This window comes from Dendrobates tinctorius, unplaced genomic scaffold (assembly GCF_039654945.1).
Source record: "Dendrobates tinctorius isolate UK_male_01 unplaced genomic scaffold, ASM3965494v1 ptg000028l, whole genome shotgun sequence".
NCBI lineage: Eukaryota > Metazoa > Chordata > Amphibia > Anura > Dendrobatidae > Dendrobates > Dendrobates tinctorius.
Window position 1 is genome coordinate 50,880,126 of NW_027361696.1, and position 115,623 is coordinate 50,995,748.

General features: G+C 45.3%; 1 protein-coding gene across 3 annotated transcripts; it reads left to right on the plus strand.

Moving 5' to 3' along the window:
* The first annotated feature begins 17,747 nt into the window (after positions 1-17,747).
* LOC141085375 (guanylate-binding protein 2-like) lies at positions 17,748-78,030 on the plus strand. 3 transcript variants are annotated; one of them, XM_073570674.1, is made up of 11 exons: positions 17,748-17,840; positions 48,481-48,701; positions 65,465-65,592; positions 65,704-65,813; positions 66,586-66,773; positions 68,320-68,562; positions 70,874-71,157; positions 72,657-72,869; positions 74,707-74,809; positions 75,601-75,794; positions 76,807-78,030. In XM_073570674.1, the coding sequence occupies exons 2-11, from the start codon at positions 48,509-48,511 to the stop codon at positions 76,924-76,926; spliced, it is 1,776 nt and encodes a 591-aa protein (XP_073426775.1). In that variant the 5' UTR covers positions 17,748-17,840; positions 48,481-48,508; the 3' UTR covers positions 76,927-78,030. The 3 variants fall into 3 exon arrangements, with proteins under 3 accessions (XP_073426775.1, XP_073426774.1, XP_073426776.1); XM_073570673.1 differs by lacking the exon at positions 17,748-17,840 and adding an exon at positions 41,370-41,494; XM_073570675.1 differs by lacking the exon at positions 17,748-17,840 and adding an exon at positions 41,373-41,494 and having other exon boundaries at positions 48,484-48,701.
* The last annotated feature ends 37,593 nt before the right edge of the window (positions 78,031-115,623 follow it).

A 115,623-nucleotide genomic window follows, 5' to 3' on the forward strand; every position in this document is an offset into this window, starting at 1 on the left:
CAAAGTGCGCATCCTCCAGATTGACTCCTGCTCCACAGTCCATAAGCACCGGTATACCCTCAGTTACCCCAACAATCACCACTTCTGCTGACAAGGCACACTGAGGGGAAAAAATGGAGGAAATATACACTCCCTGGTCGCCTCCCTCCACACAACCAGGGTGACGTGGCTTCTTAGGTGGTACAGATGTTTTGGCGCGAGCTGGGCAGACCCCGATAAAATGACTAGTCTGCCCACAGTAAAAACATGCCCCCACACCACGACGACCTGCAGACGACACCGTTTGGGAACTAGCTCCTCCCACCTGCATGGGTTCGTCCGTCAGCACTGGTGTGTCCTCCACCCTAGCAAGGACTACAGGGGGCACATTTGGTGTATGCCTCTCCCTGAGGCGGCTATCCACCCGGATGGTAAGGGACATGGCGGCATCCAACGGCCTGGGGGTGACGTACTGCACCAGAGTATCCTGCAACTTTTGGGACAGATCCTGCACAAAATGACTCCTAATGGCAGGGTCATTCCACTGTGTGTCAGTGGCCCACCTCTAAACTCTGAGCAGTACTCCTCAGTAGGCCGGTCCCACTGCTTGATCTTACGGAGTCGGGTTTCCACCAGGGAGACGCCATCAGGATCTCTATACATTAGTGCCAATACTGTAAAAAACTCGTCCACTTATTGTAGAGATGGTGAATCGGTCGGCAGAGAGAAGGCCCAGGATTGAAGATCACCCTTAAGAAGGGACATAATGATTCCCACCCGTTGTTCCTCACTCCCTGATGAACGAGGACGGAGCATGAAGTATAACTTGCAGGCTTCCTGAAAAACCAAAAATGTATCTCTCCCTCCAGAAAACCTGTCAGGGAGAGATATCTTGGGTTCTGGTTGAGCCTGCACCTGAACCAAGGCCCCAAACCCCACCAACTGCTGCAGCTGCAGCACCACCTCACCACGCAGCACCCTAAGCTCATCAGTAAGAGTCTGAAGCAGTTGGGCAAAGGCCTGCGTTTGGGCCATGGCTCACCAGACAAAATGGGACGGTTGGTGATAATGTCTCGATATGTGACTGGCCCTGCATGACGCAACCCGACGATCGGTCGGTCGGTCACCAAAACAACAAGACAAACAAGGGGACACAATTACAACGGTGGGCCCTGCTATAGGGAATGGGGAAAGGGACACCTCCTGCACTCTCCTACGGATGTGCCCTGATCTCCCTGACGTCCCTATACAGGTTCTTTCAACCTGTCGCCGAGCAGGATACCTTAGCCCTCACTTGCCCTGCACCTAACCCTCAATAGGGAATTGGTAAGTGCAGACACTGGTCCCACCGCTGCACTAATATAACATATAACACCAAAGAAAGATAACAGACAAGGTAAGACAAACAACACTTAGCTTTCTCTGCTGCCAATGCTCCTAGCAGCAGAGTAAGGCACCAGATCAGCATTCAGCCGAAACACCACTGAACTCAGCCAGTTCCTGTCTTGACACGGTTGGTATCCAAAAGGAAGCGTATCACCAACACCAGCTGATGCCTCAGGTGACCTTATATAGAAAGGTGGGAGTGGTCACCACCAGCAGACTAAACATGTAGTAACACCAGCGGCCACCGGGGGAAAAACTGACATTAACCCCCGATGGCCAGAAAGGAAATAAAGTTTAAATGTAAGCAGTCCAAGCTGACACAGATCCAAAAATGGATCGTGACACAATGTTTCTGTTTGTTTTCACTCTGACCCCTTTAATCCTTCACTTTCTGCTAACCCCCCTAATCCCTACATCAAGCAAGGAACTATTCATCTCTTCTTCAATCCTTCCCATCCATCTCACCTCTTTTTCAGATCAGTTTCTCAACATACAATCCTCTGTCTCCAAACAGAGACAGCCCCCTCATGCCCTCTCCTGCTCCCACCTGCTAACACTTTCTCTGCTCCTCCTCACTGCCGGTGATATTTCTCCAAACCCTTGTCCTCCTCACCACATTCCCACAGTTATTTCTACCTCCCATCCACGCTCTATCACAACTTTCCGTAACCTCTCCAACCTTATACCCATTCGCCCGGCCCCAGCTTTCGCAGTCTCACTAACAGGAGCTATGTGGAACGCTGGCTCTGTCTGCAAGAAATTTCCTACATCCATGATCTTTTTATTACTAACAAACTTCCCTTTCTCACCATCACCGAAACCTGTCTCACCCCCCTGACACAGCCTCTCCTGCTGCACTCTTGTATGGTGGATTCCACCTTTCTCACCCCCCCCCGCCCCAGCAGAAAGCAAGCTCCTTCAACCAAATCCCACTGCCACCCTCTCTTCCTTTCAGGTGCACTCTGTGCGCATCTACTCCCCCTCCAACCTCCAACTAGCTGTCATTTACCGCCCCCCGTGGCCAGCCACCACCTTCTTTGACCACTTCACCACCTGGCTACTTCATTTCCTTTCCAATGACATCCCCACTATCATCTTGGGTGACTTCATTATCCCCATTGACACTTCCCTCTCAGCTGCCACTAAGCTTCTATCCCTCATTTCCTCCTACGGCCTCACTCAATGGCAGGGGTGGGATTCAAATTTTTAACAACAGGTTCTGTGTTTATGTGTAGGAAAACCACACCCATTTTTAAGCCACACCCATTTTAAGCCACACGCATTTACATGCACCTTTTCCTCAAACATATACAAGTAGGGGCGCAGTCAAACAGTTGAAAAAAAAATAAATTGGAATAAGATCAGAACAGTGCACATTCTGGCCAGCGGCTCTCCTGACCCGAGTGTGACAGCTGCATATATTTCTATGCAGCTGTCTCACTTGACTGACCGGCTGGCCAGGCTGTGCACTACATTCTGATATTAACAGTTCCCATCAAACACCAGATCACACATATAACCAGCAGCTTTTGTTCTGGCCAAAATAATTTTTAAGCTGATACCACGACACGGGAGACTCTTTCGGCCAGGCCCTACTCTACTCTAAACTATTAAAAATAAAAATATATATATGTATTTTTCTTTAAGGGAATGAGTCACATACATTTACATTTTTTTTTTAAACAACCATTAATACCACATAGAAGGGACAAATATCGTCACACCATGACCAGACCACATATTAACACCACATAGTCACCGAATAATACCACATACAAGGAACAAATACCGCCACACCATGGCCAGACCAAATATTACCACCACATAGTCACCGAATAATACCACATACAAGGAACAAATAGCGCCGTACCATGGCCAGACCACATATTATCACCACATAGTCACCGATTAATACCACATACAAGGAACAAATAGTGCCACACCATGATCAGACCACATATTACCACCAGATAGTGACTGAATACTACAATACTGATCATTAATTAAAAACACAATACTAAGTGCAATTGTATACAGGAACTCTATATTTACTGTCAGTGTACAGGTAACACACTGACTCACCAGTGATGTCTCTAGCTGAAGTCCTACATCTTTGCTTTTCTTTTTCATCCAGCACAGACCGCCATCACTTCTTCAGCCAAGACTCGTCTCTGCATGAAATAACACAGTTACCTAGAGCACGGCTTCCAGAGCACATTCCCCACTATTTCCCTTTCTTCTACACTACACATCTGAATACAGACGTGCACCCACCATTAATACATATTTGGTTATTATGCAACCCACCATTCCAAATATAAATTATAATCCACCACTGTGCACCCACTAACTATAAATGTCACTTTCCCCATTTAATATATAAATTAGCACCTGTACTCTTTCCCCCAATTCATTACCAGGCACTTCAACCTCAACGCCCCCCACTATGTACCTCCCGCTCTAACCCTAACCCCGATTCATTATATTTACATGCCCCTCCCGCCTCAATTCATTGTCATGTCTTTCTCTCCCACCCTCTATTCATTATCAACTGCTCTACCCCACGTTCAATACATCACTTACTCCCCCACACTCAAAAATCTTTATTTGGTCTCCTCACCCCCCACCTTTAATTCATCATTCGCTCTCCTCATCCCCCACCTTCAATTAAATTGCTGTGCTCCGTCACTCACACTGAATTCATCATTTGCAGTCCCTCGTCCTCTCCTCCACATCATCATTTGCAGTCCCCCCTGTTGTGAGTTCATTCTCTGGTCCACCAGTAGTGAGTTCGCCTTCCAGACTCCCTCTGGTGGTAACAGGAGGTGGTGAGGCTGACTTGGTCAGTGGAGATCTACCACCTGATGGTGATGATGATGATTGGACCTCAGGGATCTTAGATTGGATTTAAGACTGCCGACGCCCTAAGTCAGTGCTGGTGATTGCTTCAGGCCGCTCTGGTCTTTGTTTTCAGCTCTGTTCCAGCCTTCTCAAAGCTAAGTGTTTTTGCTAATGTTCACACTTGATTTTGTTGGTCTATTCAGTTTTTTGTGTGTTCAGCCAGCCCCGGCTGGGCTGTGCTGAATTGCCTCTCTTATTTATCTGTATTTGCCAATTTGCTTTTTAGTCCCTTATTAGATTGGCCTCTTTTTGCTCTATCTCAGTATATTTCAGAGTGCTGATATAGTGGGAGAAGTCTAGTGACTTCAGGGTTAATTTTGTTATCAGACGTGTTGGACATTATTTTGTAGGGCTTTTTTGGCAGATTGCAGACAGTGTCTTTCTTTTCCTGTTCTTTATAGTTAGTTGGGCCCCATCGTTTGCTCAGCCTATTTTCCTGCCTGTGTTTGTGTTTTCATCTTGCTTCACCATCAATACATGTGTGGGGGCTGTGTTATGAATGAGTTACCGAAGGAGGAAAAAACAAAAATACAAGCTAAGTTCAGAAAACCGGAGAGGTTGGTAGCTATCGGATTGCAGACCCCTGATCCTATTCACCACAACTAACAGTAGCCGTGGGGGTTTCCTACGGTGCCCTAGACCCCTCGTTCACAGCCGGAGAACTAAATAAGTCTAAAGAAAGAAAGGGGAAATCTAAACTGCCCCAGAGCAGACCCCAAAGCGATAGGCAGCCCCTAACATGTATTGTCGGTGAAAAGCAGATGGAAACACAAACACAGACAGAAAGACAGGTTGAGCAAACGATGGGGCCCAACTAAATAAATAGAAAAGGACAGAAAAGATGCTGGCTGCAATCCGCAAAAAACCCTACCAAAAATGTCCCAACCGACTGATAGGGAAAAAGGCCCTGAAGTCGCTAGACTTCAAAATCACTATATCAGCACTCAGGTACAGTGCCTACAAGTAGTATTCAACCCCCTGCAGGTTTACACATTCGGAATTAACTTGGCATTGTGACATTTGGACTGTAGATCAGCCTGGAAGTGTGAAATGCACTGCAGCAAAAAAGAATGTTATTTCTTTGTTTAATTTTTTTTTAAATTGTGAAAAGTTTATTCAGAGGGTCATTTATTATTATTCAACCCCTCAAACCACCAGAATTCTGTTTGGTTCCCCTAAAGTATTAAGAAGTATTTCAGGCGCAAAGAACAATGAGCTTCACATGTTTGGATTAATTATCTCTTTTTCCAGCCTTTTCTGACTATTTAAGACCCTCCCCAAACTTGTGAACAGCACTCATACATGGTCAACATGGGAAAGACAAAGGAGCATTCCAAGGCCATCAGAGACAAGATCGTGGAGGGTCACAAGCCTGGCAAGGGGTACAAAACCCTTTCCAAGGAGTTGGGCCTACCTGTCTCCACTGTTGGGAGCATCATCCGGAAGTGGAAGGCTTATGGAACTACTGTTAGCCTTCCACGGCCTGGACAGCCTTTGAAAGTTTCCTCCCGTGCCGAGGTCAGGCTTGTCCGAAGAGTCAAGGCTAACCCAAGGACAACAAGGAAGGAGCTCCGGGAAGATCTCATGGCAGTGGGGACATTGGTTTCAGTCAATACCATAAGTAACGTACTCCACCGCAATGGTCTCCGTTCCAGACGAGCCCGTAAGGTACCTTTACTTTCAAAGCGTCATGTCAAGGCTCGTCGACAGTTTGCTCATGATCACTTGGAGGACTCTGAGACAGACAGGTTCAAGGTTCTCTGGTCTGATGAGACCAAGATCGAGATCTTTGGTGCCAACCACACACGTGACGTTTGGAGACTGGATGGCACTGCATACGACCCCAAGAATACCATCCCTACAGTCAAGCATGGTGGTGGCAGCATCATGCTGTGGGGCTGTTTCTCAGCCAAGGGGCCTGGCCACCTGGTCCGCATCCATGGGAAGATGGATAGCACGGCCTACCTGGAGATTTTGGCCAAGAACCTCCGCTCCTCCATCAAGGATCTTAAGATGGGTCGTCATTTCATCTTCCAACAAGACAACGACCCAAAGCACACAGCCAAGAAAACCAAGGCCTGGTTCAAGAGGGAAAAAATCAAGGTGTTGGAGTGGCCTAGTCAGTCTCCTGACCTTAACCCAATTGAAAACTTGTGGAAGGAGCTCAAGATTAAAGTCCACATGAGACACCCAAAGAACCTAGATAACTTGGAGAAGATCTGCATGGAGGAGTGGGCCAAGATAACTCCAGAGACCTGTGCCGGCCTGATCAGGTCTTATAAAAGACGATTATTAGCTGTAATTGCAAACTAGGGTTATTCCACAAAATATTAAACCTAGGGGTTGAATAATAATTGACCCACACTTTTATGTTTAAAATTTATTAAAATTTAACTGAGCAACATAACTTTTTGGTTTGTAAGATTTATGCATCTGTTAATAAATCCTGCTCTTGTGTGAAGTTTGAAGGCTCTAACATATTTGCATCTTATCAAACCTGCTAAATCTGCAGGGGGTTGAATACTACTTGTAGGCACTGTATATTCTGAAAACAGAGCAAAGAGATAAACTGATCAGAGACAAAAATGGAGCTCAGCCCGTCCCAACAAAGGCAGGCTGAACACAAAACACGAAGCAAACAGACAAAATCTTATGGAAAAATAAGAGAGCAAAAACTTAGCTTTCAGTAGACAGGAATAACTGGTTGCAAGAGCTCAGAGCAGAAAGGATCACCAGCACCCCTGTAGGGCGTTGGCTGCCTTATATCCACTCAGTGATTCCGGGTGTCCAATCAGGCTCCACCTGTTCATATGACAGGTTCTTGTCAACCCAATCAATTTCACTACCTCTCTTCACCAGCAGAGGGAGTTCATCAGACATCAACTGTGAAGGGGAAAATGAACTTACAAAAGGGCTGTCTATTCCTTTGGGGTCTGCTCTGGGGCAGTTAGTTTTCCCTTTTCTTGCTTTAGGTTTATGTAGTCCTCCGGCGGTGACGAGGCGTCTAGGAACATCATAGGAACTCTCCACTGCTACTGTTAGTTGTGTGGTTAAGATCAGGTATCTGCAATCTGCATAGTTACCAACCTCTCTGGTTTTCTGGGACTTAGCTTTTTGTTGTTCCTCCTCGGTGACCCATTCATAACAGAATCACCAGCCATACCGCAGATTCTAGGGTACTCAAAAGCAGGGAAAGATTGTTTAAAGGAAAAAGAAAGAAAAAAAAAGTGTCAGAATTTTTTTTTATATATATATTTTTTCCTCTTTTTTTTTTCTGGGGCCATATGAGGATTTTTTTTTTCCTAATGTAGATTAAGCAATTGTCTGATCATGTGGAGCAACTTGTTGCTGAAGTGCAGGGAATTTCCACCTACCTCATTCAGTCACATGCTGCTGAACCTAAGATTCCTACTCCTGATGTGTTTTCTGGGGATCGGTCTAAATTTCTGAATTTTAAGAATAATTGTATGTTATTTCTTGCCTTGAAGCCTAATTCATCAGGGAGCTTTGTGCAGCAGGTTAAAATTGTCATCTCCTTGCTGCACGGCGATCCCCAGGATTGGGCTTTTTCTCTCACACCTGAAAATCCTATTTTGACTAATGTGGATGCATTTTTTCAAGCCATTGTTGTACGATGAACCTAATGCTGTTGATCAAGCTGAAAGAACCCTGTTGGCATTAAGCCAGGGTCAGGATTCTGCAGAGTTATACTGTCAAAAATTCCAAAAGTGGGCGGTCCTTACTACATGGAATGATAGTGCATTGGCAGCTCTCTTTCGGAAGGGTTTGTCAGAAACCGTAAAAGATGTTATGGTGGGATTTCCTGTTCCCTCTGGTCTGGATAATTCTATGTCATTAGTCATTCAAGTTGATCGGTGTTTACGTGAACGTAAAACTACACGGGAGGCGCTGCCACCTTTTGAACAAATGTCTGAACCTATGCAATGTGATGGGGTTTTGTCTAGAGCGCAACGTCAGGAGTTTAGAAGGCGTAATAAGCTGTGTTTTTTCTGTAGAGACGCCTCTCATACTATTTCTGTCTGCCCTAAACGAGAGAAACGTTTTGCACACACATTTGCTATAAGTGGTGTACAATCTAAGTTTCTTTTGGCAATTACTCTGATCTGCTCCTTATCCACTTTTTCCACTAAAGCTTTTGTGGATTCTGGAGCAATGTTGAATCTGATGGATTTGGAATTTGCTAAACGTTGTGATTTGTCCATGACGCCTCTGCGGACGCCTATTCCTTTGAGGGGTATTGATGCTACTCCTTTGGCAGAGAATAAACCTCAGTTTTTGACCCAGGTAATAATGCGAGTAGACCCAGACCACCAAGAAAATTGTAAATTTCTGGTGCTGCATAATTTTCATGATACTATTGTTCTGGGTTTTCCCTGGTTGCAGGCTCATAATCCAGTTTTGGATTGGAAATCTAGGTCTGTGGTGAGTTGTGGCTGTCAGTGTGTTCTTAGAGACGCTCCTGTTTTCTCCACCTCTCCTCAGTCTCATGATATTCCTGATTATCTGGCCGATTTTTCTGATGTATTTAGTGAGAGTAAGTCTGCGTCTTTGCCCCCTCATAGGAGTTATGACTGTGCAATTGAGTTGATGCCTGGGTGTAAATTTCCCAAGGGTCGGCTTTTCAACTTATCAGTACCTGAACATGATGCTATGCGATCCTATATTAAGGAGTCGTTGGAGAAGGACATGTCCGGACTGTGTTCCGGATTTTCCGGGACTTTGTGGATAAGTTTTTGATCATCTATTTGGATGATATTCTGATATTTTCCAGTGATTGGGATTCTCATGTGGAACATGTTCGGACTGTGTTCCAGATTTTGAGGGAGAATTCCCTGTTTGTTAAGGGATCGAAATGCCTCTTTGGTGTACAGAGGACTTCATTTTTGGGATTTATCTTGTCTCCGTCGACTATTGAAATGGACCCGGCCAAGGCACAGGCCATTTATGATTGGGTTCAGCCAACTTCTTTGAAGGCTCTCCAGAAGTTTTTGGGTTTTGCTAATTTCTATCGTAAATTTATAGGTAATTTTTCTGGTATTGTCAAACCACTGACTGATCTGACCAAGAAGGGCGCCAATGTGCTGAATTGGTCTCCTGAGGCTGTCTCAGCATTTCAGGAGCTTAAGCGGAGATTTACTTCAGCTCCAGTTTTACGGCAACCTGAAGTCTCACTTCCATTTCAGGTGGAGGTAGATGCTTCTGAGATTGGTGCAGGAGCTGTTTTGTCCCAAAAAGACCCTGTGACTTCTAAGATGAATCCTTGTGCCTTCTGTTCTCGTAAGTTCTCCCCATCTGAACGCAATTATGATGTGGGGAATCGGGAATTGTTGGCCATGAAGTGGGCATTTGAGGAGTGGAGACATTGGTTGGAGGGAGCTAGACATCAAGTTGTGGTCCTCACCGATCACAAGAATTTGATTTATCTGGAGTCGGAGAAAACGCTTGAATCCTAGACAGGCTAGATGGGCCTTGTTTTTCACGCGTTTTAATTTTGTGGTCTCTTTTCTTCCGGGCACTAAGAATGTTAAGGCAGACACTCTTTCTAGGAGTTTCTTTGCTGATTCTCTTAATGTGACCGAGCCTACTACCATCCTAGGTGAGGGGGTAGTTCTTTCTGCCATTTTGCCCGATTTGAGACGCACCCTGGAGGAATTTCAGGAGAATAAACCTGAGCGTTGTCCTATGGGAAAATTGTATGTTCCTGACCAGTGGAGGAAGAGAGTGATGTATGAAGTTCATTGCTCCGTATTGGCTGGTCATCCAGGTATTTTTGGTACCAGAGATTTGGTGAGTCGGTCTTTTTGGTGGCCCGCCTTATCTCGTGATGTCAGGAATTTTGTGCAGTCCTGTGGGACTTGTTCTCGGTCTAAATCCTGTTCTCGTTCTAGTGGGTTGCTAATGCCTCTGCCGTTGCCCAAGAGACCATGGACCCATATCTCAATGGATTTTATTTCTGATCTTCCTGTCTCTCAGAGAATGACTGTGATCTAGGTGATTTGTGATAGATTTTCGAAGATGGTCCATCTTGTACCACTCCCAAAGTTGCCTTCTTCCGCTGAGTTGGTGCCCTTGTTTTTACAACAGGTGGTTCGGTTGCATGGGATTCCTGAGAACATTGTGTCGGATAGAGGAGTCCAGTTTGTTTACAGATTTTGGAAAGCCTTTTGTTCCAAACTGGGAATTCAGTTATCCTTCTCCTCCGCGTTTTATCCCCAGACTAATGGGCAGACTGAGAGAACAAACCAGACCTTGGAGTCTTATTTAAGATGTTTTATATCTGCTGATCAGGATGATTGGGTTTCATTTTTGCCCTTGGCCGAATTCGTGCTGAACAATAGAGCTAGTTCTGCCACTTTGATGTCACCCTTTTTCTGTAACTTTGGGTTTCATCCTCGATTCTCTTCAGGGCAAGTGGAATCTTTGTCCTGCCCAAGTGTGGATACTGTGGTTGAGAGAATGCAGCAGATATGGGACCAAGTATTGGATAAGTTGTCACTCTCTCAGGAAAAGGCCCAGCGATTTTCCAACCGACGTAGGACCATTGGTCCCCGGTTTAATGTGGGTGATATGGTCTGGTTGTCGTCTAAGAATATTCCTATGAATGTTGCATCTCCAAAATTAAAGCAAGATTTATTGGACCTTATAAAATTTTGGAGATTATTAATCCTGTTTCTTTTCGATTGGCTCTTCCAGTTACGTTCAAGATTCATAACGTATTTCATAAATCACTGTTGAAGAGGTTTGTTGAGCCAGTGGTTCCTATGGCAGCACCTCCTGACCCTGTATTGGTTAAAGGCAATATAGAATATGAGGTAGAGAAAATATTGGATTCTCGTTTGGTTAGATGGAGAGTCCAGTATTTGGTCAAATGGAAGGGTTATGGCCAGGAGGATAATTCTTGGGTCTCTGCCTCTGATATTCATGCCAATAGATTGGTTCGTGCTTTTCACCGGGCCCATCCTGATCGGCCTGGTGGCGTGGATCAGGGTTCGGTGACCCCTCCTCAAGGGGGGGGCACTGTTATGAGTTCATTCTCTGGTCCACCAGTGGTGAGTTCCCCTTCCAGACTCCCTCTGGTGGTGACAGGAGGTGGTGAGGCTGACTTGGTCAGTGGAGATCTACCACCTGATGGTGATGATGACGATTGGACCTCAGGGATCTTAGATTGGATTTAAGACTGCCGACGCCCTAAGTCAGTGCTGGTGATTGCTTCAGGCCGCTCTGGTCTTTGTTTTCAGCTCTGTTCCAGCCTTCTCAAAGCTAAGTGTTTTTGCTAATGTTCACACTTGATTTTGTTGGTCTATTCAGTTTTTTGTGTGTTCAGCCAGCCCCGGCTGTGCTGTGCTGAATTTCCTCTCTTATTTATCTGTATTTGCCAATTTGCTTTTTAGTCCCTTATTAGATTGGTCTCTTTTTGCTCTATCTCAGAATATTTCAGAGTGCTGATATAGTGGGAGAAGTCTAGTGACTTCAGGGTTAATTTTGTTATCAGACGTGTTGGACATTATTTTGTAGGGTTTTTTTGGCAGATTGCAGACAGTGTCTTTCCTTTCCTGTTCTTTATAGTTAGTTGGACCCCATCGTTTGCTCAGCCTATTTTCCTGCCTGTGTTTGTATTTTCATCTTGCTTCACCGTCAATACATGTGTGGGGGCTGTCTATTCCTTTGGGGTCTGCTCTGGGGCAGTTAGTTTTCCCTTTTCTTGCTTTAGGTTTATGTAGTCCTCCGGCGGTGACGAGGCGTCTAGGAACATCGTAGGAACGCACCACTGCTACTGTTAGTTGTGTGGTTAAGATAAGGGATCTGCAATCTGCATATTTACCAACCTCTCTGGTTTTCTGGGACTTAGCTTTTTGTTGTTCCTCCTCGGTGACCCATTCATAACACCCCCCATTTTAATTTGAAATCCCCTTACTTCATCCGTTACAGTCCCCTATCACCCCTCACTTCATTTGCAATGCCCTGTCATCATTTGCAGCTTCCTATCCCCCTTCCATTTCATCATGTGCAGTCTCCCTTACCCCCCACTTCATCATGTGCAGCCCCACTCCCCCATCATCATGTGCAGTCACTCTTACCCCCACATCATGTGCAGTCCCCTTTACCCAATTCATGTGCAGTCCCCCTTACCCCTCAATTCATCCTGTGCAGTCCCCCTTACCCCCACTTCATCATGTGCAGTCCTCCTTCATCATGTGCAATCCCCCTTACCCCCCATCATCAAATTCAGCCGCACTCCATCATGTACAGCCCCATTCACCCCCCTTCATCATGCACAGCCCCATTCACCCCCCACCATCATGTACAGGCTCAGCCCCCGCACCCCCCTCCATCATATGCAGCCCCATTCACCTCCCTCCATCATGTGCAGCCATATTCACCCCCCTCCATCATGGACAGGTTCAGCCCCCGTACCCCTCTCCATCATATGCAGCCATATTCACCCCCCTCCATCATGTACAGGCTCACCCCTGTACCCCTCTCCATCATATGCAGCCATATTCACCCCCTCCATCATGTACATGCTCAGCCCCATTCACCCCCCTCCATCATGTGCAGCCATATCCACCCCCCTCACCCCCCTCCATCATATGCAGCTCCATTCACCCCCTCCATCATGTACAGCCCCCGCACCCCCCCTCCATCATATGCAGCCATATTCAAACCCCTCCATCATGTACAGGCTCAGCCGCCGCACCCCCCTCCATCATATACAGCCCCATTCACCACCCTCCATCATGTGCAGCCATATTCACCCCCCTCCATCATGTACAGGCTCAGCCCCCCGTACCCCTCTGCATCATATGCAGCCATATTCACCCCCCCTCCATCATATACAGGCTCAGCCCCCGTACCCCTCTCCATCATATGCAGCCATATTCACCCTCCTCTATCATGTACAGGCTCAGCCCCAATCACCCCCCCTCCATCATATGCAGCCATATTCACCCCCCTCCATCATGTGCAGCTGCTCCATTCACCCCCCTCCATGTACAGCCCCCTCACCCACTGAATTCATTTAAAAAAAAAAGGTTTCCTATATTTACCTCACAGCCACTCCCCAGCAGCGCCTCTCTGCAGCCAGCATCCGGGTACATGTCGGCGTCTGCGTGATGATGTCATCGCGCAGCCCGACACCTGACCCGGAAGTAGAGAGGGAGCTGTGCAGCTGTCAAGGTGACGGCCGTGCACAGCTCCCTGCACGATACACTGTGACGCGGGCGGCTGTATCTGCTGCTGGCCGCGTCACAGAACAGAGCGCACGGCCGCACAGTACCGGATCGCGGCTCTGAATCTCCCCGGTTCGGGGAACCGGCTGCATTTTTAACAACCGGTTCCACTGAACCGGGGAGAACCGGCTGAATCCCACCCCTGCTCAATGGTCTTCTGCAGCCACTCACAAAGATGTCCACACACTGGACCTCATCTTCACCCGCCTCTGCTCCCTATCTAGCCTCTCTAACTCACCTCTTCCTCTTTCTGTCCACAACCTACTTACATTCTCTTCAATCTCCTCTCCAGGTCCACAATCTCCACCCCACAAACTTGCACACCCTCGCAGAAATCTTAAACACCTCGATCTACACTCACTGTCTGAATCCCTCCTCCCTCTTACAGACATAAGTTCCCACACAATGTGGATACTGCTGCTGCTCTATATAATACCACAATAGCGGTAGCTTTGGAATCAGTTATCCCGCTCACACATATCAAAGCTCGCAAAATCAACAGACAGCCCTGGCACTCCAGTCTGACCAAAGAACTGAGGCAGGCTTCCAGGGATGCTGAGAGGAGATGGGAAAGATCCCACTCCAATGAGGACTTCATCGCTTTCAAACAGTCCATCACTACTTTCAAGGCCACACTCGCTGCAGCAAAACAAACCTACTTCTCATCTCTTATATTCTCCCTGTCTCACAACCCTGAACAGTTATTCAACACCTTCAATTCTCTCCACCGTCCCCCAGCACATCCTTCCTCCAGATTCATCTCAGCTGAAGACTTTGCTTCATTTTTCAAGCAGAAGATTTATAACATCAGAGACAGTTTTGGTGACAACCCCCAGAGCCCTTCCTCCTAACTGCCCAGCTCTCCTCCTCCAAAACCAACTTCTCCACCATTACAGAAGATCAACTCTCCACTTTACTCTCAAGATCACATCTCACCACCTGTGCACTTGCCCCGATCCCATACCACTTCATCCCAAACCTCACCACAGTCTTCATCCCAATCCTAACCCATCTCTTCAACCTATCACTAACAACTGGTGTTTTCCCCTCAAGCTTTAAACATGCTTCAATCACACCTATCCTTAAAAAGCCCTCTCTTGACCCATCCCCTGTATCTAGCTATCGCCCTATATCACTTCTCCCCTATGCCTCAAAACTACTGGAACAACACGTCCATCTTAAACTGTCCTCCCACCTCTCTTCTTGCTCCCTCTTTGACCACTTACAAACTGGCTTCAGGCCACACCACTCCTCTGAAACTGCCCTAAGGTCACCAATGACCTCTTAACCGCCAAGGCCAAGCGACACTACTCTGTCCTCCTCCTCCTGGACCTGTCCTCTGCCTTTGGCACAGTAGACCATTCCCTATTACTACAGACCCTCTCATCTCTTGGTATCACAGACTTGGCCCTATCTTGGATCGCATCATACCTAACAGACCGGACATTCAGCGTCTCCCACTCGCACACCACCTCCTCACAGTGCCACCTATCTGTCGGATTCCCACAAGGTTCAAGGTCCTAGTGCCCCTGCTCTTCTCCATTTACACCTTCAGCCTCGGACAGCTCATAGAATCTCACGGCTTTCAGTATCACCTCTATGCTGATGACATACAGATCTACATCTTGGGACCAGATATCATCTCCCTAGTAACCAGAATCCCTCAATGTCTGTCCGCTATTTCATCCTTCTCTTCCGCTAGATTTCTAAAACTTAATATGGACAAAACAGAATTCATCATCTTTCCATCTCACGTGACCCCCCCAACGGACCTATCCATTAAAGTAAACGGCTGCCCACTATCCCCAGTCCCACAAGCTCGCTGCCTTGGGTTATCCTTGACACTGATCTCTCTTTCAAACCACATATCCAAGCCCTTTCCACTTCCTGCCGACTTCAACTCAAAAATATTTCACAGATCCGTACATTCCTCAACCAAGAATCTGCAAAAACCCTAGTCCATGCCCTCATCATCTCCCGCCTGGACTCCTGCAACCTCCTGCTCTATGGCCTTCCCTCTAACACTTTTACACCCCTCCAATCTATTCTAAACTCTGCTGCCCGACTAATCCACCTGTCCCCCCACTATTCCCCGGCCTCTCCCCTCTGTCAATCCCTGAACTGGCTCCCTATTACCCAAAGACTCCAGTTCAAAACCCTAACCATGACACACAAAGCCATCCACAACCTGAGTCCTCCATACATCTGTGACCTCGTCTCCGGGTACTTACATGCTCACAACCTCCGATCCACAGAAGATCTCCTTCTCTACTCCCCTCTTATCTCCTCTTCCCACAATCGCATACAAGATTTCTCCCGCTCATCACTCCTACTCCAGAACTCTCTATCACAATATATCAGACTCTCGCCTTACCATGGAAACATTCAAAAAGAACCTGAAGACCTAGCTCTTCCAACAAGCCTACGACCTGCAGTAACCACCGATCCACCAATCCGCTGCACGACCAGCTCTACCCTCACCTACTGTATCCTCACCCATTCCTTGTAGATTGTGAACCCTCGTGGGCAGGGTCTTCTCTAATCCTGTACCAGTCGTGACTTGTATTGTTTAAGATTACTGTACTTGCTTTTATTATGTATACCCCTTCTCACATGTAAAGCGCCATGGAATTAATGGCGCTATAAAAATAAATAACAATAATAATAAGCATGGGTGTACCCAGGATCAAAACTAGAGGGGAGGGCAATCCATGGACATTCAGGTTGTAAAATTTTAGAACGAAAAAGGTGAATGAAATGAAAATTTTAAGAAAATATGTAATTATAGCAGTGCTTTATTAGTTATTACAATTATTTGCTTGAAAAAAATTTAGATTTTTATTCTAATTACATGTCTTATACTAATATCATTAACCCAGTCAGTCTGTCCTCTCCCATTGTACTTCTGAGCCAGGTCTTTGCCCTTCGAAGGATACTGAAAGATCGTTCATCAGTAGCTGTGGTGGACGGGAAAGCATTTAAAATGAAGAGTGTGTGCCTTGTTGCAGGGAAAAAAATAATAGCCTCCTCCAAAAGTGCAGCCACTTCAATGTACTTTAAGGGGAGGAAGGTAGAAAGAGAGAAGGAAAGACAGAAAAAAAGAAGATAAGAAGAAGAGAAGGAAAGCGAGAATATAAGAAAGAGAAGGAAAGAAATGAAGAGAGATGAAAGAGAGATAGAAAGAAAGAGTAAGAAAGAAAGAAAAGAAAGGTGAAAAGGAAAGAAAGTGAAAAGAAAACAAAGAATGGAAGAAATAAAAAATATTTGCTCTGTGTTTCATTTTGGTAGTATTGTCGGATACAGAAACAAATAATAAAATAAAGGCCACTTCCAGCAGTAGTATTCATTAAATCCTGATTTACACCCCGCATTGCTTGTGCATGAGTCATCCGTACAGCCGCAGCCTCCCATAGGGCTCCCATATACAGCCCCCCATAGGTCTCCCAGTCCCCATCATATACAACAGCTCCCCACATTATCTCCCATCAGGTCACTGTCTGATTGAACAAGTATTTACATTTTTTTTTTTACTTCGTCTTCTCTCCTCCTAGCAGCTCAAGCAGTCTTCCCATCCGGCGGCCGGCGCCGCACTGCGGGACTTGGGGCACTTAGTGATGATGTCATCACTGACTCCAGTCCCCGCCGTGATGATCTGCAGTGCAGAGCAGCCGGCAGACACTGAAGCCGGGAGTAAAGCTCCTACTAGTGGCTGCGGGTGCCCTCCGCTATGCTGATGCATCATGCCGCCCTGCCCTCTGCCCTCGGCAACCGTTACCTACTCAGACAGGTGGTGGTCGGTGGCCTCATCATGATAGGTGTGCGCCCCTGCTTCTAGGGGGAGTAGCTGCCCCCCCTTGACCCTCGGTGGGTAAGCCTATGATAATAAGTATGCAAATTGTGGGCTGGTGGTCTTGAGACCTCCCGCTTCCTGTGCTGGAAAATCCTGACAGCGTGCACTGTGCTTGAACCCCAAGCCTGGACAACCCCTGTAATAGGAGCCTAGAACCCGCCTGAACAGGCTCGGTCTGGCCTGGCGGGGTACCGGGTAAATGCCCGGTGGGCCCCGAGGGTCGCTGAGGCCCTTTAAAAATGCTGCCCCTTTAAATGCATGGGCCCTTTAAAAGCGCGTCCCATGATTTGCAGGGACGCGCGTGCACATGCACGGAGCCATCGCACCGCGAGGCTTTGTTCTTCTCTTCTGGCACAGGACCTGCGATGAGGTCACCGGAGGGGAGGAGTCAGTGGGCACATGATCAGAAGCCGGTCTGCAGATCTCTGCTGTGCAGGTTGTCATGGTGCTGGATGAGGATCCGGGAAGTTTATGTGAGTGTGGGGTCAGGGGAGGGGGGGGGGGAATGTAGCAGATCTGTGTGTATGGAACAGAGCTGTGTGTGTACGGAGCAAAGCTGTGTGTGTACGAGGTGTAGGGTGTGGAGCCGCATGTGTATGAAGTGTACGGAGCGGAGCCGTGTGTGTACGAGGTGTATGGAGTGGAGCCGCATGTGTTCGAGGTGGACAGAGAGGAGCTGCGTGTGTACGGAGCGAAGACGCGTGTGTAAGAGGTGTATGGAGCGGAGCTGCATATGTACGAGGTGTACGGAGCGGAGCCGCGTGTGTACGAGGTGTACGGAGTGGAGCCGCGTGTGTACGAAGTGGAGCCGCGTGTGTACAAGGTGTACGGAAAGAAGCCGCGTGTGCACGAGGTGAACGGAGCGGAGCCGCGTGTGTATGAAGTGGAGCCGCGTGTGTGCAAGGTGTATGGAAAGAAGCCGTGTGTGTACGAGGTGTACGGAGCGCAGCCACGTGTGTATGAAGTGGAGCCGCGTGTGTGCAAGGTGTATGGAAAGAAGCCGTGTGTGTACGAGTTGTACTGAGCGGAGCCGCGTGTGTACGAAGTGGAGCCGCGTCTGTACAAGGTGTACGGAAAGAAGCCGTCTGTGTACGAGGTGTACGGAGAGGAGCCGCCTGTGTATGAAATATACGGAACGGAGCCGCGTGTGTACGAGGTGTACGAAGCGGAGCCGTGTGTGTACGAGGTGTACGGAGAGGAGCCGCATGTGTATGAGGTGTACGGAGCGGAGCCGCAGGTGTATGAGGTGTACGGAGCGGAGCCGCAGGTGTATGAGGTGTACGGAGCGGAGCCACATGTGTATGAGGTGTGCAGAGCTGCATCTGTATGAGCCGCGTGTGTATGAAGTGGAGCCGCGTCTGTACAAGGTGTACGGAAAGAAGCCGTCTGTGTACGAGGTGTACGGAGAGGAGCCGCCTGTGTATGAAATATACGGAACAGAGCCGCGTGTGTACGAGGTGTACGGAGCGGAGCCGCGTGTGTACGAGGTGTACGAAGCAGAGCCGTGTGTGTACGAGGTGTACGGAGAGGAGCCGCATGTGTATGAGGTGTACAGAGCGGAGCTGCATGTGTATGAGGTGTACGGAGCGGAGCCGCATGTGTATGAGGTGTACGGAGCGGAGCCACATGTGTATGAGGTGTGCAGAGCTGCATCTGTATGAGGTGGACAGAGAGGAGCCACATGTGTATGGAGCGGAGCCGCGTGTGTACGAGGTGTATGTAGCGGAGCTGCGCGTGTACGGCGTGAAGTTGCTCGTGTACGAGGTGTATGGAGCGGAACTGCACGTGTACAAGGTGTACAGAGCGGAGATGTGCGTGTATTTTGGCATGGAGGGGCCCCATTTGAAAGTTTGCACCGGGGCCCATAACTTTGTAGTTACACTACTGCATGTGTGGCGGTGCTGTATACCATGTGGGGCTGTGCTGTAAACCATGGGCCTGTGCTGTATACTCTGTGGTGCTGTGCTGTATACCATTTGTGGCTGCGCTATATACCATGGTGCTATGCTATATACCATGTGGGGCTGTGCTGTATACCATGGGCCTGTGCTGTATATCATGTGGGGCTGTGCTGTATACCATGGTGCTGTATACCATGTGGGGCTGTGCTATATACCTTGGTTCTGTGCTATATACCATGTGGGGCTGTGCTGTATACCATGGGCCTGTGCTGTATACAATGTGAGGCTGTGCTTTATACCTTGGTGCTATGCTGTATACTATGTGGTGCTGTGCTATATACCATGTGGGGCTGTGTTACATACTATGTGGGCTGTGTTATATACTTTGGGGCTGTGCTATATACTAAGTGGCTGTGCTATATACCATGGGGGGTACACTATACATTATTACATTATATTCTACAGTCTGTATGTCTTATAGGGAGCCTAATAAGAGGCCGACAGTCTGTATGTCTTATAGGGGGCCTAATAGTAGGCCGACAGTCTGTATGGCTCATAGGAGACTTAATAGGAGGCCGACAGTCTGTATGTCTTATAGGGGGCCTAATAGGAGGCCGACAGTCTGTATGTCTTATAGGAGGCCTAATAGGAGAACGACAGTCTGTATCTCTCATAGGAGACTTAATAGGAGGCCGACAGTCTGTATGTCTTATAGGAGGCCGAAAGCCTGTATGTCATATACGAGGCCAATATGCCGTACATACCGCAATATCGGCATCCTATATACTGTACATACCACACTCTCAACCTCTTATAGAAAGTATCTGTTATAGGAGGCTGAGAGTGCGGTCCGTAACAATATATAGGACGCTGAGAGTGCGGTCTGTACGATATATAGGAGGCTGAGAGTGCGGTCTGTATAATATATAGGAGGCTGAGAGTGCGGTCTGTAAGATATATAGGAGGCTGAGAGCGCGGTCTGAACGATACATAGGAGGCTGAGAGTGCTGTCTGTACGATATAAAGGAGGCTGAGAGTGCGGTCTGTACGATATATAGGAGGCTGAGAGTGCGGTCTGTACGATATATAGGAGGCTGAGAGAGCGGTCTGTACGATATATAGGAGGCTGAGAGTGTGGTCTGTACGATATATAGGAGGCTGAGAGCGGTCTGTACGATATATAGGAGGCTGAGAGTGTGGTCTGTACGATATATAGGAGGCTGAGAGCGGTCTGTACGATATATAGGAGGCTGAGAGTGCGGTCTGTACGATATATAGGAGGCTGAGAGTGCGGTCTGTACGATATATAGGAGGCTGAGAGTGCGTTCTGTATGATATATAAAAGGCTGAGAGTGCGATCTGTACGAAATATAGGAGGCTGAGAGTGCGGTCTGTACAATATATAGGAGGATGAGAGTGCGGTCTGTATGATATATAGGAGGCTGAGAGTGTGGTCTGTACAATATATAGGTGGCTGAGAGTGCGGTCTGTACGATATATAGGAGGCTGAGAGTGCGGTCTGTATGATATATAGGAGGCTGAGAGTGCTGTCTGTACGATATATAGGAGGCTGAGAGTACTGTCTGTACGATATATAGGAGGCTGAGAGTGTGGTCTGTACGATATATAGGAGGCTGAGAGCGGTCTGTACGATATATAGGAGGCTGAGAGTGAGGTCTGTAGGATATATAGAAGGCTGAGAGTGCGGTCTGTATGATATATAGGAGGCTGAGAGTGCTGTCTGTACGATATATAGGAGGCTGAGAGTACTGTCTGTACGATATATAGGAGGCTGAGAGTGTGGTCTGTACGATATATAGGAGGCTGAGAGCGGTCTGTACGATATATAGGAGGCTGAGAGTGAGGTCTGTAGGATATATAGGAGGCTGAGAGTGCGGTCTGTATGATACATAGGAGGCTGAGAGTGCGGTCTGTACGATATATAGGAGGCTGAGAGTGCGGTCTGAGCGATATATAGGAGGCTGAGAGAGCGGTCTGTACGATATATAGGAGGCTGAGAGTGTGGTCTGTACGATATATAGGAGGCTGAGAGTGCGGTCTGTATGATATATAGGAGGCTGAGAGTGCTGTCTGTACGATATATAGGAGGCTGAGAGTACTGTCTGTACGATATATAGGAGGCTGAGAGTGTGGTCTGTACGATATATAGGAGGCTGAGAGCGGTCTGTACGATATATAGGAGGCTGAGAGTGAGGTCTGTAGGATATATAGGAGGCTGAGAGTGCGGTCTGTATGATATATAGGAGGCTGAGAGTGCTGTCTGTACGATATATAGGAGGCTGAGAGTACTGTCTGTACGATATATAGGAGGCTGAGAGTGTGGTCTGTACGATATATAGGAGGCTGAGAGCGGTCTGTACGATATATAGGAGGCTGAGAGTGAGGTCTGTAGGATATATAGGAGGCTGAGAGTGCGGTCTGTATGATATATAGGAGGCTGAGAGTGCGGTCTGTACGATATATAGGAGGCTGAGAGTGCGGTCTGAACGATATATAGGAGGCTGAGAGAGCGGTCTGTACGATATATAGGAGGCTGAGAGTGCGGTCTGTACGATATATAGGAGGCTGAGAGTGTGGTCTGTACGATATATAGGAGGCTGAGAGGGCGGTCTGTATGATATATAGGAGGCTGAGAGTTCGGTCTGTACGATATATAGGAGGCTGAGAGTGCGGTCTGTACGATATATAGGAGGCTGAGAGTGCGGTCTGTATGATATATAGGAGGCTGAGAGTGCGGTCTGTACGATATATAGGAGGCTGAGAGTGCGGTCAGTACAATATATAGGAGGCTGAGAGTGCGGTCTGTACGATATATAGGAGGCTGAGAGTGCGGTCTGTACAATATATAGGAGGCTGAGAGTGCGGTCTGTACGATATATAGGAGGCTGAGAGTGCGGTCTGTACGATATATAGGAGGCTGAGAGTGCGGTCTGAACGATATATAGGAGGCTGAGAGAGCGGTCTGTACGATATATAGGAGGCTGAGAGTGCGGTCTGTATGATATATAGGAGGCTGAGAGTGCGGTCTGTATGATATATAGGAGGCTGAGAGTGCTGTCTGTACGATATATAGGAGGCTGAGAGTACTGTCTGTACGATATATAGGAGGCTGAGAGTGTGGTCTGTACGATATATAGGAGGCTGAGAGCGGTCTGTACGATATATAGGAGGCTGAGAGTGAGGTCTGTAGGATATATAGGAGGCTGAGAGTGCGGTCTGTATGATATATAGGAGGCTGAGAGTGCTGTCTGTACGATATATAGGAGGCTGAGAGTACTGTCTGTACGATATATAGGAGGCTGAGAGTGTGGTCTGTACGATATATAGGAGGCTGAGAGCGGTCTGTACGATATATAGGAGGCTGAGAGTGAGGTCTGTAGGATATATAGGAGGCTGAGAGTGCGGTCTGTATGATATATAGGAGGCTGAGAGTGCGGTCTGTACGATATATAGGAGGCTGAGAGTGCGGTCTGAACGATATATAGGAGGCTGAGAGTGCGGTCTGTACGATATATAGGAGGCTGAGAGTGCGGTCTGTACGATATATAGGAGGCTGAGAGTGTGGTCTGTACGATATATAGGAGGCTGAGAGGGCGGTCTGTATGATATATAGGAGGCTGAGAGTTCGGTCTGTACGATATATAGGAGGCTGAGAGTGCGGTCTGTACGATATATAGGAGGCTGAGAGTGCGGTCTGTACGATATATAGGAGGCTGAGAGTGCGGTCTGTACGATATATAGGAGGCTGAGAGTGCGGTCAGTACAATATATAGGAGGCTGAGAGTGCGGTCTGTAGGATATATAGGAGGCTGAGAGTGCGGTCTGTACGATATATAGCAGGCTGAGAGTGCGGTCTGTACGATATATAGGAGGCTGAGAGTGCGGTCTGTACGATATATAGGAGGCTGAGAGTGCGGTCTGTACGATATATAGGAGGCTGAGAGTGCGGTCTGTAGGATATATAGGAGGCTGAGAGTGAGGTCTGTATGATATATAGGAGGCTGAGTGCGGTCTGTATGATATATAGGAGGCTGAGAGTGCGGTCTGTACGATATATAGGAGGCTGAGAGTGCAGTCTGTACGATATATAGGAGGCTGAGAGTGCAGTCTGTATGATATATAGGAGGCTGAGAGTCCGGTCTGTACGATATATAGGAGGCTGAGAGAGAATGGTCTGTATGATATATAGGAGGCTGAGAGTTCGGTCTGTATGATATATAGGAGGCTGAGTGCGGTCTGTACGATATATAGGAGGCTGAGAGTTCGGTCTGTACGATATATAGGTGGCTGAGTGGGGTCTGTACGATATATAGGAGGCTGAGTGCGGTCTGTACGATATATAGGAGGCTGAGTGCGGTCTGTATGATATATAGGAGGCTGAGAGTGCGGTCTGTATGATATATAGGAGGCAGAGTGCGGTCTGTACGATAAATTGGAGGCTGAGTGCGGTCTGTATGATATATAGGAGGCTGAGAGTTCGGTCTGTACGATATGTAGGAGGCCGAGAGTGCGGTCTGTACGATATATAGGAGGCTGAGAGTGCGGTCTGTATGATATATGAGGCTGAGAGTGCGGTCTGTACGATATATATGAGGCTGAGAGTGCGGTCTGTACGATATATAGGAGGCTGAGAGTGCGGTCTGTATGATATATAGGAGGCTGAGAGTGCGGTCTGTACGATATATAGGAGGCTGAGAGTGTGGTCTATACGATATATAGGAGGCTGAGAGTGCGGTCTGTACGATATATTGGAGGCTGAGAGTGCGGTCTGTATGATATATAGGAGGCTGAGAGTGCTGTCTGTACGATATAAAGGAGGCTGAGAGTGCGGTCTGTACGATATATATGAGGCTGAGAGTGCGGTCTGTACAATATATAGGAGGCTGAGAGTGCGGTCTGTATGATATATAGGAGGCTGAGAGTGCGGTCTGGACGATATATAGGAGGCTGAGAGTGCGGTCTGTATGATATATGAGGCTGAGAGTGCGGTCTGTATGATATATGAGGCTGAGAGTGCGGTCTGTACGATATATAGGAGGCTGAGAGTACGGTCTATACGATATATAGGAGGCTGAGAGTGCGGTCTGTACGATATATAGGAGGCTGAGAGTGCGGTCTGTACGATATATAGGAGGCTGAGAGTGCGGTCTGTACGATATATAGGAGGCTGAGAGTGCGGTCTGTACGATATATAGGAGGCTGAGAGTGCGGTCTGTAGGATATATAGGAGGCTGAGAGTGCGGTCTGTAGGATATATAGGAGGCTGAGAGTGCGGTCTGTAGGATATATAGGAGGCTGAGAGTGAAGTCTGTATGATATATAGGAGGCCGAGAGTTCGGTCTGTACGATATATAGGAGGCCGAGAGTGCGGTCTGTACGATATATAGGAGGCTGAGAGTGCGGTCTGTACGATATATAGGAGGCTGAGAGTGCGGTCTGTACGATATATAGGAGGCTGAGAGTGTGGTCTGTACGATATATAGGAGGCTGAGAGAGTGGTCTGTACGATATATAGGAGGCTGAGAGTGCGGTCTGTACGATATATAGGAGGCTGAGAGTGCGGTCTGTACGATATATAGGAGGCTGAGAGTGCGGTCTGTACGATATATAGGAGGCTGAGAGTGCGGTCTGTACGATATATAGGAGGCTGAGAGTGCGGTCTGTACGATATATAGGAGGCTGAGAGTGCGGTCTGTACGATATATAGGAGGCTGAGAGTGCGGTCTGTACGATATATAGGAGGCTGAGAGTGCGGTCTGTATGATATATAGGAGGCTGAGAGTGCGGTCTGTACGATATATAGGAGGCTGAGAGAGAGTGGTCTGTACGATATATAGGAGGCTGAGAGTGCGGCCTGTATGATATATAGGAGACTGAGAGTGTGATCTGTACGATATATAGGAGGCTGAGAGAGAGTGGTCTGTACGATATATGAGGCTGAGAGTGCTGTCTGTACGATATATAGGAGGCTGAGAGTTCGGTCTGTACGATATATAGGAGGCTGAGTGCGGTCTGTACGATATATAGGAGGCTGAGAGTTCGGTCTGTACGATATATAGGAGGCTGAGTGCGGTCTGTACGATATATAGGAGGCTGAGTGCGGTCTGTACGATATATAGGAGGCTGATTGCGGTCTGTATGATATATAGGAGGCTGAGAGTTCGGTCTGTACGATATATAGGAGGCTGAGTGCGGTCTGTATGATATATAGGAGGCAGAGTGCGGTCTGTACAATATATAGGAGGCTGAGTGCGGTCTGTACGATATATAGGAGGCTGAGTGCGATCTGTATGATATATAGGAGGCCGAGAGTTCGGTCTGTACGATATATAGGAGGCCGAGAGTGTGGTCTGTACGATATATAGGAGGCTGAGAGTGCGGTCTGTACGATATATAGGAGGCTGAGAGTGCGGTCTGTACGATATATAGGAGGCTGAGAGTGCGGTCTGTATGATATATAGGAGGCTGAGAGTGCGGCCTGTATGATATATAGGAGACTGAGAGTGTGATCTGTACGATATATAGGAGGCTGAGAGAGAGTGGTCTGTACGATATATGAGGCTGAGAGTGCTGTCTGTACGATATATAGGAGGCTGAGAGTGCTGTCTGTACGATATATGAGGCTGAGAGTGCGGTCTGTATGATATATAGGAGGCTGAGAGTGCGGTCTGTATGATATATAGGAGGCTGAGAGTGCGGTCTGTATGATATATGAGGCTGAGAGTGCGGTCTATACGATATATAGGAGGCTGAGAGTGCGGTCTGTATGATATATGAGGCTGAGAGTGCGGTTTGTACGATATATAGGAGGCTGAGTGCGGTCTGTATGATATATAGGAGGCTGAGAGTGCGGTCTGTACGATATATAGGAGGCTGAGAGTGCGGTCTGTACGATATATAGGAGGCTGAGAGTGCGGTCTGTACGATATATAGGAGGCTGAGAGTGCGGTCTGTACGATATATAGGAGGCTGAGAGTGCGGTCTGTACGATATATAGGAGGCTGAGAGAGAGTCGTCTGTACGATATATAGGAGGCTGAGAGTGCGGTCTGTACGATATTTATGAGGCTGAGAGTGCGGTCCGTATGATATATAGGAGGCTGAGAGTGCGGTCAGTATGATATATGATGCTGAGAGTGCGGTCTGTATGATATATGAGGCTGAGAGTGCGGTCTATATGATATATGAGGCTGAGAGTGCGGTCTGTATGATATATAGGAGGCTGAGAGTGCGGTCTGTACAATATATAGGAGGCTGAGAGTGCGGTCTGTATGATATATGAGGCTGAGAGTGCGGTCTGTATGATATATAGGAGGCTGAGAGTGCGGTCTGTACGATATATAGGAGGCTGAGAGTGCGGTCTGTACGATATATATGAGGCTGAGAGTGCGGTCCTTATGATATATAGGAGGCTGAGAGTGCAGTCTGTATGATATATGAGGCTGATAGGGCGGTCTGTATGATATATGAGGCTGAGAGTGCGGTCTGTACGATATATAGGAGGCTGAGAGTGCGGTCTGTACAATATATAGGAATCTGAGAGTGCGGTCTGTATGATATATGAGGCTGAGAGTGCGGTCTGTATGATATATAGGAGGCTAAGTGTGCGGTCTGTACGATATATAGGAGGCTGAGAGTGGGGTCTGTACGATATATAGGAGGCTGAGAGAGGTCTGTACGATATATAGGAGGTTGAGAGTGCGGTCTGTACAATATATAGGAGGCTGAGAGTGGGGTCTGTATGATATATAGGAGGCTGAGAGTGCGGTCTGTACGATATATATGAGGCTGAGAGTGCGGTCTGTACGATATATGAGGCTGAGAGTGCGGTCTGTAGGATATATAGGAGGCTGAGAGTGCGGTCTGTATGATATATAGGAGGCTGAGAGTGCGGTCTGTATGATATATAGGAGGCTGAGAGTGTGATCTGTACGATATAAAGGAGGCTGAGAGAGAGTGGTCTGTATGATATATAGGAGGCTGAGAGTGCGGTCTGTACGATATATAGGAGGCTGAGAGAGCGGTCTGTACGATATATAGGAGGCTGAGAGTGCAGTCTGTACGATATATAGGAGGCTGAGAGTGCGGTCTGTACGATATATAGGAGGCTGAGAGTGCGGTCTGTTTGATATATAGGAGGCTGAGAGTGCGGTCTGTAAGATATATAGGAGGCTGAGAGAGAGTGGTCTGTACGATATATAGGAGGCTGAGAGTGCGGCCTGTATGATATATAGGAGACTGAGAGTGTGATCTATACGATATATAGGAGGCTGAGAGAGAGTGGTCTGTACGCTATATGAGGCTGAGAGTGCTGTCTGTACGATATATAGGAGGCTGAGAGTGCTGTCTGTACGATATATGAGGCTGAGAGTGCGGTCTGTACGATATATGAGGCTGAGAGTGCGGTCTGTACGACATATAGGAGGCTGAGAGTATGGTCTGTACGATATATAGGAGGCTGAGAGTGCGGTCTGTACGATATATTGGAGGCTGAGAGTGCGGTCTGTATGATATATAGGAGGCTGAGAGTGCTGTCTGTACGATATAAAGGAGGCTGAGAGTGCGGTCTGTACGATATATATGAGGCTGAGAGTGCGGTCTGTACGATATATATGAGGCTGAGAGTGCGGTCTGTACGATATATAGGAGACTAAGAGTGCGGTCTGTACGATATATAGGAGGCTGAGAGTGCGGTTTGTACGATATGTAGGAGGCTGAGAGTGCGGTCTGTATGATATATGAGGCTGAGAGTGCGGTCTGTATGATATATGAGGCTGAGAGTGCGGTCTGTACGATATATAGGAGGCTGAGAGTGCGGTCTATACGATATATAGGAGGCTGAGAGTGCGGTCTGTACGATATATAGGAGGCTGAGAGTGCGGTCTGTACGATATATAGGAGGCTGAGAGTGCGGTCTGTAGGATATATAGGAGGCTGAGAGTGCGGACTGTAGGATATATAGGAGGCTGAGAGTGCGGTCTGTACGATATATAGGAGGCTGAGAGTGCGGTCTGTAGGATATAAAGGAGGCTGAGAGTGAGGTCTGTTTGATATATAGGAGGCTGAGTGCGGTCTGTACGATATATAGGAGGCTGAGAGTGCGGTCTGTACAATATATAGGAGGCTGAGAGTGCGGTCTGTACGATATATAGGAGGCTGAGAGTGCGGTCTGTACTATATATAGGAGGCTGAGAGTGCGGTCTGTAGGATATATAGGAGGCTGAGAGTGCGGTCTGTACGATATATAGGAGGCTGAGAGTGCGGTCTGTACTATATATAGGAGGCTGAGAGTGCGGTCTGTAGGATATATAGGAGGCTGAGAGTGAGGTCTGTACGATATATAGGAGGCTGAGTGCGGTCTGTACGATATATAGGAGGCTGAGAGTGCGGTCTGTACAATATATAGGAGGCTGAGAGTGCGGTCTGTACGATATATAGGAGGCTGAGAGTTCGGTCTGTACGATATATAGGAGGCTGAGTGCGGTCTGTACGATATATAGGAGGCTGAGAGTTCGGTCTGTACGATATATAGGAGGCTGAGTGGGGTCTGTACGATATATAGGAGGCTGAGTGGGGTCTGTACGATATATAGGAGGCTGAGTGCGGTCTGTACGATATATAGGAGGCTGAGTGTGGTCTGTATGATATATAGGAGGCTGAGAGTTCGGTCTGTACGATATATAGGAGGCTGAGTGCGGTCTGTATGATATATAGGAGGCTGAGAGTGCGGTCTGTATGATATATAGGAGGCAGAGTGCGGTCTGTACGATATATTGGAGACTGAGTGCGGTCTGTACGATATATAGGAGGCTGAGTGCGGTCTGTATGATATAGAGGAGGCTGAGAGTTCGGTCTGTACGATATGTAGGATGCCGAGAGTGCGGTCTGTACAATATATAGGAGGCTGAGAGTGCGGTCTGTACGATATATAGGAGGCTGAGAGTGCGATCTGTACGATATATAGGAGGCTGAGAGTGCGGTCTGTATGATATATAGGAGGCTGTGAGTGCGGTCTGTACGACATATAGGAGGCTGAGAGTGCGGTCTGTACGATATATAGGAGGCTGAGAGTGCGGTCTGTACGATATATTGGAGGCTGAGAGAGCGGTCTGTACGATATATAGGAGGCTGAGAGAGAGTCGTCTGTACGATATATAGGAGGCTGAGAGTGCGGTCTGTACGATATATAGGAGGCTGAGAGTGCGGTCTGTATGATATATAGGAGGCTGACAGTGCGGTCTGTATGATATATATGAGGCTGAGAGTGCGGTCAGTATGATATATAGGAGGCTGAGAGTGCGGTCTGTATGATATATGAGGCTGAGAGTGCGGTCTGTATGATATATGAGGCTGAGAGTGCGGTCTGTATGATATATGAGGCTGAGAGTGCGGTCTGTACGATATATATGAGGCTGAGAGTGCGGTCTGTACGATATATAGGAGGCTGAGAGTGCGGTCTGTATGATATATAGGAGGCTGAGAGTGCGGTCTGTACGATATATAGGAGGCTGAGAGTGTGGTCTATACGATATATAGGAGGCTGAGAGTGCGGTCTGTACGATATTTTGGAGGCTGAGAGTGCGGTCTGTATGATATATAGTAGGCTGAGAGTGCTGTCTGTACGATATAAAGGAGGCTGAGAGTGCGGTCTGTACGATATATTGGAGGCTGAGAGTGCGGTCTCTATGATATATAGGAGGCTGAGAGTGCGGTCTGGACGATATATAGGAGGCTGAGAGTGCGGTCTGTATGATATATGAGGCTGAGAGTGCGGTCTGTATGATATATGAGGCTGAGAGTGCGGTCTGTACGATAGATAGGAGGCTGAGAGTGCGGTCTATACGATATATAGGAGGCTGAGAGTGCGGTCTGTACGATATATAGGAGGCTGAGAGTGCGGTCTGTACGATATATAGGAGGCTGAGAGTGCGGTCTGTAAGATATATAGGAGGCTGAGAGTGCGGTCTGTACGATATATAGGAGGCTAAGAGTGCGGTCTGTATGATATATAGGAGGCTGAGAGTGCGGTCTGTAGGATATATAGGAGGCTGAGAGTGAGGTCTGTATGATATATAGGAGGCTGAGTGCGGTCTGTACGATATATAGGAGGCTGAGAGTGCGGTCTGTATGATATATAGGAGGCTGAGAGTGCGGTCTGTACGATATATAGGAGGCTGAGAGAGAGTGGTCTGTACGATATATAGGAGGCTGAGAGTGCAGTCTGTATGATATATAGGAGGCTGAGAGTTCGGTCTGTACGATATATAGGAGGCTGAGTGCGGTCTGCACGATATATAGGAGGCTGAGAGTTCGGTCTGTACGTTATATAGGAGGCTGAGTGCGGTCTGTACGATATATAGGAGGCTGAGTGCGGTCTGTACGATATATAGGAGGCTGAGTGCGGTCTGTATGATATATAGGAGGCTGAGAGTTCGGTCTGTACGACATATAGGAGGCTGAGTGCGGTCTGTATGATATATAGGAGGCTGAGAGTGCGGTCTGTATGATATATAGGAGGCATAGTGCGGTCTGTACAATATATAGGAGGCTGAGTGCGGTCTGTACGATATATAGGAGGCTGAGTGCGATCTGTATGATATATAGGAGGCCGAGAGTTCGGTCTGTACGATATATAGGAGGCCGAGAGTGCGGTCTGTACGATATATAGGAGGCTGAGAGTGCGGTCTGTACGATATATAGGAGGCTGAGTGCGGTCTGTACGATATATAGGAGGCTGAGTGCGGTCTGTATGATATATAGGAGGCTGAGAGTGCCGTCTGTATGATATATAGGAGGCAGAGTGCGGTCTGTACAATATATAGGAGTCCGAGTGCGGTCTGTACGATATATAGGAGGCTGAGTGCGATCTGTATGATATATAGGAGGCCGAGAGTTCGGTCTGTACGATATATAGGAGGCCGAGAGTGCGGTCTGTACGATATATAGGAGGCTGAGAGTGCGGTCTGTACGATATATAGGAGGCTGAGAGTGCGGTCTGTACGATATATAGGAGGCTGAGAGTGCGGTCTGTATGATATATAGGAGGCTGAGTGTGCGGTCTGTACGATATATAGGAGGCTGAGAGAGAGTGGTCTGTACGATATATAGGAGGCTTAGAGTGCGGCCTGTATGATATATAGGAGACTGAGAGTGTGATCTGTACGATATATATGAGGCTGAGAGAGAGTGGTCTGTACGATATATGAGGCTGAGAGTGCTGTCTGTACGATATATAGGAGGCTGAGAGTGCTGTCTGTACGATATATGAGGCTGATAGTGCGGTCTGTATGATATATAGGAGGCTGAGAGTGCGGTCTGTATGATATATAGGAGGCTGAGAATGCGGTCTGTATGAAATATGAGGCTGAGAGTGCGGTCTGTACGATATATAGGAGGCTGAGAGTGCGGTCTGTAGGATATATAGGAGGCTGAGAGTGCGATCTGTATGATATATAGGAGGCTGAGAGTGCGGTCTGTATGATATATAGGTGGCTGAGAGTGTGATCTGTACGATATATAGGAGGCTGAGAGAGAGTGGTCTGTATGATATATAGGAGGCTGAGAGTGCGGTCTGTACGATATATAGGAGGCTGAGAGTGCGGTCTGTATGTTATATAGGAGGCTGAGAGTGCGGTCTGTACGATATATATGAGGCTGAGAGTGCGGTCCATATGATATATAGGAGGCTGAGAGTGCTGTCTGTATGATATATGAGGCTGAGAGTGCGGTCTGTATGATATATGAGGCTGAGAGTGCGGTCTGTATGATATATGAGGCTGAGAGTGCGGTCTGTACGATATATAGGAGGCTGAGAGAGAGTGGTCTGTACGATATATAGGAGGCTGAGAGTGCGGCCTGTATGATATATAGGAGACTGAGAGTGTGATCTGTACGATATATAGGAGGCTGAGAGAGAGTGGTCTGTACGATATATGAGGCTGAGAGTGCTGTCTGTACGATATATAGGAGGCTGAGAGTGCTGTCTGTACGATATATGAGGCTTAGAGTGCGGTCTGTATGATATATAGGAGGCTGAGAGTGCGGTCTGTATGATATATGAGGCTGAGAGTGCGGTTTGTACGATATATAGGAGGCTGAGTGTGGTCTGTATGATATATAGGAGGCTGAGAGTGCGGTCTGTACGATATATAGGAGGCTGAGAGTGCGGTCTGTACGATATATAGGAGGCTGAGAGTGTGGTCTGTACGATATATAGGAGGCTGAGAGTGCGGTCTGTACGATATATAGGAGGCTGAGAGTGCGGTCTGTACGATATATTGGAGGGTGAGAGTGCGGTCTGTACGATATATAGGAGGCTGAGAGAGAGTCGTCTGTACGATATATAGGAGGCTGAGAGTGAGGTCTGTACGATATATAGGAGGCTGAGAGTGCGGTCTGTATGTTATATAGGAGGCTGAGAGTGCGGTCTGTACGATATATATGAGGCTGAGAGTGCGGTCCGTATGATATATAGGAGGCTGAGAGTGCGGTCTGTATGATATATGAGGCTGAGAGTGCGGTCTGTATGATATATGAGGCTGAGAGTGCGGTCTGTATGATATATGAGGCTGAGAGTGCGGTCTGTACGATATATAGGAGGCTGAGAGTGCGGTCTGTACAATATGTAGGAGGCTGAGAGTGCGGTCTGTATGATATATGAGGCTGAGAGTGCGGTCTGTATGATATATAGGAGGCTGAGAGTGCGGTCTGTACGATATATAGGAGGCTGAGAGTGCGGTCTGTACGATATATATGAGGCTGAGAGTGCGGTCCGTATGATATATAGGAGGCTGAGAGTGCAGTCTGTATGATATATGAGGCTGAGAGTGCGGTCTGTATGATATATGAGGCTGAGAGTGCGGTCTGTACGATATATAGGAGGCTGAGAGTGCGGTCTGTACGATATATAGGAAGCTGAGAGTGCGGTCTGTATGATATATGAGGCTGAGAGTGCGGTCTGTATGATATATAGGAGGCTGAGAGTGCGGTCTGTACGATATATAGGAGGCTGAGAGTGCGGTCTGTACGATATATAGGAGGCTGAGAGAGAGTGGTCTGTACGATATATAGGAGGCTGAGAGTGCGGTCTGTACAATATATAGGAGGCTGAGAGTGGGGTCTGTATGATATATAGGAGGCTGAGAGTGCGGTCTGTACGATATATATGAGGCTGAGAGTGCGGTCTGTACGATATATGAGGCTGAGAGTGCGGTCTGTAGGATATATAGGAGGCTGAGAGTGCGATCTGTATGATATATAGGAGGCTGAGAGTGCGGTCTGTATGATATATAGGTGGCTGAGAGTGTGATCTGTACGATATATAGGAGGCTGAGAGAGAGTGGTCTGTATGATATATAGGAGGCTGAGAGTGCGGTCTGTACGATATATAGGAGGCTGAGAGTGCGGTCTGTACGATATATAGGAGGCTGAGAGTGCGGTCTGTACGATAAATAGGAGGCTGAGAGTGCGGTCTGTACGATATATAGGAGGCTGAGAGTCCGGTCTGTATGATATATAGGAGGCTGAGAGTGCGGTCTGTACGATATATAGGAGGCTGAGAGAGTGCGGTCTGTACGATATATGAGACTGAGAGTGCCGTCTGTACGATATATAGGAGGCTGAGAGTGCGGTCTGTACGATATATAGGAGGCTGAGAGTGCGGTCTGTATGATATATAGGAGGCTGAGAGTGCGGTCTGTACGATATATGGGAGGCTGAGAGTGCGGTCTGTACGATATATAGGAGGCTGAGAGAGAGTGGTCTGTACGATATATAGGAGGCTGAGAGTGCGGTCTGTACGATATATAGGAGGCTGAGAGTGCGGTCTGTACGATATATAGGAGGCTGAGAGTGCGGTCTGTACGATATATAGGAGGCTGAGAGTGCGGTCTGTACGATATATTGGAGGCTGAGAGTGCGGTCTCTATGATATATAGGAGGCTGAGAGTGCGGTCTGGACGATATATAGGAGGCTGAGAGTGCGGTCTGTATGATATATGAGGCTGAGAGTGCGGTCTGTATGATATATGAGGCTGAGAGTGCGGTCTGTACGATAGATAGGAGGCTGAGAGTGCGGTCTATACGATATATAGGAGGCTGAGAGTGCGGTCTGTACGATATATAGGAGGCTGAGAGTGCGGTCTGTACGATATATAGGAGGCTGAGAGTGCGGTCTGTAAGATATATAGGAGGCTGAGAGTGCGGTCTGTACGATATATAGGAGGCTAAGAGTGCGGTCTGTATGATATATAGGAGGCTGAGAGTGCGGTCTGTAGGATATATAGGAGGCTGAGAGTGAGGTCTGTATGATATATAGGAGGCTGAGTGCGGTCTGTACGATATATAGGAGGCTGAGAGTGCGGTCTGTATGATATATAGGAGGCTGAGAGTGCGGTCTGTACGATATATAGGAGGCTGAGAGAGAGTGGTCTGTACGATATATAGGAGGCTGAGAGTGCAGTCTGTATGATATATAGGAGGCTGAGAGTTCGGTCTGTACGATATATAGGAGGCTGAGTGCGGTCTGCACGATATATAGGAGGCTGAGAGTTCGGTCTGTACGTTATATAGGAGGCTGAGTGCGGTCTGTACGATATATAGGAGGCTGAGTGCGGTCTGTACGATATATAGGAGGCTGAGTGCGGTCTGTATGATATATAGGAGGCTGAGAGTTCGGTCTGTACGACATATAGGAGGCTGAGTGCGGTCTGTATGATATATAGGAGGCTGAGAGTGCGGTCTGTATGATATATAGGAGGCATAGTGCGGTCTGTACAATATATAGGAGGCTGAGTGCGGTCTGTACGATATATAGGAGGCTGAGTGCGATCTGTATGATATATAGGAGGCCGAGAGTTCGGTCTGTACGATATATAGGAGGCCGAGAGTGCGGTCTGTACGATATATAGGAGGCTGAGAGTGCGGTCTGTACGATATATAGGAGGCTGAGTGCGGTCTGTACGATATATAGGAGGCTGAGTGCGGTCTGTATGATATATAGGAGGCTGAGAGTGCCGTCTGTATGATATATAGGAGGCAGAGTGCGGTCTGTACAATATATAGGAGTCCGAGTGCGGTCTGTACGATATATAGGAGGCTGAGTGCGATCTGTATGATATATAGGAGGCCGAGAGTTCGGTCTGTACGATATATAGGAGGCCGAGAGTGCGGTCTGTACGATATATAGGAGGCTGAGAGTGCGGTCTGTACGATATATAGGAGGCTGAGAGTGCGGTCTGTACGATATATAGGAGGCTGAGAGTGCGGTCTGTATGATATATAGGAGGCTGAGTGTGCGGTCTGTACGATATATAGGAGGCTGAGAGAGAGTGGTCTGTACGATATATAGGAGGCTTAGAGTGCGGCCTGTATGATATATAGGAGACTGAGAGTGTGATCTGTACGATATATATGAGGCTGAGAGAGAGTGGTCTGTACGATATATGAGGCTGAGAGTGCTGTCTGTACGATATATAGGAGGCTGAGAGTGCTGTCTGTACGATATATGAGGCTGATAGTGCGGTCTGTATGATATATAGGAGGCTGAGAGTGCGGTCTGTATGATATATAGGAGGCTGAGAATGCGGTCTGTATGAAATATGAGGCTGAGAGTGCGGTCTGTACGATATATAGGAGGCTGAGAGTGCGGTCTGTAGGATATATAGGAGGCTGAGAGTGCGATCTGTATGATATATAGGAGGCTGAGAGTGCGGTCTGTATGATATATAGGTGGCTGAGAGTGTGATCTGTACGATATATAGGAGGCTGAGAGAGAGTGGTCTGTATGATATATAGGAGGCTGAGAGTGCGGTCTGTACGATATATAGGAGGCTGAGAGTGCGGTCTGTATGTTATATAGGAGGCTGAGAGTGCGGTCTGTACGATATATATGAGGCTGAGAGTGCGGTCCATATGATATATAGGAGGCTGAGAGTGCTGTCTGTATGATATATGAGGCTGAGAGTGCGGTCTGTATGATATATGAGGCTGAGAGTGCGGTCTGTATGATATATGAGGCTGAGAGTGCGGTCTGTACGATATATAGGAGGCTGAGAGAGAGTGGTCTGTACGATATATAGGAGGCTGAGAGTGCGGCCTGTATGATATATAGGAGACTGAGAGTGTGATCTGTACGATATATAGGAGGCTGAGAGAGAGTGGTCTGTACGATATATGAGGCTGAGAGTGCTGTCTGTACGATATATAGGAGGCTGAGAGTGCTGTCTGTACGATATATGAGGCTTAGAGTGCGGTCTGTATGATATATAGGAGGCTGAGAGTGCGGTCTGTATGATATATGAGGCTGAGAGTGCGGTTTGTACGATATATAGGAGGCTGAGTGTGGTCTGTATGATATATAGGAGGCTGAGAGTGCGGTCTGTACGATATATAGGAGGCTGAGAGTGCGGTCTGTACGATATATAGGAGGCTGAGAGTGTGGTCTGTACGATATATAGGAGGCTGAGAGTGCGGTCTGTACGATATATAGGAGGCTGAGAGTGCGGTCTGTACGATATATTGGAGGGTGAGAGTGCGGTCTGTACGATATATAGGAGGCTGAGAGAGAGTCGTCTGTACGATATATAGGAGGCTGAGAGTGAGGTCTGTACGATATATAGGAGGCTGAGAGTGCGGTCTGTATGTTATATAGGAGGCTGAGAGTGCGGTCTGTACGATATATATGAGGCTGAGAGTGCGGTCCGTATGATATATAGGAGGCTGAGAGTGCGGTCTGTATGATATATGAGGCTGAGAGTGCGGTCTGTATGATATATGAGGCTGAGAGTGCGGTCTGTATGATATATGAGGCTGAGAGTGCGGTCTGTACGATATATAGGAGGCTGAGAGTGCGGTCTGTACAATATGTAGGAGGCTGAGAGTGCGGTCTGTATGATATATGAGGCTGAGAGTGCGGTCTGTATGATATATAGGAGGCTGAGAGTGCGGTCTGTACGATATATAGGAGGCTGAGAGTGCGGTCTGTACGATATATATGAGGCTGAGAGTGCGGTCCGTATGATATATAGGAGGCTGAGAGTGCAGTCTGTATGATATATGAGGCTGAGAGTGCGGTCTGTATGATATATGAGGCTGAGAGTGCGGTCTGTACGATATATAGGAGGCTGAGAGTGCGGTCTGTACGATATATAGGAAGCTGAGAGTGCGGTCTGTATGATATATGAGGCTGAGAGTGCGGTCTGTATGATATATAGGAGGCTGAGAGTGCGGTCTGTACGATATATAGGAGGCTGAGAGTGCGGTCTGTACGATATATAGGAGGCTGAGAGAGAGTGGTCTGTACGATATATAGGAGGCTGAGAGTGCGGTCTGTACAATATATAGGAGGCTGAGAGTGGGGTCTGTATGATATATAGGAGGCTGAGAGTGCGGTCTGTACGATATATATGAGGCTGAGAGTGCGGTCTGTACGATATATGAGGCTGAGAGTGCGGTCTGTAGGATATATAGGAGGCTGAGAGTGCGATCTGTATGATATATAGGAGGCTGAGAGTGCGGTCTGTATGATATATAGGTGGCTGAGAGTGTGATCTGTACGATATATAGGAGGCTGAGAGAGAGTGGTCTGTATGATATATAGGAGGCTGAGAGTGCGGTCTGTACGATATATAGGAGGCTGAGAGTGCGGTCTGTACGATATATAGGAGGCTGAGAGTGCGGTCTGTACGATAAATAGGAGGCTGAGAGTGCGGTCTGTACGATATATAGGAGGCTGAGAGTCCGGTCTGTATGATATATAGGAGGCTGAGAGTGCGGTCTGTACGATATATAGGAGGCTGAGAGAGTGCGGTCTGTACGATATATGAGACTGAGAGTGCCGTCTGTACGATATATAGGAGGCTGAGAGTGCGGTCTGTACGATATATAGGAGGCTGAGAGTGCGGTCTGTATGATATATAGGAGGCTGAGAGTGCGGTCTGTACGATATATGGGAGGCTGAGAGTGCGGTCTGTACGATATATAGGAGGCTGAGAGAGAGTGGTCTGTACGATATATAGGAGGCTGAGAGTGCGGTCTGTACGATATATAGGAGGCTGAGAGTGCGGTCTGTACGATATATAGGAGGCTGAGAGTGCGGTCTGTACGATATATAGGAGGCTGAGAGTGCGGTCTGTACGATATATAGGAGGCTGAGAGTCCGGTCTGTATGATATATAGGAGGCTGAGAGTGCGGTCTGTACGATATATAGGAGGCTGAGAGAGAGTGGTCTGTACGATATATAGGAGGCTGAGAGTGCGGCCTGTATGATATATAGGAAACTGAGAGTGTGATCTGTACGATATATAGGAGGCTGAGAGAGAGTGGTCTGTACGATATATGAGGCTGAGAGTGCTGTTTGTACGATATATAGGAGGCTGAGAGTGCTGTCTGTACGATATATGAGGCTGAGAGTGCGGTCTGTTAGAGTGCGGTCTGTATGATATATATGAGGCTGAGAGTGCGGTCTGTATGATATATAGGAGGCTAAGAGTGCGGTCTGTACGATATATAGGAGGCTGAGAGTGCGGTCTGTACGATATATAGGAGGCTGAGAGTGCGGTCTGTATGATATATGAGGCTGAGAGTGCGGTCTGTATGATATATAAGGCTGAGAGTGCGGTCTGTACGATATATAGGAGGCTGAGAGTGCGGTCTATACGATATATAGGAGGCTGAGAGTTCGGTCTGTACGATATATAGGAGGCTGAAAGTGCGGTCTGTACGATATATAGGAGGCTGAGAGTGCGGTCTGTACGATATATAGGAGGCTGAGAGTGCGGTCTGTACGATATATAGGAGGTTGAGAGTGCGGTCTGTACGATATATAGGAGGCTGAGAGTGCGGTCTGTATGATATATAGGAGGCTGAGAGTGCGGTCTGTACGATATATGAGACTGAGAGTGCCGTCTGTACGATATATAGGAGGCTGAGAGTGCGGTCTGTGCGATATATGAGACTGAGAGTGCCGTCTGTACGATATATAGGAGGCTCAGAGTGCGATCTGTACGATATATAGGAGGCTGAGAGTGCGGTCTGTACGATATATAGGAGGCTGAGAGTGCGGTCTGTACGATATATAGGAGGCTGAGAGTGCGGTCTGTACGATATATAGGAGGCTGAGAGTGCGGTCTGTACGATATATAGGAGGCTGAGAGTGCGGTCTGTACGATATATGGGAGGCTGAGAGTGCGGTCTGTACGATATATAGGAGGCTGAGAGTGCGGTCTGTACGATATATAGGAGGCTGAGAGTGGTCTGTACGATATATAGGAGGCTGAGAGTGCGGTCTGTACGATATATAGGAGGCTGAGAGTGAGGTCTGTACGATATATAGGAGGCTGAGAGTGCGGTCGGTACGATATATAGGAGGCTGAGAGTGCGGTCTGTACGATATATAGGAGGCTGAGAGTGCGGTCTGTACGATATATAGGAGGCTGAGAGTGCGGTCTGTACGATATATAGGAGGCTGAGAGTGAGGTCTGTACGATATATAGGAGGCTGAGAGTGCGGTCTGTACGATATATAGGAGGCTGAGAGTGCGGTCTGTACGATATATAGGAGGCTGAGAGTGCGGTCTGTACGATATATAGGAGGCTGAGAGTGCGGTCTGTACGATATATAGGAGGCTGAGAGTGCGGTCTGTACGATATATAGGAGGCTGAGAGTGCGGTCTGTACGATATATAGGAGGCTGAGAGTGCGGTCTGTACGATATATAGGAGGCTGAGAGTGCGATCTGTACGATATATAGGAGGCTGAGAGTGCGGTCTGTACGATATATAGGAGGCTGAGAGTGCGGTCTGTACGATATATAGGAGGCTGAGAGTGCGGTCTGTACGATATATAGGAGGCTGAGAGTGCGGTCTGTACGATATATAGGAGGCTGAGAGTGCGGTCTGTACGATATATAGGAGGCTGAGAGTGCGGTCTGTACGATATATAGGAGGCTGAGAGTGCGATCTGTACGATATATAGGAGGCTGAGAGTGCGGTCTGTACGATATATAGGAGGCTGAGAGTGCGGTCTGTACGATATATAGGAGGCTGAGAGTGCGGTCTGTACGATATATAGGAGGCTGAGAGTGCGGTCTGTACGATATATAGGAGGCTGAGAGCGGTCTGTACGATATATAGGAGGCTGAGAGTGCGGTCTGTACGATATATAGGAGGCTGAGAGTGCGGTCTGTACGATATATAGGAGGCTGAGAGTGAGGTCTGTACGATATATAGGAGGCTGAGAGTGCGGTCTGTACGATATATAGGAGGCTGAGAGTGCGGTCTGTACGATATATAGGAGGCTGAGAGTGCGGTCTGTACGATATATAGGAGGCTGAGAGTGCGATCTGTACGATATATAGGAGGCTGAGAGTGCGGTCTGTACGATATATAGGAGGCTGTGAGTGCGGTCTGTACGACATATAGGAGGCTGAGAGTGCGGTCTGTACGATATATAGGAGGCTGAGAGTGCGGTCTGTACGATATATAGGAGGCTGAGAGTGCGGTCTGTACGATATATAGGAGGCTGAGTGCGGTCTGTACGATATATAGGAGGCTGAGAGTGCGGTCTGTACGATATATAGGAGGCTGAGAGTGCGGTCTGTACGATATATAGGAGGCTGAGAGCGTTCTCTTTTGCACACTGTAGTTTGCTAAAAGTCACACGTTTTAGTGGGAGAGGCCGAAAAATGAACACGTAATAGGGTGGGCCCCTAGAGTCAGTTTCCCTGGTGGGCCCCTAGAGTCAGTTTCCCTGGTGGGCCCCTAGAGTCAGTTTCCCTGGTGGGCCCCTAGAGTCAGTTTCCCTGGTGGGCCCCTAGAGTAAGTTTCCCTGGTGGGCCCTAGGGATCCCAGTCCCACCCTGCGCCTGAAAAAGCGCTGCAAAAAATAACTACAATGCCCAACAATGTACAAACAACATTGTGCCCATATCCAAACTTTCATTTCTTCTTTTTATGGCTTCAAGATTCACAAACCGTAAAATGGAGAAGAGTAAAAGGCGCGGTGAGTGCCCAGCATTACAGAGTCTAGCTCTAAACTCTGGAATTTTCCACTGTGAGGAAACCTGTGATTAGCGTTATCGCCTGTTTCACTTTCATTGTGAGGCGCAATTTACTTTCAGTTTTGAGTCGTTGCTATAAAAGGGAAAAAAGAAACAACGGAAGAGACAGACGACCGGAGGCCGGAGAGGGAGCAGTGCTGTACGGACCCGGTAATCCGCCATCCTGTTCTGTGTCATGTGCTGTGTGGGCAGGAGATGATCACACCCATCGTCCTCACACTCACCCCAGTGATGATGAATCTTATATAGAAACTGAGCAAGATTACGGCAAAATAATCTTGTACTTTTTATGTGGGCACTGTTATATGGGTGCTATATGGCACTGTTATTATGTGGGCACTGTTATATGGGTGCTATATGGCACTGTTATTATGTGGGCACTGTTATATGGGTGCTATATGGCACTGTTATTATGTGGGCACTGTTATATGGGTGCTATATGGCACTGTTAATATGTGGACACTGTTATATGGGTGCTATATGGCACTGTTATTATGTGGGCACTGTTATATGGGTGCTATATGGCACTGTTATTATGTGGGCACTGTTATATGGGTGCTATATGGCACTGTTATTATGTGGGCACTGTTATATGGGTGCTATATGGCACTGTTAATATGTGGACACTGTTATATGGGTGCTATATGGCACTGTTATTATGTGGGCACTGTTATATGGGTGCTATATGGCACTGTTAATATGTGGACACTGTTATATGGGTGCTATATGGCACTGTTATTATGTGGGCACTGTTATATGGGTGCTATATGGCACTGTTATTATGTGGGCACTGTTATATGGGTGCTATATGGCACTGTTAATATGTGGACACTGTTATATGGGTGCTATATGGCACTGTTATTATGTGGGCACTGTTATATGGGTGCTATATGGCACTGTTATTATGTGGGCACTGTTATATGGGTGCTATATGGCACTGTTATTATGTGGGCACTGTTATATGGGTGCTATATGGCACTGTTATTATGTGGACACTGTTATATGGATGCTATATGGCACTGTTATTATGTGGGCACTGTTATATGGGTGCTATATGGCACTGTTATTATGTGGGCACTGTTATATGGGTGCTATATGGCACTGTTATTATGTGGGCACTGTTATATGGATGCTATATGGCACTGTTAATATGTGGACACTGTTATATGGGTGCTATATGGCACTGTTATTATGTGGGCACTGTTATATGGGTGCTATATGGCACTGTTATTATGTGGGCACTGTTATATGGATGCTATATGGCACTGTTATTATGTGGGCACTGTTATATGGGTGCTATATGGCACTGTTATTATGTGGACACTCTTATATGGGTGCTATATGGCACTGTTATTATGTGGGCACTGTTATATGGATGCTATATGGCACTGTTAATATGTGGACACTGTTATATGGGTGCTATATGGCACTGTTATTATGTGGGCACTGTTATATGGGTGCTATATGACACTGTTATTATGTGGGCACTGTTATATGGATGCTATATGGCACTGTTATTATGTGGGCACTGTTATATGGGTGCTATATGGCACTGTTATTATGTGGACACTCTTATATGGGTGCTATATGGCACTGTTATTATGTGGGCACTGTTATATGGATGCTATATGGCACTGTTAATATGTGGACACTGTTATATGGGTGCTATATGGCACTGTTATTATGTGGGCACTGTTATATGGGTGCTATATGACACTGTTATTATGTGGGCACTGTTATATGGATGCTATATGGCACTGTTATTATGTGGGCACTGTTATATGGGTGCTATATGGCACTGTTATTATGTGGACACTCTTATATGGGTGCTATATGGCACTGTTATTATGTGGGCACTGTTATATGGGTGCTATATGGCACTGTTATTATGTGGGCACTGTTATATGGATGCTATATGGCACTGTTATTATGTGGGCACTGTTATATGGGTGCTATATGGCACTGTTATTATGTGGCCACTGTTATATGGGTGCTATATGCCACTGTTATTATGTGGACACTGTTATATGGGTGCTATATGCCACTGTTATTATGTGGGCACTGTTATATGGGTTCTATATGGCACTGTTATTATGTGGACACTGTTATATGGGTGCTATATGGCACTGTTATTATGTGGACACTGTTATATGGATGCTATATGGCACTGTTATTATGTGGGCACTGTTATATGGGTGCTATATGGCACTGTTATTATGTGGACACTGTTATATGGATGCTATATGGCACTGTTATTATGTGGGCACTGTTATATGGATGCTATATGGCACTGTTATTATGTGGCCACTGTTATATGGGTACTACATGGCACTGTTATTATGTGGGCACTGTTATATGGGTGCTATATGGCACTGTTATTATGTGGACACTGTTATATGGATGCTATATGGCACTGTTATTATGTGGGCACTGTTATATGGATGCTATATGGCACTGTTATTATGTGGCCACTGTTATATGGGTACTACATGGCACTGTTATTATGTGGGCACTGTTATATGGGTGCTATATAACACTGTTATTATGTGGACACTCTTATATGGGTGCTATATGGCACTGTTATTATGTGGGCACTGTTATATGGGTGCTATATGGCACTGTTATTATGTTGGCACTGTTATATGGATGCTATATGGCACTGTTATTATGTGGGCACTGTTATATGGGTGCTATATGGCACTGGTTTTATGTGGACACTCTTATATGGGTGCTATATGGCATTGTTATTATGTGTGCACTGTTATATGGGTGCTATATGGCACTGTTATTATGTGGGCACTGTTATATGGGTGCTATATGGCACTGTTATTATGTGGGCACTGTTATATGGGTGCTATATGGCACTGTTATTATGTGGCCACTGTTATATGGGTACTACATGGCACTGTTATTATGTGGGCACTGTTATATGGGTGCTATATGGCACTGTTATTATGTGGACACTGTTATATGGATGCTATATGGCACTGTTATTATGTGGGCACTGTTATATGGATGCTATATGGCACTGTTATTATGTGGCCACTGTTATATGGGTACTACATGGCACTGTTATTATGTGGGCACTGTTATATGGGTGCTGTATAACACTGTTATTATGTGGACACTCTTATATGGGTGCTATATGGCACTGTTATTATGTGTGCACTGTTATATGGGTGCTATATGGCACTGTTATTATGTAGGCACTGTTATATGGGTGCTATATGGCACTGTTATTATGTGTGCACTGTTATATGGGTGCTATATGGCATTGTTATTATGTGTGCACTGTTATATGGGTGCTATATGGCACTGTTATTATGTGGACACTGTTATATGGGTTCTATATGCCACTGTTATTATGTGGACACTGTTATATGGATGCTATATGGCACTGTTATTATGTGGACACTGTTATATGGGAGCTATATGGCACTGTTATTATGTGGGCACTGTTATATGGGTGCTATATGGCACTGTTATTATGTGGGCACTGTTATATGGGTGCTATATGGCACTGTAATTATATGGGCACTGATATGGATGCTATACGGCACTGTTATGTGGGCACTGTTATATGGGTGCTATATGGTACTGTTATTATGTGGGCACTGATATGGATGCTATACGGCACTGTTATGTGGGCACTGTTATATGGGTGCTATATACCACTGTTATTATGTGGGGACTGTTATACGGGTACTACATGGCACTGTTATTATGTGGTCACTGTTATATGGGTGCTATATGCCACTGTTATTATGTGGGCACTGTTATATGGGTGCTATATGCCACTGTTATTATGTGTGCACTGTTATATGGGTGCTTTATGACACTTATTATGTGGGGACAGTTATACGGGTACTACATGGCACTGTTATTATGTGGGCACTGTTATATGGGTTCTATATGGCACTGTTATTATGTGTGCACTGTTATATGGGTGCTTTATGACACTGTTATTATGTGGGGACTGTTATACGGGTACTACATGGCACTGTTATTATGTGGGCACTGTTATATGGATGCTATATGGCACTCTTATTATGTGGGCACTGTTATATGGGTTCTATATGGCACTGTTATTATGTGGGCACTGTTATATGGGTGCTATATGCCACTGTTATTATGTGGACACTGTTATATGGGTTCTATATGGCACTGTTATTATGTGGGCACTGTTATATGGGTGCTATATGCCACTGTTATTATGTGGACACTGTTATATGGGTGCTATATGCCACTGTTATTATGTGGACACTGTTATATGGGTTCTATATGGCACTCTTATTATGTGGGCACTGTTATATGGGTTCTATATGGCACTGTTATTATGTGGGCACTGTTATATGGGTGCTATATGCCACTGTTATTATGTGGACACTGTTATATGGGTTCTATATGCCACTGTTATTATGTGGACACTGTTATATGGATGCTATATGGCACTGTTATTATGTGGACACTGTTATATGGGTGCTATATGGCACTGTTATTATGTGGGCACTGTTATATGGGTGCTATATGGCACTGTAATTATATGGGCACTGTTATATGGGTGCTATGGGCCACTGTTATTATGTGGGCACTGTTATATGAATGCTATATGGTACTGTTATTATGTGGGCACTGATATGGATGCTATACGGCACTGTTATGTGGGCACTGTTATATGGGTGCTATATACCACTGTTATTATGTGGGGACTGTTATACGGGTACTACATGGCACTGTTATTATGTGGTCACTGTTATATGGGTGCTATATGCCACTGTTATTATGTGTGCACTGTTATATGGGTGCTTTATGACACTTGTTATTATGTGGGGACTGTTATACGGGTACTACATGGCACTGTTATTATGTTGGCACTGTTATATGGGTTCTATATGGCACTGTTATTATGTGTGCACTGTTATATGGGTGCTTTATGACACTGTTATTATGTGGGGACTGTTATACGGGTACTACATGGCACTGTTATTATGTGGGCACTGTTATATGGATGCTATATGGCACTGTTATTATGTGGGCACTGTTATATGGGTTCTATATGGCACTGTTATTATGTGGGCACTGTTATATGGGTGCTTTATGACACTGTTATTATGTGGGGACTGTTATACGGGTACTACATGGCACTGTTATTATGTGGGCACTGTTATATGGATGCTATATGGCACTCTTATTATGTGGGCACTGTTATATGGGTTCTATATGGCACTGTTATTATGTGGGCACTGTTATATGGGTGCTATATGCCACTGTTATTATGTGGACACTGTTATATGGGTTCTATATGGCACTGTTATTATGTGGGCACTGTTATATGGGTGCTATATGCCACTGTTATTATGTGGACACTGTTATATGGGTGCTATATGCCAATGTTATTATGTGGGCACTGTTATATGGGTGCTATATGGCACTGTTATTATGTGGGCACTGTTATATGGGTTCTATATGGCACTCTTATTATGTGGGCACTGTTATATGGGTTCTATATGGCACTGTTATTATGTGGGCACTGTTATATGGGTTCTATATGGCACTCTTATTATGTGGGCACTGTTATATGGGTTCTATATGGCACTCTTATTATGTGGGCACTGTTATATGGGTTCTATATGGCACTGTTATTATGTGGACACTGTTATATGGGTGCTATATGCCACTGTTATTATGTGGACACTGTTATATGGGTTCTATATGCCACTGTTATTATGTGGACACTGTTATATGGATGCTATATGGCACTGTTATTATGTGGACACTGTTATATGGGAGCTATATGGCACTGTTATTATGTGGGCACTGTTATATGGGTGCTATATGGCACTGTTATTATGTGGGCACTGTTATATGGGTGCTATATGGCACTGTAATTATATGGGCACTGTTATATGGGTGCTATATGCCACTGTTATTATGTGGACACTGTTATATGGATGCTATATGGCATTGTTATTATGTGGACACTGTTATATGGGTTCTATATGGCACTCTTATTATGTGGGCACTGTTATATGGGTTCTATATGGCACTGTTATTATGTGGGCACTGTTATATGGGTTCTATATGGCACTGTTATTATGTGGACACTGTTATATGGGTGCTATATGCCACTGTTATTATGTGGACACTGTTATATGGGTTCTATATGCCACTGTTATTATGTGGACACTGTTATATGGATGCTATATGGCACTGTTATTATGTGGACACTGTTATATGGGAGCTATATGGCACTGTTATTATGTGGGCACTGTTATATGGGTGCTATATGGCACTGTTATTATGTGGGCACTGTTATATGGGTGCTATATGACACTGTAATTATATGGGCACTGTTATATGGGTGCTATGTGCCACTGTTATTATGTGGGCACTGTTATATGAATGTTATATGGTACTGTTATTATGTGGGCACTGATATGGATGCTATACGGCACTGTTATGTGGGCACTGTTATATGGGTGCTATATACCACTGTTATTATGTGGGGACTGTTATACGGGTACTACATGGCACTGTTATTATGTGGTCACTGTTATATGGGTGCTATATGCCACTGTTATTATGTGTGCACTGTTATATGGGTGCTTTATGACACTGTTATTATGTGGGGACTGTTATACGGGTACTACATGGCACTGTTATTATGTGGGCACTGTTATATGGATGCTATATGGCACTGTTATTATGTGGGCACTGTTATATGGGTTCTATATGGCACTGTTATTATGTGGGCACTGTTATATGGGTGCTTTATGACACTGTTATTATGTGGGGACTGTTATACGGGTACTACATAGCACTGTTATTATGTGGGCACTGTTATATGGGTGCTTTATGGCAATTTTATTATCTGACCATTGTTGGTGGTATTTGACCCCTTCCTACCCTGTGATGGGAATGCCCTTGACAAGTTTTTCAGTCTCTATGACGGGAGGCAGATGCACTTGAAAATGTAGATTTTTTTTTATTTATCCTCCAAAAGCATGTGGATAAATAGTACAGAATCCTGAGCCTGAGGGATTTCATACCACCGCAGACCCCCTATAGACAGTGCAGCTGAGCTGGAGACTCTGAGCATCGTGATGTCCTATAATCACTATGTTCCTGTCTTACAGAAGTAGAAGAAGTAGAACACCAGTGACGATGGCTCCGCTCCTTCCTATGCCGCGGCCAATCTGCCTGATAGAGAATGTTGATGGGAATACGCTGGTTCTCAATAAAGAAGCCGAGAAAATCCTTCTGGAGATCTCACAGCCGGTGGTGGTGATTGCAATCGTAGGAAAATACCGGACAGGAAAATCTTATCTGATGAACAAACTGGCTGGGAGCAGAACGGGTGAGTGATAAAGGCTAGCGCCAAACATGTCCTATGTATGAATAATGTATGATCCGGGGGTTACGGTCACTGATCAGGAGGGAGCGCCGCTCATCTACAGAGGTCACATGTGCGAGACTGACCACTGCTCCACTCATTGTCTATGGGAGACTCGGACATACATGGACATTACTGTTCCACTGGTACAAAGATATACAGGGTGGGCCATTTCTATGGATACACCTAAATAAAATGGGAATGGTTGGTGATATCAACTTCCTGTTTGTGGCACATTAGCCCCTTAATGTCCATGGACGTGCACAGTCCGTCATGGGCGGTTGTAAGTTACCGCACACCTATCTGGCATCAGTCGAACATCACTTCGGCGGATATTAGCTACTCACAAATAGCACCCTTGCAAAATCCAGCTGCTGCAGCATCTCAACGAGGATGACCCAGATCGGCTCGCTGAATTTGCAGAATGGGCAAAACTAAAATTGGAACAGGACCCTCAGTTTGCACAGAACATTATGTTTAGTGAAGAGGCAGACTTTTTGGGGTGGGCCATTTATATGGATACACCTAAATAAAATGGGAAAGGTGACAGTTTTCTTGCGTAGGGTGTCTTGCATTGAAATCTGCTGCAATGACCCGGGTACTGCGTTCACCAGACATCAACACAATTTCTATCCGCTCCTCACGTGTTAAGGCTAGTTTCACACTTGCGGTTTTTTGCGCTGCTTTTTAGCGCAAAAAAACGCATGCGTTTTTTTCCCTATATTTTACATGGGGTGCGCTTATGTGCGCATACACATGCGTTTGTACGCGACGCGTTTGTATGCGCATGGGTTTTTTTGTAGTGTGCGCTCGGGCGCACAAAATGCATCCTGTTGCATTTTTTGTGCGTCCGACTTGCCCCCAAAAAACGCTTGCGCACGCAATGCGTTTTTTTACAGCAAAACCCCCATTGTACTCTATGGGTGCGCATACGTGCGCATTGTAATGCGCACGTATGCGCAAAAAAGCATGCATTTTTTTTAAAAAAGAAGCACCAAAACCCACAAAAAAACGCACACAAGCACATGATGCGTTTTTTCATGCGTTTGTGTGCGCAAAAAACGCGCAACAAAAAAGCGCAAGTGTGAAAGTAGCCTAACCTCTGCGATATGTCAATGGCTGTAAACAAATAGAAACTTGTGAATAACTCATGAAAGAATAAAGTTATGTTAAATCCAAGCACTCCATTGTTTTTCTTGTGAAATTCTTAATAAGTCTGATGTGTCACATGGCCCTCTTCCCATTGAAAAAAATAAAGTTGGATCCAAAATGGCCACCATGGTCACCACCCATCTTGAAAAATTTTCCCCCTCCCATATACTAATGTGCCACAAACAGGAAATTGTTATCTTCAACCATTCCCATTTTATTTAGGTGTATCCATATAGATGGCCCACCCTGTATATATTTTCTGTATCAAAATGGAGGATACTAGAATATACCGCATCTTTATGGAAATAAAGCCACTTCTGAAGAAATGTGCACAAATTGACAGCAACATTTTTTTCTTATATAAATGCAAAAAGGAGAATCTAATTCCCAAAGGACTCTGGATTACAAACCCAATTCTTCATACCTGCAATACCCATTATGCACAAAACCTTTGTCACAGGACTTCTGAGCGACTAAGAAACCATCTTTTATATGTCTCCTACAGCATAAGGAGTAAAGTCCAAGGGCAATTTGAAACTCTGAGGAAAATACAGAAAACACAGATCAAAAATTACAACAATACTACAGCAAACTACTGTCAGGAGGACCGCCAGGCGAGCACTCACCAGCCACTGGAGCAGTCCTAGCAGTGGCGGACAGGAGGCTCTTGAGACCGTGGACTGCAACTCCACTCTGTCCAGTAGCTGAATGAGCCGAGAGCGGTACAGAAGGGCTGGGGGAAACAGTGCTATGGGTAGAGAGAGCGCTGACAGGACCTGCAACACGTGACCGCGGGTCAGAGGGGAAGGAGGTGGAGTGTAGCGTGGGACTGCCAGAGATGACGGCAGAACGCAACAGAGACCCCTGGGCAGAAGAGGGGGAAAGGGTACCACCGGACACCAGGAAATGATGGAGCACGACAGATAAAGATAAATCCACAACAAGTTAAGGTCAGTAAACCGGGTCAGGCGAACGCAGTACAATGGGAGCAGACCAACAGGGATAGTCAGGGACAGCGCCAAAGTAAAAAAAAAACGGGCTAGCAGACAAACAGTACCGAATCAGAAGGCAAACTCAAAACAGGACAAATCGGGTCAGAACAATACAAGCAAACTAGAACGCAGGCACAAGGCACAGGCACACTGGGGTCGACACACTCAGCCCTCAGCCGAGGGCAAAAGTATAACCGACAAAGCATGAACCCACAAAGAGGCTATAAAAAGCCTCAGAGAAGCCAAAGGGAGGCTACCTGGATTAACCCCAGACACTCCAAACAGAGCATAGCCAACAAACCATGACAGTACCCTCCTCTTAATGGAAAGCCCGAACCAAACTGTCAGCATGCACCGTTCGGGCAGGCACCCAAGTCCGATCTTCAGGCCCGTATCCCCTCCAATGCACAAGGTGCTGCAATGACGAGAATCCACAATGTGTTCCACCTCAAACTCCATGTGTCAATCCACCAACACCGGGGAAGGAACCGAACCAGGATCTTCCACTACCGACCCCAGGGGTTTTAACAGAGACCTATGGAACACATCATGAAGTTTCAATGAGGGCGAAAGTCATAACCGATAAGCCACTGGATTAGTTATTTCAATAACCTCATAAGGACCAATAAATTTAGGAGACAGCTTAGTCGAAGGTGCCTTAAGACTGATGTTACGAGTGGAAAGCCATACCTTATCCCCGAGCTGTAAGACCTGGTCCGAGTTTCTTTTCCTATCAGCAAAATATTTATACTGACCCTGAGCTTTGGAGAAATTTTGACGGACCTCTGACGACAGATTACTGAGCTGTTTGACACATCCCTCAGCCCCAGGACATCCCGAGTCCAACCGTGAGAATTCCCCAAAGTGTGGGTTATAAACCCGTAGTTAATTTAAAATGGAGACCTACCAGTAGATTGATTCACCCGATTGTTGAAAGCGAACTCCGCTAGCGGCAGGGCATCACACCAGTCATCCTGCAAAACAGAGGTCAATCCCCAAAGGATCTGTTCGAGGGATTGATTGGTGTGCTCAGTTTGACCGTTACTTTCAGGATGATACGCCAAAGAGAAAGACAAGGAGATCCCCAGCTTTTTACAGAAGGCCTGCCAAAACTTAGCCTCAAACTGTACCTCCCTGTTGGACACCACATTCAGCAGCACACCATGCAAACGCACCACATGTAGAAGAAAATATCTGGACAATGTTTCCGCTGAAGGCAATGCTGCCATAGGTATAAAATGGGCCTGTTTGGAAAACATGTCCACAACAACCCATACCACCGTATTACCCCGGGAAGGAGGGAGATTAGTAATGAAGTCCATGGACAGATGTGTCCATGGCCTTTCCAGGACTGGCAAAGGCACCAATCCCCCAGCCGGCAATGAGGGCTCTTTGAACGTGTTTTTTAATATCAGAATCCATTAAAGGCCACCAAAAAACCCTTGCCATTGCTTCATGCGTAGCTAAAATGCCTGGATGAGCACTTAGCTTAGACTCATGAAATTCCCGCAGGAGCTTGGACCGCAACTGTTCGGGAACAAATAGTTTACCTTCAGGTTTAGACATCGGAGCTAAAGACTGGGCCTACACAATTTCCTGCTCCAGCTCCGATGGAATCTCTGCCACCACCACCCCAGGTTGAAGAATGGAGGATGGCGGCTCAGGGGTGGACAGTGGCTCAAAACTACGTGACAAGGCATCTGCTTTAACATTTTTCGACGAAGGACGAAAGGTGATAGAAAATTGAAAGTGTGAAAAAAAGCGACCAATGAGCTTGCCTGGGAGTTAACCTTCTTGCGGACTCAATATATGCCAATTTCTTATGGTCCGTGATCACAACTTAACAGCCAGGAGTTCCCTATTGCCGACATCATAGTTTCTCTCGGCCAATAAGAAATTCCTGGAAAAGAAGGCACATGGCATAAGATTAGTTAAGGTAGCGGGTCCCTGGGACAATACTGCTTCCACCCCCACCTCAGAAGCATCTACTTCGACAACAAACAGCTTGGATGGGTCTGGTTGTACCAAAATTGGGGCAGACATGAAACACTTCTTAAAAGTTAGAAAAGACTGTTTAGGCAAAGGGGACCAATTCTTGACATCCGCCCCCTTCTACTGTATGTGAGGTCTGTGAGAGGTTTAACTATCTGTGAAAACCCTTAGATGAATTTAGGGTAATAGTTAGTGAATCCCAAGAAGCGCTGGAGTCCCCTAAGCTCTTGGTGTTGAACCCACTCAACTATAGCTTGCACCTTCTTGGGATCCATGCGAAACCCCTCAGATGGCACAATAAACCCAATAAAAGATAGTTCCTGTACAAAGAATGAACATTTTTCAAGTTTGACAAACAATTGGTTCTCTCTGAGTCTCTAGTGCACTGTTTTTAAATTAAGTAAATGAGCATGACTGTCAGGAGAATATATCAAAATATGATCTAAATAAATTACCACAAAATGCCCTATGAGGTCCGCAAAAACCACATTAATACAATTTTGGAAAACAGCTGGGGCATTAGTTAGACCAAATGACATCACCAAATTCTCAAAAAGCCACTCGGACTTGAGGAAGGCCGTTTTCCATTCATCCCGTATCAGAATGTATACCCCCCTAAGGTCAAGTTTGGAGAACCATTTAGCTCCAGAGAGTTGACTACACAAATCCGGAAGTAGAGGAATGGGATAAGTATTTCTCACAGTGATCTTGTTAAGTTCCCGAAAGTTGAGGCAGGGGCGTAAACCGCCATCATTTTTCTTAACAAAAAAGAATCCGGCAGCCACAGGAGAAACAAAAGGCCGTATATGGCCCTTGTGAAGGCTCTCAGCAATATACTCCTTCATGGCCAATCGTTCCGGACCTGACAAATTAAACAACCGGGCTTTAGGCAGTTTAGCCCTGGGAATTAAATCGATGGCGCAGTCATAGGGTCTATTTGGTGGTAAAGCCTCGCCCTCTCATTCGGAAAATATGTCCTCGAAGTCCTTTAGGTAGTCCAGAATAACATCCAGACTGACAGACGACTCAGAAACAGATTTTGCAGGTTCAACACTCAAAGTAAATTTATGACAGGAATTGACAAAGTTAGATCCTGTCACGATCAGGGGTTTATATGACCTTTGGCCGCATATGGCTATCACATGTGCAGGGGGGCTTATCTTAGTTAACCCACCACTGCCACAATGTGATGAAAAACAGCAAGCTAGTTTTGACCTAACAATTTACCCCAGGGGCTTATTTTAGTTATCCCACTGCTAAGTAGAATAGTTTGGAGGGCACCGCCAATGATATCTGCTTATAAGTTATTTAGCAAGAGAGCTCACCATGGGTGTGTAATAAATTGCCAAGACAAGAGAAAAAAGATCAAACCCATACAAAAGGAGCACCTCAATTGCAAAACAACAATATAAGTGAAGTCAATTTAATTTTATTTACAAATATTAGACACAATGTGTAACAAGACTCTAGAGATAATTATGCCAAAAAATAGCTAAACTGTTCAAAGGTGCAAAGAGAGCATAAAGTGCAGGAATATAAAGTAACTGAGGCAGAGAAAGTGTGACTGCTGAGCCCCAGAAGCATGTGGAGCACATGAACAGATATAGTCACCCAGACAATAGTGTGCTCCAGGTTAAATAATGGAGCCAGTGGTGCCAAAAGACATGAGGGGAACAACGGTGTGGGAAAAAAAGTCCCACGCGTATCGCAACACAGGAGGTGGCTTCCTCAGGGAAAGAATAGCTGCCTCAGTTAGTTTATATTCCTGCACGTTATGCTCTCTTTGCACCTTTGAACAGTTTAGCCATTTTTTGGCCTATATATTCATCTCTAGAGCCACTGGACTTATATGGTACTGTATATTTATTACCTATATATCATATCTGGGGAGTTTACTCTTGTTATGATTGATTTCATTTTGGTATAAGATTATATAGAGCCAGTATTATAATTGTGCCTGGGGCTTGGCATTTGTATAGGTCCTTTTGCATGCATTTGATACAATTTTAAATGTTTTTATTGTGTGTGCCTTGTCTTGTTACACATTGTGTCTAATATTTGTTAATAAAATTAAATTGACTTCATTTATATTGTTTTTTTGCAATTGAGGTGCTCCCTTTGTATGGGTTTGATGTTTTTTCTCTTGTCTTAGTTATCCCACTGCTGCCACAAAGTGTTACAAACTGCCAGGATTTATGTATATCCCACTTTCCTGTTCTGCTTTGGAACTTGCAACTCTCCGGCGCCCCCCTTACCCTCAGTGTCACACTTATAGTACAGCAAGTGTGAGTGACTGGTTTGGAGAGGGTCCAGGTATGGACAGTAACACAGAGAAATGGTACTCACTGGGCAGGAGCGTGGCTACAACGATGGAAACCTTGTTCTAGGACCTGCATGAGGGGAGGAGCGACAGCAAAGCACTCTGATGCCCGCAGGACCTTACAGTCATGTGACCGCGCGTCAGAAGGTGGGCAGGGCTTACAGCCAGCCTCCAACAGCACTGATGACAGTGTTTAGAGACACCGCAGGGAGAGGAGAATAAACCGTTGTCAGACAAGCCAGGGGTCATGCACAGGAGATGCAAGTAGAAACCAAGACAGATATCAGTGCAGGGTCAGACAGAGCATAGGGTCATACACAGGACGTCAGTAATAGTACAGAAGGGCGATCACGGAGAGGTCAAGACAAAGCCAGGGGTCATACACAAGAGGTCACGCAGGAACAGAATCACAATCCAAGAGACGTTACCATAGTCAAAACCGAGTCATATACCAATCAAACACACAGGGACAGGAGAGAGCACAAACGAAGCAGGGTCAGCAACACTCAAGCAAGGAGTATAAACGACAGGGAGTAGTGCTCACCTGAAGCTATAAAAACCCTCCCTGGCGTAAAAGAGAGGCTCCTGTTATGAATGGGTGACCGAGGAGGAACAACAAAAAGCTAAGTTCCAGAAAACCAGAGAGGTTGGTCACTATGCAGACTGCAGATCCCTGATCTTAACCACACAACTAACAGTAGCAGTGGACGTTCCTAAGTTGTTCCTAGACGCCTCGTCATCGCCGGAGGACTACATAAACCTAAAGCAAGAAAAGGGAAAACTAACTGTCCTAGAGCAGACCCCAAAGGAAAAGACAGCCCCCACACATGTATTGACGGTGAAGCAAGATGAAAACACATGCACAGGCAGGAAAATAGGCTGAGCAAACGATGGGGCCCGACTAACTAGAAAGGACAGGAAAGGAAAGCCACTGTCTGCAATCTGCCAAAAAACCCTACCAAAAATAATGTCCAACACGTCTGATAGCAAAATTAACCCTGAAGTCACTAGACTTCTACCACTATATCAGCACTCTGAAATATTCTGAAACAGAGCAAAAAGAGGCCAATCTAATAAGGGACAAAAAGGCAAATTGGCAAATACAGATAAATAGGAGTGGAAGTTCAGCATAGCCCCAGCAGGGGCAAGCTGACCACACAAGAAACTGAATTGACCAACAAGCACAAGTGTGAACATTAGCAAAAAACAAACTTAGGAAGACTGGAAGAGAGCTGGAGTCCAAGACCTGAGAAGCAGACTGAATCACCAGCAGCAGGATAGGGCGTCGGCTGTCTTACATCCAGTCTGATACTCCAGAGATCCAATCGTTATCCTTCTCATCAGGTGGCAGATCACTACCACTTAAACCAACATTACTACCTCCTGTCACCACCAGAGGGAGAACGGAAGGAGAACTCTCAACTGGAGGAGCAGAAAATGAGCTCATAACAGGCTCCCCCTATTAACCCCTGCACGATTTGTCCAAAATCCTGAAGAACCATGACACTCAGGTCATTCAGGGAACTGCACCTACGATAATTGGTCGCCGGACAGGCCACTTGTTGTGCACTGGCTATTAGGCCCGCTGCATCGAGGGAATTATAAAGGCTCTGGCCGCAGCTAGACATTCAGCTTATAAAACCCCTTCCGTCACTGCCAGCTAGTCCACCTAGCCCAGAGCACACTTCGCTGCCACCAGCTTCCGATTTCTTTATCAATATTTAAATTAATAAAGGTGTACGAAGCCAAACCAAATTAGTAGCGCAATTAACGTCTAGGCACGAGAATTCGTCATAGAGCAAGGAGATACGAGACTAATAATTTTATATTTTACTCCATAAAAGGTAGGCAGTGTTTACAGAAGGTATAAAAAGATTTTACAAAATGAGACAATTAAATTATGTACAAGGCGATTACAAATAAAAGGGAGTTTTAAAACAGAAATAAACACTCACATGTAACTTAGATCATCTCAAGCAAAACCATGCTGATGGGAGGAGCCATATGTCACAATGCATTGGGGTCTTGGAGCAACAGCGTTCAGGCAGCAACTAACAGGGGGGCTTAGTTGCAGTAACTTATACGTCTGGGCTTGTGACATCACTAAAGGGGCTGATTTTCTGGCTCCATCCCACAGCTCAGAGTTACAGATTTGGTTCTGAAAACTTATAACGATCATATCTTGCAGAGGGTACCTCGTATAGAAACACACATAGTATCATCTTATTCAGCTTGTCGCTGGCGTTTATTCAAAACCAAACACGAAGCATCGGGCTGCCCCGGCTGCGCAGGAATCCACTTCTTGGATTCCGCTGAAGCTAGAATTTGGAAAAACACAGGCTAGGTAGCCCCGTAAAAGCACATTCCAAATATGTACATATTTCTGTCACTCATTGGGCCCGGGTTATGGCCTCTTTAATATTTCCCACACATATGCAAGCACATGGGCTTAGACAAAGAACATTCTTGGTTAATTAGCACTCCTTAGTGGGGAGTGGGAACAGGAAGGAGCAAATGAGGAAAGAGTGTAGTGTTACAGGCTGTGAGTGAAGATGCAGGCAGGGTGAAGGAGGGGGGGGGGTCAAACCCTCACCACTGGCATAGCAGAGTTCAGTATGTGAATGGAAGATTCTGGAATGTTCCGGAAGGTGGGGTAATAGGGAAAATCAAACATGATATTTACATTATCGTGACAGATCCCCACTTGACAATATCTCCCGTTTCCCAGTTAATGACAGGGTTATGGCGTTGCAGCCACGGCATTCTCAGTACCAGCCCAGAGGGCAGATTGTCCAAAACAAAACACCTTAACTCCTCTACATGAGAATAGCCTACTTGAAGCGAAAAAGTTTCCGAAACATAAAGAATCCCAGCTCGGGTGAGGGGAGACGAGTTGATGGCCACGACTTTAAGTGGGGTATTGAGCCTGACTATCCCTGTCTTGCATTGGGAAATAACGCGGGAGCTGATCAGGTTGATGGAAGAACCACTGTCCACCAAAGCTGTAGAAAAAAAATAACAATCGTCCACCAACAGTTCAACTTTTAGCAACATTTTAGAGCATGAGGAGAAATGTACCTGAAGGTCTGGGCAGCTTCCTCAATCACCACCCATACCTAGTCGTTTCCCGTCACCTTGGAGGACGACGGACAGGAAAGACAATCCCTCTTCCAGTGTCCAGGTTCCCTGCAGTAAAAACATAACTGCTTCTCGCAGCGGCGTCTCCTTTCTTTTTCCTTAAGAGTAATGGCGCCAATTTCCATGGGTTCAGATGAAGCACCAGTTCCTTTACCACTGGAGAATAATGGGGTCTCATACTGCATCCCCCTCCTTGCCCGTAGTCTGCAATCCATACATACAGCTTGAATCTTAGCATCCTCCAGAGAGAGGCAGAGGGTGAAGTGCCAGGGCATCATTTATGCGTTCGGATAAGCCTCTCCAGAACAAACCCCACAGGGCAGCATCATCCCAGGAGACTTCCACAGCCCATCATCGGAATTCCGAGCAAAACCACTTGGCCGAATGCTTCCCCTGGTACACACTCATCACTATGTCCTCTGCCAGGCGCACTCTGGTTCATCATAGATATCTTCAAAGAAAGCATCCACGGTCAATCTCTCAGGGGCCGAGGAAGGAAGGGAGAAAGCCAGGGCTTGGGGGGGCCCCTCTAAGTAAGGATATAACAACCTCCACCCTCTGATACTCATCTCCCGAAGAGCGGGGCCTTAAGGAAAAAAAAGATTGCACCCCTCCTTGAAAGCTGTAAATTCCTTCTTGTCCCCTGAGAATGTGTCTGGTAATTTAACTGGCGTTTCTGGGGACACCAAGTCAACATCCCAGCCCCCCGCCCCCAGGTTACCAGCAGAAACAGCCCCTTGCACAGTATCCGCTAATTGTTGCTGGGTGTGCACCATGGTACGATGTTCAATATTAAGTTTCTGAGTCAGGTGAAGGGGATCCATAATCCTCCCACAACCCTGAGTAAGGATAGAGGGAAGCAGCAAAATAAAGTATAAGGTCGGTTATAATGTCAGGGAGACTGCCAGGCGAGCACTCACCAGCCGCTGGAGTGGTCCTAGCAGTGGCGGACAGGAGGTTCTTGAGACCGTGGACTGCAGCTCCATTCTGTCCTGGAGCTGAATGAGCCGAGAGCAGTACAGCAGGGCTGGGGGAAACAGCGCTATGGGTAGGGAGAGCGCTGACAGGACCTGCGACACGTGACCACGGGTCAGAGGGGAAGGAGGCGGGGTCTATTGCGGCACTGCCAGAGATGATGGCGTAACACGACAGAGACCCCTGGGCAGAAGAGAAGGAAAGGGGACCACCAGACTCCAGGGAATGACGGAGCACGTCAGATAAGAGAAATCCACAAGAAGCCAAGGTCAGTAAACCAGTTCAGGCGAACGCAGTACAATGGAAGCAGACAAACAGGGATAGTCAGGGACAAAGCAGAAGTAAAAAAAAAACAGGCGAGCAGACAAACAGTACCGAATCAGAAGGCAAAATCACAACAGGGGACAAACCGGGTCAGAACCATACAAGCAAACTAGAATGCAGGCACAAGGCACAGGCACACCGGGGTCGACACACTCAGCCAAGGGCAAAAGTATAACCGACAAAGCAGGAACCCACAAAGAGGCTATAAAAAGCCTCGGAGAAGCCAAAGGGAGGCTACCCGGATTAACCCCAGACACTCCAAACTGATCATAGCAAACAAACCATGACAACTACGGACCTTTCTCATTCATAACAAGGAAAAGAAACTGCACAGATTGCGCCTCAATTCAGGACTCTATGCAAACAGATACAAAACAAAGCTAAAACCTGACAACTTGGACAACCACTCCATTCCAGACACAAAAGCATCTAACTGTGTCATCAATCTCTCAGATTATAAACCCAACAAAGTAGAGCTGGCCTTGCTTTCTAGAGGACCCTCATTTTGTCCCACTAAGGCCCTAGATAAAACTGAACTCTGCAGTGATATGGAACATTATTTCAGGAGACTGCGCCTGAGGGAAGATTTCAATGATACAGAAGATTCAGAAAACACTCAGACCGAAGGAAAAGGGATTCTAACGACCAAGAAGAGGTCAGACTGGACACCTCCACCTGGACGCACCCTCATTTGGATAAATATATAGATGAAGAGGAAAAAAAAAATTCTCCAGCTTCTATATGATCCAAAAATTTATTTATTTAAAAGGAATCATGTAAAAACAGGTCACATGAATAGTGTAGCAATGCTACACGTTTCGAACACAGTACTGTGTTCTTTCTCAAAGCTTTTTTTTTCCTCTTCATTTGTGACACGTGCTGACTACACGTTCTCCTTGCTTCCACACGCCACGGACTGCCACAGGTGAGCTGTTTTTTTCTCTTTTTTTCTGGATAAATACAGTACGTATTTAGGCTCTTTCAGACATTTGATAAAATCCATCATCATAGACACTAACAGGAGGCAAGCATCCAACATCAGTGCCAAATAGAGAAAGACCATACAGTCTTTAAAAACCAACAAAGAAATCATCATTAAATCTGCTGACAAGGGAGGTGCAATAGTCATGATGAATATGTCAGACTACATGAAGGAAGCAAACAGACAACTGATGGACACACGCTACTACAAAAAATTGGAGTCGGATCCTACACAGGACTATTACAAGGAACTAAACAGGCTTGTATCTTGTCTGCCTGACGAATCCACAAGAGCCGATGACCTGATACCAGAGAGTCCAAGAATAGGGGCTTTCTACACGCTTCCCAAAATCCACAAATCTGTAACTCCAGGGAGACCAATTATTTCATGTGTGGGCACCCTTACTGAGCAGGTATCTGGATGGGTAGGAGGGGGTGTTCTTAAACCCCTGGTAAAGGATACACCCAACTACATTCAGGACTCAACTGACCTATTGAATAAACTAGCAGCAATACGTCCTCTACCAGAAGGAACCATCCTGGCCACCATGGATGTGGAATGTTTGTACTCTTTTATCCCACACCAGGATAGATAAAATGCCTGCAAAGTCTTCATGGAAAACACAGGGACTGATGCTGATTCTCTGGTGAAACTTATAAAATTCATCCTCACCCACAATTACTTTTAATTTGACAACAAGATCTATCTACAGGAGATTGGCACAGCTATGGGAAGTAAAATGGCTCCACAGCATGCATATCTTTTCATGGTCAAGCTTGAAAGCAACTTTCTGTCCTCATGTCCCATCAGGCCTAAGGCCTGCTACCGTTACATTGATGATATTTTAATCATCTGGACGGAGTCTGAGCCACAGCTAAAGACGTTCCATGAACAGTTTAATCAATTTCATCCCACCATCAACTTAACACTCAACTATTACAGCACTGAAATAAACTTTTTGGACACCATCATTAAGCTACAGAACAATGAAATAGAGACATCCCTGTATCAGAAGCCAATCCTCTGTCCAGCATACCTTAAATGGGACAGTTTCCATTCAAAACACATAAAAAACTATTGTCTACAGACAAGCCATCAGATACAATAGTATATGTTCCAACACCTTGGTCGCCACAGAAAGACCTTTTTGAATCAGGGCTACCATCCAAGAACAATTGAAAACTAAATTACAAGAGCCACCAGAATATCTAGGAATCACCTGCTACATTGCAAACCTAAAGATGAAAATAACCGGGTGCCTCTAGTAGTCACCTACAATCCCAATCTGGAAGTGCTAAGGGGAGCTGCACGGAAATTACATAAATCCATATTTCCAGACCGCCCACTACTGCGTTTTATTCAGCCCCCAAATCTAAGAAGGATCATTGTCAAAAGCTCCCTGTAATCCAACAGCTGCAGGAACCTTTCCTTGCAACCAGAAAAAGTGTAAAACCTGTCCATTTATAATGACCACGGACAAGATAAAGATCCCCAATTTACATCAGGACTACAAGATCCCAGGTACTTTCAGCTGCATCACATCTAATGTTGTGTACTTAATGAATTCTCATCGCCACACAATAAGAGAAGAAAGAATGGATCTACCTGTGGCAAAATATTTTTGTATCCCCGGTCATAGCATGATGGACATTAAATTACTTGTATTAAATGGTAACTTTAAATCTCAGAGACAGGAGAGTCTGGGATAAACTTATGACAACCTTTGACACACTCAGTGCAGGAATGAATGTGTCACATGGATTTATGTCTTTTTACATCAATTAAGGAATTTGCTCCTCAGACCTTGTGGGGCAGCACACAACACAGAACCAGACCCCAATCAGAGTACAATAAAACTTTCACACTCCTTGTCTATGAACTGTTCCAATATTTATGGCCACAACTGTTTATCACTCTCCCATAATGATAGTTCAGCTTCAAGCCACTTGTCTTATCTATTGCATTATTTCTGTGCTGTGCATAAATATGTGATTCTTCATATTTTGCATTATTCTCTGCCTGATGAAGAGACCTGAGTAGTCTCGAAAGCTTGCATTTTTTTACCATCTTTTCAGTTTGCCATTAAAAGGTAACAACTATGGATGAGCGAGTATACTCGTTAGGATTCGGTACTCGGCGAGTAATGCGGTACTCGTGGTACTCGAATCCTGGTGAGTATTTCACTACTTGCCTCACAATATTCGGCACAGCCCAGCACAGTCCCCGCACAGCCCAGCACAGTCCCCGCACAACCCAGCACAGTCCCGCACAGCCCGGCATAGTCCTGCACAGCCTGTCACAGTCCCGCACAGCCAGCACAGTCCCGCACAGCCCGGCATAGTCCCCGCACAGTACCTGCACAGCCCAGCACAGTCCCGCACAGCCTGGCATAGTCCCGCACAGCCTGTCACAGTCCCCGCACAGTCCCACACAGCCAGCACAGTCCCGCACAGCCCGGCATATCCTGCACAGCCTGTCACAGTCCCGCACAGCCTGGCATAGTCCCGCACAGCCTGTCACAGTCCCCGCACAGTCCCACACAGCCAGCACAGTCCCGCACAGCCCGGCATATCCTGCACAGCCTGTCACAGTCCCCGCACAGTACCTGCACAGCGCAGCATAGTCCCGCACAGCCCTGCACAGTCCCCGCACAGCCCAGTCCCGCACAGCCCGGCACAGTCCCCGCACAGCCCAGCATAGTCCCGTACAGCCCGGCACAGTCCCCGCACAGTACCTGCACAGCCCAGCATAGTCCCGCACAGCCCAGCACAGTCCCCGCACAGTACCTGCACAGCCCAGCACAGTCCCACACAGGCCAGCACATTCCCACACAGGCCAGCACAGTCTTCACGCATTCCCCACCCAGCACACACTCACAGCCCATTACTTGCATTTCCCATAGACTTACATTTGACTCGCTACTCATTACGAGTACCCGAGTATTAGGAGGTACTCGTAACGAGTACAGCAAATCCGAGTATTTCACTACTCGCTCATCCCTAGTAACAACCACTGAGGACTCTCAATTCTGAATATTTTTCCACTGACACTGGGAACTTATCCTGTAGTCTGCATGAAAAACTCCTGTAAGTAAATAACAAACTGCATCATTCATTGCCATGTACAGAAATTCCTTCTAGAGGAGGATTAGTAAATATTTACATTTCTGTTACTTAAGTTATCAGTGAAAACAGGGAATGATATTGTCACATCCCCTGCAGCAGGAAGAGCTCTCTGCTTCTCAGAAATTTTGCACTAAATGTATTGTTATGTGTATAATACAGGATGTAACTCAGGATCAGTACAGGATCAGTAATGTAATGTATGTACACATTGACTGCACCAGCAGAATAGTGAGTGCAGCTCTGGGGTATAATACAGGATGTAACTCAGGATCAGTACAGGATCAGTAATGTATGTACACAGTGACTGCACCAGCAGAATAGTGAATGCAGCTCTGGGGTATAATACAGGATGTAACTCAGGATCAGTAATGTATTGTATGTACACAGTGACTGCAGCAGCAGAATAGTGAGTGCAGCTCTGGGGTATAATACAGGATGTAACTCAGGATCAGTACAGGATCAGTAATGTAATGTATGTACACAGTGACTGTACCAGCAGAATAGTGAGTGCAGCTCTGGGGTATAATACAGGATGTAACTCAGGATCAGTAATGTAATGTATGTACACAGTGACTGCACAAGCAGAATAGTGAATGAAGCTCTGTGGTATAATACAGGATGTAACTCAGGATCAGTGCAGGATCAGTAATGTAATGTATGTACACAGTGACTGCACCAGCAGAATAGTGAGTGCAGCTCTGGGGTATAATACAGGATGTAACTCAGGATCAGTACAGGATCAGTAATGTAATGTATGTACACAGTGACTGCACCAGGAGAATAGTGAGTGCAGCTCTGAAGTATAATACAGGTTATAACTCAGGATCAGTAATGTAATGTATGTACACAGTGAATGCACCAGCAGAATAGTGAATGAAGCTCTGGGGTATAATACAGGATGTAACTCAGGATCAGTACAGGATCAGTAATGTAATATATGTACACAGTGACTGCACCAGCAGAATAGTGAGTGCAGCTCTGGGGTATAATACTGGATGTAACTCCGGATCAGTACAGGATCAGTAATGTAATGTATGTACACAGTGACTGCACCAGCAGAATAGTGAGTGCAGCTCTGGGGTACAATACAGGATGTAACTCAGGATCAGTAATGTATGTACTCAGTGACTGCACCAGCAGAATAGTGAGTGCAGCTCTGGAGTATAGTACAGGTTGTAACTCAGGATTAGTACAGGATTAGTAATGTAATGTATGTACACAGTGACTGCACCAGCAGAATAGTGAGTGCAGCTCTGGGGTATAATACAGGATGTAACTCAGGATCACTAATGTAATGTATGTACTTAGTGACTGCACCAGCAGAATAGTGAGTGCAGCTCTGGAGTATAATACAGGTTGTAACTCAGGATCAGTACAGGATTAGTAATGTAATGTATGTACACAGTGACTGCACCAGCAGAATAGTGAGTGCAGCTCTGGGGTATAATACAGGATGTAACTCAGGATCAGTAATGTAATGTATGTACACAGTGACTGCAGCAGCAGAATAGTGAGTGCAGCTCTGGGGTATAATACAGGATGTAACTCAGGTTCAGTAATGTAATGTATGTACACAGCGACTGCACCAGCAGTATAGTGAGTGCAGCTCTGGAGTATAATATAGGAGGTAACTCAGGTTCAGTACAATAGTAACAATAGTAGAGATGAGCTATTTATTTGCCCTTTTGTGCTACAGAAATAAATTGTTTGGTTATAAATATCTCCAGGTTTTGCTCTTGGATCCAGCATCCAGTCAAAGACTAAAGGGATCTGGATGTGGTGCGTTCCTCACCCTCAGAAATCCGGACAGACACTTGTTCTCCTGGACACAGAGGGACTCGGTGATGTGGAAAAGGTGAGTTACAGCCTCTGTTTCGTCTCCTATTGGTCAGACATTGATCAGTCTCCTCCTTCCCTGTCCGGTGTTGCGGATCAGCAGTAATCTTTTTCTCTTCTTGTTCTTCAGGGCGACTGTAAGAACGATGCCTGGATCTTCTCCTTGGCCGTCATGTTGAGCAGCTCCTTGGTGTTTAACAGTTTGGGGACTATTGATCAACAGTCTATGGAGCAGCTACAGTATCCGAAATTCAATTCTTAAAGAGCCCATTTTTTTTTACTTTTAAAGACGGCCTGTCTCTTCCCAGAAATATATAGTTTTCTCTCTCCTGGTATAAATGCCGCTGTTCTCCTGAATCCGGTGATGTTTCTTATTTGTTCCTGCACCTCTCCGTTACTGAGGTATGGCCCCCTCTTTTCTGTATGTAATTCTAGTGTTTTTATCCAACTGGGCGTTGCCCATAGAGAAGAGGAAACCCCTCCTACTTGGCTAGAAAGACTAAAATTTTTACAGCGAGAAGAGGAGGCCATATCTCAGGAACGCAGAATTGCAGGAACAAAAGAAAAACATCGCCGGATTCAGGAAAACGGCGGTATTTACACCTGGCAAAAAAAATATATTTACAGAATCTGACAGCTTCTCTTTAAAGTTGACCTATCGTATAGATTTATTTGATATTAGTCAGTAGCTGACGTGAATATAGAAAAACTTTTCATTACATTTTATCATGAAAAATTCTCATCTTCCTCATCTTCTATCAGCTGAAATTCCCCTTAAATAAATCTTCTTAGTATATGTTCATGACATCTCCTCTGTCACAAAAAAATCTAAAAAGTCCCGTCCATGAGTTTTATCGAGCCCCGTGCAAACATAGCAGGTTTTTGATAATGTTGAAAAATTTGCAAAAGATTTTCCGTAGCTTAGAAAAATTGAGGCAAAATTTACAAATTTTCTTTTTTACCAAATCTATCGTCTGTTCACAACATATTCCTTAACCACGCCGACTCCCAGCTACGTAACTGAACTGACAAAACTGATCAAGCTGAAATCATCTAGTAAGATCGAAGACACCGGGGAATATAAGAGATATTTCCCATCTTTTACCTGGTGCGTCCGAGACTTCACCCTGTTACTGGAGAAGGATGGAAAGGAAATAACGGAAGATGAATATCTGATGTCTTCTCTGGAGCTCAAGAAAGGTAGTTTGGGGTACTATGTTTTACTGTAGGAGAATGGTTTCTAGTGCCACCTGCATGACCCGGACTGGAGGGAGAGATCTGTCCCACTAACTTCCTATAGATCTTTCCAAAAATGAAACTATATCAGGTTTTTCTACATCTGCCTTGCTCCACAATTACTTTTATGTGGCTGTGATTACAGTTCTTTCCAGTAGGATAAGTATGTTACCCGACACATCCTGGGGGACACGTAATGACCCTCTCCCATTGTTGCCTCACTCAATATTCTGCAGGAATTGATAATGTCGACAAGTTTCACTTCTGTTTATTAAGTATTTCTAGGCTCACTTACAGTTCTAAGAACTGGAGAAAGTTGGGCAACTTTTGTGGTCACTTTTTGACATCTACAAAATTCTCCTTTTGCTTGAAGGCTATTTTGGACTAGAGCTCCTCTTCTCCAGTCAACTCTGTGTCGCCGACTGGCAGGCTTGGACTGGCCCACAGGAGAACAGGAGAATTCTCCGCTGGGCCACCACCACCATCTCATATGAGCCATACTCATGAGCACAATACGCTTTATTCACAATGTACAGACAAATGCAGCATTTTATTAATTTAACAATCAACCCAGTTAATTGCTATAGAAATTTGTGAAGGAGGACAAAGTCATATTTGTAAGTAGTGAGATCCTGGAGTTGATATTACTGGTGGACCCTTGGTACCCCAGTCTGACACTGCCCACTGGTCAATATCCGGAGTGGGCGTCAAGACCGCTGATTACAATGCTGGTTCGGGAGGCGAGTATAGATTTTTTTAACATTTTTTTTTCCGTTTTTGGACCCATTTATTAGGGATCATCCAGTAATGGACATTTTCTTTAGTCAACATTATAAACTGTCTTCATTAAAATAAAGATATAATTTTGCATCTGCAAAATTGATATCAAATTGTCTCATTTTACCGAGTGATCGGCAAAAAAGATGCAAATCTGTCACAGCTCCTGCTAATGATAACTTCTCATCTGTCTCCCTTCTCTCAGGGTTAGAGATTACAACAGGGAGGAGGACCGTGCTGTATACAGGTCTTTAGTGGACAGGGAAAAAGTATCTAAAGTTTATTGGACAGCAGAAAACAAATGGAGAGGAAATAAAGAAAGTAGACAGTGGCACCCTAGGTACACATGATGCTCACATCCAGCCTGTATTACTTGGAGAGACACTCCTGTAATAGAAAAATCGAAAACTTGGATCAGACTACACATTGCATATCAGGGGGTCTAGATAATAAAAGCAATCTTTATTCATTTTCTCAAAGCAAATACAGGTGCACCTGGCTCCACTCTGAATAAAGTTGCTCTTTTTTATATTACGGTAGCTGGTAAAATATCATCATTAGTGGCAGCGGTGATAATCTCTTTGCATTGATGCCATGGCATCGGCATTACCTTTACACATCTGTTGTCCAGCTGGAAGTCGAGTTCATAAAGCTCAAAAAACTTGTCAACCGTCTTCACATCTTTCCTGGCTTCACTTAATCTATATCAACACTTCTTATTTATGTCTTCAAGGCACTGACAAAAAAATTAAGGATTATAATTTACCCCGCGAGTGCATTCTGCACTTTTTCCACACGCACAAATGTTTTGTATTTGACCGTCCGGCATCAAAGAAAAAACTTCAGAAACTAGAAGAATTAAACGAAAGTGAATTGGAAGACGACTTTGTGGAACAGGCTACAAGATTCTACAGTTACATGATACATCACAGTCGTGTTAAATCCCTGGCTGGAGGAGCTGAAGTAACTGGGAGAAGTAAGTAGTAGATTATGGGATGAATAAGTAAGGGCACCCTGCTATACAAATGGAGAAACAGAAAATCACTTGATTAAAAAATTATATTGATTTACACACACAAAAAATACTAATGTACAAGGTGTCTCCCTTTTGTCTAGCTTCCAGTTCACTGCCTGCTGTAAAGTGTAATCTGTCTGTAGCAGTGGAAACACCAAGACAGATTGCAGAAAGTGAGGATGGGTCTTTCTCTACAGAAAGTGGGGGCAAGTCTTTGTCTCTCTACAGGAAGTGGGGGTGGTTTTTGTCTCTACAGGAGGTGTGTGTGGTCTTTGTCTCTCTTGGAGAAGTGGGGTTGGTCTTTGTCTATGTACTGAAAGTTGGTGTATTTTTGTCTCTTGAGGAAGTGGAGGCAGATCTTTTTCTCACTTCAGGAAATGGAGGCTGTTTTTTTCTCTTCAGAAATTGGGGAGGGTCTTTGTCTCTCAACAAGAAATGGGAGCAAATTTTTGCCTTTCTACTAGAGTTGAGCGACTTTGGTCGGATCGGGTTTCATGAAACAAAATTTGTTTCAGATGAAACTGGTCCGACTAGGGCAAAAAAAGTCGGAGTTTCGTCCGAAACCCAACCCCAATGCAAGTCAATGGGGAATAAAAGTCGGCATTGAGTGGATGAATGTCATTCTCTCAATGCCGACTTTTATCTCCCATTGACTTGCATTGGGGTCGGGTTTCGGACGAAACTCCGACTTTTTTTGCCCTAGTCGGACCAGTTTCATCTGAAACAAATTTTGTATCATGAAACCTGATCCGACCAAAGTCGCTCAACTCTACTCTACAGGAAGTGGGAATTGGTCTTTGTCTACAGAAAGTTAGGGTGGGTCTTTGTCTTTACAGGAAGTGGGTCGTTGCTTTTTTTCTCTTCAGAAAGTAGTGGTAGGTCTTTGTCCCTTAAAAGGAAGTGTGTGGATTTTTGTCTTTCTACAGGATGCACGAGCAAGTTTTTATCTCTCTACAGGAAGTTAGTGAGTATTTGTCACTACAGGGGTTGGAGGCAGTTCTTTGTTTCTCTACAGAAAGAACGGAAAGTTCTTTGTCTCTCTCTACAAAAAGTAGTGGTGGTTCTTTGACTCTCTACAATACGTGGGAGCAGGTCTTTGTCTCTCTACAGGAAGTGGGAGTGGGTCTTTGTCGCTTAAAGAAGTGGGTGCGGGTCTTTGTTTTTTCAGGAAGTGTGACACGATCTTTGTCTTTCTACAGGAAGTGGGAGTGGGTCTTTGTCTCTAAAAGAAGTGGTGCGGGTCTTTGTTTTTCAGGAAGTGATAGGGGGTCTTTGTCTCCCTACAGGAAGTGAGAGCCAGTCTTTGTCTCTTCAGGAAGTGGGAGAAGGTCTTTGTCTTTCTACAGGAAGTGTGAGCGGGTTTTTGTCTCTACAAGGAATGGGTGCAGGTTTTTGTTTCTTCAGGAAGTGGGAGCCTGTTTTTGTCTATACAGGAAATGGGAACATGTCTTTGTCTGTGCAAGAAGTGGGTGTGGGTCTTTGTTTCTTAAGGAAGTGGGAGCCGGTCTTTGTCTCTCTACAGAAAGTGGGAGCCAGTCTTTGTCTCTCTTCAGAAAGTGGGAACGGCTTTGTCTCTCTACACAAAGTGAGGGTGGGTCTTTGTCTTTGCGGGAAGTGGGTGCTGGTCTTTGTTTCTCTACAGAAAGTAGGGAAGGGTCTTTGTCCTTTTACAGGAAGTGGGTGGAGCTTTATCTCAATAGGAAATGGGAGCAGATATTTGTCTCTCAACTGAAAGAGGGTGGAGATTTGTCTCTTCACAGGAAGTGAGGTCAGATTTTTTTATCGTCACAGGAAGTGGTTGATCTTTGTGTCTACAGAAAGAGGGGGAAGTGGGGACAGGTTTTTGTTTCTCTACAGAAAGTGGGGGGCTCTTTGTCTTCTTATAGAAATCAAGGGCTAGTCTCTAGCCCTCTACAGAAAGTGAGGAAAGGTCTTTGTCTTACTACTGGAAGTGGGGGCAGATTTTTATCTCTACAGGAATTTAGGGCTTATCACTGCAAGAAATGTAGATGAAATTTTACTACCCTTCAATAAGTGGGGGGAATCTTTGTCTCTAATAGAAGTGGGGACATGTTTTGGTCTTTCAACAGGAAGTAAAGGTGAATGTTTTTCTGCTGTTTTGTCCGGCATCCTAGAAACTACAGCAAAATGGACTAACACAAATGCAGCATACAAATACATTTTCACATTCACAGCAGGGTTTATATTCATAGAAGGCATAACACGATAGTCCTATAATGTTAAACATAGGATTTTTTTCTGTATCTTTCAGTGTTAGCCGTTCTCGCGTCCTCGTATGTGTCGGCAATTCAGAGCGGAACAGTCCCCTGCATGGAGAATGCAGTCCTGGCTCTGGCAGAAATAGAAAACACTGGCGCTGTACAAGACGCAATGTCCAAATATCAATGTGAGATGGAAAAACGTGTTCTGAAATTCCCAACGGAGACACAACAAGAGTTCCTGAACATGCACATGGAATGTGAGAAAGAGGCCATTGCAGTCTTCATGGGACGTTCCCTCAATGACAAGGATCAAAAATATCAAAGGAAGCTCAAGGTCAGTCACTAGATTAAGAAAAAAGCCCATCATTAAAAATAAGTTCATCTTACCATCTGTACCATCTTACATCAGTGGGAAGCCCTATATCATTGCCCCTGATATAATTATGAATGGTCCATAATGTGCTCCAAACCGATTTAACAATTGTTAATACGTTTTCTAAAAGTTATGATGAATAGTCTGTATTCACACCGAAGCTGGAGCTAAGTAGATTTTCACATTTCTTACAGTTTACAGCAACTATATTATCTGACAACACCCATATTTCATCCCGCAAGAGTAGACTTAAAGTTCCTCACAGACATCAGATTAAATTTGGCAGAATTCATAAATTGTCAGAAATTAATGTGTAATGGGGACTTCCAAATCTCTCCCGACAGATGAAGAATTGGGCACATTTCATTTTCGGTAACCGATCCTTTTCTTCTTCTTTGAGATAAACCATTGCCAGAAGAGTCAGGCAGTGAGAATACCGAACCACTTGGCCGAGTCGTGTGTCCTTGTGTATGGAGAAGTCGGGAGAGATAGCTATCTGCCAACAGATATCTAATGTGTTTGGGGCCGTTAGCTTCTGCACTTCTACAGTTTCTTAAGCTTCTATAATGACATTTTGGGATACTATGTCTTCTTTGTCCTTTGATTGGCCATCAGTCTTGTCTTCTCAGTTTGTGAACGTCGTGAGCCAAACACTTTGTTCTAGATTTAAAACCAACAAACCTAATGGTGCTTTCACATTGCATTTTGTTACTCGTTCAGTGGCCCAGTCAGGGCTTACATCGGAAACCCCTACGCAAACGGGATTCAGACATATGCGCCGACGAGGCCATAGGGACAACGTGTGCTCTGCCTTACATAATTTTTGGGCATATATGCCTAGTAGAGGCGAACCCCCAGACAAAGTCTGCTACATCTGATTGTCCACTTCTAGTAGGCGTTCTAGTAGGTAGTTACACCCGAAAATTATGCATGGCAGAACGTACTTTTGATCTGACTGCACCATTATAGTCCATTGCCCTGTTGGCGCACACTTCCAATTCTTGTTTTGTGGGGGGTTTGGACGTAAGCCCTGACATGAGCCATGGGTGCCCAAATGCAATTTGAAAACACTTTAACTCATAAGTTCTCCATGCACTGTAGATGAGCATTGGCCAAACACAACAATTTGGGAACACCAGCAATTTGGCAAACTCAACTCTTTGTTGGTAAATGATGTTAGTGAAGAGAAAGATCCAGCAATTAAACTTTAAATGTCTGAATTTTGGTGTTTTCAAGGTAGATAATCTAATTCCAGAAGTGTTCAGCATCAGGTTTCTACTCTCACCCTTCATGAACACTTTGGTGAAACCAAAGAGTCAGGAGGGTTACCTGTCTGCCCAATTATCCGCTATCTCATGTGTACTCCAAACTTTACACTCAGCATTTATAACATTATTATAGTTTCCATGATGATTATGGAGAATTTCAGAACATTATATCTTCCCCTATTTTTTTAACAGGAGCTAATTGATAATAAAATGAATGATTATTCTATGAAGAATGAAAAAGCTTCAAGAGGTTTTTGTCGGAAGATTCTCCAGGAGCTCAGCGCCACTATGGAGAACAATATATTGGCGGGAATATATTCTGTACCTGGAGGACACAAACATTATTTAATTGAGAAGCTTAATATTATGGAAGGTTACAACAAAAGACCTGGAAAAGGTGTAAAGGTGAGTTTTGGAAGAACAAAATAAGTAAAAAACTATTAAAAAAAAACATATCTTTGTAATCTGTTAGCCATTAGATAGAAAAATATTAAAATTTGAGAGTCCTCAGTGCCTTGATGTTTTGAGGGAAACATCAAAGTACTCTGGGGCCCTTCTTCCAAGATATTACTTTTCTTAGTTTTGGAGTGAAACAACCATCTAAGTCCTACTAAGGGCCCGGTGACCTCTAGCACTTGCAGTCAATACGGCTCTCCATATGAGCATGGAGATAGTAATTGGTCACCACCACCATACACGGGGTCTACGTAAGTACAGGGTGGGCCATTTATGTGGATACACCTAAATAAAATGGGAATGGTTGGTGATATCAACTTCCTGTTTGTGGCACATTAGTATATGGGAGGGGGAAAACTTTTCAAGATGGGTGATGACCATGGCGGTCATTTTGAAGTCAGCCATTTTGGATCCAACTTTATTTTTTCCAATGGGAAGAGGGTCATGTGAAACATCAAAGTTATTGAGACTTTCACATGAAAAACAACGGTGTGCTTGGTTTTAACATAGCTTTATTCTTTCATGAGTTATTTACAAGAGTATGACCACTTATAAAATGTGTTCAAAGTGCTGCCCATTGTTTGGATTGTCAATGCAACCCTCTTCTCCCACGCTTGACACACTAATAGCAACACCACAGAAGAAATGCTAGCACAGGCTTCCAGTATCCGTTGTTTCAAATGCTGCACATCTCATATCTTCACAGCATAGAAGATGACCCCAAAGATAAGTCTAAAGGGGTCAGATCGGGAAACCTTGGTGGCCATTCATCTGGCCCAAGATGGTCGACCAATCCACTTTCCAGGAAACTGTTCATGTAGGAATGCACCTACATGATTTTGCACCACCACATTATGAGTGTCAGGTCGGCGCATTCCTACATGAACAGTTTCCTGGAAAGTGGATTGGTCGTCGTGGGCCAGTTGAATAGCCACCAAGGACTCCTGATCTGACCCCCTTAGACTTTTATCTTTGGGGTCATCTGAAGGCAATTGTCTATGCTGTGAAGATATGAGGTATGCAGCATCTGAAACAACGGATACTGGAAGCCTGTGCTAGCATTTCTTCTGCGGTGTTGCTATTAGTGTGTCAAGAATGGGAGAAGAGGGTTGCATTGATAATCCAATACAATGGGCAGCACTTTGAACACATTTTATAGGTGGTCATAATCTTGTAAATAACTCATGAAAGACTAAATTTATGTCAAAACTAAGCACACCATTGTTTTTCTTGTGAAATTCTCAATAAGTTTGATGTGTCACATGACCCTCTTCCCTTTGGAAAAAATGAAGTTGGATCCAAAATGGCCGATTTCAAAATGGCCGCCATGGTCACCATCCATCTTGAAAAGTTTCCCCCCTCCTATATACTAATGTGCCACAAACAGGAAGTTGATATCACCAACTATTCCCATTTTATTTAGGTGTATCCATATAAATGGCCCACCCTGTAAAATCAGTCAGACTTGTGACACTTTGTAGTAAAACATAGGGACAAGTACTTTCTTAATAGGAAACCTGAAGGAATGGCAAATTAATGACTTCAAAGTGAAATTTGGGATTTGGCTGCTTCCTCAGAAGTGGAGAGAGACCTGCATGTCCTACCAACTCTCCATTCTCTGGCCTATTCTAGAGACAGGTGAGATTCTCAAAGACGGGACCTTCATCTATCGAACACTTGTGGCCTATCCTAAGTAGATGCCACTCTTGTCTAAGATAGGCGTACCCCTCAAACTACCATTTTATACATCTTTAATCGTAACCAATTTCACTTTTCGCAACCAAAGTCTCTTGAAGTGATGAATGAGTATATCTCCGAGAAGAAGGACATTGAAGCTGCCATCGTCCAAGCAGATGCGACCCTGACTGAGAAGGAGAGAGAGCTAGCAGGTGAGAGATGGGCAGTCATAGTGAAAACCTCCAAATATGGACATTGACGTAATGTTTGACCCACTGTTGTTTCTGAAACCAAATGCTGGGTAAGTTATGACATAGCCATCAAAAGAGAAAAAAGAAGCTATATACCTTAAATTATTTAAGCTTTATTTAAACTTGAAAAAAAATACAATGACCCATAATAAAACAATCTCCCCATTTTTCTCCCACCAAAGAATTTTTTTTGGTCATATTGTACTAATCACTTATTTGGCCATTGTAATTGTAACAGGAGGTCTTTTAACCCCCGATTTAACCCTTTATGGCCCATTACTTAACCATATACTTCAAATGACATCTGTTAATTTTTTGTCTTAAATTATTTGGCGCTTTATTGGTAACCTTTGGCACATTACCACTTTGGTGTGGCTCTCTTCATTTGCACATTGTGTCCTCATTGTTTTATTATGGGTCATTGTTTTATAAAAAAAAAACTTTTTAAAGCTTAAATATTTTAAGGTTTCTAGCTTATTTTTTCTCTTTTGATGTCATTGAATGTTTGAAGCTACCTTTCCTAGGCGTTTAACACATTTTGAACCATAAGTTATGACATTGTTGGCTGGTTGTATCCTTCATAATTTCGACAAACATCATTGTGTAGGAAAAACTGTGAAGAGGTCACATTGGTAAATCAGCCATGAAGGTCCTTCATTCTCGGGATCGGTTGGATTCCCGACACTGTGTTCTACCATCTGATATGTACTTGGTAATACCGAGGGTTAATCACGCACCTCTTTCTGTTTTAGAGGAACGTGCTCAAGCCGAAAACGCAGAGAGGGAAAAACAAATTATGGAGCAAAATAACAGAAATCTGGAACAACGCATGGAAGATCAGAATAGGAGTTTCGAGCAGCATAAGGCAATGCTCATAGACAAGATGGAACAAGACAGAAAGATGATGATTCAGCAAAATGAATTGGTCATAGCTCAGAAGCTCAAGGTAGAGTATTATAAAGCTCAGCTGGATTTCTCAAAATTGTCTGTTCTGCTGCATGTGAATCGCAAAACTGGAATCATTTTGTATCATCTCTCCGGTGGTGGTCGGTGGGCCTGAAATGATACTCAGAATTCAGATTTACTAGAGTCTACTAGAGTATCAAGTTGCTTACCCATAAAGTCTTTTTCGTGGTTCCTCATGGTTCTTCCACTAAAAATCTCAACAATGACCTCAAAGCTTCCTCAAGAGAGATCCAAAAATGTCTATAGATTACTGGAAAAAAGTTGAAGGCTCAATTATATGTAAAATTAGAGTAATTGGAGTTAAGAGTATTTTTAGATATCATCTCAATTAATTAGCATTTTTACTGCTTACAGACCACCCATAGACTTTAAATATCTGGGTGGTCTGGCTCCTAATCTGCAGTGACATCCTGAAATGTCACTACATAGGAACGCAGCTACATACAATCGTGTAGCTACGGGAGTCAAAGACAGCCGATGTTCCCATAGAGAAGGCAGAGACTGTTAATTATCGTCTGTGCCTTCTCCATCGCTGTATGCACAATACTGAACAAGATCTGTGTATGTAGTAATAGGAAGCACTGAAGGCGCTTCGTCCTCCGTGCACAGAGCGGTCCGGTGATCACTGTGTAGAGCAGGGTTCCCCAACTCCAGTCCTCAAGGCCCACCAACAGATCATGTTTTCAGGATTTCCTTTGTTTTGCACAGGTGATGCAATTATCACCTGAACAATGATAAGGAAATCCTGAAAACATGATCTGTTGGTGGGCCTTGAGGACTGGAGTTGGGGAACCCTGGTATAGAGTGAGGGAGCAGGAACTGCTGGGTCATAGGAGACACACAGCTCTGCTATGCAGACAGAAAGGTGCATTTCCCCCGCAACTGGGTCTAATAAATATGCCTGGTCAGGAACTGGTTTAAATAGTCAAGGTTTTCAATTTATTGTGTTTATAAATCTTTGTCTCTTCTTCTGCTTTCTGTCTCCATTTTAGGAGCAAGAAATGATGATGAATCAAGGGTTTAATGACAAAATGTCAGCCCTGCAAAGAGAAATCGACAGTTTACGGGAAAAGAACAAACCAAAACCCCGAAAACGTTGTAGTGTAATGTAATTTTATTTATTTTAAAGGGATCCTGTCACCAGGTAAACTAACTGCTCTATTAGCGCAGTTCATCCACCTGGATCTAAGCTCGAAACTCCTAGTGAATATGCTAAAAAACAACTTATATACATACACGTGTCGGTCCATCTTTTTTTTTTTCTCTTGGCCTCCTCAATCCTTGCTGCTGCTGTCAATTTGGCTTGATTAATATGTATCCTATGTCTTCTACAGCTCATCACAAGTCTTGTTGCTGCGCTATGGAAGCACAAGCCTTCGCAGACAATCTATTGTCTGTCCTACTATGGACACTGCAAAGTCTCGTACTGCGCATGCGCCAACACCAACTTCACTTCTGGGTTAATAAATGCTGGCTGCGGTGTATTATAGCACTTGGCTCTGGCCTTAGTAGGGCCGAGCATAGAGCGTTTGCACTTCAACTGCGCAGGTATAAGATTCACTGCGATTTGTGAATGACATAGGACATATCATCTACATCAATAATGCTAGGAAGTCACCAACTGCAATGATTGAGGAGGAAACAAAAATGAGTATACAGACAGGACAACATTGCTTCGCAGATGCTGTTTTCTGTAAGGTCCTGTCTGTATACTCTCTTTTGCATCCTCTTCTGTTTTCAGACCATGTTCCGACACTATAAGATACAGCCATTACACAGTACATTGCAGCGGCACATGTATAAGATTATCTCAGCACAGGAAAATTTTTTTGTGGAAATCATTATTATGCCAAGATCTATTGATTAAAATGTACTCTGTTATTTGGACAACCCTTTTAAGGGTTTGTGGCTTTAGCTTAAATTGGGAAAACCTGATAACAGGAACTCTTCAAAGTCCCTTTGTAAAAGATAAATATATTGGAACAGTAAAAGTCCTCTACTCTGGACCACATATTCATTGTTGGAACTTCGACAAGAAGGAGACTGGTTCCTCCGTCCTGCACAGCTAGAAGATCATGGGATTGTCTGAATGTTCCTGCCGGGAGAAAGATTGATGCATGGACTGTAGCGTAAAGTAATAGATGATGAATAAATAAATTTTTGATATACTAATATTGTAGAAAATAAAAATGGAATAAAAGAATAAAAATATTAAAGTATTAATCATTTAAAATGCATGCTGATTAGAGACGAGCCAAAGGTGTGCACTACCCAGGTTTGACATCCACTTCGGTTCTTCATTGCAGTGCAAATTTCCTCCACTGGCACTCAATTGCCTTCATCCTGAGCACCTGTTGCGTACACTAAGCCCTTGAGATACCATGATATCATATGAAGCCTCGTCACTAGAGATCACATAAGGTCATGATGTCATGGGAGCCTGGTATTCACCAGATATGCCCAGTGTGCTGGCATTCAGGCATTCATGAGACCAAGAGTCTGGGTCTTATATCAAGGCAGAAGAGTCCAGGGAGAGGACTTTTCAGGTGTTGACCAAGAGAGGAAGTCAGTCCCACCGTATGTCATGCTGTTTTGTATTATGTGCCGGGAAAGTTTCTAGTCCCAGTTACCCCACAGGGATTTAAAAATTGTCTTTTTTTCTTTTAAATATTTTTTATTTGTTTTAAAATTTAAAGGGAATAGAAGGGGAATAACAAGGGAAATAGGGCAAAATAAAAAATGGAGAGCTCCGCTCTAGTGCAAAGACATTTGCAAACAAATACAGGTAATAACATTTCCTTCCAGACTTAGAACATGTGTAACTAATATTAAATGTAGCCCATGAGTAGCAACAGAGTTTTACAAAAATTTGGAATTCCATACTTCCCATTTAAGATATTTATTCAGTGAATTATTGTTAAAAGCTATCCTCTCCCCCATGAGACTGTGTGAACGCAAAGTCTCAATGATATCTGAGAACAAAGGCGCATTTGATTTTTTCCACCAGTAGGCGATGGAGTTCTTGACAACCAGGAAAATGTGAATTATTATATACTTTATTGAGGGACTAATGGATTCCAGGTCCAGAGACAAGAGTGCCATTTTAGGAGTAACTTCTATTTCTCGTTCGCCTTATTGGGGGACACAGAGACCATGGGTGTATGCTGCTGCCACTAGGAGGCTGACACTATGCACAAAAAAGGTTAGCTCCTCCTCCACAGTGTACACCCCACCGACCGGCAGGGAATTCCTCAGTTTAGCTTAGTGTCAGTAGGAGGTGGACACGGGTCCTTCATTGGACCCATATCTACCTCGACGTGCGTCGTTCCTTTTCAGGTATTAGGAGGGATACAGTGTGAACAGTCACAACTGTACTCCCACAAAGAGGCTATGAGTACGGCGTGTACTGTCACCCTGTATACTCATAGTTCTCCGGGCGGACCACGGGCTTAGCACAGGTGACGTGCAAGCGAAAACGGATGGTCCTTGTCCCCTGCCTCCCACCCACTCGCCCACCAGAGCCTGTCGGTTGGACGAGGCGCTAAGGCGGAGAAGATGGACAGACAGCGTGGGATACAGAGGTACCTTTATTGGACGGCTCAGGAAACCACAAAGACGCCTGGATGCGGCGCCGAAGTAGCCTCCCGGTCGCGCATCCCTTTTTGCCTCAGCTGCGGTGCGGGCCCTCTTCACCCCACTGACGGTATCTTGGAGAGGGTTACCTCTGGGAGCAGGGGTATGGGGGCGTCTTCTGTAGGGGCGGGTGCGGCTGCGCTGCAGTTCTTCCGCGCCGCCCCACGCTGACAGGCGGCCGCCGTGTTAAATTTAGTCCCCGGCTTCAGTTTGGGTCTTCGCGCCCGTCGCGGCCACGCCCCGTTCACTCTCATAGGCCGGCCAGTTCCTGAGCCCTCCCACTGCCCCTTCAGGCTTGTGGCTGGGAAGGGGGGGCGGATTTTCTCTCTGGTGAAGGCGACTAGCTCCGCCTTTCTTCCTCCACTGAAACCGCGCTTTCTCTTCCTCACATCTTTGCAGCCTGACAGCCGTAGACTAAAGCAGAGGCCAGCGCTCCCTGTCGGTTCCTGGCCAGTTGCAAGAGCCTAAATCATCTCAGGGTCACCAGACCGTGAGTACTTTTGCAACTGCAGACTGACACCCTACTCTGCCTTTCTGTCCCCCAACCTTCCGGCATTTCCGCAGGTTTCCATCTTCTCTTCCTTCACCATGTCTAATTCTAAGTCTGATCGTGGCCGTCCGCCAGTTCCCACGGGCACCCTAGTCCAGTTCTTCGCATGCTCCTCTTGCAATCGCAAACTTCCCTCAGGTCAGCCTACCCCCATCTGCCTGGACTGCAGCAATCCCGTTCAGCATGACCCCGTCCAGGAACCACCTATTGTGCCACGTGAAAGCGAACCACCCATTCCTGGCTGGGCTTCGTCTCTTTCACAATCTGTGGCAGACCTCACCAGGGTGTCTCAGTCCCTAGTGGCCGTTCTTGATAGGTTGCCCCTGGACACTTCTGCAGGGTCCAGCAGGTCACAGGACGCTCCATCTGAGCCAGCTAGCAGAAGCCGCAAAAGGCCTAGGCAGGATCTCCGGCCGGAATCCTCTCCTGGCCCCTCATCTGCACCTAGTCCTTCCCAACAGTCGCCCTCCCGTGCCTCCTCACCCGAGTCAGGTGAAGCGCTCTCAGATATGTCTTCTGAAGGGATTGTAGAGCTGGAATCTGGCCAGGATGCGGACATGAAGGTTACAGTACAGAACCTCATTGCGGCGATTAACGACACCTTCGAAATCTCTGACTCCCCTGCGAAATCCTCAGATCAGGAGGTTTCGTTCAGACGGGAGGAAACGCCATCCAGGGTATTTCCCTTTCATTCCGAGTTTGGAAAGATTTTTACCAGGGAAAGAGAAGATCCGACCAGACGCTTTCAAAGAGGAAAGCGTCTCGGCGTACTGTACCCGTTTGCTAAAGAGCTCACGGACAACTGGTCTGCCTCTCCCTCGGTGGACCCGCCCGTGTCCAGACTTTCTAATAACACGGTTCTCCCGCTTTCAGGTGTGGCGTCTCTCAAGGATTCTAATGATAGGATTATAGAATCCCTAGCGAAGTCTTCCTTCGAGCGGCTTCGACGGTGGTATGCCCAATCTTTGCTTCATCTTGGGCAGCAAAGGCCATAGCTACTTGGGCAGAGGATCTTCGTCAGGGCATCGTTGAATAGATTTTTTAATTGCGGGGAAATAAGACTAGAGAATGTTTTGAAATATTAATTAGTGAAACTGTCAGGACCAGGGGATTTTAGTGGTTTCAGCTTATTGACAGTATTGGTAATCTCCTCAATGCTAATAGGACGGTTTAGTATTCTTAAATCTGACTGGTCTATTTGCGGGAGATTTATACCAGCCAAAAAGGAATCAATCGCTAATTGGTCCGGAATTGGAGTTAAGGGGTCTTTTTTTAAGTTATACAGCTCACTGAAATATGCCGCAAAAACATCCGCAATGTCTTGCGGGTGAGATTTAATAATCCCTGATGGAGATTGAATCTTGTGTATTCGTCTGATTGCGCGTTCTCTTTTTAACTTGTTCATCATATGTTTCGTTGGCTTGTTAGATGACGAATACGAAATAAATTTACCGTATATACTCGTGTATAAGCCGAGATTTTCATCCCATTTTTTTGGGCTGAAAGTCCCCCTCTCGGCTTATACACGAGTCATATACCGGGGGGGATCGGCAGGGGAGGGGGAGCGGGGGTGTCAGATCATACTCACCCTTCTCTGCAGCTCCCCTGCTTGTTCTATGTTGTCGGCACTGCTCTCTTCCTGCTTCAGCTGTCAAATGGTACCCTCTCATTAAATATGCGCATATTTAATGAGCGGGTACCACGTGACCGCTGAACCAGGAAGAGAACAGCGCCGACAACATGGAACAACAAGCAGGGGAGCTGCAGAGACAAGCGCCAGGACCCGGTGAGTATGAACGGGGGGGGAGGCATATTCACCTGTCCCTGCGCTCTGCTGTCTTGCATCCTCTGCAGTGACATTCAGGTCAGAGAGCGCTATCGCTCTCTGCCTGCACAGTCACTGCAGAGCGCAACGCTGATGAGCAGGGGGCAGCGACTGAGGTGAGTATACAGGTTTTTGTTTTTTTTTGTAAGGGAGGCAGCGGCAGCAGCAACATGATGGGGCCACTCACTGTGCAGAAAAGCTGGGGCCACTCACTGTGCAGAAAAGCTGGGGCCACTCACTGTGCAGAAAAGCTGGGGCCACTCACTGCAGAAAAGCTGGGGCCACTCACTGTGCAGGAAAGCTGGGGCCACTCACTGAGCATAACTGGGGCCACTCACTGTGCAGAAAAGCTGGGGCCACTCACTGTGCAGCAAAGCTGGGGCCACTCACTGTGCATAACTGGGGCCACTCACTGTGCAGATAACTGGGGCCACTCACTGTGCAGCAAAGCTGGGGCCACTCACTGTGCAGCAAAGCTGGGGCCACTCACTGTGCAGCAAAGCTGGGGCCACTCACTGTGCAGATAACTGGGGCCACTCACTGTGCAGCAAAGCTGGGGCCACTCACTGTGCAGCAAAGCTGGGGCCATTCACTGTGCAGCAAAGCTGGGGCCACTCACTGTGCAGCAAAGCTGGGGCCACTCACTGCAGAAAAGCTGGGGCCACTCACTGTGCAGAAAAGCTGGGGCCACTCACTGTGCAGCAAAGCTGGGGCCACTCACTGCAGCAAAGCTGGGGCCACTCACTGTGCATAACTGGGGCCACACTGTGCAGAAAAGCTGGGGCCACTCACTGTGCAGATAACTGTGGCCACTCACTGTGCAGCAAAGCTGGGGCCACTCACTGAGCATAACTGGGGCCACTCACTGCAGAAAAGCTGGGGCCACTCACTGTGCAGATAACTGGGGCCACTCACTGTGCAGCAAAGCTGGGGCCACTCACTGTGCATAACTAGGGCCACTCACTGTGCAGATAACTGGGGCCACTCACTGTGCAGAAAAGCTGGAGCCACTCACTGTGCATCATAACTGGGGCCACACACTGCAGATAACTGAGGCCACTCACTGTGCACCCTCGGCTTATACACGAGTCAATAAGTTTTCCCAGTTTTTTGTGGCAAAAATAGGGGGGTCGGCTTATACTCGGATCGGCTTATACTCGAGTATATACGGTAGAAGCCCTAAGAGCTGAATCGTATTCGGTCAGGATCTGTGAGCTAAGCTCTTGTCGTAATTTTAATATTTCTAGATGAAGGGCGTGGGATGGGGTAGCTAGACTGCTCTGTTGCTCTTCTTTGGATTTTATTTGTAATTGTAGCGTGATTATTTTTTCTCTTCTTTCCTTTTTGTATCTTGAAGAGAGCTGCATTAAACATCCACGAACAACAGCCTTATGCGCCTGCCATAAGGTAAATGGAGTAATTTCCCATAAAGAGTTTTCAATAAAATAGTCACTAATGTTTTTTTCTATAATTTGTCTATATTTGGGAATTTTGAGCAGAGTTTGATTAACTTTCCAAAGAAAAGTATTCGGTGTTGAGGGCCCTACATTAAATTTTGCCTGAGCGGGGTGTGATCGGAGAAGGACTTGTTCAAAATTTCCACCTTTCTGAATCTGGACAATGAAAAGATATTAGTAAGAAAAAGGTCAGTTCTCGATGCGGAATTGTGAACGTCGGAGTAATGTGTGTACTCCCAAGATGACGAATTGAGGCACCTGAAGACGTCAAATAGCTCATTTTTCATTAGCCAATTATTCAAGAAGTAAGATGGTAGTCGTGCTAGGGAGGACGAGTCCATATGTCTATCAGGCACAATATTGAAATCACCAACCAGCATCAATTCCCCTTTCTTAACTTTGTCAATTTTTTAAATTAATTTTTAAAAAAAATTGAATTGCTTTTTATTAGGGGCATAAATGTTGACGATTGTGAACAATTTGCCATTGATTGTACACGTAAGAATGTGGTATCGACCTCTAGTGTCGGCCTCCTCACTAATCAGTTGGAATGATATTCTGTTGCTGATAATGGTTATGACACCAGCTCTTTTTTTCTCACCCAACGCTTTAAAAATGTGAGGGTATTGTTTGTGCTTGAAAATGGGGTGGTTGTCTCTCGCCAACTTTACCTCTTGTAGACATGCCACGTCGGCTTGATATAGCTTGATTTCTTTCCATGTTGTGTATCTATTATAAGGGCTTTTAAGGCCTCTGACGTTATATGAGAGGATATTGATATCCATCTGTTCCCACCCTAGGGCACAAACCAAGGTACGTAGTCTGGGGAAATATGTAATACAAGAAAAACAAACAAAAAAGAAAAAATGAATACAAATAAATGGAGTTCTCTTGAAGGAAACCAACACTTGTGGTTTCTCTTCTCAGTTCGGGGGTAAAAAAAAAATACGGCAAAGGTCCTACATGACCAGCCAAGGTCTATAAAAATACGCTGTAATATTACAATACGTTAGAACCAGTAACTCTAAGGAAGGAACCAGAATTATTAATATGTACATTCAACCCTTATCCCTAAGGTCTTTGTGAAGGAAGGCAATGAAATCCCGACGTTCATCTATATTTAGTAGTGGGATTTTCTTACCCTTGTATCAAACAATGAGTTTGGTCAGAAACCCCTATCTATATGATATCTCCAAGTCCCTTAGCTTAGTAGTAACTTCCCGAAATACTTTCCTCGCCTCCATTGTATTTCTGGAGAAGTCGGAAAATTTTTTTATGTGCTCATAAGGAGCCGGGAAAACACCACGCTCTCTTATAAATCTCAGAACCTTGTCTTTGGTTGAAACCAGATCGTGTCCCTCAGGTTATCTGGCGGTATACCCCGTGGGAGCGGCAACCTATGGACTCTATCAATTGTCAGCTGTAAATCTGATAAAGAGGGGACTGCCTTTTTGAACAGGGCCTTTGTGTAATTAGAGAGATCGTTTTGCAGGACTGTCTCTGGTATTCCTCTGATTTTCAGGTTATTGCGTCGACTCCTATCTTCTAGATCTGTGAGTTTGGATTTCAGAGATGTGATTTCCTCCCTCAGATCTACTGTAACTTTTGTTGTAAGAGTGACACTGTTTTTGTTTCCACTTTCCCAATTCTCTCCTCACTGATCTCGAATCTATTTGTAAACTTATCACAGGCCTCCTGCATGAAGCTTCTCTGTGACTCAAAACCCATTGTAATGGAGTCTTTTAAGGATTTCCAAAAGTTGTCCAGGATTCCCTCCGAGACTTGTTTATCTGAGGCCAAAAAGCCTCATAATTGACCATATCAAGCGAGGGGATAGTTTGGGGGAAAGATCCAGGGCAACCCATTTTTGGAAGGGGTTTAGTAGGGCTACCATTAATCAGAGATTCCTCTGAGGTACTGTCAGAATTCAAGGTTGCAGCCCCCATCCCCTGAGCCCCCTTTCCTAAGCTTTTCCTTTTGCTAGAATGTGTCATATCCATACCATCCTCACTTTTGTTGCCTGTCTCGATATTTGTACCCTCTTTTATAGTAGATTTTTGTGTATTACTCTGGAAGTCAGGGAGTAAATCTCTGTGTGTCGATTTCCCTTGTGACCCTTTTCCATGACAGGCATTTGAGGTGTTCAATGAGGGGCTCTCATGTCCCTCATGTCATTTAATAGGCGATCTAGATTTAGTTGGGCTAAGCAGATTAGATGGGTCACCAGATAACTTTGTTTTTGCAGTATTCCATGTCCTTTGTGTTCTGTTAGTTTGTCCTTTAAATTTCAAGCCCCCAGTCGCCATTCTGTCAAGCGCTGGTGGTGTTATGGCAGGAAATTCATTATAACTTACAAATATAAATTGTTAATGAGGTCTCTGTGTGGTGGTAGAACAGAAAGGCAATGTCAATCTTTGTGTTTGGAGTCAAAACTTATAGGCAGAGTCACTCCACTTAGTATTGAGTATTGTGAATATAAGTTAAGAATCCCCTATGCAACAACCAGCCTCCACACTAGTGTTTATAGCAGGGTCTTATTATAAATCTACACCCCCTATTTCACTCAGTGCGACTCCTGGCTTTGCACAACAGATTTCCAGCACTCTAATCCTGTGTATTATTATAAGCAGTATATAAAGGCATATAAAGCAAGTGATGCCATTTAAAGATCCAAAGGTAGACTTATAAACTATTAATGAGAACTGTTATAAATAACTGAGCAGTATATAATATATACCAGTCAATATTTGTCCCACAAGTGATATCGATGAACTTGGAGCTGGCAGGCTGGATTCTTCCCTTCACAATAGATTGTGAGGATATTAGTTGGAGTTTCAGTCCCCCAGAAATGTGCAAGGAGGCCGCGACAGTATAATGCACCAGTTTATTTGTATGGTGCCTCCTAAGGGATTCCTCTCCCCCTGTAGAATAAGTCTGCACACCCTTGACACCAGTTGTGGCTTGTATTGTTAAGATGCAGTGTCTCCAGGCACCCTTTATGTTCCAATGCCCTCCCCACTCCTCTTTATGTGCTTACCACCACTTTTATGCCAGATTCACTAGGCCTCTCTGCTGACAGGAACCTCCACCCCACAATGTAGCCACAAGATTTAATACATATCTCTTGCAGCGCAGTTTTTTTTTAATCTCTTTTGCATCCCACAGCAACAGCAGGGCTATTATTTAGGTTTAATATAGCTACTTATGCCTTTCCTCCTTGCTGCGATGTGTACCAGATGTCTTGCAGCTTTTCCCAGAGTCTCCGCTTCTTGTAGCAGCTCCGGTATCTTCCTGCTTTCCTCTGTTTCTTCCAGGACTCACAGCTTTATTATCTGCTTCTTCTCTCTCTCGCTCCTTTCTGACTCTTCTTTCTTCTTCCTGCTTTTGTTCGATCAGATGTCTTCCTCCTCCGGCTCTGTTGCTGCTTCTCCAGTACTCCGCTTCCTGTTTAACTCAGCGCGGTGATTTTCCCGCCTTTTTTTCTTCACAGCGGCGCCTCACTTTCCCGCTCTTTTAATGGCGGCGCCGGCTCCACTTATAGCGACGCTGGACTTCTCGGTCTCCTCAATCTCAGGTACAGCGGCGGCAGACTCCACAGCTCCTGACTCCTCTGGAACAGCCACTGAAGCTTCACTAAGGAGGGACTCCCAGACTTCTGCGACCAGTTTCCCGCCAATTCCGCAGCTTCACTAACTGCGACACCGCTTAACTCCTTGGGCTCCCCGGTCTCACAGGTAAAATGGTGGCAGTCCCTTTATTTCCTCCACAGCTTCTGACTACCCCGGAAAGGCCAGTGATACCTCACCGAGGGGGGACTCCCGGACTCTTGACTCTGGCTTCCCGCCAATATCCCGGCTTCACTCACCGCTTATTTCAGTCAGCTGTAGCAGGTGAAAAACAAGTCCCACACTTTAGAAAACGATATCAAACGATTCCAGGAAGGTTGTGAACAACTTCAGGGATTAATTTAATCCATGTTCTTCCTTTTTTCCTATATTTTTTGTTGCTTGTCTGACTGGTCACGCAGGAGCTCTGAACTCACACGTCCACATCCACCTGGGCTCAGGCCACGTCCCCCCCAAATTGTCTTTTTTTTACCTCGCTTGGGCTGTTTTTCGGAGATAGAACACATATTCATTATAGAATATGGAGCTGTTCACATGTCTGTATTTTTTTTTTTGTGGACTACCGTATATGTCCATGAAAAAAAATCACGGCTACATGTTATTTTTTTGATCCAAGTTATGGATTAAAATTACCTATTCAAATCTATGAATCAGTGAAAACTATGGAAAGCAGACAGATGGGATGGTGTCAGTTTCTTATCCATGTGCTGTCCACAAGTAACTGCAATTTTGCTGATTTTGTTATACATGAAAAATAGAACTGACAAACGGACCAAGCACTGACAAAACTGGGATCCAAAACACCGATGAATAACGCTTTTATAACAATCAAGGAGGCCTGAATGAGACCTAAAGGATAAAAATTCATCTCGTGGCTATTTCACTGGGGGCAGGAACATTGGGGCAGATTTACTAAGCTGAATACACCACATTTTTGGAGCAAGATGTACCAAAAAATGGTGCTCAAGATTTATCATGAAGATTAAATACTTTATGCACCTTGTTAAACAATTTTCATAAGTGTCCAGATTAGATGGTGCCACAAAATGTGTCCCTGTATTGAGCCAAAGTGATGATGGGTACCAAAATTTAGTTGTAAAAAAAACTCCTGCACTTTACTCACTGCCCATCCCTTTCATGCCTGGGAATTCGGGGACAATTGAAATCTAAGCAAGGAAATCCTGTAGGTGTGACAACAATACATTGTGCCATGTGGCCCCTCTGATATCATAAAGATTTTGCCACACGAGGGTGGAAGGGGATGATCCAAAAGTGAAGGTAACACAACTTTCCAACAAATTTTTGTGTTGGAGTTTGGACAGTGTCAATTTGTGCTTGATAGGACCCCAGTTGAACCACCCTAAAGAATTTAATTGGAACTGGAGTCTGAAATTTTGTAACATACACAATAAACACTAAAAAGGAGCCATTGAGTCTTCATTCTAGATACACTAAGAGCTCGGCATAACATTGTTTCATTGGAAGATATAGATATTTCTCCAAAGTGTCCCAGGAGCCATCTTTCACTACAACACCAAGCTGTATGTAGCTCGTGTTATTGTGAGCCATCCTCATGGCCAAAACATGCTCCCATGGCTGCAGCGTCTCCGGACTTGTCTCCCCTTGACCACATCTGGGACGTTATTGGTCGGTGATTACACAGGAGATGCCAGCAGCGGATATTGATGATTCACCCAAGTGTATTCGGCAGCAGAACCTTCTTCAGACGACCATTAATAGCCTCATTGATAGCAGCCGAGGCTGGGAGTGCCGGGATTTCTGCACATAGCCCATACGCCACGCTAAATAAAGTGAGATTTATGAAAATTTTGTTTGATCATGCAGATCAGTAACGTTTCCATCCTATAATTTCAATAATTTTTTTTTTTTTTTCATTCAGTTCTCCATTTATTTTTTGTTTTTCAATATTTATTTTTTTTCATATATTTTTAATCCTTGTCTTATTTTTCTTTTTTCTTATTTTTTCCAATGGATTTTGCCTTATTTCACATACCCCACATCATTATTTCTTACACAATTTTGTGCAACACACATATAATTATTCAGCACCTTAACATCATTTCATTTTTGCATTCACATTCTCTTATTTTTATCTTTATTATCTTTATTCACATCAATCTATTTTGCTTCACCATTATCACATTTGCTTTATCCATTCCACTCTTTATTGCAGCACTGATTATCATTCCTCCTTTTCCATTATCTATATTTCCACTATATTATTTTTCTTGTTTTTTTTAATTATGCATTATTTAATTATTTTATCCCCCACCTTCATTCATTCCCTCCTTCAAATCAAAGTTTGCTTTGCATTTATAGATACTTTTCTCTAGGTTTTCAATTTGTTTCTATTGCTCGTCATCCCCTTATTCCCCTTGCTACTTTATGTCTGGCCTCCTGCTGGTGCGCATGCGCTGGTCTCCGTAGGGCTGGCACATTCCCTTCCGTGTCTCTAATCCGGTCATAGTCCAGATCATGTGACTGCCCCACCTGCTCCGGGGATTACACTCTCATGATCCACCCTTTGATGGCGCAGCTTGGGGGGATGTGCTCCACTGCTCGCCCCTTGATGGCATCCACTGCATGCGCCGCTTACAGCAGTGATACAACTATATGAAAACATGTACAATAGTTTCCTAGGTTTAAAACAGAAATCTATCCTTTAAAGTTGGACGCCGCTCCCATGGTCCCTTGGGATTTGTTTATTTTATTGACTTGAATGTGTGAGTCTCATCTGAGACGGAGGAAATTGATTTCAACTATGTACGGAACTACTATATTCACAACGTTCTGGAGTCCTGTACAACCTAGAAACTGGGCGTCACGATCTTTGACTTCCCTATCCAAGCTAGTTAACCAGTCCATCCTGTGTCTTCCCTGGTCCACTGTCGGTTATTTAAGATATTTTACCCTGCTCCTGAAAATGATCCAACCAATTGTCAATCCCAATCACCATGTTACCAAGACAGTGTAATATTTGATAATATTTAATGTATATATAGATGTATACCTCATATCTACCATCTTTTTAATATGAATGATCACAATCTACAAAAATAAACAAAAAAAATACTTAAGGAGAATCTGTCATCAGGTTTTTGCTATCTAATCTGAGAGTAGTATGATGTAGGGGCAAAGACTTTGATTCCAGCGATGTGTCACTTACTGGGCTGCTTGTTGTAGTTTTTATAAAATCATTGTTTAGGAGATTATCACTAAAGGACTAGGTGTTTCGTGCCTCCCAGCTCAAGCCTGCCCCACCACAAAGTGTACAAACAAAGCAGCCAATCCATGTTGTGGGCGGGGTTATACAGGGCTCAGCATTCTGAGCACTGCTAGATCTGCAGCAAATAAAACAGTTTTTAAACAAAACAAGAGCACCAGAGTCATAGGTGAAGGGGGCGAAACATGTGAATGAGCCCCTTACCAGGTAACCCTATTTACAACTATGGTGGCGCATCCTAATTATGTGTGTAGGGGAACCTCAGCAGGTGACCATGGTGTTACTGAAAATAAATCTATATACAAAGAGCAACACTGATATTACCGCCATGAGGTGATCATATATTGGTAGATACCAGTCCTGCAGAACATGTAACAGATTACAGCATACTTCACGAATCATACTACAAAATATTAACAAGATGGTACCTAACTCCTTCTAGAATATCACATTTCAAAACAGATTCATCCCCATTGTGTTGGAGGGGGTGCGGGCTCAAGGGAGATTTGAAACATATTTTCTGGTCCTGCCCAGCTCTCACAGAATTATGGAATAAGATTTCCATATATATTGGTGAACTTCTCGACAAGAACTTTACACTTTCCCCTCAAACAGCTTTTTTTTCCTTGGGCTTGGAAGAGGTACATTACTCAACTAAAAAAGTTATAATACACCTTTTACTGATAACTAAAAATATGATAGCCTCCTTCTGGAGAAGAACTGACATACCAAGATTTTCTGACATTGTGGATAGACTAAAGACGCATAATACCTTAGACCTAAAATTCTCAATAGCAAATGGATGCTTGCATAAATATGACAATAAATGGAGCATATGGAACACTAAATACCAAGATTTAGTTTAGTTTAGCTAAGACTTTTCTTGTTAATAAGTTTTTTTCTTACTCTTAAACTAAAAGTAGCTTTCCAGCTATTTTCGATGTACATAGTTTGAACATGGAAATTCAAAGAAGATTATCTTACTAAGACAGATAAATTTTTTTGTAGTAGATATACAAATATGTACAGCTCTGTCTATGTTACTATCAAAACTCCTTTCTTTCCCTTCCCTACTCCTATCCCTTTCCTTCCCCCCTTTCCCTACTTACCAATGTGAATTACTACATAAACAAAGAGCATGTTTGTAAATTCTGCTAAAATATCTAATAAAAATATTTGAAAACAGATTACAACACATTTCAGATAATGATGTACAGCTGACTTTCTTATGGAGTCATTTATTTTCCTGTCTTTTCCATCTGGCTCAGACCGACATGACAACTTCTCCAGCCAGGACTCATCTGCTGAGATAGCAACAAAGACACATCTGCTAAGATTACCAGAAAGACACATCTGACTTCTCACATTTCCAGCACCGTCCCCATCTATTCCAGCACCATCCCCATCTATTCCCAACCTGCAAAAACTCCTAATCCTGCTGATACCCAATATTAAGCTGCTGCTCTGCCATATGTGTCCCTATTACTGCACCTGCTGTTTAGCACAATAATAGTGCTCCTGCTACTGCCCCCCATAATAATGTCACCTCTGTGCCTTCTACATTGCAAAATGGCTCATCTGTGCCATCTAGATGGTAAAATTACCCCTAGAAAATATCAATGCCCTGTCCAAGTGCCATAGAAAACAATGTCCACATTTTGCCAATATAATGTAATAATGCCCAATGTGCACCTTTGATGGCCACAATACTCTAAGTGCCCCAATAACAATAATGCTTAAGTGCCCATTTAATATTTACTAATGTTTCCTGAGTCCCCCAATGTACTGCTCCGCTATACACAGTATGATGAGTCCACAACTCCTCTATACACAGTACGATGGGCCCACAGCTCCCTATACACTGTATTATTTGCCAACAGCTCCTTTATACACAGTATGGTGGGTCCACAGCTCCCCTATACACTGTATGATGGCCCACAACTCCCCTATACCCTGTATTATTGGCCCACAGCTCCACTATACACTGTATGATGGGCCCACAACTCCTTTATACCCTATATGATAGGCCCACGTCTCCCCTATAAACTGTTTGATAGGCCCACACTATAAACTGTTTGATGGGTCCACAACTCTATACCCTTTATGATGGGCCCACAGCTCCACTACACTATGTATGATGGGTCCACAGCTCCACTATACACTGTATGATGGGTGCACAGCTCCCCTATACACTGCATGATGGGTCCACAGCTCCCCTATACACTATGATGGGCCCACAGCTCCGCTATACACAGTATGATGGACCCACAGCTCCACTATACTATGTATGATGGGTCCACAGCTCCACTATACACTATGATGGGCACGCAGCTCCACCATACACTATTATGGGCCCACAGCTCCTCTATACACTGTATGATGGGCCCACAACTCCCCTATACACTGTATGATGGGCCCACAGCTCCACTACACTCTATCATGGGTCCACAGCTCCACTATACACTGTATGATGGGCCCACAGCTCCCCTATACACAGTATGATGGGCCCACACACAGTATGATGGGCCCACAGCTCCCCCATACACTGTATGACTGGCCCACAGCTCCGCTATACACAGTATGATGGACCCACAGCTCCCCTATACTCTGTATGATGCTTCCACAGCTCCACTATACACTGTATGATGGGCCCACAGCTCCACTATAAGTTGTATGATGGGCCCACAGCTCCACTATACACAGTATAATGAACCAACAGTTCCCAGGGGCCCCCATACTTTATGATGCCCCTACCATGTATGAGGACAACCCTTCTAACTGAATAAGGGGTAGCCATACTTTATGATGCCTCCCACAGTAGTTCCTCCAATGTTTGAAAAGCCCCCTCCACTCTGTATGAAGGGATCTGATACTTTATGATGCTCCTACAATTGTTAAGGACCGCCTTCCCACTATATGAGAGGTCCCTATACTTTGTGATGCCAGCACGGTGACAGCAGAAGTTTTAAGTAAACAAAAAAACATCATTATACTCACCTAATCCAGAATCCTTACGAGTCCCCAGCTTCGGTGTCAATATGTCGGAGCATGAAGAGGACGTCACAGTCCCAATGTGATGCAATGACATCACTGTGATGGGACTCTCATGTCCTGTGCATGCGCCGGTGCCTCTGTGCATCTTCCTGCCATTTTGTAGACCACAGGCATACAGTGACATGCGGTCCACAGAATGGAGAGTGATAGTTCAGGGAGACATGGTCTCCCTAGTCTACCGCAGAGCTTAACGATATCAGCAAACTCCGCTCCCCATTAGAGTTAAGGGTAGCTCTGGGTGGGCCCTTCTAGGCGCAGGGCCCAGGGTTGGGCCAACTCTTCCTCAATGGTAAATGTTGGGAAATAGAGGGATTGGGCTCAACAATGATTGCACACTGCCCGTTGTGGTGATCACAATAGTAGGAGACTACTGATGGGAAAATCTTATCTGATGAACAAACTATGTGGGAGCAGAACAGGTGAGTGATAATGAGTGATAAAAGCTAGCGCCAAAAAGTGTCAGCACCGAAAATGCGTAATGTCTGTTATTATAACCATCACATAATAGCACTTATTGCTCGGGTATCTCTAGCATTCTTGGAATCAGCGGAGGTCCCAGTGATTAAACCTCAATCAGAAAGTTATCACCTGCCTATAAGTCATTACCTATCTTAGATATATATGATATAAGTTATGGTTACGATGACACTGAATGAGACCTGAATTCCATGATTAATGCAGGGCTCATGGGTTTCTAACCTCCAGGGAACTTAGAACTGGTTTCGTAAGTCACATGAATAAAGATTCTTCTGAAGACGAGCCTCCAGGTGCATTGTTAAAATGCTATACCGTCCTATATCCCCTTACTGAAAAAATAAACTTTACCTACAATTTTTATATAAATGAGGCTGCAAGTGCCTCGGGAGTGGGTCATTTCCTGGAAGTCATTCAATCCTCCTCTTTGTTCCCTGCCTAGTGCCACCCCCAGTGCACCCAAAAGATAAGAAAGGAGGCTAAACAGGCATCAGTCAAGCTCATGAGGTGGTATGAGGAAAGGAATAATGAGGAGGATCAAACAGTGTGTCCGACTATAGGAATAAACCCCTTTGCCAAAGTAGAATGATAACACCCTCTTATCAATATATTTACAATTTTTAAGGAGGAATAACGGAGGCAAAGCACTTCCCAGCCCACTGAGTTTTCTCTTAAAATAAATAATTGCCCTTTTTGACCCCTAATGCACACTTAAAAAATAATGATGCACCCTCCAAAATTAATAATGTCTCTTTACGGCCAACCGACCATAAAAATAAAAGATATATGTATTTTATGCAAGTGACCAACTTTTCCCATCCCAGATTTTTGGGGCATGGGCACTGCACCTTTTGCCACTGCTATGCTCTTAACCACTTAAAAGCTGACATCAGCATTTCAATTCTCACCCAGACCTCCATTATTCCAGGCGCTCCTCCTTCTCCCCTTCCCCAGCAATGTGATTCATGCCATGTTGGTACTGCCGTGATGTCCAGCCTGTATCTGGGTTTTCTTGGAGACCATGATTAGGACTATATACCACAGTACAGCATTATAATCTATAAAATTAAAGAGTTTACAAAAATTTTACAAAATTGGAACCACCTCCATTTTCCCTAGTGAAAAGTAATAAAATGTGAAAAATGAAAAATATACAGGTTTGGTATTTTTACATCTGGAAAAGACTGATCCATCTCTATATATAAAACTGAATGTACAGTTGTGGCCAAAAGTATTGACACCCCTGCAATTTTGTCAGATAATACTCCGTTTCTTCCTGAAAATTATTGCAAACACAAATTCTTTGTTATTATTATCTTCATTTAATTTGTCTTAAATGAAAAAACACAAAAAGAATTGTCCTAAAGCCAAATTGGATATAATTCCACACCAAACATAAAAAAGAGGGTGGACAAAAGTATTGACACTGTTTGAAAAATCATGTGATGCTTCTCTAATTTGTGTAATTAACAGCACCTGTAACTTACCTGTGGCACCTAACAGGTGTTGGCAATAAGTAAATCACACTTGCAGCCAGTTGACATGGATTAAAGTTGACTCAACCTCTGTCATGTGTCCTTGTGTGTACCACATTGAGCATGGAGAAAAGAAAGAAGACCAAAAAACTGTCTGAGGACTTGAGAAACCAAATTGTGAGGAAGCATGAGCAATCTGAAGGCTACAAGTCCATCTCCAAAGACCTGAATGTTCCTGTGTCTACCGTGCGCAGTGTCATCAAGAAGTTTAAAGCCCATGGCACTGTGGCTAACCTCCCTAGATGTGGACGGAAAAGAAAAATTGACAAGAGATATCAACGCAAGATTATGCGGATGTTGGATAAAGAACCTCGACTAACATCCAAACAAGTTCAAGCTGCCCTGCAGTCCGAGGGTACAACAGTGTTAACCCGTACTATCCGTCGGCGTCGGAATGAAAAGGCAGACCCAGGAAGACCCCACTTCTTACCCCGAGACATAAAAAAGCCAGGCTGGAGTTTGCCAAAACTTACCTGAAAAAGCCTAAAACGTTTTGGAAGAATGTTCTCTGGTCAGATGAGACAAAGGTAGAGCTTTTTGGGCATAGGCATCAACATAGAGTTTACAGGAGAAAAAAAGAGGCATTCAAAGAAAAAAACACGGTCCCTACAGTCAAACATGGTGGAGGTTCCTTGATGTTTTGGGGTTGCTTTGCTGCCTCTGGCACTGGACTGCTTGACCATGTGCATGGCATTATGAAGTCTGAAGACTACCAACAAATTTTGCAGCATAAAGTAGGGCCTAGTGTGAGAAAGCTGGGTCTCCCTCAGAGGTCATCGGTCTTCCAGCAGGGCAATGACCCAAAACACACTTCAAAAAGCACTAGAAAATGGTTTGAGAGAAAGCACTGGAGGCTTCTAAGGTGGCCAGCAATGAGTCTAGACCTGAATCCCATAGAACACCTGTGGAGAGATCTACAAATGGCAGTTTGGAGAAGGCACCCTTCTAATATCAGGGACCTGGAGCAGTTTGCCAAAGAAGAATGGTCTAAAATTCCAGCAGAGCATTGTAAGAAACTCATTGATGGTTACCGGAAGCGGTTGGTCGCAGTTATTTTGGCTAAAGGATGTGCAACCAAGCATTAGGCTGAGGGTGCCAATACTTTTGTCTGGCCCATTTTTGGAGTTTTGTGTGAAATGATCAATGTTTTGCTTTTTGCTTCATTCTCTTTTGTGTTTTTTCATTTAAGACAAATTAAATGAAGATAATAATACCAAAGAATGTGTTTGCAATCATTTTCAGGAAGAAACTGAGTATTATCTGACAAAATTGCAGGGGTGTCAATACTTTTGGCCACAACTGTATGTATGTATGTGTGCATGTATCACCAACCAATCACAAAGCATCTTTCATTTCACCAGAGCTGTTCAAAAGAAGCGGAGCTGTGATTGGTTGCTATGAGCAAGTTTTCCTTGCAACCAATCACTAAGCATCTCTCATTTCACCAGAGCTGGTTAAAAGAAGCTGAGCTGTAATTGGTTGCTATGAGCAAGTTTTCCCACTTGACAACACCTCAGCAGACATTGACATGATGGGGGGAGAAATCTAGCATCCCTGGGAACATAAGATCCCAGCCATTGTCTGCCCCCCAGACATGAGCATGACAGAAATTAAAAAACCCTCACCCATGCCCATATACAAATCACACATCTTCCATCCCATAGGCACATCTTCCCTCTTAAAGGGATCTCTGGTATGGAAGTCAGGGCAAATCCATCCAGCGCTTTGGTTTTGACCCCAGGCCTCTCTTAAAGGGATCCCCGGTATGGAAGTTAGAACAGTTACACTCAGCTCTGTGGTTCTGATCCCAGGGTCTCTTTAAGGGATCATTGGTATGCAAATTAGGGCAAATCCACTCAGCATTTTGGTACTGACCCCAGGGCTTTCTTAAAGGGATCTCCGGTATGGAAGTCAGGGCAAATCCATCCAGTGCTTATGGTTCTGACCCCATGTGTTGTGAACTCATTTTCTGCTCCACCAGTTGAGAGTTCTCCTTCCGTTCTCCCTCTGGTGGTGACAGGAGGTAGTGAGGTTGGTTTAATTGGTAGTGATCTGCCACCTGATGAAGAGGATAACGATTGGATCTCTGGAGTATCAGACTGGATATAAGACAGCCGACGCCCTATCCTGGTGCTGGTGATTCAGCCTGCTTCTCAGGTCTTGGACTTCAGCTCTGTTCCAGTCTTCTCAAGTTTAGTTTGTTTTTGCTATTGTTCACACTTGCTCTTGTTGGTCAATTCAGTTTTTTGTGGTCAGCCAGCCCCTGCTGGGGTTGTGCTGAATTTCCACTCCTATTTATCTGTATTTGCCTTTTGGTCCCTTATTAGATTGGCCTCTTTTTGCTCTGTCTCAGAATATTTCAGAGTGCTGATATAGTGGGAGAAGTCTTGTGACTTCAGGGTTAATTTTGCTATCAGAAGTGTTGGACATTATTTTGGTAGGGTTTTTGGCAGATTGCAGACAGTGTCCTTTCCTGTCCTTTCTAGTTAGTCAGGCCCCATCGTTTGCTCAGCCTATTTTTCTGCCATTGTGTTTTCATCTTGTTTCACCGTCAATACATGTGGGGGGCTGTCTTTCCTTTGGGGTCTGCTCTGGGGTAGTTAGTTTTCCTCTTTTCCTGCTTTAGGCTTATGTAGCTCTCCGGTTGTGACGAGGCGTCTAGGATCATCATAGGAACGTTCCACGACTGCTGCTAGTTGTGTGGTTAAGATCAGGGATCTGCAATCTGCATAGTTACCAACCTCTCTGGTTTTCTGAGACTTGGCTTGTGTTGTTTTTCCTCCTCGGTGACCCATTAATAACAGAATCACCAGCCATACCGCAAATTGTAGAGTACTCAAAAGCAGGAGAAAATTGTTTAAAAAGGAAAAAAAAAAAAGTCAGATTTTTTTTTTCATTATATTTTTTCCTCTTTTTCTCTGGGGCCGTAGGAGGATTTTTTTTTCCTCTCCTAATGGAGATTAAGCAACTGTCTGATCGTGTGGAGCAACTTGCTGCTGAAGTACAGGGAATTTCCACCTATCTCATTCAGTCACATGCTGCTGAACCCAAGATTCCTACTCCTGATGTGTTTTCTGGGGATCGGTCTAAATTTCTGAATTTTAAGAATAATTGTAAATTATTTATTGCCTTGAAGCCTAACTCATCGGGGAGCTCTGTGCAGCAGGTTAAAATTGTCATCTCCTTGCTGCGCGGCGATCCCCAGGATTGGGCTTTTTCTCTGACACCTGAAAATCCTATTCTGACTAATGTGAATGCATTTTTTCAGGCCTTGGGGTTGTTGTATGATGAACCTAATGCCGTTGATCAAGCTGAGAGAACCCTGTTGGCATTAGACCAGGGTCAGGATCCTGCAGAGTTGTACTGTCAAAAATTCCAAAAGTGGGCGGTCCTTACTACATGGAATGATAGTGCATTGGCAGCTCTCTTTCGGAAAGGTTTATCAGAGACCGTAAAAGATGTTATGGTGGGATTTCCTGTTCCCTCTGGTCTGGATGGCTCTATGTCATTAGCCATTCAAGTTGATCGTCGTTTACGTGAACGTAAAACTACATGGGAGGCGCTGCCACCTTTTGAACAAATGTCTGAACCTGTGCAATGTGATGGGGTTTTGTCTAGGGCGCAACGTCAGGAGTTTAGAAGGCGTAATAAGCTGTGTTTTTTCTGTGGAGACGCCTCTCATGCTATTTCTGTCTGCCCTAAATGAGAGAAACGTTTTGCACACACATTTGCTGTGGGCAGTGTACAACCTAAGTTCCTTTTGGCAATTACTCTGATCTGCTCCTTGTCCACATTTTCCACTAAGGCTTTTGTGGATTCAGGAGCAGCTCTGAATCTGATGGATTTGGACTTTGCTAAACATTGTGGTTTGTCCATGACGCCTCTGCAGACGCCTATTCCTTTGAGGAGTATTGATGCCACTCCTTTGGCAGAGAATAAACCTAAGTATTGGACCCAGGTGATAATGCGAGTTGCCCCAGATCACCAAGAAAATTGTAAATTTTTGGTGCTGCATAATTTGCATAATACTATTGTTCTGGGTTTCCCCTGGTTGCAAACTCATAACCCAGTTTTGGATTGGAAATCTGTGTCTGTGGTGAGTTGGGGTTGTCAGTGTGTTCTTAGGGACGCTCCTGTTTTTTCCACCTCTCCTCAGTCTCATGATATTCCTGATTATCTGGCTGATTTCTCTGATGTATTTAGTGAGAGTAAGTCTGCGTCTTTGCCTCCTCATAGGAGTTATAACTGTGCAATTGAGTTGATGCCTGGGTGTAAATTTCCCAAGGGTCGGCTTTTCAACTTATCGGTACCCGAACATGATGCTATGCGATCCTTTATTAAGGAGTCGTTGGAGAAGGGTCATATTAGACCATCCTCGTCACCTTTAGGCGCTGTTTTTTTTTTTGTGGCCAAGAAAGATGGTTCATTAAGACCGTGTATTGATTATCATTCCCTTAACAAAATGACGGTTAAATATCAGTACCCGTTATCTCTGATGTTTGATTTATTCTCCAGAGTTAAGAGTGCCTGCTGGTTTACTAAGCTTGACCTCAGGGGGGCGTATAATCTTATTCGCATCAAGCACGGGGATGAATGGAAGATGGCGTTTAATACTCCGGAGGGTCATTTTGAGTACCTGGTGATGCCTTTTGGGTTCTAATACCCCTTCTGTCTTCCAGTCCTTTATGAATGATATTTTCCAAGCCTTTGTAAATAAGTTTTTGATCAACTATCTGGATGATATTTTGATCTTTTCTAGTGATTGGGATTCCCATGTGGAACATGTCCGGACTGTGTTCCGGATTTTGAGGGAGAATTCCCTGTTTGTTAAGGGATCGAAATGCCTCTTTTTTTGTACAGAGGATTTCATTTTTGGGATTTATCTTATCTCCATCGACTATTGAAATGGACCCGGCCAAGGTACAGGCCATTTATGATTGGGTTCAGCCTACTTCTTTGAAGACTCTCCAGAAGTTTTTGGGTTTTGCTAATTTCTATCGTAAATTTATAGGTAATTTTTCTAGTATTGTCAAACCACTGACTGATCTGACCAAGAAGGGAGCTGATGTGCTAAATTGGTCTCCTGAGGCTGTCTCAGTATTTCAGGAGCTTAAGCGGAGATTTACTTCAGCTCCAGTTTTACCGCAACCTGATGTCTCACTTCCATTTCAAGTGGAGGTAGACGCTTCTGAGATTGGTGCAGGAGCTGTTTTGTCCCAAAAAGGCCCTGTGACTTCTAAGATGAATCCCTGTGCCTTCTTTTCTCAAAAGTTTTCCCCATCTGAACGCAACTATGACGTGGGGAATCGGGAATTGCTGGCCATGAAATGAGCATTTGAGGAGTGGAGACATTGGTTGGAGGGAGCTAGACTTCAATTTGTGGTCCTCACCGATCACAAGAATCTGATTTATCTGGAGTCGGCCAAACGCTTGAATCCTAGACAGGCTAGATGGGCCTTGTTTTTCATGCGTTTTAATTTTGTGGTCTCTTTTCTTCCGGGCACTAAGAATGTTAAGGCAGACGCCTTTTCTAGGAGTTTCTTTGCTGATTCTCTTAATGTGACCGAGCCTACTACTATCCTAGGTGAGGGGGTAGTTCTTTCTGCCATTTCGCCCGATTTGAGACGGACCCTGGAGGAATTTCAGGAGGATAGGCCTGAGCGTTGCCCTATGGGAATATTGAATGTTCCTGACCAGTGGAGAAAGAGAGTGATGTCTGAAGTCCATTGCTCCGCATTGGCTGGTCATCCAGGTATTTTTGGTACCAGAGATTTGGTGAGTCGGTCGTTTTGGTGGCCTGCCTTGTCTCGTGATGTCAGGAATTTTGTACAGTCCTGTGGAACTTGTTCTCGGTCTAAACCCTGTTCTCGTTCTAGTGGGTTGCTGATGCCCCTGCCGGTGCCCAAGAGGCCATGGACCCATATCTCAATGGATTTTATTTCTGATCTTCCTGTCTCTCAGAGAATGACTGTTATCTGGGTGATTTGTGATAGATTTTCGAAGATAGTCCATCTTGTACCACTCCCAAAGTTGCCATCTTCTGCTGAGTTGGTACCCTTGTTTTTACAACAGGTGGTTCGGTTACACATGATTCCTGAGAACATTGTGTCTGATAGAGGGGTCCAGTTTGTTTCCAGATTCTGGAAAGCCTTTTGTTCCAATCTGGGAATTCAGTTTTCCTTCTCCGCGTTTCATCCCCAGACCAATGGGCAGACTGAGAGAACAAACCAGACCCTGGAGTCTTATTTAAGATGTTTTATATCTGCTGATCAAGATGATTGGGTCTCATTTTGGCCCTTGGCCGAACTTGCGCTGAACAATAGAGCTAGTTCTGCCACTTTGATGTCACCCTTTTTCTGTAATTTTGGGTTTCATCCTCGATTCTCTTCAGGGCAAGTGGAATCTTCGTCCTACCCAGGTGTGGACACTGTGGTTGTGAGAATGCAGCAGATATGGGACAAAGTGGTGGATAAGTTGTCACTCTCTCAGGAAAAGGCCCAGCGTTCTTCCAACCGGCATAGGACCATTGGTCCCCGGTTTAAAGTGGGTGATATGGTTTGGTTGTCATCTAAGAATATTCCTATGAAGGTTGCATCTCCAAAATTTAAGCCAAGATTTATTGGACCTTATAAGATTTTGGAGATTCTTAATCCTGTTTCTTTTCGATTGGCTCTTCCAGTTACGTTCAAAATCCATAACGTATTTCACAAGTCACTGTTGAAAAGGTTTGTTGAGCCAGTAGTTCCTGTGGCGGCACATCCTGACCCTGTATTGGTTAAAGGCAATCTGGAATATGAGGTAGAGAAAATATTGGATTCTCGTTTGGTTAGACGGAGACTCCAGTATTTGGTCAAATGGAAGGGTTATGGCCAGGAGGATAATTCTTGGGTCTCTGCCTCTGATATTCATGCCAATAAATTGGTTTGTGCTTTTCACCGGGCCCATACTGATCGGCCTGGTTGCATGGATGAGGGTTCGGTGACCCCTCAAGGGGGGGGTACTGTTGTGAATTCATTTTCTGCTCCACCAGTTGAGAGTTCTCCTTCCGTTCTCCCTCTGGTGGTGACAGGAGGTTGTGAGGTTGGTTTAATTGGTAGTGATCTGCCACCTGATGAGGAGGATAACGATTGGATCTTTGGAGTATCAAACTGGATATAAGACAGCCGACGCCCTATCCTGGTGCTGGTGATTCAGTCTGCTTCTCAGGTCTTGGACTTCAGCTCTGTTCCAGTCTTCTCAAGTTAAGTTTGTTTTTGCTATTGTTCACACTTTCTCTTGTTGGTCAATTCAGTATTTTCTGGTCAGCCAGCCCCTGCTGGGGTTGTGCTGAATTTCCACTCCTATTTATCTGTATTTGCCTTTTGGTCCCTTATTAGATTGGCCTCTTTTTGCTCTGTCTCAGAATATTTCAGAGTGCTGATATAGTGGGAGAAGTCTAGTGACTTCAGGGTTAATTTTGCTATCAGAAGTGTTGGACATTATTTTGGTAGGGTTTTTGGCAGATTGCAGACAGTGTCTTTCCTTTCCTGTCCTTTCTAGTTAGTCGGGCCCCATCGTTTGCTCAGCCTATTTTTCTGCCTTTGTTTGTGTTTTCATCTTGTTTCACCGTCAATACATGTGGGGGGCTATCTTTCCTTTGGGGTCTGCTCTGGGGCAGTTAGTTTTCCTCTTTTCCTGCTTTAGGCTTATGTAGCTCTCCGGTTGTGACGAGGCGTCTAGGATCATCGTAGGTACGCTCCACGACTGCTGCTAGTTGTGTGGTAAGATCAGGGATCTGCAATCTGCATAGTTACCAACCTCTCTGGTTTTCTGAGACTTGGCTTGTGTTGTTTTTTCCTCCTCGGTGACCCATTCATAACACCCATGCCTCTCTTAAAGGGATCCCCGGTACGGAAGTCAGGGCAATTGCCTTCAAATGCACTGGTACTGACCCCAGGCTCTCTTAAAGGGATGTCCTGTACGGAAGTTAGGGCAAATCCCTCTGCGCTCTTTTTCTGACCCCAGGGTTCTATTAAAAGGATCATTGGTATGCAAGTCAGGGCAAATCCACTCAGCACTCTGGTTCTGATCCCATGCTTTCTTAAAGGGATCTCCGGTATGGAAGTTAGGGTAAATCCCTCAGCGCTCTGAATCTCACCCCAGGCTTCTATAAAAGGGATCTTTGGTATGGAAGTCAGGGCAAATCCACTCAGCGCTCTGGTTCTGATGCCAGGCCTCTCTTAAAGGGATTCCCAGTATGGAAGTTAGAACCGTTCCACTCAGCACTCTGGTTCTGACCCCAGGCTGACGGGATGATGTGGGATATTAGAGGTAGTAGTCCGCTGGCTCTGACTGATGGGATGATGCGGGATATTAGGGGTAGTAGTCCGGTGGCTCTGGCTGATGGGATGATATGCGATATTAGGGGCAGTAGTCCGGTTGCTATGGCTGACGGGATGATGTGGGATATTAGGGGTAGTAGTCTAGCGGCTGTGACGTGATGATGTGGGATATTACGGGTAGTAGTCCGGTAGCTCCGGCTGGCGGGATGATGTGGGATATTAGGGGTAGTAGTCCGGTGGCTCTGGCTGATGGGATGATGAGGGATATTATGGGTAGTAGTCCGGTAGCTCTGGCTGACGGGATGATGTGGGATATTAGGGGTGGTAGTCCGGTGGCTCTGGCTGATAGGACGATGTGGGATATTAGGGGCAGTAGTCCGGTGGCTCTGGCTAACGGGATGATGTGGGATATTATAGTGAATGTGGCTATGCGGAGTGGGCGGGGCTCTACACTCAGCTTTATATATATAGATATAATCATTATAATTTGTCATAACTAACCGTAGTTAGTTACTATGCCCGGGCAGCGCCGGGCTCTTAAGCTAGTCAAAATATAAAATTGTTTAATCCAAATGGTAAAAGTTGTAAAGAAAAAGAAATGAAATCGCCCAAATTTTTAATGTTACTTTCTCTGTCACAAAAAATGCAAAAAGTATTAAAAATGCAATATTTACCCCGAGATGGTATCTTGGAAAAAGGCATCTCAATATATTTTTTTTACTAAGTTTTGTACTGCAGATTTCCATCCAGTTATTTCTGTCTCTCTATTAACCACAATGATCAGTGTCCAAAACGAGAACGCAAACGATGAAGTGCCCCAGCTAACATTGTGCGTTGCCACCTGTGACTACTCATGAAAGGAAGGGGGCACTGTGACTACAACTGTAAAGCATGGGAAGGAACATCAAGGAGCATCTGAGGAGGGAAAAAAATGCGTTATATAGGACACGCTCATATTTACATATACCCCATCCAATTATATAAGACACCCCTTAACCTACATTTTCATTTTGTCTTCCGCACACTCAAAAATGTATTCAGGCCACAGAGCAGACCCCTAAATATAGCACCTTTATATAGACCCCTAACCTCACTATATCCAGACCCCCCTTTGTATATAAGCCGCAGATGAAACCTCCATCTACCCTAGAGCAGACCCTCCAGGTACGGACTGGAGCTGAAATTCAGCCTTGGCATTTGAAATCACACAGGCCCATGCTGTCCCCGTCCCCAAGCACCAGATGGGATATATTACTGATATTACCCTGGATGGAGGAAAGCGAGATTTACTACCAGACCAATATTTCTAATGATACCCGTGGCCTGCTGGGGTAAGTGACGGAGTCAGTGAGTTTGTGCTCCACAACTCAACAGTATGGGTGTCTTGAGAACACCAATTCTGTTAACAACGTAGCAGACAAGGTGGCCCACGACCAGACAGGCCCTTCTGGCATTTGCCAGAATTGCCAGATGGCCAATCCGGCCTTGAGACCCTCTATATACAGACACCAGATCCTCCATATACAAACTCATCTATCTAGACCAGGTTCTGCATAACATATGGTCTGCAGGCAGGAGAGGGGCAGTGTGGGGTTACAATATGGAGAGGGGCAGTGTGGGATTCCATTATGAAGAGGGACAGTGTGGGGTTATATTATGGAGAGGGGCAGTGTGGAGGAACATTTTGGTGAGGGGCAGTGTGATGAGACATTATGGAGAGGGGCTGTGTGAGTGCAAGGGAAATTTTGGAGAATGGCAGTGTTTGTGAGAGGAGGGATGTTATGGAGAGAGGCAATTTGGTGTGTATATTATGGAGAGGGACAACATGGGGGAAAAATTATGGAGAGGTAAAGTATGGGGGATATTACTATGGAGATGGGCAGTTTGAGGGGAAGAATATTTTCTGTAGGAAGCACAGTGACAATAAATTATATTGGGGCGCCCGCCAGGGCAAGTGGGGTACTCGGTACCGGGCCGCTTTCTTAAAGGGACAGCGTCACAGCGGCGTGGCCCTGGGCGTCCAAAAAAAGGGTGTGTATTTACAGGGGAATGAGAAGTAAAGAGCTTTTGCATTAAGTGTTCGTGACGCCACCTGTGGTATCTGATCAATAGTGACCAGCACTGCAGTGCAGATCCTCTGGGACTGATGGTATGATGCAGCAGTGTTGGAATAGCTCTCCACAGGCAGAGCTGTTGTCCCAGGGCAGTGGTGATTGGTTGAAGATGTAGTGGCTGCTCGTGTTAGATGCAGCAGTGCTGAATGAGTGTAGAGGCAAGAATTTGAAGGACACAGTGGAGTGCAGTTCCAAAGCTTTACTCACAGTGCACACAGATGCCCACTTCAGTACCGTGTTCTTCAGGTGAGGGGCTCAGTCAACTCCTAGATCAATGAAGTACACCTTTCAAGCACTCTCTTCAATATGTGCTTTCCTGGCCATCTCCACAGTGCTGATTTCCACTTGCCTTCCCTTCAGCACCTCACAGTCAGTGTCCCAGGCCAGCTGCCGCGGATCCTGTCGAACAATGTGACCCGCTATGTTTCCTTGATCCCTTCTGGCTGACTTTCCAGAGAAGATAACTGTGGTAGTTGGCTAGGGCCCCTAAAGTTGCCACAGCTGTCAGCTTTCTAGCTGATGTCCACTCCACTAGACTAGGGATAGGGACTGAGACCCTTCTGCGACCTGGATTCTCTCCCACCTGACGTCCGTCAGCATGGAACGAGCCCCACGGGGAGCACTCTCCACCCATGCCTCTGGGAGAACCCCTTTTCCCTCTCAGGGAATTTCCTTCCAAAGATCACTCCATCCAGCAGCTCCTCCTCCTGCTGCAGACACGTTCCTCCACTTCCTCTCACTAAGGGGGACTGTCCTAACTTCCTACAGTTCTCCTGCTCTAAACCTAAGCTCCACCCACCTCCCAACACCCTTCATGAACCAAGCAGGGGTCATAAAGGGTGCCCTGCTGTTCTAAATGTGTGTTGGGTGCAGGTGTCTGACTGTAGTCAGGTGTCTCCATCTTACCTGGATTTTGGGATACTACACCTCTGGCTGAGGGGCAGTACCTCTGTGGTGACTGAACCTTCAGGGGTGCCACATACCCCCCCATTAAAAACAGCACATCCATGGACTGAAATAAAGTATAAGATGTTACAGGGGAATATACAAAAAATATTTTACAATACTGCCAGCAGTTAACAATATATGTTACTATAAAACATGTAGAAAACATCTTCTCCTGTGGAGTGGCATTTTTGCTTTTAATGTTACATAATAACAATACTTATATTACTTTCCTAATTAGTTCTTAAATTCTACAAAAAAGTAATTCCTGTCATACCGTTGTAGTCTCCTATTTATTACATTTCACAATATTACCATCATTATCTTTCTTAACTGCCTGTTAGCAGCAACCGTTATCGCCATCAGGTTCGCCACCAACTGGTTTCACTCCTTTCATCACTATACCTTCTTAAAATATTATTTCCTTCCCTGATACCTTTATCCATTATTAGCTGTAAACATTCACTCTTGCATGTTAACAAATTGAAACCTATATCCTATCTATTAATTATTCTAAAGAATTATTGGTAGTAACTGTGCTGACTAAGTAGTTCACTACCAGATCTGGACACATTATTCCTGCAACACTACTTTTCTTCTTTATTCACATTTATCAATTCTACTTCTTCTGTTTTCCAAAGGTGCTGCAATACTTCCCTACAAAAAGTGCGGTCCAGTTCTACATAACATTACACATTAAGTCATGCCTGCTACCATTCAATATTTTATGCTCCTAAGTAGAGATGAGCAACTTTGCCTTTTTTCGGGTCGAGTCGGGTTTCATGAAACCCGACTTTCGCAAAAGTCAGGTCAAACGCAATCGGCCGTTTATCGTGAAAAGTCGAAGGCCGACTGAAACACGAAACCCAATGCAAGTCAATGGGGAAGAAAAGTCGGCAGTGAGTGGAGGACAGGAAACACACCTACAGTGCCCATTTTAATGCCCAAAACATCAATTCTTATTACTTAAGCTTGTCAACCTTAATTTACTTTATAATAATAGTTAGACATTGAAAACTGGGTGTTATTTAGCTAAAGTTGTGGGGGGGGGTAGAGCTGGCTCCAGATTTTCGTGGGCCCAGGGCCAAAGAGTGTCACTGGGCTCCTTTAACACATGCCACAATTCACGATCCTCTGATATGGCAGAGAAATAGCGGTATAGTACAATGAAAAATACTTCACTTCTTACATCACATGACTGATATCCATTTTAAATTCTCCAATAGCTCCGAAAACTGACAATATATTACTCCATGCAGTATTATGGCCACCGCATAGTGCGCCATACAGAGTAATGAGGCCCATGTATTTCTCCATACAGAATCATTGGTCCCATATAATGTTCGATACAGTATATGATGAGCTTCACATAATGCTACAGTGTATGTTGGTCCCCAAGGATGAAGCTCCACTGTCTTATGGGCCCAAATAATGCTCCATATATAATGGGCCCCATTTCTAATGCTCCAGTGTATAATGGGCCCTGTAAATGCTGCTCCAGTGTCTGATGTCCCCCATTTGGAAAGCTTCAGCATATGATGGGCCTCACGGATGATGCTCTAGTGTACGATTGGTCCAAATAATGCTCCATATACAGTGGGGAAAAAAGTATTTAGTCAGTCAGCAATAGTGCAAGTTCCACCACTTAAAAAGATGAGAGGCGTCTGTAATTTACATCATAGGTAGACCTCAACTATGGGAGACAAACTGAGAAAAAAAAATCCAGAAAATCACATTGTCTGTTTTTTTTTCATTTTATTTGCATATTATGGTGGAAAATAAGTATTTGGTCAGAAACAAGCAATCAAGATTTCTGGCTCTCACAGACCTGTAACTTCTTCTTTAAGAGTCTCCTCTTTCCTCCACTCATTACCTGTAGTAATGGCACCTGTTTAAACTTGTTATCAGTATAAAAAGACACCTGTGCACACCCTCAAACAGTCTGACTCCAAACTCCACTATGGTGAAGACCAAAGAGCTGTCAAAGGACACCAGAAACAAAATTATAGCCCTGCACCAGGCTGGGAAGACTGAATCTGCAATAGCCAACCAGCTTGGAGTGAAGAAATCAACTGTGGGAGCAATAATTAGAAAATGGAAGACATACAAGACCACTGATAATCTCCCTCGATCTGGTGCTCCACGCAAAATCCCACCCCGTGGGGTCAGAATGATCACAAGAACGGTGAGCAAAAATCCCAGAACCACGCGGGGGGACCTAGTGAATGAACTGCAGAGAGCTGGGACCAATGTAACAAGGCCTACCATAAGTAACACACTACGCCACAATGGACTCAGATCCTGAAGTGCCAGACGTGTCCCACTGCTTAAGCCTGTACATGTCCGGGCCCGTCTGAAGTTTGCTAGAGAGCATTTGGATGATCCAGAGGAGTTTTGGGAGAATGTCCTATGGTCTGATGAAACCAAACTGGAACTGTTTGGTAGAAACACAACTTGTCGTGTTTGGAGGAAAAAGAATACTGAGTTGCATCCATCAAACACCATACCTACTGTAAAGCATGGTGGTGGAAACATCATGCTTTGGGGCTGTTTCTCTGCAAAGGGGCCAGGACGACTGATCCGGGTACATGAAAGAATGAATGGGGCCATGTATCGTGAGATTTTGAGTGCAAACCTCCTTCCATCAGCAAGGGCATTGAAGATGAAACGTGGCTGGGTCTTTCAACATGACAATGATCCAAAGCACACCGCCAGGGCAACGAAGGAGTGGCTTCGTAAGAAGCATTTCAAGGTCCTGGAGTGGCCTAGCCAGTCTCCAGATCTCATCCCTATAGAAAACCTTTGGAGGGAGTTGAAAGTCCGTGTTGCCAAGCGAAAAGCCAAAAACATCACTGCTCTAGAGGAGATCTGCATGGAGGAATGGGCCAACATACCAACAACAGTGTGTGGCAACCTTGTGAAGACTTACAGAAAACGTTTGACCTCTGTCATTGCCAACAAAGGATATATCACAAAGTATTGAGATGAAATTTTGTTTCTGACCAAATACTTATTTTCCACCATAATATGCAAATAAAATGAAAAAAAAAACAGACAATGTGATTTTCTGGATTTTTTTTTCTCAGTTTGTCTCCCATAGTTGAGGTCTACCTATGATGTCAATTACAGACGCCTCTCATCTTTTTAAGTGGTGGAACTTGCACTATTGCTGACTGACTAAATACTTTTTTTCCCCACTGTATAATCTGCCCCATTTACAATGCTCCAGTATATGATGGGCCCCATGGATGATGCTCCAGTGTTTTATGGGCCCAAATAATGCTCCATATATAATGGGCCCCATTTCTAATGCTCCAGTGTATAATGGGCCCTGTAAATGCTGCTCCAGTGTCTGATGTCCACCTTTGGAATGCTCCAGTGTATGGTGGACCCCATATATCATTCTCCAGAGTATAGTGCTCCCCAAAAATTGCTCCCAACCTTTAAAACAATTAAATAAGTCTCCTCGCTAGGGAATCCCTGTACTCTGGACTCCTTGTCATCCCCATCATCCATCTCTCTGCACTTGGACTGTTTAGGCAGAGGGCGTACAGACGTGATGTCATCGTGTTCTCTGACCAGAATGTCACTGTCAGGAAACGCAGAAGACGTCACGGCGGTGGAGCAGGGAGAGGTAAGTATTTCAACTTTGCAAGTGCTGTGATCCTGAGCAAGCAGGGGGGACCACTTGTTGGCGACGGCACTGGCACAGGGCCCCTCATAGTATGGCGGTGTGTCTGACGGAGGATGGGCCCTCCCACCGGCAGAGACACTTTTGCGTACTATGAGGGGCCCTGTGCCAGTGCCGTCGCCCATGAGTATGCCCCCCCACCTGCTCAAGGAACCTGCACTTTCATCTGCACCTTCCTCTTTGTCACCGTGTAAGGTGGTATAGTATGCGGGAAGCGGAACCCGAGTTTCATCAGGGTCAGATTCTGGCTGTGTAGAGTGCGAGGGGAATGTAGTGGTCTGGGTCAATGTACCAGCAGAATCATCTAGCAGTGGCTGGGCATCAGAGCACTTGTGGTGCCCCCAGGAGTACAGTCACCACAGTGGCATTAGCTTCCTCCTAGTGAGTGTGATGTCATGCTTGGGAGCAATGAAGGATCTCTCTAGCAGTTAAACCAAGACACAACACAGTTCCCACTCCAGGCCAACAGGGAGAGCTCTGAACCTGACTGCTGAGGAGCTGCTCTCTGTGGTCAGGAGGAGGGAAGTTAGGGCAGTCTGTGAAGGGAAGGGGAAGTGTGTGGACATGAGAAGGGGAGCTGGAGTATGAACAGAGTTAAGGCTCACTCCTAGCTGGAGTGCATGGTCCGTATTCCGGTCTCCAAGTTTGTAGGGACACTGACGGTCCTGCAGCAGAAACCAGAGGAAGTAGCAGCTGTAAATGCTCTGTTCCCAACTAAGGCTCGGAGGCCCCAGCAGCGACGTGTGTGAGCCAGAAGGAAAAGGCTACGACTGCCTGCCATACGAGAAAGTTCCAAAAGAGAGTCAACAGGGGGAACTTCAGTGAACTCAGTACTGCAAGTACCTCAGATAAGCGCTAGAACAGAGGCCATACTACCTATCTGCAGAGAGAGAATTCCTAATTTGCTTTCAGGCTGACCAACTACTTCTCCATCTGTACTCTGGGTCCTGGACGGCACTTACCAAGTACAGGTAAAGGAACTGCACGACTGTGTCTGTCATCTTTCTCCTGCGCCTGGCGCACGGCTCTGCTACATCCTGCACTTCACACCATCTACCAACTCTTTCATCTGCCCTGCGACTACGGCCCTACCTGTGCAGGGCTTCTACATCTTAGCTGCACCACAACATCTGTCCCAGAGAAGCTACACTGCAGCACTGGTCAATCTGATCAGAAACCACAGGAGGCGTCAGGTATCATTCACCTATAAACGTTATTCACCCCTTTGCATGGACGCCCAGGGCCACGGACCGGGTTACCACCACCGTGACGAATCCCTCTGAGACACCGGCCTGGTACTGATTAACCCCACTGCCCTGGCTGGCGACCCACACTCCATGTCAGATTCATCTTGGACTGGGGAATTCACGATTTGACTTGATAACCCAGGCATGGTATGTGAGAAAGAGCTACATGGACTAATGTGAAGTGTGGCCTGCTGCATCATTCACTTTTGGTGGGGGTGAAGGACACAAGGAAAGGGGTTCTTCCTGACCAGGAGCCAGCACTTGACGACTCAGTGCTTGCATTTTTTGAAACTTCAGAAGAGGAGGGCATATTTGTTGGAGTCTGTTTCGGCAATGTAAGCCAAAACCAGTTCCTGATGCTCCGGCTTTAAAAGCAGTTAACCTACTCCCAGAAAAGGTAGCCTTCCAGGCGTTCCAGAGCCAGACCATGATGCAGGTCAACACCTCCTGCCTTAGCTGCTATTGTGCTTTTGCCACCACCAGCAGATGCACCACCACCATCAGTACCAGCTGGCCCCCCCACGCCCACGTCCGCGGCCTCTTCCACCATACTTTCAAATTTTGGAGAAAATGTTCCCAAAATAACATCAGATATATGGTACTGTATCAGAAGTGTACAGCTGTATACAGTCAAAGGATAATTGTAAATCTCTGTATATATTTCATGAGTCACACAGAGACGCTCACAGGCTCAGTATGGATTAGACAAGAATAGAAAAGGTAGAAAAAGGGTACAGTATGTTCTGTCCCCACATGAGGCGAATGGAGGAGTAGTTGATTGGGGCTGGGAGAGATTCCTACCTTCCGTTTCCTCGATGCAGAGCAGACAGGACCATTGTTGCTGTGCTGCTGTTCATGTGTCTGGAGAGATGATACACACCAGATATTGTGAAGTCCAGACTTGTTTATTGGAAATCTGGACATACAGCATATGATTGGTAATGCAGTACTTCTCCAGAAATGCAGGTGTAACAACCCAGGTGGTACAGCAAGATGTGTGCAGCAAGGTATGCTGCAAGATGATTCAGCAAATTTAGCAAATTGTGTGTGTGTGGTCAAAAAACTGATGCCTTCCACAGCCTGGTAAGCGTGTCTCTCCCGGGTGAAAAGGAAACTAGTAATGGCCACCGGCAGGAAGAGAAGGAGTCACCTGACCTGGAAGTGGGAGGCATGTACTAGAATTAATTAGCTGCCGCCTGCTATACAGAAAAAGACAGCAGGTGGCAGCAGACCAAATGCAAAACAGAATACAAAGAAAGGTAACATAACACAATTATATAAGCATACAATCATAACCTTAGATGGAACAGCACAATCCCCGTCTGAAATTCCGTAAGGGATTTCACTATATTAATGTTTTTTGTTTAAGTAACGTTCAATAACCTAGAAAGGAAACACAAATATGCATGCAATAATGACAACTTCAAAACGAGGTAGATGACAGACAGTTCCTGAGGCAATCCAATGGTACCCATCTTCGGATCGGAGAAGCCGCACTAGGCCAAACTGTCTCCGACCCAACAGTAAACCAATGGACGAAGTAGTAGGGCAGTGTTCTGTTCATGGTTCATCCTACCGGAATGTTCTCAAATAGTAGTGATTTATGGCAAACGTGCCAACCGTGACAGTCTTTGTCTCCACGTGAGCTGAGATAAGATCTCGCAATGTGGACTAACCTTGCTACGGTCTTAAGAGGTTTCAGCACATTAGAGAAGTATTTGAAGTGCTGGCAACCGAGGCTGGAAGGTGGTTTAGTGTTCGTCGCCAAAGCACTGACCTCGGAGCGGACTTCTGGATCGCCATTCGGATCCTGGATGCTGAAGACTTCCTGGACACATTCACTTCCCTTCTGTTCCAACAGAAACCTAGGACCTGAAAGCCAAGAAGAGTTAGCAAAGGACCTTATAGACATAGTTCTCGTCGCATGGTCAGCTGGATTAAGTTCAGATGAGATGTAGTGCCATTGTTCAGGCTTGGAAGACCTCCTTATTCTTTCGATGCGGTTACTGACGTACACGTAGAAGCGCCTTGTTTGATTGTAGATGTAACCTAAGACAACCTTACTGTCAGTGTAGTACTGTACGTCGTCTATGTTGGTGTCCAGCTCGTGCTGTTTAAAGTCTGTGAGTTCTACTGCAAGCACGGTCGCACAGAGTTCAAGCCTGGGAATAGTGTGATCTGGCTTGGGAGCCAACTTGCCGAAGACAAATCCAACGTGATCTTGATTGTTGGGACCCGTCACCTTCAAGTAGGCGACAGCTGCAATGTCTTCTGTGGATGCATCTGAGAACACATGGAGTTCCGTTCTAGTGCTGGCAACAAGTGAGGTTCTGGCGTAGCATCTAGGTATATGGATTTCATCCAAGGCACACAAGGACTGCTTCCAGGTTTCCCATTTTGGTTCCTTATCAGGAGGGAGTGGGGCATCCCAGTCCTTGACGGTTTCGGAAAGCTGTCAGAAGGGATTTACATTGTATGGTAATTGGTGCTACGAACCCCAGTACGTCGTATAAGCTATTCACCACTGACAGGACACCACGTTTAGTGAATGGTTTGTCTGCACAGTTGATTTGGAAACTGAAGGTGTCGACTGACAGGTTCCACCTCAAGCCTAAGCTTCTCTGCACAGGCGGACAGTCTGGTCCCAGGTCTATGTCCTTGAATCCTGGTGCGTGGTCACTTGAATCAAAGGCTCTCATGACAGCCAGGCTGTTTGAAGCAATTTTGTGCAATCTAAGCTTAGCTTGGTACAGCATACCTTGGGTCCTCTTGAGTAGATCGATATCCACTTCTTCTGTGGGCAGAGATTTTAGTCCATCATCTACATAGAAGTCTTTCTCTACAAAGTCTTTGGCATCTGTTCCATATTTGGTCTCTCCTTCTTGAGCGGTTCTCCACAGGCCATAGGTTGCCACTGCTGGGGAAGGGCTGTTCCCGAATACGTGCACCCTCATGCGATACTCCACCATCTCTTTGCTGGGGTCAATGTCCTTGTACCACAGGAACCTGAGGAAATTCCTATGGTCCTCTCTGACTATGAAACAGTGGAACATCTGTTAAATGTCGGCGGTGATGGCAATGGGCTCTTTCCGGAACCTCATCAACACTCCTACTAGGTTGTTTGTAAGGTTAGGATCCGTGAGGAGGACATCGTTGAGAGATACACCTTGATGTTTGGAGCTTGAATCAAAGACAACTCTAATTTGCTTAGGTTTCCGTGGGTGATATACTCCTCGTTTTCCTTTAAGGGAGGAGCTGGCTCCGCATGGTTATTCCGAAATATCTTGCTCATAAATGTGACAATATGTTCTTTCATCTCCGGTTTGTTGCTAAGTGTGCGCTGGAGAGAGTTGAATCTAGACAAGGCTTGTTCACGATTGTTCGGGAGTCTTACCCTGGTAGCTTGGAAGGGTAGGGGAAAAACCGAGTGATTAGTCTTGTCCTTAAGGAACTCATTGTCCTTTATCCTGAGAAATTCCTTGTCTTCCATTGACAGGGCTACATTGTTGTCATCCTTAGTTGTATGAAACACCGATCTTCCCAAGTCATCTGCATAGGGAGAAGTAATGACATCAGGCAGCTGTACTGGATCTGGAGGCTTCTCTTTCACCTCGTAGTGATGAGGGCATGGTTTGCAGAGAGTAGCTCGTCCGTCTCTGCGTACATAAGTCTTAAAGGAATCGACTCTTGTTCGGTCCAAGCACACATTTCCTATGATTACCCACCCCAAGTCGAGTCTCTGTGCGTAGGGGGCATAGTCGGGACCATTACACTGTTGGCGGACCTTATGTATCCTTAAATTGTCCTTGACAATTTCAGCATCTGTGTCCATAGGTGGGATAACACTGACTAGGTGCCTTAGGTGTGGTTGGTGGAATACAGCTTCCGGGGTAGGAATCTCATTCCTTTGGCTGGGTATTTGATCGCATTCGATTAACGTAGGTAGGGGTATTTCTACGCCTCCGTTGACAGGAGAAGCAATGAAACCTTGTGCCCTCCTGCCGCTAGTCTCTATGCGACCTGAGCAAGTATTCAGAGTATAGGGCGTTGCTGGTCTCTTGATTTCAAAGGCTTCAAAGAACTTAGGTCCAGC

Excerpts from the sequence above, each read along its gene's own strand:
- LOC141085375 (XM_073570674.1), top strand. The coding sequence starts at position 48,509 with ATGGCTCCGCTCCTTCCTATGCCGCGGCCAATCTGCCTGATAGAGAAT. Across the intron at positions 65,814-66,585 it reads CAGTCTATGGAGCAGCTACA|CTACGTAACTGAACTGACAA; the intron begins GTATCCGAAATT and ends GCCGACTCCCAG. Across the intron at positions 66,774-68,319 it reads TTCTCTGGAGCTCAAGAAAG|GCACTGACAAAAAAATTAAG; the intron begins GTAGTTTGGGGT and ends TATGTCTTCAAG.